Source organism: Amia ocellicauda, chromosome 7 (genome assembly GCF_036373705.1).
Source record: "Amia ocellicauda isolate fAmiCal2 chromosome 7, fAmiCal2.hap1, whole genome shotgun sequence".
Lineage (NCBI taxonomy): Eukaryota > Metazoa > Chordata > Actinopteri > Amiiformes > Amiidae > Amia > Amia ocellicauda.
The window spans coordinates 23,158,516-23,302,694 of NC_089856.1; positions in this window are offsets into that span (position 1 = coordinate 23,158,516).

The window sequence follows — 144,179 nt, forward strand, 5'->3', positions numbered from 1 at the left end:
CATATAAAATCAGACTGGATAGGATCCTTGGATCACTCAGTTATTAATGGACACCAAACGAGCACGATGGGTCAAATGGCCTCCTCTCATTTGTAAACTTTCTTATGTTCTAATGTTCTTAATGCTGAGCAAAAATCGCAAAACATTTGGTATATTCAGTCAAATTTGGGCTTTCACGCAATTCAAATTCAATTGTGCTATGTGCATGTCAGCCCCAGAATACATTTGCATTTGCATTTGTATCCAATTACAGAGTTATTACCATATTTTAATAGAGCCTCAGCTTTAAAGGAACAGGACTCTGCAGGTGGATGAAAGGCAGTGTGCTGGACAGAGGTAGGTGCCATGTTTCTGCACTCATTTGTTATATTTTAAACTCACTATTATTTGTACATCCATATATATATATATATACACTCACCTAAAGGATTATTAGGAACACCTGTTCAATTTCTCATTAATGCAATTATCTAACCAACCAATCACATGGCAGTTGCTTCAATGCATTTAGGGGTGTGGTCCTGGTCAAGACAATCTCCTGAACTCCAAACTGAATGTCTGAATGGGAAAGAAAGGTGATTTAAGCAATTTTGAGCGTGGCATGGTTGTTGGTGCCAGACGGGCCGGTCTGAGTATTTCACAATCTGCTCAGTTACTGGGATTTTCACGCACAACCATTTCTAGGGTTTACAAAGAATGGTGTGAAAAGGGAAAAACATCCAGTATGCGGCAGTCCTGTGGGCCAAAATGCCTTGTTGATGCTAGAGGTCAGAGGAGAATGGGCCGACTGATTCAAGCTGATAGAAGAGCAACTTTGACTGAAATAACCACTCGTTACAACCGAGGTATGCAGCAAAGCATTTGTGAAGCCACAACACGTACAACCTTGAGGCGGATGGGCTACAACAGCAGAAGACCCCACCGGGTACCAATCATCTCCACTACAAATAGGAAAAAGAGGCTACAATTTGCACAAGCTCACCAAAATTGGACAGTTGAAGACTGGAAAAATGTTGCCTGGTCTGATGAGTCTCGATTTCTGTTGAGACATTCAGATGGTAGAGTCAGAATTTGGCGTAAACAGAATGAGAACATGGATCCATCATGCCTTGTTACCACTGTGCAGGCTGCTGGTGGTGGTGTAATGGTGTGGGGAATGTTTTCTTGGCACACTTTAGGCCCCTTAGTGCCAATTGGGCATCGTTTAAATGCCACGGCCTACCTGAGCATTGTTTCTGACCATGTCCGTCCCTTTATGACCACCATGTACCCATCCTCTGATGGCTACTTCCAGCAGGATAATGCACCATGTCACAAAGGTCGAATCATTTCAAATTGGTTTCCTGAACATGACAATGAGTTCACTGTACTAAACTGGCCCCCACAGTCACCAGATCTCAACCCAATAGAGCATCTTTGGGATGTGGTGGAACGGGAGCTTCGTGCCCTGGATGTGCATCCCACAAATCTCCATCAACTGCAAGATGCTATCCTATCAATATGGGCCAACATTTCTAAAGAATGCTTTCAGCACCTTGTTGAATCAATGCCACGTAGAATTAATGCAGTTCTGAAGGCTAAAGGGGGTCAAACGCAGTATTAGTATGGTGTTCCTAATAATCCTTTAGGTGAGTGTATATGACAGAATGGCATCAACATTTGCATGTGTGCTTCCACTCACACAAACACACAAATATATATTAGGGATTAGACTGACCAAATCCAACTATTCGTTAACAATGACCACTGATGACAAGTGATTCTAACATTCGATAGTTGAAAAAAAAAAGTTGATATTGATTTGATTTTAAAGCCTTCACTGATGATTGGCTTCTATGTAGTGGTAATGAAGATTGACTGTAAGGTGGGATTTGATATTTTTTGTCTGTGATTGTCTAAACTACAACGTACCTTGCCTAAAAATTTCTTCCTCACAGAAAAGTACTGCATGAAAATACTTAGGTAAATAAGTAAATGAAAACACTGTTAAGTATAAAATACAGTATATGCAAGTGCAATTAAACTACCTCAAATCTACAACTGGTATGTTAACCCACCTAAAAGACAAACACACTAGCGAGGCTAGCGATGACAGAAAAAGAAAGAGAACTGCATCAAACAAATTAATATAGGGATGCACCAATTCTGGGCCAATACCAATATCTGATCTTCATATAACAAGATCGTCCGATATTGATATGGGTATTTTCGTATTATGTATTTACCTATAGAATAAGAGCGGGTCGGGATCAAAAGCACTTGTGTTCATCTAGGTTCTTTTGTACTTTTGTTTCCGACGTTCAAGCATTTGTTGGGCCAGGCAGCAGGAAACCCTGAAACATTATGATTATGGGTTGGTGTACTTCATTTATATAAATATTTTGAGATATATTTAGATGAATTAGAAATATCTCTAAATTCATTTCAGATATCTTTAAATGTTTTGAAGGTATTGATAGGTTGATTATGCAACCCCGGTTATCTGAAAAAGGAAGCACTGCCCAAGGGGGAGGGGTTTCTGCACACTGCTGTAGGAACCTGATCAAAACATCACTCTATCAAAGCTGCCATTGGCCCCTGCGCTCATCACTCAGAACAGGTCCCCCCGCCTAGGAGGGAGGACCGTAGTCACGCTCTTACCGGGAACTGTCTAGAATCAGCATATACAAGGTGGGGCTACAGAGGTCAACTCTTACACCCTCCGCTCACAATAGCAAGGCCGGCTGCTCTACTAGTGCAGCTAGGAGCGAGGCCGAATCTACTTGCACAATATCTGGCACGGGTAATCAAGCAACTTGTGCAGCCTCCGCGCATAACATGGCAGTGGAACCCTGAACCAATAGGAGCGGCGCCACAGACCCAATGAAAAAACAACAGAATACATAGCTGGCTAGTCAACAAAGTAGCCGAGCTGAACAAGAATATACAATATGTACATATCACGTGACAGCAAGACCTTCATGCTCATCAGCGTGCAGCACAAGAGCATCCAACTCAACTAAATAGTACAGAGTGGAAGAACTCTATTGTGCTCACAAATAGATTTCGTACAAACAAACTATTTACACCATGGGGCGCAGGAGCCTGCTCCTGCGCCACACGTGGGACATCATATCGGTGGCCACTTGCTCCACTAGCGCAGCTAGAAACAAGGCCACACCAGCTTCACCATGTCATGACAAACTAACTATATACATCATGGGGCGCAGGAGCTGGCTCATGCGCCACACGTGGAACACAGGAGCAGTTGACACCTGCCGAATAGTGCAGCTAGTGCAGGACAACTACAGCTCTTACTGTGTGAATAAATTAACTATGTACACAGCAAGGCACTGGAGAAACTCACTGGAGGACAACAGCAGCGGTCCCCTTGCTCCATGGCATACACAGCCAGAGCGAGCCACAGACCTGCTGACCAAGGAACTATATACACAGGGGCAGCGAAACTCGAGCGCCATCAGCTGGAAACAGCAGCAGTGAGCTCCATGCTGCCCAAGTCAGATGGAGCCACAGTCTTGCTGTTTAACACATTTTACATATATATACAGAGCGGGGTAACACAATGTATACAATGTATAATGAACACCGCAACACAATGTATAATGAACTAACTATATACAGGGCGGCCTCATAAGGCAACATGCCTGTAGGCCTCATGACAGACCCTGAGAACACATCAACAGGGCTGTCAGTAAATCCAGGAGCAGCTTGCATGGGTGCTCGACTGGAAGGCATAGTCCGGTGGAAGGGAAGACACGGTTCACTAGCTCCCTCAGGATGCACTTAACAGGGGCAGACTGGGAGAGGAAAAAGGCAGGTGCCAGAGCCTGTAGGCTACTGGGGCTCGACTGCAGCCAACACCGGGTTCCCAATGGAAGGGACTGGTCCCATCACGTCCAACCTGTAGAACCGGGCAAATGTAAGCGGTGAGGCCCAAGCTGCAGCCACACAAATGTCTGCCAAGGGGGCACCTTGAAAAAGGGCCCAAGATGTGTCGAGTCGAGGGGCCACCAGGTGTTCAGGCACTGGGGTCCCAGTGGACTCGTAGGCCATGGTAATGGTATCCACAATCCAATGCAAGAGGCACTGCTTTGAAAGCGCCTGGCCCTGTGTCCGTGCTCCATAAGACACAAACAGTTGGTCTGAGTGCTGAATGTCCTTACTATGTTCCAAATAGCACCTGAGGGCCCACACAGGGCAGAGCGGGTGAAGCCAACTCTCTTGTTCTGAAGCGAAGGGAGGAGGATGAAAAGCCATCAACTCAATAGGGCTGTTGACATGGAGACAGCACTTTCGGGAGGAATGCAGGGTTAGGCCATAGCGTGACCTTAGAGCCATCTCCCACAAAATGGGCACACGATGGGTGTACGGACAGGGCTTGTAACTCGCTCACACGTTTTGCAGAGGTGATTGCCAGCAAAAACGCAGGCTTAAGTGACACCAGCTTCAGCTTAGCTGAGTTCAGTGGCTCAAATGGGGATTGGGAAAGTGCGTCCAGCACTACATCAAGACTGCTTGTAAATCCAGGATGTTGATATGGAAGGCCCATGCTGGCTCCTTCCACCTGCCTCGGACTCCACGTCCGTCGCAGACTGCTCCCCAACCCTGCTTGGAGGTGTCTGTTGTCATAACTGCTCTGTGGTAGACTGGCCCCTGGGGCACACCAAGGGTTAAATTGTGCGGGCTGTGAATCGGCCCAATGCGGAGAGGCGGTCTAAAATCAGGTCCATGTGTTCCTGAACCTGCTCCCTCGAGTGAGAACAAACCAGCCAGTTGTCTAGATGGTTGAGGATGCGGACCCCCTGACAACGCAAGGGGGCTAACACGACATCCATGCACTTTTTCCAAGTGCATGGGGCTAGCGACAGGCCGAAGGGGAGAACAGCAAACTCGAATACTCAGCCCTCGAAGGCGAAGCGGAGAAACTTCCTATGCGCCCGAGCAATGGGGATGTGAATGTAAGCATCTTTCAGATCCACCGTGGTGAACCAGTCACCAGGCTTGATAGCCTGGGACATGGTACACAGGTTGAGCATCTTGAAGCGCAACACCTTGCGATGGCGATTCAGGCACCTCAGATCCAAGATGGGGCAGAAACCGCCATCTTTTTTGAGCACAAGGAAGAATGGGGAATAAAATCCCTCATGCTGCCCCGGCGGGGGCACTTTGCAGATTGCTCGCTTCTGCAGGGACTGCCACACACTCATTCGCGTCCACACTACGCCCTGGAAGGGAGGTGGACATGCCTGAAATTTAAGGGAGTAGCCAACTGATATAATTAGGAGCACCCAGCAGTCTTGGGTGCAGTGTTGCCAATTTGAGAGTTGCTGGGGGGTGTAAGGGTAGGCCAGAGGCTGCTGGAACACCTCCGGGTCCCCTCCTACCACGAGCTGATCCGCCGCCGCCGCTATCTCCAAGATAGGGATACGGTGGGTGATGCGCCATGTTGCTCCGAGGGCTCCATCAGCTGGGCCAAGTACAAGGCCAGCAGGCTCTCGGTGTTTCGGAGGTGAGCCTTTTTTGACACTTCAGAAGAAATAAAACGCATCAGGCTCCATCTCACGCATCTCACATCTCTATTTCAATGTATTTATAAACATATACATATAGCCTGTCTGTGTCAGTAAAGAAAGTAAACACAGTGTAAATTGATATTTATTTGCAAATGTTACCGGCCTCTGCTAGGATAATCTTGCAATGAAAATATATAGTAGTACCTCATCATTTTAACATGCATTTCAACCCTACACAAACTGATATGAAAGAAAAGCATATCATAATATCAGTCCGTCATTGGATGGATGGAATTAATGTTAAAGCTAGTTTACTCATGATGGACGGCCACTATTTAAAGAAGCGCGACCGCGCACTGGAGCTATTTGTCAGATGATGTGTGACTGGGTGAGGATGAATCATGGCAATGAACTACAAGCAGAATGAATGGGAGCGAGTCGCTCTGTCGCGCTAGCAAACGGGCAGTATGAACGCACCTTTAGGCTCTGAGTCCAGCACAGTGCAGCGCAAAGCCCGCCCCCCAGCCGATTTCATTGGTCAACTCAAGCAAGCAGTCACTTGAGAAGGTCCGTAATCTTTACGTTGTATGATCTTTGCGGCACCAAAGAGTTATTATTAGGCAATTAATTTATGACTTTTAATATACACCTTGAAAAAAAAATACTGAGGTCCGGACCTTGGTGTCCTCAATGGTGGATACGGCCATGTATACAAATAGTACACAGGACCGAGCTCCAGCGTACCGTCCCTAGCCAAGCTAGAGATATATACTCCAGGAAGATATTTAAGAGCGACTGAGTTTTCTAACCTTCCCCAACATAAGTAGTGACCTTAAATTGCGCTAGCTTATAAATGTAATGTCACAATTCTAATTAAGTAACATCAGAAGAGTCCCCTTTTAATGCATATCCGCATAACCTCATCGCTTCTGCAGCACATTTGCGGCCCTCATGCAATACACAGAGGTGCTCTGTCTTCAGACAACCCCCACCTCCTCCGCCGCTCTCAAGTTCGGTGCTCTGTCTTCCGTCCTCGAACCCCCCCTACACACACACACACACACACACAAATCTGGGGACACCAGTGAGCAACATGACCAATAATCTATAAATACATTCACAGAAAATGATATACAACATTACATAAAATATTGTATTTCAAATGCCATCTATCATATTGCTACCCCCCCACCCCCCATATACAATGCATCCGGAAAGAATTCACTGCGCTTCACTTTTTCCACATTTTGTTATGTTACAGCCTTATTCCAAAATGGATTAAATTAATTATTTTCCTCAAAATTCTACAAACAATACCCCATAATGACAATGTGAAAGAAGTTTGTTTGAAATCTTTGCAAATGTATTAATAATAAAAAACAAAAACAGCACATGTACATAAGTATTCACAGCCTTTGCCATGACACTCAAAATTGATCTCAGGTGCATCCTGTTTCCACTGATCATCCTTGAGATGTTTCTACAACTTGATTGGAGTCCAACTGTGGTAAATTCAGTTGATTGGACATGATTTGGAAAGGCACACACCTGTCTATATAAGGTCCCACAGTTAACAGTGCATGTCAGAGCACAAACCAAGCCATGAAGTCCAAGGAATTGTCTGTAGACCTCCGAGACAGGATTGTATCGAGGCACAGATCTGGGGAAGGGTACAGAAACATTTCTGCAGCATTGAAGGTCCCAATGAGCACAGTGGCCTCCATCATCCATAAATGGAAGAAGTTTGGAACCACCAGGACTCTTCCTAGAGCTGGCCACCCGGCCAAACTGAGCGATCGGGGGAGAAGGGCCTTAGTCAGGCAGGTGACCAAGAACCCGATGGTCACTCTGACAGAGCTCCAGCCTGTCTCTGTGGAGAGAGGAGAACCTTCCAGAAGAACAACCATCTCTGCAGCACTCCACCAATCAGGCCTGTATGATAGATTGACCGGACAGAAGCCACTCCTCAGTAACAGCCCACCTGGAGTTTGCCAAAAGGCACCTGAAGGACTCTCAGACCATGAGAAACAAAATTCTCTGGTCTGATGAAACAAAGATTGAACTCTTTGGCCTGAATGGCAAGCGTCATGAAAGATGAATGCAACAATTTACAGAGACATCCTTGATGAAAACCTGCTCCAGATCGCTCTGGACCTCAGACTGGGGCGAAGGCTCATCTTCCAACAGGACAACGACCCTAAGCACACAGCCAAGATTGCAAAGGAGTGGCTACAGGACAACTCTGTGAATGTCCTTGAGTGGCCCAGCCAGAGCCCAGACTTGAACCCGATTGAACATCTCTGGAGAGATCTGAAAATGGCTGTGCACCGACGCTCCCCATCCAACCTGATGGAGCTTGAGATGTCCTGCAAAGAAGAATGTTAAAATAGGTGTGCCAAGCTTGTAGCATCATAATCTAAAAGACTTGAGGCTGTAATTGGTGCCTAAGGTGCTTCAACAAAGTATCGAGCAAAGGCTGTGAATACTTATGTACATGTGCTTTTTTTGTTTTTTATTTTTAATAAATTTGGAAAGATTTCAAACAAACTTCTTTCACATTGTCATTATGGGGTATTGTTTGTAGAATTTTGAGAAAAATAATTATTTTAATCCATTTTTGGAATAAGGCTGTAACATAACAAAATGTGGAAAAAGTGAAGCGCTGTGAATACTTTCCAGATGCACTGTGTGTATATATAAAACATTTAAGAATCTTACTTTTTGGAGTGAAGTTCATTATAAAATTAATTAAGGGTTTTTTTTACAGTTTTGCACAGATCTGCGCAGTTGTTCACATTGAAATCTGACATTTATGCAGGAGAGCAATAGTCTGTGCTACAAGAACAACAAGCAGCAATCAATTTTAGTGTAAAACAGGCAAATGTCATATCCAACATGGAGGGGAAAGGTACACAACCCTTTACAGAGTAGTCAGTATACTATCACAGATGGAGAAAGAGAAAACACACTGACACACCATCAATACAAATAAATATATATATATGGGAACACAGAACACACATTTCCACAAATTATATGCAGCAACGACTCAATTTGGATCACAAAATCCATTGTATACTCTCTTTAGAGTGATTGGAATGTTTTTGCCATCATTCAACTTAAATATTAAAGTTTCCAAAAACTGCATAGTTTTCTTTAACCCCTTTGGGTATTCAATGAACACATAATACAGCATGAAGACTGCACCCAATGCAAAGGAGATGTATATGCTTGGATTCTCACTGAGAACCTGCATGCTGTCCATACGCAGCAAAATTCTCTCTGCCTACAGTGGATGTCCTTCAGCACAATTATGCAGGTTCATTATAGGGCAGGGGCATGGCGAACCTGTGGCATGCATGCCCAGAGTGGCACGCAGAGCCGTATAAGTTGGCATGTGAAGTGAGCGACTATGTGCTTTTTTTTTTTTTTTGCCTCAATTGTCTAAAGTGATTGGCACTTTAGAAAACCAGTCAGTATTATTTGGCAGTGACGGCATCGCCCCAAGTAATTGATCAGCGCTCGCGTTATTTATAATCTTTTTTGGGAAGAATATGTGCCTCGCTTCATTCAGCTTCATATTCTGCAGCAGAAGTCCCATTAGCAGACTGGCGCTGCACTTGCTCTCCAGACTACGGAGGGATATTGGGTGTGGGGGGGTTCAAGGTGGTGGTGGTGGGGGAGGGTAGGTTGGCAGTAGATGCAAGTGGCGGGTGGTTGGGATGGTTCTATCTGTCCATAGTTTTCAGATTTTTCTGTATTGCGGTTTGTTTTGTTGGCATGTTTGCGTAATAATTTAATAACACCAAAAAAGTACAAATAAATATTGGTTAAAAAAATGCCCCTGTATAAACTTTTATATCCTAATTTATCATTGGCACCCTTTGGCACTTGGCAAAGTATACAAACCAGACTTTGGGCACTCCAGCCAAAAAAGGTTTGCCATCCCTGTTATAGGGGTTGGCACATCTGGCACCCAGGAAGCCAAAAAATGACGTTCTTGTTTGAATACATTGTTTTTTTTATTTAAACTTTATTTGACTTTGAGCTCACATTGAGATTAAAATCACTTTTCCAAGTAAAATCTGGTCAAGAAAGGCAGCAGCACTACAATACAACAATACACAGAATACAAATATGATAAGAGTAATGTCTGTTAGTCTCAATGTATCTCAACATTATTTACTATCTTATATTAAGAAGACAAAATACAGATCAGATTTACAGGTAATTGAAAATACTGTATAGTGCTTTAAAGGTAAGCTTGGGCATGTTTAGAAAAAAAAATCATAAAAAGTTATATCTATTAACTTTTTAAAATATACAATAGTTTTCATTTTATATACATGTATGATATATATTTTTACCCAAGATTACCTTTAAACAGTGCAAATCTATTAAATTATTTCTAATTTGAGTTTGAGATGTACGTCTTCAACACAGAGACTCATCTTCTCTGAAGAGGGATGGCAAGAGTAAAATGGCAGCCCCCAATTGTAGTCCTGAAAGGCTAATATACAGAACATATTTAAAACACATGGACATTTTAGTTGCATATTATATTACATTGGATCCAAATCCAGTCTTCATGGGTTACAGTGTCTTCTGGGTTTGGTAATAATTGAGCTGTCAGTTAGTAAACTGGCTATATGATTCAATGAACTAGAACAAAAGTACACTTTTTGCTCAGGCCTCCATTTTCAGATACTGGTCTTTGCCGCCAATGCATTTTTACAATCTTCAGTATGCAAAATATCCCAAGCAACTTAAAAAATGGTAGGTACCTTAAACAATTAATTCCTGAAATTGGAATGAAAATCAGAAGAGTTGTCCATCCCTTCTTATGTAAATTTAGTTCAAGTCATATTTAGTAATGATGTACTGTATTACAAGTTTGTCATTATCACCTGTCGTCCAGGATAATTCATACCCTTGATACAAGGTAACTGAAAGTGGGTTTTAGCAAGACATGTGAGTATACATTCAGTATTTGTTGTATAATTAAATTAAAATATGAAAAATTGCAAAAGACTATTGGTATTTTATATTGCAAAACATGAATTACTAGTTTAATTATGAGTAGCTTAGACCAGTTACACACAAAAATGAAGTCTTACATGAATAATAAAAGAAATACATTTTTAAAATAACTTTTCAGCATTCATAAGTAATTTGAATAGGTTAAAGACAAACTGGTGCAATGATGTAATTCAGAATGTATTTGAGACAGATTATAAAGCTTACTAATCAGAAACAGAACTACACGGGAGGATCTTGTTAATGATCTCAAGGCATCTGGGACCATAGTCATCAAGAAAACAATTGGTAACACACTACGCCGTGAAGGAATTATGCTTATGCTTTGGGGGTGTTTTTCTGCTAAGGGGACAGGACAACTGCACCGCATCAAAGGGACAATGGACGGGGCCATGTACCATCAAATCTTGGGTGAGAACCTCCTTCCCTCAGCCAGGGCATTGAAAATGGGTCGTGGATGGGTATTCCAACATAACATTGACCCAAAACACACAGCCAAGGCAACAAAGGAGTGGCTCAAGAAGAAGCATATTAAGGTCCTGGAGTGGCCTAGCCAGTCTCCAGACCTTAATCCCATAGAAAATCTGTGGAGGTAGCTGAAGGTTCGAGTTGCCAAACGTCAGCCTCGAAACCTTAATGACTTGGAGAGGATCTGCAAAGAGGAGTGGGACAAAATCCCTCCTGAGATGTGTGCAAACCTGGTGGCCAACTACAAGAAACGTCTGACCTCTGTGATTGCCAACAAGGGTTTTGCCACCAAGTACTAAGTCGAAGGGGTCAAATACTTATTTCCCTCATTAACCTGCAAATCAATGTATAACTTTTTTGAAATGCGTTTTTCTGGATTTTTTTGTTGTTATTCTGTCTCTCACTGTTAAAATACACCTACCATTCAAATTATAGACTGATCATTTCTTTGTCAGTGGGCAAACATACAAAATCAGCAGGGGATCAAATACTTTTTTCCCTCACTGTACCAATTTTGGAATTCTTAGGCTAGTGGATTTTTCAAGGACTTCACTTGTCCCTGCGATATCCCTGGATGGTCCTCATCTTTTCCTTTAGTAATTCTAGATTGGGCCTTGCTCTTTCAGCCTCAGCTGCCATTGCTCTGATATGGCCTGCAATACTCCTCTCATCCTCTCCCAAGTCACTTGCCTCTCCTCTTGACTGTAATAAACAATTTAAATTCACAACTTCAAACAATGTTCAAAATGTTCAATCCAGCAAGTACAGATTAAGTAAAATGATAATAATGATAAAAATTAAAATAAAAACGTTTCAATGTTCAGCTTCCACATGCTCATTCCAGTCAAAATTTCATTTAATAACAATGCCATGTAGCATACTTACGACTAGCCTGCAAGTTCACTTGAGTGTCACTGGCTCATGGCTGGGTGATTAACACTTTTGACCTGATCCGGCCACTTTGAATTTATTTTTCATTTTTTGCACTTCTATTTCATTTACAAGAGGCTGTCTCTCCTTAAATTTATTTTTTACAGATTCATGAAGTGCATGAAATAAATAAATACATAAAAATGATCTAGATTACAAATTCATTGTTTCAATTAACAAGAACGAGAACTTTAACTTTAAGCATGTTACCTACTAAGGATTATAAGAACATAAGAAAGTTTACAAATGAGATAATTCAACCCATTGTGCTCGTTGGGTGTTCAATAATAAGTAAGTGATCCAAGGAACCTATCGAGTCTGATTTTAAATGTTCCCAAACTTTCAGCTTCTACCACATCGTTGGGGAGTTTGTTCCAGATTGTGACAACTCTGTGTGAAGAAGTGTCTCCTGTTTTCTGTCTTGAATGACTTGAAGCCCAATTTCCATTTGTTTCCCCGGGTGCGTGTGTCCCTGCTGATCTGGAAAAGCTCCTCTGGTTTGATGTGGTCAATGTCTTTCATGATCTTGAAGACTTGAATCAAGTCCCCACGTAGTCTCCTGTGTTCCAGGGTGAAAAGGTTCAGTTCCCTCAGTCTCTCAATAGGACATTCCCTTCAGACCTGGAATAAGTCTGGTTGCTCTCCTCTGAACTGCCTCTAGAGCAGCAATATCTTTCTTGAAGTGTGGGGACAAGAACTGTACACAGTATTCCAGATGAGCTCTATAAATAGTGCATTGTACAGTCTGAAAATTACTGCCCTTGTTTTACCTTGTTTTAAATTCTACACTTTTGACAATATACCCTAACATTCCATTTGCCTTTTTTATTGCTTCCCCCCCACAAATTAGTTTATTAGCAGCATGGAGTGAAATCCACATACAGATCTGCATCTGTCCATAAGTCCATAAATGCCATGACTGAGACGTGCACACTTTATTTCAATTATAATAACCTGCTATATTGTAGGTGGATGATTAATTGTGAAATGTGTATTTTGTTTCAACTGTAACTTATAAGTAAATTATAAATAATACGGCAAAAAGTGTCGTTTGCAGTTACAAATCTGTAGTAAGAGTAATAAGTTAAGGGGGTCAAGTTGTGCCATTTAAAATACATATCTACTAGCACATATCTCGATGATTACAATAATAACAATAATAATAAATAGCAAATATTTTATTGTTGCACGTGGAAACGTTTTCTTACCAGTAATGTAATGCATGTCTGAATATAATGTTGTCTATACACATTTAGCTCTTCTTAATATCTCTTAACAGAAAAGTGTATTTATTACGCTGTCTCCAATCATGTAAAGCAGAAAGAATAAAATAGACACTTAAGTCCTTTCCACATCAGGCTCTATCGCTCGTAGTATTGTTTTCAGTCAACCAAACCCACAATCACTCTGCTCCTCCACAACTAATGAACTTTTGACACAGCCCGGTTTCACAGACAGCTCTGGTGCGGCACTGAGCCAGTGGTCCGAGGCGCCAGTGTTTCAGTGCGTGTTCCTCTCTGTGGGCATACTGTCCCTTCTCTGCGTGCTGCTGCTGCGTCACAGAGTTGAGCTGGACTGCTGTACCGAATTATCAACATCGAAAATGTGTCTAAACATCTTTATATCATTATCGAGAGAAGTGACTACCACAATAATTATTGATATCGATTTATCACCCAGCCCTACTTCCAAGTTTTTGTTTAAATACAGCCTAGAACTGCTGCAGCTTTTCAATTTGCAGTTAACTTCTAAACCTCATTTAGTTGCTTACTTTATGTTTCATTTGGTTGTCACATTGATTACCGATCTGCACGTTGTATAATTCCAGCTTGTAAAAGCAAAGTTTTTCATTAAGGGGGAAATACCTCCAATTGTTAATATTAAGTGCCTCAATGAGTATGTACATTTTATCAGGTGTAGCTTTCATAGTAGACTACTGTTGAGTAGTGGTTAGGGCTCTGCATTCATGACTGGAAGGTTGTGGGTTCAAATCCTGGGTGGGGCAGTGCTTTTGTACCCTTGAGCAAGGTACTTCACTTAGATTGCTCCAGTAAAATGCCCAGCTGTATAAATGGGTACAAATGTGAGTTGCCCTGGATAAGAGTGTCAGCTAAATGACAATAATAATAATAATAATAATAATAACAGCATGTTACCATAAGTTATGATTTCGGTGAAAGAGAAGAACACAAAATTGTGCCACCCCCTTTTATGCATGCACCTCTAGAGTAGCTACTATGTTGCCTGTTTGATCTTGTTTGTTTTGATTGTAGTGCTGTTGAGTATGAGAAAAGCTTGTTATAAATAAAATATATGATTGGGTAATTATTATTATTATTATATTATTTTTGTAGTTGAGGAGTTAAGGAAATGCACACCAGTGCAAGAAACTGGAAAGGTTGTGTACTTTGTGAGGTTTTAATGGAGCCAATGCACCCTGTCCTTGACGGACAACTTTTCGGATGAGGGACTACAAATGATCATGTCGGATCCAGTGGCAAGGATAAGCAGACTGATATTAACATGCATTAGGAAACGTAGTGAACAACTAAGCTTATTTAATTAACAAACTCATCAGCAATAGCACAGTATAGTTTTCTGAAAGGTTTATGATTGTCATTGTGTCATTGGAGCAGTAGACATTCAAATAGCCGCACCAGAGACTGATGAGATGGTTTATGTCAATAGTAAACTCCTTAGTTACCACACACGCTGCTTAATAATCGTATAAAAAAATCGGATCAGCTTTTTCATGATCCGGATTTCGTATCCAGTAAGCATGAATCTAATCCTGTTTTCTGATCCTGTTAGTACAACTGGCCCCTGGAGGAAAATAAGTCCTCAACTTCTCTATACGTGTGAAGCTCCAAAAGAGCGCTATGTATACCCTTCAGATTATTTAGAAAACATTGATATTTTTCCCTACGCTAGTGAAGCTCCAAAAGAGTTGTATTTAAGTCCTCCCGATTTATTTAGTAAAATAGCTATTTTTCCCTATGCGAGTGAAGCTCCAAAAGAGTTCTATTAAAGCCCTCCCGATTCTTTAGTAACATAGATACTTCTACTTAAGCGAGATCCGCGAGGCTGTCTCTTCAACAGGGCCAAAGCTGTTACCTCTTTCAAATGGACAAGGGTTATGTCAGTCTGGAGCTTTTTGAGCAAGTGGGGGTGGGGACGAGCTGTCTACGTCTTTAGTAACCTCGGATCGGTGAAGAATTAGTATATTTGGGGGCAGAGTGGACAGGGCACTGAAGAAATAGCCTATCACGTTAGAGTTTGGTCTGAATAATTTAAATATTTGGGGGCGGAGTTAACATGGCACTGGTGACAGGTGGGGTCTGTTTTCAATTTAAGAAGCGGCTCTGTTTACGTTTGAGGCGATGGGCCCCCCTAGCCCCGGATAATGGAATGTGGCGAGAGATAGCGATCTGTAGAAGCAGTGGGGGCTGTGGACAGCTTGAGAGACACAAGATGGACTGAACTTTAGAAAATCCTGAATATGAGCAAAATGAAAATGTAAATTAAAACTTTCAGTAATCAGCATAATCTCAGTAAATACTACACCAAACCAAGACCAGTTTTAAAGGTGTGTGTGTGTGTGTGTGTGTGTGTGTGTGTTCACAACACCCGGTGATGTAAAAGCAATGTAACGTTACTAAGTTAAGAAATCCTTAAATATAGAAGAGTTATAGAATATATATGTTATATAAGAAGCATAGACTATATATGTAGAAACTGGGACATTTCAATACAACTCAATAAAAGCAGCATTTGTAATAATATTAGTAATCAAACATCAAATTATTATGTAATATAAACCATTCACGCGTTAAGATTAAGTAAATACACTCAATACGATCTCAGAACATCCTCTGTGTGTGTGTGTGTCTGTGTGTTTACACATATACCGAGTGCAGACTGGAACGCTTATCTCAAGGGCTCAGATTCTGATGAGAACGAGCTGTTATCTAGCCGCTTGTATTTAAAAAAAAAAAAAAAAAAAAACTTAACACAATAATGTGATAAAGAATCCTACCCGAAACGATGTTGGAAACCTGTAACTATAAGGCTATCAAAATATAAGAGTTATTCTTAACCATTAGGCCGTATGAAGATATAAAAACATGATAACTATTTAATTAACGAATGATGGTTACCACAAAACATTTAGGAATCTGGTGGTACATACAGCCGCTATGTGTTAAAAGATAACACGTGTGGCAGTGGTGGGGGATGTTGTAACATCAATCACGCGTAGAGAGAGAGAGAGAGAGAGAGAGAGAGAGAGAGAGAGCACTTAATAAGCCCCCTTGTCTAAATAGGTATTTTGGTTCTAAAATGTAATAAAATATGATAAGGGATGTATACAAACCTAGAAAAGACAACTTTATTTATTTCATTTTAAACGTGTATATTTAATGTTGATGTCACAATGTTTAGATATAAAGGGTGTAAAATCCTGCGCGGATATCCGCGGGGTATGGAGCTATTATATCCTTAAATTCATCCTCCTTGTTGGCGTAAAACCCTAAAATCCGGCCTAGGTTACCACTGGTTTTAATTCTTATCCATGTAAACTTTATTTTTAATCGAACTGTAATGTAATCTGACAGGTTGTTTCCCTCCAGAGATCTGTTTGTTCATCTCTTCTAATAATTTTTCAATATTTTCATAATACTGTACTGTACTGTATTTCCGACAACCCCACCTCCCAGGGCCCCCGCAGTTCTATAGGTTTTACAAATTTGACCGTAAAACTAGAAATGGTGTTGTTAGGATAAATGTTGAGGGACGCGTTACTAGGCAGCGTCACATAGAATCCTCCCTCTTCCATCTTCATGACCCATAATGAAAGATCCCCCATGAGCTTTCACTTGTATACCGGCTGTATATCCCGCACCGCACTAGCCAAAACCCAGCTATTGAACTTTTCAGGCCACCCCACCCATTTTACCAGCACATATTTTTTCCTGTTTTCAGTTTTTTCCCTAAAATCTTTTCTACTCTGAATATGCACTACAATATTTTGTAACTCCTCCTCATAAAAAGTACCTTCTATAGACTCCCCGTCGTAGTCTTTTAACCTGTACACCGGCGGGGTTCGAGGCACATGTTCGGTAATGGTGAAATATTCATCCGAAAAAGTTTGCTCATAACCTTTCACAAAGGGTCTCCGTAGCTTTGAAACTCTTACAATATCTCCTACTTTGAACTTGTAAACCTGTTTCTTTGAGGCTTTAAACGGACCATAGACATTTTTAAAGACCTTAAAAGAATTACTCTTATCCACTTCTACAGGTCTCATTTTAATACTTCTATGATAACTGTGGTTGTAAGCATTCACAAACTCTTGAACTCTATCGAGATACGTTCGAGTATTGTTAGCTGTGAAGTATCTCCACATTTTTGTCTTTATAGTTCTGTTAAATCTCTCCACAATCGAGGCCTTAAGCTCGTTTCCTGTGGTGAAATGATGTATTTTGTGTCTTTTCAAAAGATTCTGGAATTCTCTATTGAGAAACTCTTTACCTTTATCAGACTGTAGTTTTTCAGGACAGCGCCCCTGCAAGAGTATATCTTTAAAGGCCTGCGTAACAACAACGCCGGTTTTATTCCTCAACACTCGCACCCACGCATATTTTGATAATATATCTATACACGTCAACATGAATGTGTGCCCTTTATTATGTTTTGATAAATTTGACATATCCACTAGATCCACCTGCCATTGTGAATCTATGTCTGAAACATACACACGATTTCTTTTAAAGTTAATTCTAGCCCGTTTATGTAGGGTGTAAGCATCTTGCGCAGACAACCACTCGGTCACACTTATCTGCCTTAATACCCTGCTCTGACAGCCCTTTCCGGAATCCCTTCCGACCCCCCAAACTCCCTACTTTGGCGGGGTTGTAGTACAAATCCTTCATCCTAGGAGCTTGTCAAGACATTCTGTAAGAGCACACAAAAACAATGACCAAAGTATTTAGAAAATGGCTCTTTTATTCATTTTCAGAGTACAAACCCATTTTTAAGCAATTGAGAAAAGTATAACACATACAGCAATTTTTCCCATTATTTAAACAAAAAGATATCAACTGATTGGTTACTTGCTCTATATCCACTACTACACCGGCTTTTATTTTATAAGTACACACATCGATTACATACATGTATAAAACAATAATATGTGCTATTTTAAAAATAAACAACCATTCATTAAGACTTGTAAAAGATTATATAAATGTTGATGAAATGGTTCCTTGCAACAGCGATCATAGCTGCCCAGTTTTCATACCCCTCAGTCTTTTTCACATCATCCATTAAATGCTCCAGGTTTGAAAGTTGAGCATCGTCGACAGTCAAATCTGTAGAGAAAAGGCGCTCGTCGGCCACTTTCTTTTCCAACACTTTGTACAATAGGGCCCTCAGATTTGTCGCGGTTTGTTGGCGACAAATCCGGTTACAGAAACAATCCAGAACATTCCCCATTCCCAATTCCCCGTTGCTTTCAGCCTCTGAGTCGGTTTCGTACAGATCAAATTCCTTCTCCTTGTACTCTGCTTGACTTTCTTTACGGAATAAATATTCCTTCAGCTTGCCGGAGGTTTTTCTGCTGCTCTCATCCAACTCGTCGAACAGCTGGTTGAGTTTCTCTCTGATGTATGGCTCCTTTTTCAGCTCCAACAAAATTTCATCTATAATTTTCTGGACCTGCACGGGACAAACATGCAGATGATGATAAGATAATGCTTTGACTAGCGCTGGTTTCAACCAAGGTTTGTTCAGTTTTTTGTAAATATCCTTGAAATAGAAATGGAAATAATATGTTTCTGGTTTAAACAGACAGCTGTGTCTCATCTGGCTAGGATGATTCACTTCACACCCCAGGCAGAATTCTTTCAGGGCTCGATCGATGAGAGCATTCAGTATATACACCAGGGCTTTCTTAATAATTCTACTTACTTCAGCGCGGACCTCTGGTCTAAAACCGTCACCTTCGTCACGCCCCCCGGCAGGTTTGATGATCATTGGTTCGCTCAGCGCTGGTTGAGGTGTTTCTAGAGCCATAGTACAGCTCTCCTGAGACACCGCCGCAAAAGCAGCGATGTTCGAGGTCTCTTGAGCCGGGGAGTCGGTGGTGTTAGTCGTTACTTCCATTGAACAGTGGGCTGTTTCGTCTTGAGGTAGTGGCGGGTAGCCGCGGTAAGAGCGCTCAGGCTGGTATAAAATGTCAGGATTGTAGGACCAAGGGAGGTCCTCGTTCGTAAGAGGGCTGTAGAGTCTCGTAACAGACATGCTCTTTTAATCTAAACCAAGAGCAAGGGGGGTGGCTACTTTTATACAATATTTTTACTACATCATGTATTACATCACAGTTAGACGGGTGGGGGCGTGGGGGTAATGTCGACAAAGTCCTTGTCGATGTCTTTGGCAGCATGCAACCAACCCCCGCCACATTTTTGCCCGTCCTCGCTGTTGAAATAAAGTCTCTTTTTAAAAGAGTCAAACTCTACATATTTACTCAAGACCTCAAAACCCTCATTAATTTATTTTATGACCATTTTCATATTCGACCAATCCTGGGCGTAGAAATCAATTTCGGTAACATATTCATTTTCATCCTCAGGATCCATAAAAATATGTTCAGCATCGTAAAAAAAGCTAATTTGTAGAGTCATTACAGTTCTACTATGATTCACAGATAGAGCGCTTTCCCAGTCGTGACTTTCAAACATCAGAGGCAGTGGTGCAGTTTCACGATCTCTATTCCACTGTTTCAACGCCTCTAACGCTTTATCCACATCCCCTTCCCTTGTCCAGTCCTTAACATGCATCCAATCCTCGTAAGTGTACTCAATTCTGGTTACAAAAGGCGTAGAAATCTCCTCACCAGCTCTTTTAATAAAGAATCAGTCTGGCTTAAATACAAATATTTTGGAGGGCTTGAAAAACAGTTGAAGACCCCCCACCCCCTTGTACATTCCTCTGGTGCCCTGTTAGCTCCGCCCCCAAATATTTAAATTCTTCAGACCAAACTCTAACGTGATAGGCTATTTCTTCAGTGCCCTGTCAACTCCGCCCCCAAATATACTAATTCTTCACCGATCCGAGGATACTAAAGACGTAGACAGCTCGTCCCCACCCCCACTTGCTCAAAAAGTTCCAGACTGACATAACCCTTGTCCAGTTGAAAGAGGTAACAGCTTTGGCCCTGTTGAAGAGACAGCCTCGCGGATCTCGCTTAAGTAGAAGTATCTATGTTACTAAAGAATCGGGAGGGCTTTAATAGAACTCTTTTGGAGCTTCACTCACGTAGGGAAAAATAGCTATTCCACTAAATAAATCGGGAGGACTTAAATACAACTCTATTGGAGCTTCACTAGCGTAGGGAAAAATATCTATGTTTTCAAAAGAATCTGAAGGGTATACATAGCGCTCTTTTGGAGCTTCACATGTACAGAGAAAAATAGCTATTTTACTAAAGAATCAGTCTGGCTTAAAGACAAATCTTTTGGATGGGTCTGAAAAACAGTTGAAGACCCCCACCACCCTGCACATTCCTTCGGAACCCATCAATATGGTAATTATTCTGTGACGTGGTACAAGCACCCCGCACCCCCTAGGAAGGCCCACACCCCCTAGGAAGGGACCCCCCCAGAGTTCAACTCAAGTTCAAGGTCAAAAGGTCAAATCCCCCCTTAACCCCCCCAGGAAGGGCCCCCCACCCCCTAGGAAGGGCCCCCTCATGAAATCCTGGTTTCAATGATTTCAAACATGAAAATTTTAAAAAGACATATATCAACTAATTTTCTTTTGAAATGCAAAGAACAAGATAGGTAATTGTGAATGCTAATTTCAAAATATTTATTGACAATATATCATCTTTTTATTCACATTTCCCCAAACTAGTCCTTGAAAAATCTCATTACCGCAACTTTTCAAAACATTAGGAAAACTATCCATTTTTAACATTTTTGAAAATGGATTATCAACAATCCTTACAGAGCTACATGAAACTCAGATTATATTTTTTGTAACAGAAACACTTATATTTATTTTTACGTATTTCTCTCATTACCGCAACATACTCTCCAATCTACAACCTGTTATTTGTGATATTTAATTGAAACCTGACATATTTTCAAAATGATGCTGCAAAACTGGAAGAACAAAACGTATAGATTCTGCACACACATTTAAAAACGAAATGTTATTTTTTAATTATTAAATTATGAATGAACACATATTTCGGTAATGATACACAGGTTTCGGAAATGAGGTTGATTGTTTTGGTAATGAGAATAAGTTTTTTACTATAAACTATGAATGCTATGTTATACAATAGACAATAACAAAACACAAATCATGGATTTTATCAAATAGGCCTAATAAAACAGCCCCCCCCCCCCATCAGAGTGTTTTAGACACATTTCTTTGTGTGTTTTGCTCAGATGTTAGGCAAAACATTGAAATGTCGTGCAGAGGACGTAGCAGGTAGTGGCTCCGGGATGATGGCTTTGATATCATCCAAGTAGTACCACACTTTTTCTCCGTCAAATTTCATAGACGGAATGTAAAACCTGTTCTCTCCAGCACAATTCATAGTATCGACCTCAAATTGATCACCCACAATCTGGAGAGAAAATTGAAAAAAAAAAAAAATTAATAGGACTCAGGATTTATCATCAATATGAAGTGTCCATTCGTCCAAATAGTTCTACATACCTGTGTGATGGTCCCAGGGAAGAGTTCTCCATCATATTCTACAAGGACACACTTTCCCACTTCCAGAACAGGCTCTGGCTCTGCATTCTCCTTCTGCGACTCCGTAATCTCTCCTTCTCTGAAGTCAAACTCTTTTGGCAGAAAGCATCCACATGCACGACCACAAAAGCAGGAAACTTCCCGGGTCTGGATAACCCCTGGTTTTGTGGATGTCAGCTATTAATAAGCAGAAAAGAAATAGTAATTTAAGTTAAGATTCAACTCAGACACACACATCATGCATTATTTGATAGGATTATAAAATTGTATTATACTCAAGTGCTATGAATGTACTTGAGTATTATAAATAGCCTATAAATCAATCACTGATTAAGTTAAGCAAGCTAATAACAATTGTTGAAGCCCATGTCACATTGACCTACCTGATGTATCTTCATAGTCCCGGGCACTGTTTTTAACGATGGAGGAATCAATTCAAGGCCTGAACTGATGTTGTCCACAGTCACATTGTACAGCCTGACAGATGAATGAGCAGCCAGTTGCTGATGAAGTGTGTTGGCATCTGGGATATTGGTCCCATATGCCACAATCTTGTCCGGCAGGTTCTTTAGTGCACCCCCCACCCCATCAGGGGCCCCCTTGCCATGGGACGCCTCTGTGAAGTTCCATGTAACATATTCAAACCCTTTCATGAAGGGCACGGTTGAGGCCAGGTAGAATGCTGTTTTGTTGTGGTACTGGGAGGTGGGTCCATCTGAAATGAAATGAATATGCATGGCTGTTGGATGCTCTTCTCGGATGGACTTAAGCACAGGATCAAGATGAGCCCATGTCGCAACTGCATCATACCTCAGGCACACTGAGAGTGAGGCGATAGACTCCACTCATCCCCTACTCAGGTATTTTACCCCTGTAAGGTCACTTGCTGGTTCCTGCCACCAAAGTGGGTATCTTTAACTTCCCTGCTGTACTTGCAGCTGTAGTTTTCACTTCAATCGATATGAATGATCACATCTTTCTCTGTCAGGCTCTCCCTTAGCATCTTCAACCTCTCAAACTGGTGCTGGATGTTGTACACATGTATGGCGAACTTATCAATGTGTCCTTGTGAGAGGTAAACAAGTTTTTCTATTGATGCATGTTTCTTCTCCAGTGTTGTGTTTCTGACTTCCATCTCCTCTGTTGAGCCATCTGTTTTTTTGGGTCACTGAGATTGTCCTCGTGACCCATTCATTCCATGAAATGATGTTCTCTTTGGTGGACAGATCCATGGCTGTAGGGAAAGCCTTTTGTTTGCATTTATCGCACCTTTGGTACATGCATGCCATGTTACATGTGTTGCACACGCAAATTTCAACTATGTCAGTAGTAGACTCAGTTGTAACAACCTGTAAGAGAATGTGATATGCTTGGTTTTTCAGTCAATCTAAATAAATAGTTGAACTGAAAACTCATAGTTCAATTGGTTTCTCTTTTAAGATTCTTTTTAGAGGGAAGATGCGGTCAAGTCACAGATCATTTATTTATGACAAAAATAGGAAACTAATATCATTCAATTATATTACTGAAAATAAGTAATATTAAGCTTCTGCTGGATTACAGTAAGAAACAGATAATACCCAGTTTCTTCTCTCTCCTCACAAGACAGCTTTAGGTCAGTCTGTTCAGGCCGGAAGCGGTGTTTCTCTCTCTGTCTCTCCTCTCCTCCTGCTCTTTCTTGTTGCTCGTAGAAGAATGAAGAAGTTAAGAGACTAAATTTCTCTTTGTTTTCCTTTATATAAGGTTTCCTTCCAACCAATAGCATTTTGCCAACACCATGACTTGGGTGCTTTATGCTAATGTAATTTAGAAGTCTGGGGTCCTTTTGAATTTGGCTAGGAGCCAATAAGAGGACAGGTCCCTTTTGGTCTTCTGGACTGTAGCATTATGTTGGGTGTATTTGGATAAGAGCATTTGGGCTCTGAGCTGAAGCACTGATCTAAAGAAGACCTCTCCCCCCCAAAGTTATCAGATTTCCTTAGCTCATCAGCTTGGAACTGGTTTGCATCAAAGTGACAGTTTTGGGGAGGATGGCACCGAGAACAGGCCAAATAGTTTGGAATTCTGCTATGAGATGTCTGGAGAAAGGGGCCTGTAGGTGATAAAAACTCTTTGAAGTGGATGAGAGCCGAAATCCCAACATAGAGCAAGAACCCAGGCCAACCGGCATTTCCAAAAGATGGCATGGATTGAAATCAGTCATAAATCAAGCCCCCCTCCAATAGGACACTGGGGGCTGAAACTGAAATCCAATCTGAAGAACTCAGGAACCAATCACCTATTGATCTGACAGACTATAAGGAACAGCGGACAGTCTTTCTCTCTCTCTCTCTCTCTCACCTGAACCAGAAACTCGCTGCCACAGCTCAACCTGTAGCTCTGTTGCCAGAACCGGAACCAGAAACCAACCAAGTCTTTGCCAGCAACAGAAGAGTTAAACTGGGAGAAGGAGATTGAGCCGTACGAAGAATTCTTTTAAAGGACTTTATTAAATAAAGAACTTTACAGACTGCGCTGCCCGCCTGTGCCCACCTGATCAGTGGAGTTTTACAGCTGGACAATTGACAATTGAAGTCGACCGTATACGAAAGTTTCAGTCATTTAAATAGCTATTTGAGTCTTAAGAAACTTGACCCTTGGAACAAACAGGGCCCTGCTTTCCTCAAAGACTTCGTCTTCAAGTAACTACGGTGGAACCCCTGCTTACAAAGAAGATTTTGTGCACAACCTTGGAGCCTTCAAACCAGTGGAAAATCTGTTTGGAAACGACTCTACTTTCGCGAAACCCCAACTTCCAGGTGCATCGACTGAGTGGAAGTTCTTGGACAAAGCCGAACCGGACTGCCTTTGTTCCAAACCACACGGACCTCGTGCCGTGTGCTGTTATCTGAGCCCGAAGCCAGAGAGGCCTCTCTGCGACGAAGTTCAGATAAGTTTAACAGTTTGGAGTTCATGATTCATTACATTTGAGAAATCAATTAGAAATGTTAATCTGTGATTCATAACTCTAGAATGTGTAATATAATTTAGTTTTCTTAAATATAAATGTGTGTTGCATTAAACTGTTTTGTTGATAATTTTAGAAATAAAATCTGTCAATGCCGAGAAATATCTTCTCATTCCTGTTTAACTGTTTAGTCTGAAATTGACACAAGTTAATAGACATTAGATTATTGGTGGCCCTGCCTATCCTTAATCATTGAATAATAATCAGTTAAGGGAAATTGTGGTAACAAGTAATGATAGGATCTTTCTCTGCACCTAAACGTAAATGAGACTGATATATATATAACGAGAAGTTACCTGACATAAATACTAACCTGCGTAGTTATTTAATGCCTGACTAACAATACTAATGAGAGACTCACCTTCGTCTTACTAAACGGTATTGTAGTCAATGTGTTTATAACCTTTTTTGTTTAACGATTTGTGTTATCATATGCGATCCCATGGTCTTTGATTTGGTCACGGAAGTGATCTGTCTTTGATTTGTTGATCTAGAGTTGAATTTTAATTAGTTTTTCCCTTTTGTATAATTAGTGTAGTGCTACATTTAGTCTTTGTTTTTGAATAAATTTGACAATTTATATCTTTGGAATTGGTGTCTGTGTCCAATTATTACAGAAATTGAGTTCTACAAGATTCCAGGATTCGTGATAAGGTGATACTATAAATTCACTTCTTTAATTGAATTTTATAAGTGTACCTTACGCTACAGGACATACATATAAGGTTACCAGGGGCTACCAGAGGCTACCAGTGGTTACCAGGTAGCTTAGATAAAAGGAAGGAAGTCTGTTTCCTCTACCGAACCAGATAGAACAGAATTTCCCATAGAAAAATACATTCTAACAAATAATATCTTACCAACACCAAGCTGGTGTAACTTCTTGATCTTCAGGCCAAAGTTCTCATGCATTTTACAGGCACATGTCTCCCTTTGCGATACATTTGGTCTGATAATCCAGAAGGGTCTCAGTCTGAAAAACTGAGACCTGGAAATCTTGTTCCGTGGGTGATTTGAGAGAATTTCGGAGTGGAGTCTCTCCATTGTGTCAGTTAAGCTCCTCTTTCTAAATACCTGACCCTTCTTACAGATCTCCCCAGCTTTGCCATTGATGACTGTGGAGTTATGGTCCTGATGGAGGAATCGACTGACAAGACTGTCCATCAGTTGTCTCTGGCTGCTGTTTGAGAGTGGTTTGGGTTCTTTTGGTTTGCTGGCTCTCTTCTGAACTGTGTTATGGACCAGTTCCTTTTCCTTGGCTTGCAGCCTTCTCAACTGTTTTTTGCCTTACTTTTAAGTATAACATTGGTCTCTCTTAACTTTGAAATCAGTGTCTTGATAGTTGCCATTCTTTTCCTCCCTACTTTGGGAGTGGATGTCTGAACCGGAGTTGGACACGGCGGCAGCAGTGGGGAGCTTGGAGTACGATTTCAGCATGATCTGGTTCATTTTCATTGATGGATGGCGGTGTCAAGTCCAAGATGGCATTCAGGGATTTCTTTTTTGCATAATATCTTGCCGAAATATCTCGCCATTGCTTTTTTTCTTTTCATGTTGTTTTACTGTTAGATGTTCAGTTTTTTTCACCTGTCCATTTTGCTTTCTTTTCTGATATCTGAAAGTGTAATTCATATAAGAAATTAGCATGTTTCCTTTAATAACTCTACAATAGCTACAATCTAATATTGTTTGACTAATATAATATCCCAACAAATACAGAAGAGTTTAACTTTCATAGAGTTGAATAGAGTTCATCTGAGTGAGTGAGTTACCAATGTGTTACAACCAATGGGACTTAAATCAACCACTATGAGATGTAATAAAATGTAATAATGGCTAATACCATATAACCTATTACTGCTTAACACTCTTTCTGTAACCTTTCTCCTGACCTTTCCCTTTCTTTCCTCCTGTACTCCTCCAGGAGTTCTGAGTTGCTGTAAATCTTTTCTCTATGCTTTTCTAACCTAGCTTTTGGTGCAGCTTTCTTTCTTGCACTACCTGCTAGCCTGCAAGAATAGCAAAACATCAATAATTAATATATGTATATGTAGTTAATGTTAATAGTAAATTAATGACTTAGAGACTGTAGGCTCCTACAACGTCTAGTTAAAATGATACTATATCAGGTGGTGTTCATAAAAAATATGCAATTATGCCCATTTTCATTAGATGAATAACATGATAATAACATGTAATAACATCATACATAAAATATTAAACGATAACTCACTAATAAAATAGTAAATTATCATTACTGCTGACGTTTTGAAAACTTGAGAGCTTTGAGTATGTGTTTGCATGGGGTGTGACAAACAGACTTTAGTCATTCTGCACAGAATCTGCAAAAAGTCTGAACGTTCATTGACTGAGTGGTCAGAATCTGTACAGAATGACAAAAGACTGCGTGACATTAAAGCACCCCATGTAAACACTTTGACAGACAGATGCATTCTGGACATGGTAGTTTTCTGTTGGAAGTCTTCTTAGAGGCATGTAGGCAGAGTTATTGATAAAAAGGGGTGAGATAAAAGAGTTGAAAACACTACAACTGCTGTGGGTAACGGTTGGGTTTAATAAAATGCTGTTTTAATCATTGTAGGACAGTACACATTATTCAGTCTAAATCAGATGAGATAGTAAGTGACCAGGTTTTATGTATAAGTAATACATTAAATACATACTGTATCTGTTATTCATCATGTATTAATAGCTCTATTAGGGTTTTATTTATGTAATTTGTAAGTGAATATGTACTGTATGTTATTTATTATTTAGTGATTTCTAACAGAAAACTTGTGTCAGTGAGCAATTGTCGGTGGTTATGAATTGTCACTGGAGATTGATGAACAGATTGTGATGGAAAGTGCATAACAAATTGATGGGATACCTTAGGCTGCATTTAAGAATTGTTTTTAAAGCGAACAGCGAAACATTGCAACTCTGACATAATCATTACAAGTCAATATGTTGTTATTTTTTACACAGAACTTCCAAACACAACATTACTGTAAGCACACATTCATACGCTCATAACACTTAAAAACATCAACATTGAAATGGATTAATTTACATATAGTTATTTTAAATATTTATTTGAATCCAAAAAGTGTATTTCAACTTTGCAATACCAAGATTCAACAAATTCAACTTGAGGTGTGAATATTAAGATTCCAGTAGTACCTAATGTTCAGTTAAACAGAGCACTGATCATTAGTTCAGTCAGTTGAAACAGTTAATAGTGTCAGGGTCTCTCAGGGGAGGACCGCAGAGCTTAGGGAGTTAGGACCCAGGTGCAGTTCACGTAGAGTGGGCAGACAAGACAAAGGGGCTAGGCAAAGATGTGGTCGAGGTAAAAAGCAGACTAGCAGAGGCGAGACGGAATCTTAAAAGGAAAGCCAGGCAAAGATAATCAAGGAGGCGAGGAGTCAAGGCTTGGAATCGCAGACTGGGCTGACGAGACTTCGCCCCGAGTGAGGGCAGTGAGGGGTTTAAGACAGGGAGTAGGAACTGGGAAGAAAGGTGCAGAGCCAATGGAAACAGAGGAAGAGTGAACAAGTGCACATGGGAGACCAGAATGTTAATAGGGTGATTGATAGGCGAGAAAAGAACAATGAGGGGAAAGGAAAGACAGGGAGATAGCGGAGAGAGAGGGTGTGTACTGGGGAACCGTGACAAATAGCAGTCCAACTGTCCTGTTTAATCTCTGGAGGGAATCTCAAGTTCAAGTTCTGATATCATAACAAATTTCTCAAGCATTTGAATAAAAATACTATGTTTTACTTTGGTTATTTTACATCTTTTGTAAAATACTAAGGTAGTTGTATTGGAAATGTGATAACAATTCAAATTTTAATAATACTTTATTATAGTATGCATTTTAATGGAATGTGTGCCTTGGTGTCTTAAATGGAATTAAATAGTGCAGGGTTACAAATGTGTAAGATCTGTGAAAGTGAAATGTTTGAGATTCATGCTTTTGAGAATGAAGCCTTTCGATTTGGATAGGAAACCTTGATTTAATTTGGTGTTCACCATCTGCATAATTTAGAAATGTTTGTTTAATAAGAATCCAATTTTCATGGTTTCTTCTGAATAATTTTCCAATTCCACTCATTGACATAAGTAGGTGAAACATTTTCACCCTTTCTTTATGAACAACTTCATGGGATTATGCCACTTGCTATGTAAATGCTACTCTTTTATGTGTATCATCTCATGCATATTTCAAGTTCACCTTTGTTGTTCTTTGTAAAGGACAGAATGTGTAAATGCTTGAAAAACCAACACCTTTGCAGCCATTAAAACAAAGGAATCCAGCAGTGGAACAATTGGATATGCAATACTATTTAATTAGTGTGTATAGCAGAATACGTTTTACTTGATAGTAAAAATATGTAAAATTCACCATGTATTACTCTTACTAAATGGGGCTATCTCTTAGTATATCCATTTAACAGGCATTTATAGTCTACTAATTACTAGAACTGGAAATTGTCATGCAAATTAAAGGATAGCTCTAAGATATATTTAGACAATTTACTAGCTCTTTTCATATTCAAAACTAAAATTAAGCAAGATCTCATCTGCTAGTCCTGAATACTAATGTACTGCTTCTTAGCTCATTTAGAAAATTGCTTGGATGTTTTGAACAAAACTGCATCTTATTTATTTATTATTATCATAACTTAACTATTAAAAGTCTCCCTCTTCATGTTTATTTCTCTCTGATCCAATTCAAAATATATCACTCTTTAAATGTTTTATGCATTTAATGCATGTACGTTATAATCTGTCATGACGTGTCCTGTAGCAAACATTTGTATGCTTTTTTTTTTAAAGCCTCTCTAATGTTATGCAGTACAAAATAATTAACATTTTTTTAAACAGCCATTTAATTTTTTTATTGTAAATTACCATGACAGCATAATATATTGCTGTGTTTATGATTTGATACATTTGGCAGTATGTGAGCATTCCGTGTGACAATGGAATTAGTTTACAGGTCTTGCAAAACTACCACTTAGGAATAGTAGCTAGAAAGAAAACAAACCAAAAAACATGCCACACAAGAAATTAAATGGTTCATTAATGCAGTACCATTTGCTCCCCATACCTTTTATTTGTAAGTAACATTCAATTACATCAAAGTAAATGGAAGTCGACCTTTGGACTGTATGTGGGATTTTAATAGAAAACTACAAATTGCTTACGGGAATATGTAGAAACTACTGGTGTTTCTCCCAATACATTGAGAGTATTTTCTATCTAAATATTGAGTGAGTTTTATGAAATATAACAATTGATTTCGTACCTTAGTTTGCTCATTTGTCTTATGTTTTCTGTTTCCCTTCTGAATAATATGAAGAATGTATGCTATATTTTGCATATATTTGGGGTAAGTATATGGGCCTTAGAATGAAATTTGTAATGAAGAATTGTACAGAAATGAAGGAAACCATTTTAGGTTAGAAATCATTACTGAAAACATTCTATTAACTATGGGGTGCCAAATGTAAAACAATGCAGTTTCTTTTGCGTGACTTTTTTCACAGATTTAACTTAAATCTTGTGTTTTATTACAGATAATAATTAATTAAATAAATAATTAAATTGTTATACCAGAGGGTGGAAGCAACAGATGGTCCTGCGAGAGTCAGTGATGGCTCCTGAAAGCATATAAACACAGCAATCTGGCGCTCCGTGCTGTAAATCGAAAGCAGACGCTACCCGCTGATATAAAACTACAAGCCTGTACTTCATAGCGGTTACAAATATGAGTAGAAGAAAAATATATAAAATTAAAACCGAAACCACCATTGATGACAGCTGTGTAGTTATTATTATTTATTTATTGGTAGATGCCCTTAGGCATTATCTACTATCTATGGATCAATGGTGATATGTTCGCTGGAAATGTGAATAACATAACAGACAAATGTAAATATTTTATTCAGTGTTATGTGTAGCGGTGCAGATTAAATTCAAACCAATGCACAGACTACAAAACGATCTGTTATAAGAAGGAAAGACATAGGAGCTTTGAGAACAATGAACAAAAGCAAGAGCAGAATAAACAAACGAGTGAATTAAACAAATAAGTAGTAAACAAATACGTAAAAAACATACCCGAAACGAACACTGACTCATTGCTGAACAAAACATAATATAAAATAACATTCAATATCAACATATTTTCTCTCTGTGCACAAACAATAGGCAACATTTTATTTGTATGGATGTTGGGTGCAACATCTAATTTGTTACATGCACTGTACACCTTTATTGTGGTTACTGTAAGCAATAAGCAGTTATTTCCACTGGACACACAGAGCCACAGAGTCTTGCGAATAAACCAGTGGAGTACCACCTATGCGAACCTACCAACTTCGACGTTGTCTAAAACTAGAGGAGCTGCGAGAGCATTTTCAGGTTGTTTTCTCACATGAATGTGTCCTCTCCCACTGTATTGTTGGGCGGGATTAAATATAACTTTAACCAGCCGCTAATAGCAAAGTACAAAACTGTACATCATGGTGTTTACATAAAAAATTAGAAGACAGTAGCATCTTACTAAAAATGAAACCTCGACTGAGTACACGTGTACAAAACTTTTGATCTGGATCAGAATGATGATTTTGTAATCCCCTTTTCTACAATCCGGGATCAGAGTAATCTTGCTGATTTTGTGCCGGTTTTTCAGAAAATAATCAGATAGAATCATTCTGATCTAGATACCACAAGATCAAGATTACAGAATCCTGATTTGAATAGGCCTCTGTTTAGCATGTTAGGCCAAAAAGACATGAGTGAACTAGACTAAAAAAGTGTAAAACAAAGTTTGTATGTTACTTTTATTCACATATACATACATGAAATGCATAAGAGAACTTATAGACAAAATTCAACTCTCAATGGATAAAAAAAAATACGAACAACACAAAACTTCACATTTCTCTGAAAACTGTTATAATTAATAAATTCATTCAAGGACCCATTTAATAATAAAGGTTCACTACAGCATCTCTCATTGACCTTCCAGCTGATCCATTCAGCTGCAATGCTGCCAGTGGTGTGACAGGGCCATCCACTTGGGGATGTGGAAGATCACCACTGTCATCATGGAGAGGAACTTTCCATGTCTGAGCTATGTTATGAAGGACAGTACAGGCGAGAATTATATTGCATGCTCACTGTGGCTCAACACGTAGGTAGTTCAGGCATGCAAAGGTAGGATTGGATTACCAGATCCAAATCCCAATCTCAAAGATCAGAATCTCCTTTTTCAGTTTTGAAATACCCAATTATCCAATTTAAATCCAATCCGATTACTTAAATCCTATCAGAAAAGTTTTGAAAAACTGAGCCCTGGTCATCACTGGTCCACTTAACCAGATGTCTTGTGGAATACTCGCAGAAGCACTCACACTCACAATTATGAAAAGTTGTGAGATTCAGGCAAAGTTTAATTCTGAATGCAACGAAGTAAGTTATGAATTTGTACATATTTTACGTTTTTCCTAAAGTTAATTTAATAACAGAAAAATAAAAATACTGAACTTGCTGCCACTACACTTTAAATATAAATCTAGAAAAAAAAATACAAGATTTTAGTCTGATCTATGAAAAAAGGTGTGGTTTTGGATTTGGCGCTCCATACTTAACTGGCAGAAAAATGAAGGGATCAAACTTCACACACATCATAAAACGTGTAAATCACTTTCGCAATCAAAATATGAGGTCAAAGTTATGGTTTGGAAAACACCCTAGCATGGGCACAACACTAATACCTAGCTACTGTCATACTTGATTAGGGATTTATTTGAAATGCAAATTGTCTTGTGAATTGCTATTTTTCTGGGAACAGGAGAAAGGAGTGTGACATGCAGAACGGGAAGGCTCTACAAGGCTTTAATTTATAGTGACAGAGCATGGAGGCATTTTGACCCCTTGACATTGTCAAGAGGACATAAATATAGAGAAAAGGCCTGGAGAGTGCTGCATACAGTTTTGTTTTAATAAGTTCGAGGGAATGGAATTAGAGCTGAATTTATGACCATGTTTGTATTGCCATAATTACAATTAGATGGGAGATGATGTTATCAAAAGAATATGTAAATAGTACATTAAGGCTGGGTAGTGTGTATTTTTTGATTATCTAAGTCATGTAATTACCTCTTTGTCTAATTTCCTATCAGTATGGGTCAGTGGCTCTAGTTCCTCTTTCATCTTTCATTCAGCTAAGTAGATGTGTTGTGTGTTTACTGGGAGGACTGTTTAAAATGCTTTAAGGAACATACTTGGACTATCATATTGCATATACAGTCTGATTTGACTGCACTTAAACCAGAGCAAAATACTCCCTAATGGGGGAGACCAAATAAGAAAGAAATAAACCTAGATTATTATATTAGTTCACTTGTCTCAGTGGAATTGTTTTGAAACAACATCACAGAGGGATGAAAGTGTAAATGTTGTTCTGTGTTTCAGAGGTGTCTACATTAAATAATAGAAATGATAGACTAAATATGTAAGTAATGAAAAAACAAATTATGTGGTTAGAAAACAAATGTAAAAAAAAAGGGCAATAATAGTCATTTGCCATGATAGTCAAAATGTACATTTTGAGATTTGGGAGTACACATTTACAGTTTATATCTGTTATACATTGTGCTGTTATTTCTACGGTAATAAGGTTTACTGGTGGTCAATCCTATGTTTGTCTTTATTTTTAGTGATTGCACATTGTATTGCAAGATATACCATTTAAGTGGTTATTGGAATTAAGAATGCAGGAGGTGAGGCAGGTAATCTCAGGAGTTCAGACAAAGTAAAAATATCTACTATTTTTGAATAACTAAGAAAGTGAAGAAGAAACATGTTCATTATTAGAAATGTTTACTTCTATATTTCAGATTTAAAGTAAATTTACCATCCATCCACCTTCGAAACTGCTTATCCTGGTGATGGTTGTGGGGATGCCAGAGTCGATCCCGGCAGGCATAGGGCGCAAGGCAGGAATACACCCAGGACGGGACACCAGTCCATCGCTGGGCAACACACACACACAGGGCAATTTAGAGAGACCAATCAACCTAACCCACATGTCTTTGGATAGTGGGAGGAAACCAGAGTGCCCGGTGAAAACCCACACTGACACAGGGAGAGCATGAAAACTACACACAGACAGGCCCCCTGAGCTGGGACTCGAGCCCAGGACCCCAGAGCTATGAGGCAGCGGCAATATCATCTATGTGCTCAGATTTTTTTTATTTATTAAAAAAGCCAGGGTTCACTTGTGTCCTAATAATTGATTTAATTTGAACAGTGGATGTCACTGCCCTGAGTGTTTATATTTCTGCTGAGGAGGACCAAGGGTTAACACTAGCACCGCCATAGTCACGTTGTGAAAGGCTTTTGCAATTCAAATGTAAATATCTCTGCATGTGTGAATTTCTTCTGCTGTCTCTTCTTATGTGTTACTAAATATTTGAATGAAATATGAGTAAGCTGTTTCAGGTGTAAACTCGCCAAATTAATATGTTATAAATATTTCTTCAACCACTGGACTCACAGTTTATACTATATTGAATATAATATAGCTGACAATCTGGGATTTAAAAATTAGTAATTGTAAAAGTATTATAATCTTGTTGAGTACTAAAACACGTGAATTTCTACACATCATATATTCATATAATTATTTTAGTAGAATGGTGGGCTCCATAGGTGTTGCCAGATATTTTATGGCTTGTGACGTCACCTGATTAAACATTCCTACGTCATATCCGGACGGAAGTGTACACCCATATATCGCCCTCAACCCCCACGACCCCCCTCTCCTTCTCTCCTTCTCTCACTCCTAGCCCCCCTCCCTCCACCCATGCTGATTTGTTCTGCAGACCTTTGTTTTGCCAGAGAGTGTGAATGGTCAGAGTGTGAAGGTGTCAGGTCGGGTAGCTTCTGACCCCCCTCACCCATCGTCCCGGAAGTGAACATCCATATCGCCTTCATCCCCCATGACCCCTCTCACCCCTCCTCTCCTTCTTTCCCCGCTCCCTCTCCCCAAGCTGTTTAGGTCTGCAGTTATTTGTTCTTGCCAGAGAGTGTGAATGGTCTGAGTGTGAAGGTGTCAGAGCATGTCGTCAGGTCGGGTGTCTTCTGACCCCCCTCACCCATCGTCCCGGAAGTGTGCACCCCCCCCACCCCTCAAGCTCTGGAAACATCTCAGGATAGGCCATCTGCTTATTAATAAGGCTAAGTTAAATTAAAAATGAAATAACAAACCTTGTGTTAAGTGGCATTGTTTTTTGTTCAACTTAAGCTGTTGCTATATTTTATTTATATCATCTCTCTCTCTCTCTCTTGTAATGTGTTCATTCTTTCTTAGTTACATAAAGTCTAGTAACTGCTTTCTAACTGTCTTAAAAGCTTGTAAGAGTTAAACTTAAGGTATTCAAATGTTTTTAATTTATTGTAGCTCTCGCTCTCTCTCTCAACACATAATGATAAGTCTGAGTTTAAAAATAATAAGTCTAATTAAAAAAGCTTGGGGGTCATTCTTTATAGTGACAATTTGTAGTAAACTTAAGATGTTTATATATATATATATATATATATATATATATATATATATATATATACACTCCCCTTTAAGGATTATTAGGAAAACCTGTTCAATTTCTCATTAATGCAATTATCTAACCAACCAATCACATGGCAGTTGCTTCAATGCATTTAGGGGTGTGGTCCTGGTCAAGACAATCTCCTGAACTCCAAACTGAATGTCTGAATGGGAAAGAAAGGTGATTTAAGCAATTTTGAGCGTGGCATGGTTGTTGGTGCCAGGCAGGCCGGTCTGAGTATTTCACAATCTGCTCAGTTACTGGGATTTTCACGCACAACCATTTCTAGGGTTTACAAAGAATGGTGTGAAAAGGGAAAAACATCCAGTATGCGGCAGTCCTGTGGGCGAAAATGCCTTGTTGATGCTAGAGGTCAGAGGAGAATGGGCCGACTGATTCAAGCTGATAGAAGAGCAACTTTGACTGAAATAACCACTCGTTACAACCGAGGTATGCAGCAAAGCATTTGTGAAGCCACAACACGTACAACCTTATAATATAATATATATATGAAGAGAGACCAATCAACCAAATATATATATATATATATAAAAATTAAGTTACAAGCTTACAAAGATTGTCTGAGTAGCCCTGTCCATAGCAGTATTCTTACTGGCTATCTGGGGTATGGGTCAGAGCTCCCCAGAGTTGTATCTTTTTCCAAGGGTGTCTCAGGGTTTAGGGTTTGCAGAGTTTCCAGAGGGATCTGGGCCCCTCTCTTGATTAGAAATGCTGCTTTCAACTAGACGGCCAAAAACAAGGGTTTGTCTGCCCCCCCCCTCAAACTTCATGTGTTAAAGTTAATGTGTTAACACTACAGGGCCTGGGGTACTGGCTACTGAGGGGCTTTCACTCTTTGGACCCATTTAAGGATAGGTTGTTTTAACAGCTTTTAAACCTAGGTTCATGAAGGGTTGAAGTTAGTGGTGCTCCTTTTTGTTTTCTTGTTAAAAGATTCTTAGTAACATAAGTCTGAATTGTTTTAAAGCTCATAAAGAAGTTTAATGTAAGATACTATATAAATGTGTGTATATATGCATACACAATATGTCTGGGGCTATCTAAGAAAGACCGATTACGATGAGGAAAGCGGTCTCCCGACCGTCATCCCTGGGCATTAACCCAAATCTTACACACTCTAAATCACAATGGAGCACGGTGTCTGTGTGGTAAAGAGCTCAAGAGCTAATGGACTGCATGGCAGCCATTCTCATTCATGGTGAAAATATGTATTTTACTTGTATTTATCCTATGTAGAAAAAGACACAAAGGTAATTCAGGCCATAAAGGGGAGTATGACCATCTGAGCCTCAAAGAAGAGCTAAAGACCGCATAGAAAGTTGAAGATTCACTTTCTGAAGTAAAAAGACTCATTGTCTTAATAAAAGTACATCTAATAGTAAGGTCTGTTTACGGAGCTCTCGGCGGGGGAAGGAAGCTCTGACAAATACAGGATCCGGTAATGGTCTGCACTAAAGCTTAGATAATCCAGCTTGGAGGGCCACAGAGTCGGGACTGCTCTCACTATTCACATACAGGGTCTCCATAGTCCGTCATGAAATATAGTAGGGTGGGGGGTGGGTGTTGGGATAGAGCAGTTCTTTGGGAAAGTTTTTTTTCTTTTGGGGTTGCAGGAGCAGCAGGGGTCCAGGAGTTCAGGGCTTAACTTACTGTAACAGATGTAAATTACATGTTTTTCAAGTTACATGTATGTGTAAATGTATGGAACTTAATTTCAGCCTATTATTATGTATTTATTTTTAGCTGAATAAGAAATGGTTATTAAAAGAAAAGTTACATGTGAAGATTAAGTAAATACAATATCAAGTTTTAAGCACATGTTTGCAACATCCTGTTAAATGTAATTAGTTAGCTTAAGAAATCATAGAATATATATATAGAGAGAATGAAAAAGTAATTTTAAATATATTAACACATGATATTAAGTAAAGGGGAATAAATAATTCACCCTCGGGGGTGTGGCAAAAGCCTTAGACTAGTATATTTCTTACAGAATCAAAGAATGATAAAGTCATTTTAAACATTTCACCATCATCAGGGTGTTAAATAAAATAAATTAATGAAGTAACATAAGAAATCATGAATAAGTATTTTTTGATGAAACCAGCAGATTCACTCAGTATCTCAAGGTGTGAGACCTAGGTAGATGAGAAGGAACAGCATACATAGAGGCAACAGTGAAAGATGAACACATAGAGGGACAGAGAGTGAGACACCGTCACCCGGGAGTCAAACCGGCTCATGTGTGAATTAGTCATTAGTAAGATAAGGTGACACATTGTTTTGTTGTTGTTGCTTTTACCATGCAAAACAACCAGCTGCAGAAAAATGCAGACACAGAAACATGTAGGTTATACAGTAGGGGACTTTATTTTTAAACACAAAAATAAAATACTAGGAGGGAAAGGATGAGTTATAAATACAAAACTGACACAGGCAAATATGTGAAGGTTTTATTACTATTCATTACAACTTTTAGTGTAGTTTTCCACTCACAAAGTTTATGTATTTCACACAGTCATTCAAAATAGTCATGAGCCCCAAGGCCTGTGGCACCAATCACACTGTCAGTAGAAGGGGCTTCGGAGTAGGTTATCCAGGCGCCCACCGCCCCATTATTAAGCACAAACCCTTTACAATACATGTAACTTGAAAAACATGTAATTTACATCTGTTACTTCAGTAAGTTAAGCCCTGAACTCCTGGACCCCTGCTGCTCCTGCAACCCCAAAAGAAAAAAACTTTCCCAAAGAACTGCTCTATCCCAACACCCACCCCCCACCCTACTATATTTCATGACGGACTATGGAGACCCTGTATGTGAATAGTGAGAGCAGTCCCGACTCTGTGGCCCTCCAAGCTGGATTATCTAAGCTTTAGTGCAGACCATTACCGGATCCTGTATTTGTCAGAGCTTCCTTCCCCCGCCGAGAGCTCCGTAAACAGACCTTACTATTAGATGTACTTTTATTAAGACAATGAGTCTTTTTACTTCAGAAAGTGAATCTTCAACTTTCTATGCGGTCTTTAGCTCTTCTTTGAGGCTCAGATGGTCATACTCCCCTTTATGGCCTGACTTACCTTTGTGTCTTTTTCTACATAGGATAAATACAAGTAAAATACATATTTTCACCATGAATGAGAATGGCTGCCATGCAGTCCATTAGCTCTTGAGCTCTTTACCACACAGACACTGTGCTCCATTGTGATTTAGAGTGTGTAAGATTTGGGTTAATGCCCAGGGATGACGGTTGGGAGACCGCTTTCCTCATCGTAGTCGGTCTTTCTTAGATAGCCCCAGACATATTGTGTATGCATATATACACACATTTATATAGTATCTTACGTTAAACTTCTTTATGAGCTTAAAAACCATTCAGAATGATGTTACTAAGAATCTTTTAACAAGAAAACAAAAAGGAGCACGACTAACTTTAACCCTTCATGAACCTAGGTTTAAAAGCTGTTAAAACAACCTAACCAGCAGCCAGTACCCCAAACACATGAAGTTTGAGGGGGGGGGGGCAGACAACCCTTGTTTTTGGCCGTCTAGGTGAAAGCAGCATTCCTAATCAAGAGAGGGGGCCCAGATCCCTCTGGAAACTCTGCAAGCCCTAAACCCCGAGACACCCTTGGAAAAAGATACAACTCTGGGGAGCTCTGACCCATTCACACACCCCAGATAGCCAGTAAGAATACTGCTACGGACAGGGCTACTCAGACAATCTTTGTAAGCTTGTAACTTAATTTCTTTATCACAGTTTCATTTAACTTACATCTATTGTTTAAGACCCACATATATATAAACATTTAAGTTTAACATCTTATGAGCTCTTAAGCCAGACAGAAGTGAGTTACTAGGAGGTATTTAACTAAAAAAAATGATCATAGAGAGAGAGAGAGAGAGAGAGAGAGAGAGAGAGAGAGAGATTTAATAAGTACGTTTAATATTTTAACCCCTAAAGTAACTCTTGTGAGTTACCTGTCAGAAGACTTTTACAAAAAAATCAATGGCTCTATACTGACTTAACCCAATCTTTTTATTTTATTTTTTAATGAGCATTATTGTGTATATATATATATATATATATATAGGAAGTGAAATGCATGCTCAATTGGATTCAGGTCAGGTGATTGCATTGCAGAACATTCAACTTCTTCACCTTAAAAAAGTCTTGGGTTGCTTTAGCAGTATGCTTCAGGTCATTGTCCATCTGCACTGTGAAGCACCGTCCAATGAGTTTTGAAGCATTTGGCTGAATCTGAGCAGATAATATAGCCCTAAATACTTCATAATTCATCCTGCTGCTTTTGTCAGCAGTCACATCATCAATAAATACAAGGGAACCAGTTCCCTTGGCAGCCATACATGCCCATGTCATAAAATGCTTCATAGATGAGGTGGTATGCTTCGGATCATGAGCAGTTCTTTCTCTTCTCCATACCTTTCTCTTGCCATCATTCTGGTACAAATTGATCTTTGTCTCATCTGTCCATAGGATGTTGTTCCAGAACTGTACAGGGGTCTTTAGATGTTTTTTGGCAAACTCTAATCAGGTCTTCCTGTTTCCTGTTTACATCTTGTAGTAAACCCTTTGTATTTACTCTGGTGAAGTCTTCTCTTGATTGTTGACTTTGAGAAAGATACGCCTACCTCCTGGAGCGTGTTCTTGATCGGGCCAACTATTGTGGGGTTTTTCTTCACCAGGAAAATAATTCTTCTGTCATTCAACACAGTTGTTTTCCGTGGTCTTCCGGGCCTTTTGGTGTTCCTGAGTTCACCAGTGCATTCTTTGTTTTTAAGAATGTACCAAATAGTTGATTTGGCCACACCTAATGTTTTTGCTATCTCTCTGATTGGTTTGTTTTGATTTCTAAGGCAAAACCGAAGGCAAAAAGCCCAAAGAATAAGCAGGAACTAAAGACAGCTGCAAGCCTGGCAGAGCATCACCAGGGAAGAAACCCAGCATCTGGTGATGTCTATGGGTTCCAGACTTCAGGCACTAATTGACTGCAAAGGATTTGCAATCAAGTATTGAAACTCACAATTTAATTCATGATCATGTTAGTTTGTCCAAATACTTTTGAGCCCCTAAAATTGGGGGGACCACTTAAAAAAATGGGTGTAATTCCTACACCATTCACCAAATTTGGATGTAAGTGCCCTCAATTTAAAGATTTAAAAGTCTACATTTAAAACACATCTTGATTGTTTCCTTTCAAAACTATTATGGTGGCGTACAGAGCCAAAATGATGACAATTGTGTCACTGTCCAAATATTTATAGACCTAACATTGTGTGTATATATATGTTTTTGCAAATGTATAGACCACACAGCATGTGTCACTCTACAGCTGCACATTTAAGTCACCTAATATAAGGCCTTCCTTTGTTTTTGTATTCTTTCATACAGATGCATACCCATTTCTTAAACTGTACTTAGAGAATTAATAATATCTCAGGTTTCTCTGTTATATGTGTTATATTTCCAAAAGCTGTAAAGATCTCATACCAGCTTTTTTGTACCAGACTGTGTTCTGTGTTCATATGGGTGCTAGACACTGTGGAGTAGTGGTTAGGGCTCTGGACTCATAACCATGAAGGTTATCCTGCAGTAGTGCTGTTGTACCCTTGAGCAAGGTACTTCACTTTGGTTGCTCCAGTAAAATACCCAGCTTTCTAAATGAGTGCACCCATAAGTCACCCTGGATAAGAGCACTATACCTTCACAAAATCATCCACTGTGTTATATATTTGACTAATAAAGGCAGTGGTAGAGGAGAGCCCTTTTGCTGTGTCCAAAACCAATTCATATTTATGTGAACCAATATATAAATTTATGAACCGATTCCTATATATCTGAACCAATATATATATATATATATATATATATATATATATTTGAACCGATGTATATTTCTGAACCAACATATTTTTTTATGAAACCAATGTATATATTTCTGAACCAATGTATATATCTGAACCAATATATATTTCTGAACCAATGTGTATATATCTGAACCAATATATATATATATATATATATATATATATATATATATATATATATATATATATATATATATATATATCTGAACAGTATACTGCCTCAGCCATCATATTGTGATTTAACTCTTCTTATAATATTATTACTATATTCCTTTCAAAAATGTACTTTTAAAAATGAATGTATTTACTATTTTACCATTTGAAGTTTCCATCCAGTTTCCATTCTATATTTGTATGTAGCTCATGTGGGGTTCTCACTATTCTCATGTTTGCATTTCGTTCAAGAGCAGGGAGGTATGACAACAGCCCAGTTTTTGGGATGGAACTGCATAACAGCCTTGTGGTTTGAGTGGTCCGTATCTGTCAGAAGTATATGATGTTGAAGCCCTTTTTATTGATATTCGTACATGCCAACACTTACAGTTATTGAAATATTGTTAGCCTAAATCAATCAAATTAAATAAATACATATATAAAGAATAGAATTGGATGAGGTTAAATAGATTTATATAGTTATATAGCTATACAGAGATAATGCATACAGACATAAGAGAGAGAAGAACCTTTTCCTATGGTGTAAAGTGTTAATTGATCAATGGGGGAGCACATTACTTAGTTTAATCTATCAAGGTATTCACAAATGTAATTTGTTGTTGTTTTGACTGTTTTATTTATGCATTAATGTTATTATTGGTATTTTAAAAATAACTTTCTGAGATGTTCTATTTTTGTGAAACGGCCCAGAGTCATAAAACCAAGATATGGAATTCTGCTTTCAGTTATTGGGTTTATTTAATAGGCAAATCCATTGACAGGTATTATTGTGTGATTTAGTATTTTACTGATTGTCTTGCTAATTGCACATCAATCACAATAATGTCTGTGTGTATATATATACACTCACCTAAAGGATTATTAGGAACACCATACTAATACTGTGTTTGACCCCCTTTCACCTTCAGAACTGCCTTAATTCTACGTGGCATTGATTCAACAAGGTGCTGAAAGCATTCTTTAGAAATGTTGGCCCATATTGATAGGATAGCATCTTGCAGTTGATGGAGATTTGTGGGATGCACATCCAGGGCACGAAGCTCCCGTTCCACCACATCCAAAAGGTGCTCTATTGGGTTGAGATCTGGTGACTGTGGGGGCCAGTTTAGTACAGTGAACTCATTGTCATGTTCAAGAAACCAATTTGAAATGATTCGACCTTTGTGACATGGTGCATTATCCTGCTGGAAGTAGCCATCAGAGGATGGGTACGTGGTGGTCATAAAGGGATGGACATGGTCAGAAACAATGCTCAGGTAGGCCGTGGCATTTAAACGATGCCCAATTGGCACTAAGGGGCCTAAAGTGTGCCAAGAAAACATCCCCCACACCATTACACCACCACCACCAGCCTGCACAGTGGTAACAAGGCATGATGGATCCATGTTCTCATTCTGTTTACGCCAAATTCTGACTCAACAGAAATCGAGACTCATCAGACCAGGCAACATTTTTCCAGTCTTCAACTGTCCAATTTTGGTGAGCTTGTGCAAATTGTAGCCTCTTTTTCCTATTTGTAATGGAGATGAGTGGTACCCGGTGGGGTCTTCTGCTGTTGTAGCCCATCCGCCTCAAGGTTGTACGTGTTGTGGCTTCACAAATGCTTTGCTGCATACCTCGGTTGTAACGAGTGGTTATTTCAGTCAAAGTTGCTCTTCTATCAGCTTGAATCAGTCGGCCCATTCTCCTCTGACCTCTAGCATCAACAAGGCATTTTCGCCCACAGGACTGCCGCATACTGGATGTTTTTCCCTTTTCACACCATTCTTTGTAAACCCTAGAAATGGTTGTGCGTGAAAATCCCAGTAACTGAGCAGATTGTGAAATACTCAGACCGGCCCGTCTGGCACCAACAACCATGCCACGCTCAAAATTGCTTAAATCACCTTTCTTTCCCATTCAGACATTCAGTTTGGAGTTCAGGAGATTGTCTTGACCAGGACCACACCCCTAAATGCATTGAAGCAACTGCCATGCGATTGGTTGGTTAGATAATTGCATTAATGAGAAATTGAACAGGTGTTCCTAATAATCCTTTAGGTGAGTGTATATATATATATATATATATATATATATATATATAAACATAAACATTGTGGGACTGTAAATCATTGAGACTCCCAGGAAGAATACAGTGAGAAAAATTTTCCAGCCTAGGATTACTTTTGATTGGCATCAATCAGATAATAATTGATAGGCAACATAATTATCTGCAGTAGTTCTTCCCCATGACCATACAGTGCTACCTAGTATATAACATGCAGGTTTTTAGATGATACATAAATCTGCTTTTCAACTACAATTATTTATATTTATTTCTTGGCAGATGTCCTTATCGAGGGCAACAAAATGCATGTGCAATTAGGCATTAATTGTGTGCATGTTTCTTTAAGAGAACAAGAGAAGCACTGTAATAGGATGAACTATTGTTTATTGTCTTTTGAAGTTTACTTCCCCATGTATGCATCAGTTAAAGAGAGTGAATCCTTGTAACAGAATGGGAAATTAATAAACATACCAACTAGAACTATGCCTAATTCACCACACCTCTTTGTTATGAATTTGTTATGTCTGGTCATTAGGATTGTTTATAAAGTGGCATTGATAAATCATATTACTATGTATCAGGGATAATCAAGGCAGTGGCAGTGTTCATGGCCGTATGCAGGGTTTAAAAAATACCGAGGTCAAAAACTAAGTTTGCTAGCGGGGTTGGGAGGCAAAGAATATCGATTTCCCGGATTGACATATGTGCATTTTAAGATGTTGGATAATAATAGCTTTAAAACCATGTCAGTGTGCAGTAGCACACTGCCTGTCCCTTTCTTTGTGACTCCTCACGTGTGTCTCCTGCCAAAGTGTAGTAAAAATAATTTACCCAATAATTTGAACCTATAGGCTTCACTGTAATTACCAAAGAACACATTTCTCTGTGGTAATTAGCCTACAATGTTTGAATGAGATCAGGTCAGTTTTTGTTTGTGTTAAACAGCACAGTAACATAATGCTAATCATATTTTGAGCACAGTGGGTAGTACCTGCTCTTCCTCTCTCATCTCCATCATCTTCTCTTTTTCTTTTTCTCTCAGTCTCATCTCGTTGTTCCCTGTTGCTTCCCTTCCCAAAGCTGAGCTTTAATGGATATAGTCTTTTCATTTTCGTCTGTGTCAGTAAAGAAAGTAAACACAGGGTAAATTGATATTTATTTTGCAAATGTTACCGGCCTCTGCTAGGATAATCTTGCAATTAAAATAAAAATATATAGTAGTATCTCATCATTTTAACATGCATTTCAACCCTACACAAACTGATATGAAAGAAAATCATATCATAATATCAGTCCGTCATTGGATGGATGGAATTAATGTTAAAGCTAGTTTACTCATGATGGACGGCCACTGTTTAATGAAGATGATGTGTGACTGGGTGGGGATGAATCATGGCAATGAACTACAAGCAGACGACTAGTAAATCTTCGGCGGATTAAGGTGCCTGCCCTGCCCGGTTTGTTGACATAGTTGATAGTCATATAGAGAAACCTCTACCCTACATTCACACTGCCCGCTCGCTCAACCCGCAAGTCGCTGGCGCGCTGGCGCTGAGCCCTGCACTGTGTGCACACTGCCCGCTCGACGGGGGCGGGTCTTATTTTTAAACTAGCGAGTAGAAAGAGAAGGCACTTCAATATGCAAAGCACATCTGCCTCCCATTGGTTGTCGCCGAACTCTCATTGGAAATGAATGGGAACGAGTCGCTCTGTCGCGCTAGCCAGCGGGCAGTGTGAACGCACGTTTGAGTCCAGCACAGTGCAGCGCAAAGCCCGCCCCCCAGCCGATTTAATTCGTCAACTCAAGCAAGCAGGCATTTGAGAAGGTCGGTAATCTTTACGTTGTACGATCTTTGCGGCACCAAAGAGTTATTATTAGGCAATTCATTTATGACTTTTAATATACACCTCGAAAAAAAATACCAAAGTCCGGACCTCGTGTTCTCAATGGTGGATACGGCTATGGCAGTGTTTAATGTTCAAATTGAACCTTCAATTACTTCAATGAACAAAAAAGTGCTTAAACAAAGCCTTTTAATGAATTTATAAACTGGTTGGATATTTCATATTGTTACATACGCATTGTTTAATTATATATATATATATATATATATATATATATATATATATATATATATATATATATATATATATTAATTAATTGATAGTTCAATTATGTAATTTAGCTAATATAGAATACAAAAATAGAAGACTGAGGGGATCCCCAGTTCAACTGTGCTTTAAACGACTAAACTGGACTAATGTCTAGTACTCCAGAATATGGTTGACAACTCCTGGTCTAGTGCAAATGAAAAGAATGAGGAAGAAATGGAAGAAATGTCTAGGAGTTGCTGCTCCATCAAATACCAGAATCTCCCAATTATTAACTAAATTTGTGAAATATGAAACCAATTGTAGGCATATTGTATGTTTTTACATAATTTACACAGTGTGAATACAGAAGCTCAAAAAGGGTGCCCTAAAATGTGACATCACTAAACTTGGCCGTTAAACTACAGGTCTGCTTAATAGAGTTTAGATTATGATCGTACTTTGTGTACAACCAAATTCCTATTTTACATATTATCATGGTCAGTCTGACCGAGTTGTCAAGGTGAAGGGGTGCTGCCGGATTCTTGAACATCTCAAACAGTGGGGTGGACAATTTCCCGCACACCTCTTATATAGTGTCCAATTTGACTGATTTCAAAAAGAGGGGGGACATGCTCCCTTGTCCCCTCTTAAATAATGTCTATGCATTAATAAAACTATTTAACATGTGTAGTGGATATTCTCTTCTATACAAAGACAAGCAGGATGCAGATCCATGATCAGCTCCAGATATTTTATTTGAAATATACATAAAAAAATAATTCTACACAACCAGTGTTCTTTATGTTATTGAAGAACAATGTAATACATGTCTCATTTTATACATACAATATAGTTGTATGAAAGGCTGAGCCATTAGATAATGAATAGAATTAGTTTCCTTGTATTTACATATGTATGTTTCTGGACTGTGAGGGGTTTTAAAGATCAGGAGAATTATGGAGAAGCTGCAAAGCATAGAAACATTGTGTTATATATATATATTGTTTTCTTTACAATATATATTGTGGACAATACAACAAAGGTTAAGGTTCCCAACAGGTTTTGTACAGAACACTACAGACAGTACATGGTTTTAAAGCAGAAAAGCAGAAAATTAGCTCATGCTCTTGTCTATTAAATCTGAACTGCTCCTTCTGATGGAATTGTTAACAGATGTTTCCTGTTAGTGCTTAAGAATAATAATAAAAATAAAGCACTATCACACTGCCTTGTAATAATTAAGTACAGTTGTTAATTTAGTAAATATAGCTACTTTTAAGCCCATTCTGTCTCCTACCTAAGCTTTCATTAATTTATAATACATGTTAGGACAGCCCTATAACTCTTAATATGTCACCACAAAGTGGACAGAGAGCAGTTCACAACAATATTAATATGATACTTCGCGCTCTGCGCAGTTGGCGCCCGTTTCTCAGATTCTGTTGACTCTTCTGAGAAGCAGCTCGGCTGACGTGACTTGCTTGCTGTCCAATGGCATCAGTCAAATATATTTCACAATGCACCCTCCCTTTCCGTAATTGCTTCTGAAAATGCTGCAGCAGCTGCTTTATTTTTTCAGCACTTCCAAATCTCACAGCCACTGCAAATCTCGCAGCCCATGCTTTATTTTTTCAGCAGCTGTTTTATTTTTTCAGCAGTTGCACTTCAGCGCCACCGTAATTGTAGCTTGAGAGTAGCTTCATAGCTTTTCTCTGGAAGAATTTATTAGAGGGTTTTGCATTTGACGTTACAGGAAGGTTGAAGGTAATCAGAAAGGGCATTTTCAGATAGATCATACATGGGTTCCTATATGTGTTCTATACTAAGTGTTATGTAGTAAACTGCACTATGTAAGGAGTTATGAGTCAGTTCTCACTTTGACCTTAAGAAGAAGTCAAAGGTCACAGCGGAGGAAATGTTTTAACAGACCTCATATGGGTTCCTATCTGAGTTCTATAGCAATCTACACTCTTTAGGGTATTATACGTCATTTTAAGCATCGATTGACCTTGAAGGGGAGGTCAAAGGTCAAGATTAAGTGTCCTTGGACTATTTTAGCAGTAAACTCATAATGTTCATTACAGATTTGAAGTCAAATATCAGCTTTGAGCCTGGCATCTAGGAGAAAACATGAGATTTTTAACACTCATAGTGAATTTGGCCTAGAAGGAACGGTCAATGGTCAAATACAGGGTCATATTTTGAAATTCCATATATTGTTTACTATATATAGTACATGAATCTAAAAGTGGTAAAATATTGTATTTTACGTTTAATGAGAGGTCAAAGGTCAAAATCAAGGACATTTTGAAATAAAACATTTATGATTTGCTATACATGTTCAATAATAAATGGGTCTCTATCTTCAATCTGAGAAAAGTTATCAGGCAAATAAAAAAAAACTTTGAACCCTAAAGGAAAGGTCAAAGTTCAATAATGTTTTTTTTCATGAGAACACATTTGGTCCCTTATGACGTGGTATATAGTGTCTGTCATGAGATTTTGAATCTGTAAGCTTATAATGCAAAAAATGCTAATTTTACCTAGAAGGAGAGGTCAGAGTTCAAGCTGCAGGTCATTCATGGATAGAGCATATATGGTTTCCTGTTAGGGTTGCCACCTTCAATACCACCTTGAGGCTGGTATGCTCAGAATGTAGGAGATGATGGAGAGCATATTTGGAAGATCAGCTGAAATACAGCCATCCACTTGGCTGCCACATCTTTCTTGTTCCATTGATTCCCCTCCTGGAGCTTCTCCACAACGATGTTCACTGTGGTGCACTCATCATAGACGTCGTCCATGTTCACTCTGGCCATGAGGTAAAGCTTCTCACAAATCTTCTCCAGATCATTGAAGGTGAGTTTGCCATTGAGAGAGAGGGGTGGAAGACAGTAAAGCCAATTGCTTTCAGAGAAGTTGAACCATTTCTCGATGTACCTGAGGGGAGTGTCGATGAACACAGTAAACTCCTCCCTTGCCTTGCCTGTATCAACTCGACAGAGATGTTGCAGCTTCATTTTAGGTAACCGTAGAACTGGTCATCTCGCCTCTGTTTTAGTTCGGCACTGAAGGAATGCGTGATGGGATACAGCTCTACACATGTAGTAACACTGGCCTCAAGCTTCTTGACAACCTCTTCAAAGAGGGAGAGAATGTTGTTGCAGAAGAGAGGGTAAACCTCCAAAACATCGCCATCATCCTCCTGTACTCTGGAATCAGAGGTGAGCTTCAATAAAGTCCTGATTTGTTTGTGGCACTCATCTCCAAGGCTGATGAAGTAGGGCTTCAATGCCGACCAGCTTTGCAGGAGTTGTGAGATGGCAGGGGTGAGAGAAAGCCATCTGGTAGTGACATGCCGCAGGATTTCTCTGAATTTAATCTGTTGTTGGTTTTATTCAATTTCTCATAACTTCTTATTGTATTACTTTGATCTTGATTTTATCATTTTAGTTGTCTTAAGTGTTTTCCATTTTAGTCTTGCCCTCTGTGTATTATATGTACTATTGTATTATTGTATTATATTATGTATTATTGCCTTTTATGTAATATTCCTTTAATCATGTATACCTGTATTGAGGCAGATGTTAATCCATCTGCCTTGACTGTAAAGCACTTTGGGTCAACTCCTGTTGTTTTTAAATGTGCTATATAAATGATTTGACTTGAATTGAGGTACAAAAAAAATAGAAAGGTGACAAGAAGTTTATTCCCAACATTAATGGAACCTTTTGTTTCCTCCCATCGGAGGAATGTTTCCTTAATGAAAACAATAACATCTGTCCTACAACAGGTTATGATGTTAGGACTCAGAGGAAGCTGAAGACAGATGTCTTTGCAGATTTTAGCTGCTTCTGTCACTACCTGTGACAGCAGTGTCTAGCTCCAGTGCAACCACATGAAGATGAATAGGAGAATTAGGGCATACTAAAATATTCACTCAAGTGGTTTGGTGCATGTGGGTTGCCATGTTGGAAAACAGGAGGAAGTTACTAAACTGCACAACAAATTCTGACACAGAATAAGGCAATATAACATGCATCAAACAGCTTTTCTATAGAACTGTGAGCACTGAGAACATTTGTGATCACAATGTTAAACTATAAACAATATAGATAACTATATAAATCTTCCTCTCTCTCACTATATATATATATTGTAACAGGTAGTCTAGGACATGGTGGGTTCAGTTAGCCGACTGATGTTTTTATTCAGCACTTTTACAATTTTTGAAAAACAAATTAAGAACAATATCCTCCTGACAGAGGAGCAATCAAACTCTGAGAAGAGTTCTAACAAAACAAACTAACAAAAGAAAGGCAAATTAAACAAATGGGCACAGAGAATATTCTGAGGTGGAATGGGATCTACCCCCAAGAAACAACAGGCTGCTTAAAATAGGGTGTGAAACAGCCCCAGCCATGAAAATGGGGTTTTTCCACTGGCTAAGCAGACACATTTTCTTGCATGCTTTGCTATCTGCTACCAGACTGTGCCTGGAGCGGCCATCATGCCCCCAATGAAAATACGTAATTTGTAGACAGACAGGGAAGAGAGGCCCATCAAAATACCCATCAGCTACAGTGGGACAAATGCCGTGTGGGATAACGAAGACATTATTTTATTAGCAGAATGGAGTGAAGTTCACATACAGAAACAATTAATGGGTACAGTTAGAAATATCTGAGTGTATGAAAACATTGCCAGTGTTCTTGCTGAACATGGATGTAACAGGACCCTGGTGCAGTGCCCTGACAAGTTAAAAAACACACACATATATATATATATATATATATATATATATATATATATATATATATATTTTGGACAGAGTACAAAAAAAATGAAGGACAATAATAATTGAAGCAGCAGCAGCTGAAAAACCTTGGACAATGTTTTAGCCTGTTGTCCTGTAAATGATGTGCAGGGTCTGTTGTACAACAGCTCTGCAGAGACCATCAGTATGAAGGCGAACGCAATTTATTTAATGTGTACCCGTTTACAAGTTATATTAATGGATAAATAAATACAGTAAATGAGGGTTACACTCTACAACATTAAGAGAAGAAGCTGGAGAAGAAGCAAATCTTTAGCAAATATCAATAGTTTATTGTTGCTCATAGAAGAGTTGTCTTATGGTAATGTAATGCTTGTCTGAATGAAATATTGTCTGTACACATTTAGCTCTCCCTAATATTTTTTAACAGAAACCTAGGTATTTATTATGATCTACAATTGCGTAAAGCAGAAAGCATAAACTAAACACAATAGTTGTTCCCATGTCGGGTTCCACCACTCGTAGATTTGTTTTCTGTCTGTGTAATTTAAAAAGGAAACACAACTCTATCCCACTGTTCCTCTGGGACCTCCCACAACAGGTGATGAACTTCTGACAATTGTCAGGTTTTACAAAAAGCTCAAGAATGCATACCCAGGTACGGCTGCTTCGGCATTAGAAATGAGGCATAAGTGAAAAACAGCTGCCAATGCTGATAAGAGACAACCCAGCCCCCACCAATAGCTGTTCAATGACATGGCCGACCTGTCACATACACACATATATATACAGATGACAAATTAAAGGAAAAACCTGAATAAATGAGTGGAGATACATAACGAATACAGATGCCTCTAAACAGGTGTATTTCATGATATTGCATGTATTGTATTAAGCAATCAACATCCTATCATGCTCTGTGGCATGTATAAAAATGCTGAGCAGGCCCAGTTGATATCAATTTTGGAACAAGATGGCAAGAGGAAAGGATCTAAGTGACATTGAAAGAGGGGTAATTATTGGGGCACCATAGGCACTGGTCTACAGAGATGTGGAAAAAAGTGATATGAATGGTTTGAGGAGTATGAAAATGATGAATCATATGCTATGACCTTCACAGACACCAGATCTCAACCCAATTGAACACCTATGGGAGATTTTGGACTGATGTGTTAGACATCGCTCTCCACCACCATAATCAAAACAGCAAATGAGGGAATATCTTTTGGAAGAATGATGTTCCTTCCCTCCAGTTCCAGAGACTCCCTAAAATTTATCAAAACCCTACTGAGACACTTTATGTTGTTTTTTCCCTTTAATTTGTCACCTGTCTGTATATATATATATATATATATATATATATATATATACACTCCCCTTTAAGGATTATTAGGAACACCTGTTCAATTTCTCATTAATGCAATTATCTAACCAACCAATCACATGGCAGTTGCTTCAATGCATTTAGGGGTGTGGTCCTGGTCAAGACAATCTCCTGAACTCCAAACTGAATGTCTGAATGGGAAAGAAAGGTGATTTAAGCAATTTTGAGCGTGGCATGGTTGTTGGTGCCAGACGGGCCGGTCTGAGTATTTCACAATCTGCTCAGTTACTGGGATTTTCATGCACAACCATTTCTAGGGTTTACAAAGAATGGTGTGAAAAGGGAAAAACATCCAGTATGCGGCAGTCCTGTGGGCGAAAATGCCTTGTTGATGCTAGAGGTCAGAGGAGAATGGGCCGACTGATTCAAGCTGATAGAAGAGCAACTTTGACTGAAATAACCACTCGTTACAACCGAGGTATGCAGTAAAGCATTTGTGAAGCCACAACACGTACAACCTTGAGGCGGATGGGCTACAACAGCAGAAGACCCCACCGGGTACCACTCATCTCCACTACAAATAGGAAAAAGAGGCTACAATTTGCACAAGCTCACCAAAATTGGACAGTTGAAGACTGGAAAAATGTTGCCTGGTCTGATGAGTCTCGATTTCTGTTGAGACATTCAGATGGTAGAGTCAGAATTTGGCGTAAACAGAATGAGAACATGGATCCATCATGCCTTGTTACCACTGTGCAGGCTGGTGGTGGTGGTGTAATGGTGTGGGGGATGTTTTCTTGGCACACTTTAGGCCCCTTAGTGCCAATTGGGCATCGTTTAAATGCCACGGCCTACCTGAGCATTGTTTCTGACCATGTCCATCCCTTTATGACCACCATGTACCCATCCTCTGATGGCTACTTCCAGCAGGATAATGCACCATGTCACAAAGGTCGAATCATTTCAAATTGGTTTCTTGAACATGACAATGAGTTCACTGTACTAAACTGGCCCCCACAGTCACCAGATCTCAACCCAATAGAGCATCTTTGGGATGTGGTGGAACGGGAGCTTCGTGCCCTGGATGTGCATCCCACAAATCTCCATCAACTGCAAGATGCTATCCTATCAATATGGGCCAACATTTCTAAAGAATGCTTTCAGCACCTTGTTGAATCAATGCCACGTAGAATTAAGGCAGTTCTGAAGGCGAAAGGGGGTCAAACACAGTATTAGTATGGTGTTCCTAATAATCCTTTAGGTGAGTGTATATACACATATATACATCACAGGGTGCAGGAGCTGGCTCATGCGCCACACGTGGAACACAGGAGCAGTTGACACCTGTCGAATAGCGCAGCTAACGCAGGGCAACTACAGCTCTACCATGTGAATAAACTCAAGTGCCCTCTGCTGGAGGACAACAGCAGGCCACAGATCTGCTGACCAATACACAGAGCGGGGTACAGGCCAAACGCATGCACCACCGCAACACAATTATAATGAATGAACTATATAGGGTGGCCTCGTAAGGCAACATGCCTGTAGGCCGCATGACAAGCCCCAGGAACACATCCAGGAGCAGCTTGCGTGGGTGCTCGACTGGAAGGCATAGTCCGGTGGAAGGGACCGGTCCCGTCACATCCAACCTGTAGAACCGGGCAAATGTAAGTGGTGAGGCCCAAGCTGCAGCCGCACAAATATGTCTGCCAAGGGGGCACCTTGAGGCATTGCCACATCGTGGGCCATTTTTCGAGTCGAGTGGGCCACCAGGTGATCAGGCACTAGGGTCCCGGTAGACTCGTAGGCCATGGTAATGGTGTCCACAATCCAATGCGAGAGGCGCTGTTTTGAAAGCGCCTGGCCCTGTGTCCGCGCTCCATAAGATACAAACAGTTGGTCTGAGCACTGAATGTCCTTAGTGCGTTCCAAATAGCTGACTCTCTTGCTCTGAAAGCGAAGGGAGAAGGATGAAAAGCCATCAACTCAATAGGCCTGTTGACATGAAATGGAGACAGCACTTTCGGGAGGAACGCAGGGTTAGGCCGTAGCGTTACCCTGGAGCCATCTCCCGCAAAACGGACACACGATGGGTGTACGGACAGGGCGTGTAACTCGCTCACGTGTTTTGCGGTGATTGCCAGCAAAAACGCAGTCTTAAGTGATACCAGGTTCAGCTCAGCTGAGTTCAGTGGCTCAAATGGGGCTTGGAAAAATGCGTCCAGCACTACATCAAGGCGCCTTACGGGCAGTGAAGGGGTGCGAGGAGACTGCAGCCATCGCGCTCCCTTTAGAAAGTGCACAGCCAAGAAATGAGACCCAGGGGGCTCGCCCTCAATCCGGATATGACATGTGGAGATGGCTGCCAGATACACTTTGAGCGTGGACAGGGACTTGCCCTGGTCCAACAGCTCCTGTAGAATTGTAATATGACCCCAATGGGGCAATTAATTAGGTCTTGACTGCCGTCTTGGCACCAGGTGCTAAACGTCCGCTAGTGGTAGGAATACTGCGACCTTGTAGAGGGAGCTCTCGCTGACTGAATAGTGGCTACTACCGCGTCTGACAGACCCCAGGCAACCAATCGCTCCCACTCAGAGGCCAGACCCAAAGCTGGAGGAGGCCCAGATTGGGGTGCCAAAGCATGCCCTGCACCTGGGACAACAAGTCTACTCTCACTGGGAGCTGCCAAGGCTCTTTGTGGAGGAGGGCGATCAGGTCTGCAAACCAGAATCTGTGAGGCCACTATGGGGCTATCAGCAGAACTGTTGCTCATTCTCTCCTGACCTTCTCCAGGACCACCAGGAGAAGGGGGAACGGTGGGAACGCGTAAAAGGAGACAGCTCTGCCATGTGTGGGCGTTGATCCCTAGGGTTCCTGAGCGGTCTCGGACAGAGAACCATTGTGGGCAGTGTATGGACTCTGCCAAGGCAAAGAGATCCACGTGGGTGGAGGTTAAGTCTCTCTGGCACCAGTGTGGCGAGCATAGCAATGGAATCGAGGCAAAGTCTGAGGAACTGTGCCTACTGAGTTGGCATCAGGTGGCTCTTCTCTCGATTGACCCGGATGCCCAATTTGGAGAGGTGACCTAAAATCAGGTTCATGTGGCTCTGAACCTGCTCCATCGATTGAGAACAAACCAGCCAGTCATCTAGATAATTGAGGACATGGACCCTCTGGCAATGCAAGGGGGCTAACACGACATCCATGCACTTGGAAAAAGTGTGTGGGGATAGCGAAAGGGCCGAAGGGGAGAACAGCAAACTTGAATGCTCGGCCCTCGATGGCACAGAAGGCGGGTGGGTGGACCGAAGAGCCAGATGTGGTCTCCAGCTGTTTGGTTATCCTCACAGTGGATGTGCCATTCCCCCATGTCCTGTCCTTCTCCATTTGTTGCCCATCTGATTCTCGAGGTGGACTGGCATGTCCTTGGTTTCACTGAAGGTGGATCCCCCCAGCATCCAGGGTAAGGTCCTGTTGCTGCCTGGTCCCTCCAGGAACCAAGCTTGTCTGGAGACCTTTCCACTACCACAGCATCACTTGGCTCCCCCCCCAGTCTCTGGTCCGGCCTGGAGTCACAGCGGGTCCTGGACACTCTGAGGTTCCAGGTGGCTCAACTGAGGTGTCTCCATCACCTTTGTTGCGGCCAGAAACTCAGGTCGAGGACAGGAACTCTGGTTGTCCAGGAGACCTGATGGAGGAAGCATAAGAGTCTCACCCTATGGTTGCTGTGACTCCTCTGTCTTCTGGATTCCTGACTGCGTTAACTGCAGTGTCTGTGGCTGCTGTTCCTTTTGCACTGGTTGCTCTGGCTGCTCCAGCTGTTCCAGATTCAGGGCCTGGTATAATCTTCCCCTCTGATTCAGTGCAGGAGAAAACAGGTGATGCCTTCTAATGGGTTGTAGGCACCTCCTGTTCTGGTGTGGCCTCTGAGGAGACAGGTAATGACTCCCTCCTGAGTCACCTTCTCCTGGTAGCTCCTAAGTGATCAGGGGCAGACTCTCTTCTGCCAGACACGGTGGTGGATACTCTTCCACCATGTATGGTGGCAGACACTCACCCTTGGAGTGGGACGAGGAAGGCAACACCTCTTCCTCATCTTCAGGACTCTTGGGTTCCTCCCTCTGGGGCTCTGAAAACTCAGGCTCCTCCCTCTCAGACACTGGACACTCGGGCTCCTCCCTCCATGGCTCTGGCGGCAGGAACACCTCTGCCCTCTGTGGCTCCTGCAGCAGGAACACCTCGGCCCTCTGTGGCTTTGCGTCTTGGCACGGCCAGAGGCTCTCTTGCTCTAGCCACAGTAGGTCCTTTTCTTCCTCTCTCCCTGGTAGGTCTTCCTCTTGTACCGGCCATGGTGGAAGAAGCAGTTCCTCATCTTCTCCCGGTGTCTTTTGCCAAGGCACCTGTTCCTCCCATTGCAGCTCTGTGAGGGAGGGAAACTCCACTTCATCCTCAGGCTCAGAGAAGGCTTTTAACTCCACCCTTCTCTCTGGGGTGGTGAGTGAGAGAAGCTCGACCTCCTGCTCTGTTATGGAGAGGGAGGACAACTCACCCTCTTCCTCCATGTAGGACGTCAGCGACATCTCCTGCTCTGTCTCCAGCTCAGGGACAGCCAGAAGCTTCTCTTCCTCCTCAGGCTCCAGACAGTATTCTTCTGGTAAGGCTCTTCCTCCTTCCCAGTATTCCTCTCCATCAGGCGAAACATGTCCAGGTTGTCCAACCTGGAAACACCACTTTTCACCTGCAAGGCCCAATCGACAGATCTAGCAATCTGTCATTGGGGAAGACCGCAGCTGAAGAGGCACTTCCTCCTCTTCTTCAGGCTGGAAGCAGGGCAGCAACGAGAGCTTTGCCTCCTCTGGCTGCATGGCCTTGTCCTCCTGCTGCTGCTGGCTTCGTTTCTCCAGGAAATCCAGCAACTCCTGCACAGCCGTCTTAATGTCAGACTGACCTCCTTGGATAACCTCCAGCTTGTCAGGAAGAGACAGGTGCAAAAACTCCAACAGTAAGGTGCAAGTGGTTAGGTGCATGTGTTTGAGGCCTCCTGTCTTCAGCCACAGTGGATAGTTTAACTGGAGAGATTAAACAGCCAGTCAGCACCAATCTCCAATTTGTTTTCCACCACCGCCATTTTGTTTGCCTGCCTTTGTTGTTTGGCTTTGGATTTTCGGCCCATTTTTTTATTTTTTTATTTTTTTAAAACAACCTTGCGTGTTTATCTCTCTTGACCCAGACCGCACAGCCTATGCCCACATTCTCCACCATATGTATCAGGTTGGGGGGCATTTCACAAAAAGGGCTTGTTTATAGGTGGGGTCTGGTGTTGAAACACACAGTAGGAATGTAGGCAGAGGGTACAAAACAGGCTTGCTGTTGGTTTATTGCTTCCCACAATGGCAGGCACAGTGTCAAAACAAAACCAAAACAAAACCTAGCTCTGTTTGAGCACTAACCAAACATAAATGGTCCATAACTACAAACAAATAGTAATAACAATAATAGTAAATGCCCAGGTCGACAGAGCCGAACACCGGGCAGACAGAAGTATAAAAGGGGTAAGGCAAGTTCATCATCAAAGTCCATAATCAAAGTTCATTACCGGCAGGAGGTTGTCAGACAGTCCGGGGTTCAAGAGGGAGAATGGTCCAGAAAAAGGGTCTCAAGCCAGTGAATCAGTCAACTTTCAACTACGCCCTTCTTTTCTCTCGGTCTTCTCGCCCTACTGTGCACCTTGCTATCCCAGCTGAGAATGCACACACTGGTCGGTTTCCTGCTTCCTTTTATAGAGGAAGTACCCTGACCCCGGCCTTGCCTCTCACATTGCCACAATATATATATATATATATATATATATATACACTCACCTAAAGGATTATTAGGAACACCATACTAATACTGTGTTTGACCCCCTTTCGCCTTCAGAACTGCCTTAATTCTACGTGGCATTGATTCAACAAGGTGCTGAAAGCATTCTTTAGAAATGTTGGCCCATATTGATAGGATAGCATCTTGCAGTTGATGGAGATTTGTGGGATGCACATCCAGGGCACGAAGCTCCCGTTCCACCACATCCCAAAGATGCTCTATTGGGTTGAGATCTGGTGACTGTGGGGGCCAGTTTAGTACAGTGAACTCATTGTCATGTTCAAGAAACCAATTTGAAATGATTCGACCTTTGTGACATGGTGCATTATCCTGCTGGAAGTAGCCATCAGAGGATGGGTACATGGTGGTCATAAAGGGATGGACATGGTCAGAAACAATGCTCAGGTAGGCCGTGGCATTTAAATGATGCCCAATTGGCACTAAGGGGCCTAAAGTGTGCCAAGAAAACATCCCCCACACCATTACACCACCACCAGCAGCCTGCACAGTGGTAACAAGGCATGATGGATCCATGTTCTCATTCTGTTTACGCCAAATTCTGACTCTACCATCTGAATGTCTCGACAGAAATCGAGACTCATCAGACCAGGCAACATTTTTCCAGTCTTCAACTGTCCAATTTTGGTGAGCTTGTGCAAATTGTAGCCTCTTTTTCCCATTTGTAGTGGAGATGAGTGGTACCCGGTGGGGTCTTCTGCTGTTGTAGCCCATCCGCCTCAAGGTTGTACGTGTTGTGGCTTCACAAATGCTTTGCTGCATACCTCGGTTGTAACGAGTGGTTATTTCAGTCAAAGTTGCTCTTCTATCAGCTTGAATCAGTCGGCCCATTCTCCTCTGACCTCTAACATCAACAAGGCATTTTCGCCCACAGGACTGCCGCATACTGGATGTTTTTCCCTTTTCACACCATTCTTTGTAAACCCTAGAAATGGTTGTATTGAAAATCCCAGTAACTGAGCAGATTGTGAAATACTCAGACCAGCCCGTCTGGCACCAACAACCATGCCACGCTCAAAATTGCTTAAATCACCTTTCTTTCCCATTCAGACATTCAGTTTGGAGTTCAGGAGATTGTCTTGACCAGGACCACACCCCTAAATGCATTGAAGCAACTGCCATGTGATTGGTTGGTTAGATAATTGCATTAATGAGAAATTGAACAGGTGTTCCTAATAATCCTTTAGGTGAGTGTATGTATTATGTGTTAAACAGCAGGACTGTGGCTCCATTCTAAAATTGTACAATGGAGTTCACTGCCGCTGTTCCCAGCTGATGGTGCTTGAGTTTCGCTGCCTCGCTGTGTACATAGTTAATTGGTCTGTGGCCCGCTCTGGCTGTGTGCCATAGAGCAGGAGTCCACTGCTGCTGCCCTCAGCAGTAAGTACGTGAGCAGGCTCTCATGTTCCGCTGTGTATATAGTTCCTTTGTTAACACAGAAGAGCTAATGTTGCCCTACGTTAGCCGGTCTAACCAGCAGGCGTCAACTGCTCCTGTGTTCCATGGGCGGCGCATGAGTTCATTCCTGCGCCCCGTGGTGTATATAGTTTGTTTGTACGAAATCTAATTGTCAGCACAATGGAGCTCTTCCACTCTGTACTGTTTAGTTGAGTTGAATGCTCTTGTGCTGCGCGCTGACATCATGAAGGTCTTGCTGTCACGCGATATGTTTGTATTGTATATTGTTCAGCTCGGCTACTATGTGACTAGCTAGCTATGTATTATATTGTATTTTTCTCATTGGGTCTGTGGCCCCGTTCCTATTGGATCAGGGGTCCACTGCCATGATATTTGCGCGGAGGCCGCACAAGTGCTTGATTGCCCGCCCCAGACATTGTGGAAATAGATTTGGCCTCGCTCCTAGCTGCATTAGTAGAGCAGCCGGCCTTGCTCTTGTAAGCCGAGGGTGTAAGAGTTTATCTCTGTAGCCCCGCTTTGTATATGCTGATTGCAGACCAGTTCCCGGTAGAGCGTGACTACGGTCCTCGCTCTTGGACCGCTCAGGTGTGGCCCTACGGGGCCCCTGAGGTTACTGTCTGGAGTTGTGTTGCCGAGGTCCCCTAGCGGTGCACCTCGGGGCAGGCTCCCTTATCAGCTCGCTGCCTCCTCCCTTGTGACGGTTTTGTTATACAGTAACCCCTCCCCCTTGGGCAGTGCTTCCGACTTGAAAGATAACAATAGGTTGCATATGCAACCCCGGTTATCTGAAAAAGGCAGCACTGCCCAAGGGTTGCAAGGTTGTGCGCGAGTCCTGGCTCCCGGCAAAAGAGGACGAACCTGCGCAGACATCACGTTTTATAGAACAGGAAGTGGGAAGGGACCTGTTCTGAGTGACGAGCGCAGGGGCCAATGGCAGCTTTGATAGAGTGACGTTTCGATCGGGTTCCCGCGGAAGTGCGCAGAAACCCCTCTGGGATTGCATATGCAACCTATTGTTTTCCATAATTTTCAGTTTAACACAATTCCCCATGTGAACTGTTTCTTAATCTCCTGTAAATAGTCTAATGATTGAAAGGATGCTGATCTGTTAAGATACAGCCAAAATGTTGCAATCGTTTTAATTTATCCTTACAGTTATTGTTTTATTAGTAAGTACGTTCGATTGGCCTAGGACTTTAAAATGGAACGTGGCTTGTTTATCCGGTATCAATATCAGAATAAATAATAATTGCTAAATAAAGTCCTGTTATGTAGTTACACCCATACATATAGCCCACAGTGGTCAAGTTGTCTGAAAACGAGACTGGGTTGATATGCAAGTTACCATTGAGTCATTGAGGACTCGGTTGGAATGAAAACCAGCATACACACGGCACTCCATGGATTGAGTTTCATTGTTGCTGTTGTTAATTTAGTTTTGAATGGAGTTGAGTGAGTGCCATGGTACCTTGTCCTGTTTAATATCAGTTTAGGGAAGAGAACCTGTATTAAACTGGTACATTTGGTAGTTTTGCTACTAAATATGAAATTGTCCATTCTTTATTTCTAAAGTTTTAGTTGGTATGTGCTGCTTGCAAATAAGATAGGGTTGTGCTGGGTGTCAATGGCTTGTCTGGTGAGCCTCATCCTGGTCTCTGTCACCTAGATGGTTATGCTTCCTGCATTCCAAGAGTGTCTGGAGAGGGGTGGTTTGTTTTTTATAGATAGATAGATGGTGTGATGCTGAAGGAGGTTTGACACGACATCTGAGACATACAAAACAGAAACCAAAACCTAGCTCCTCTCCAGCCAAAACTAAACATGTGACAGTTAAACAGTTCCCTAAATAAACATATAACTATGACAATCACACTCTGGCAATCAAACAAATCTATATTCCGAATTCAATCCGAAGTCCATAAACAAAGTCTGTTACCATAATCAATCAATTATTTTCTGCACTCTTCTTTTTCTTACACTCTAGCTCACTCCGCTCCTACTCCCAGGCTGTCCTCTCTGCCTCTCCACAACAGGAAGCCTGGCACTTCCCATCACAGGGGAACAGTAGTCAGGTGTCCCCCCCGGTAATTTCTCATCAGTAATCACATGATGGCATTAGAAAATACATATATTTTAAATTAATTAATTATAAAAAAGTGGTACAGAATATATGTGTGAAAAATAAATGAGATCTGAAAGGTACAATGTCTAGTGTAAGGTTTGAGGGTGATGAGAACATGGAACATTGCTGACAACAAATTAAATGCTGTCTTCTCTTTTTTTTCTCTTTGCAAATGTAATTTTGTTTATTTTTTCCATTATTGCCTTTTAATGCATTCAGGAAACCATGCATATAAATTCATTTATGAATGGATACGATTAGAAATAGCATTTTAGATGTTAAATAAATGTTTTGTTTAAAGCTGGCTTCTGTGTTTTTCCGTGTGTAATTGCATTAACCTTTAAAAAGAGGTGGGATTCTCATTTTTTATGTATCTGAAGAATTTTAGATGAACGTTAGTAACTTCAAACACTGTTTTACATGTTAATTTCAAGCTGCTGACAGGTGGGCTATTCAACAGAAAAGGATTTTGTCCCCTGGGTTATTTAGGAACCTTGTTGAAGTCAAAGAAGCCTTTGAATAGAAATGTAGTCATTTGCATATTTATTTAAATATGTTGCAGCCATGGGACTGGTGTTCAAACCATTAATGAACAAAAGCCTGCCACTTCTAGCTGGGAGGTAGTCTTCTTTAGTATAGCAGTTATGTTGTTGCACCTCTGTTCCCTTGATATGTTTTGTGTGTGCAATCACCACACAGGATTCTGTTCCTGCCTTGCCCCCCTAGTGCCTCAGCTATAGTTCTGGTCTCCACTCAATAGAGCATATCTTACAACTGGCAAGGTTACCAGGAGTAGCTCACAGATGTTATAGGACAGAGGGTGTTTGAGTACTAATGAAGGTGATCTTGTAAGTTAGTTACATTTGCTCAGCAATGCATGTGCCCTTCGATTTCATGTTTGAATTAAACATTTCAATAGAATTTCAAAAATACAATAAAATAAATAACAATAGTAAAAATAAATAAATAAATAAATAAATGCACACAACAGATGTAAGTGGATTATGATAAAAATTGGATACCTCCACCCGTTAATACTCCATCAAATATTTTCACCTGATGGCATTACATACAAATATTTTGAGAACATGATAAATATATTAAGAACACAAAAAATATAGTACGAACATAAAACATATTTTGAGAACAAAAAAATATTTTGAAAACAAACAATAATTTGAGGATGCAAAAAAAAATATTCAAAAACACAAAAATTCTCACGACAGAAATGACATCCCTCATGAGAAGGCAGTCTGAAGCAGGAAGAAGCAAAATACTGGCAAAAGAAACATTTGGAAATCAGTAAGGAGTGTTTGTTTGAACCAAATATAATATAATCTTCTTAAATCTGTATTATTGTAATGTTAAGTGACACATGCTGTAATGCACGTACTTTGAGAGTTGTAGGGCACATGTATTAATTATTTAAGTTGCATTATCTGCATACCTAGTGTTTTATTATTGCACCATCATCCTTAAATTTGGAAACAAGGACATCGCATAATACATTAAGTCACATTTCTCAATGCAGGTCATGTTTTGTCCGTTTTGTGGAGGTCGGCTGTGGCAAATCCCTTGACTTCTTGCCTGATGAAAGTCACTGCGAGTCGTCATGAGTCGTTGTCCATCAGTCCCTCAGTTAATGAGGGGGCAACTGCAGGTTAGGCTATAAGTCTGTCTAGCTCACATTTAGAATTTTTTTGGATACCTTCGTTTATTAGCATTTCTACTAATTGTGCTAATAACGTATGTGTTTATTATTTATTTGTATGATTTTAGGTATTATGAACAGAGATGGCCTGACTCAATTGGATTGGATAAGGGAGTATTAAAAACACACCATGGAGTATCTTTGAGTCTGAGAAGTTTGAAAACCTGTCTGAAGCAACTTGGTCTGTCTAAGCGTGGCAATTACACCTGCTTGCAAGAAGTGAGCTCTGCAATTCATCTAGAGCTGAGAGGACCTGGTCAGTTGTTTGGCTACAGGACGATGTTTCAGGTGTTAAAGCAGAAATACCAGTTGCATGTTAAGGCTGATTTATACTTCTACATCTGGATCTCTGTGTACATGCATGGGCGTCGTACGCAGACATTTGCATAGGTGTCTGCCAATATACTTGCACGTAACATTGACGCATCCATAGGTGGCAGTGTTGCATTAACACATCGCAATCTATTGAAATTGAAACCCGTTTTCTATGGTGCACCTATGATTGTATGGATGTAAATAAACACATACTGTTAATGACATGTTATTATTTTATTAATATTACAGAAACTACACGCACACACACACAAATACAAATTGCATCGTGTATGTGCAGATCTATAGTATCTTGCTATAGTTGGCTAGAGACAACACTAGAACATACATACACACATCTCTGCAATCTGTAAACAAACTAGTAATTGTGAAAGATTTATAATCATGTTGATTGGTGAAACAGGCGATTTTCTACACATCATATATTCATTATTATCATTACTTATTGTATTACATTTGCACCTGATAAAGCTCTCGTCTGATCGGCTCAGCAAGTTTATAACTTTCCTTTGGAATTCAATCTTGAACACGTTGCAAACCCAGGTCTCTGGATCAATGCTTTGATCAGTCACCTGTTTGATCATGAATGCTAATTCTTCATTCAGTCCATGGAAAGCAAAGTACATGTTACCTTTCATCCAAAATTGCCAAATACGTGGGCATTTCGTGGGATAAAATGTGAATTATGTTCAGGAAATGTAAATTATATTAATGAAATGTCAGTTGAAGGGACAAAATACTCATTTTGTGGATGAGGAAATGCATTTTAAATTCTTTCATATGTCACCACATTGTTTCTCTGAATTGCTGCACCGAACACAGCCGCATATTGTACACCAGTCACCCCAGCACTGAGCGATTGGCCGCGGCTCTCAGAATCTCCTGTTCAACCAATCAGCGCTTGCTTGATGCACAGGACCGCAGAGACGCACAACACGCTGTTAAGATTTTGGAGGAGTACATGTCGGCTCCTCTGTGAGCCTCTGCGGGCTACGCTTACCCAGAAACCCCTGCTCTTCATTGCTATGCAGAGATGCATATGCGTATCTACGCAGAAGTATAAATTGGCCTTTATATGAATGCAAGCTGCTCTGGAAGCAGCACTGAATTTAACATTTAACATGCCACACAGGTCAATTTTATTTGTGATAATATACTTGCTCAAAAAAATTAAGGGAACACTCCAAGTTCAGAAATCGATGTTATCCTTTAATCCCTTAATTTTTTTGAGCAGTATACTTAACTAAACAAGTGGGAAACCTATTTTTAATGTTAACTTCTTATAACAAACCAACTGAAAACAAACTGCCATAATGATGTTCTTTTGTACACTTTTTGATTGAGTACTCCAAAACTTGACATTCTAAAATCATGAGTTTTCTTTTGAGTAGCAGTGCAATTTTGCATAAGGACAGTGAATCATTGGTGTAATTGTTATAATTTTCTTGTTCTCAATCAAGTCATTGTGGACAAGAACAGCTTCAGCAACTTACAGCTCACTGTGAAAAGATTTGCTTGTGTGGCGATGAAAACATTCAGGACTATCTAAACTTGGTAAAAGAACAACAACATTTGCAAACCCCACTGACATGGAAATCTGCCCTAGATTTGTATTTGAAATTGAAAGAAATAGCTAATGTGTAAAGATTACATAGAAGCTAGTTTCAAGAAATTAATGTATGAGTCATACTGTCATGGTTTCCCCCTGCACTTCTCCAACTCGCCACCAGAGGTCATCATCACCAGAGTTCCAACATTCATTCCACATTCCTCAAACCCCAGTGCACTATTTCTCACCTCCCTTAGGTCCCGTTCGCTCAGCACAGCCCAGCACCTATTACCTTCTGTCTCCTGCCCTGTATATAAACCCCTTGGTCACTTCTATCATTGCTAAGTCTAGTCTTCTCTTGAGTTGCTATTCTCAGTGTTCCCTCTTGCTTGTTGATTGCCTGTTCTTTGACTTATTGTGTACCTTGACCTATGATTCCCGGATTCTCCCTACCAGCCTGTTCGCCTCATCGTTGACCCTTGCTTGCCTTATCGACCTCGCCTTCAGATTCTCCTGGACATTGCTTTTGCCGGTATTGACCCTCACCTGACCCTGGACTCCCTTATTTCTGCACCTGGGTTCCTCATACTTCAATCACTACGTTACACTAACAGACTAGGGTTGAAAGGAAAAAAACAAATAAACACTTGCATTTCAATTAGAAATTACAAGCTTTTGCAGTTTGCATGCTGTAAACGACAAATGTTTGCATTTGTTTAAGCTACTGGTACAATTTATTATATATATTTCAAATGCATTTAATTACAGTTTTAATAATTTAAATTTAATAGTTAAAATATCATAACACCTGCCAATCAAACTTGACAAAACCAAATATCACCTTTTTCATGAGACATTAGATGCTTACAAAAGCAAAATGCAATAACATTCTGTTTTGTAAAGTGTGATGGGCAGTTGCCACAAGATTTGATTAGGTACCAGCCCAAGTCTTTAACTTAATCAAGGTGAGACTTAATCAAACCTCTACCAATTGCCATCCATTAAATCAAACTCACCTGTAAATGTGACAACTTTGCAGTACAAAAATATTAGTGAAATGTCAAAAAATGTAAAGTATGGCATGCATGTAATTTACATCTGTTCACGTTTACCTGTCCAACTACCTCCTGTATATTTATTGTTCTTCTATTTTGTATACATACATTTGTTTCCCTTGACTCCATCACCCTTTCCACCTCACTGCCAAAACCCCATAAAATAACAAAGATTGACAAATGAGAGGCATACATCTTTTTTCATGGTATTGCCATTTGGTCTTTAATGTGAACATTTCTATTCCATGACCAGTGACAAATTGTAATGCTTGCTTTAGTGTAAATTAAAAACAATGTCTGAAGAGTTGCAGAAATCCAGAGAGATGTACCTCCAATCAAAAGGTTTTTATTACAAGCAGCTGCAAGGAAGAGGTTCAAGAGAAGAACAGTCTTAGAGAAGTTACAAACTACAGGCACTTCTATGCAGACTAGACAGGAGAGAAATAGAACAGAAGATCTGTCCCGTGATGAGTGTAAGTTCGGTTTCTGCCTGGCAACTGATCAGGATGACCCATATATAGTCAAACTGGGGAGAATTAAGGCAAACGTAATGTTTAATTTAAGGGGGGTTTGTACGATGTATCAAGCCCAAATTGCTGGTGAAAACTGGTTCTTATAGTACAGTACCGTAGCACAGTGAGACAGTGACCTTGTTTACACAGACACACAGGGAAAGAAATGCAGTTCTTCAGTCCCTCCTGTTGGAACAGGGAAAAGAAATTAGCGGAAAACCGGAAAATCCCCCCATGTTATGTATCGTCTATCTCTATCCCTGTAGTCGTAGGGTGTACTGTATATCAGTAAGGCTATGTGTACGCAGTTACCTGATATGGTCGGCAAAGTGTAAGCAGGTGCTTGATTGGTGGTGTTTAAAGGCCATCATATAATAATGGAAATGTGTTTAAGGGTTATAATAGGTTGTGGTCATATCTGTATTTCTGACAGTCTGGTATAACTGTCCAGATTCTTGGTGCAGAGAAAATAAGACATTGGAAATAACAACATTGACAGAAAGCAGAAACTCTACAAGAAACAAAGAGCAGAAGAACATGAAAACAGTGCTCCAACTAATTGGAGGTCTTTGACCTCTGCAGATCCCAGCTGCACTTAGTATTGTCCATGCTATATTTCCATTCAGGTTTTGAGCAAGGAATCAGGAAGAGTCTGTAATGTGTCAGTAAGCGGTCTATGTGCCAGGGCAACAGGTACAATGTTTGTGTTTTGTAGGGCACATCAGTGGGCCAAACCTGTATGCGGGCAATGAAGTGCAGAAGCACTATTTGTGTAGTAGACACCTGTTTAGCCTCCATGGCATCCTGTGGATAAAGTGCAGTGATGATGGAAAAGGGTGTGTTGCCCTCGGAGAGTGGAACAGGAACAAGTCATGAAAGACAGTTTAGTGCAAAAGTCAGTTGTTGTAGTCATAAAGGCTGTCTGGGAATGATAACATGTAGCTAGGAGTTCCAAAGCAATACACAGCCATTGTGTACTGCTCCTGTGGGTTTAAATCCAAAGCATTGGAAAAGTTCAGGGAGAAATCATAAATGATCATCAGTGGAATGGAAACGCAATGTAGCATCAGCAGAGATTAATTAAGAGGCCTCACACACCCAGGAGAGTGATATTGAGGAATCCTTCCAACAAACTCTCCCAACAGAGGCCATAGGGCAATCCCTCCAAACAGTTAGTCGATAACAGCATTCAATCACAGTTGCAGAATAAGAAAACAGATAACAGACACTAAGTTTCTATGGTAATGCAATAGTCAAATCCTAAGTCATTTTCCAAAATCCTAATAAGAAATCAAGTGGGTTGTCATTCGGCCGAGTAAAACTATTTATCTCAAGAAATGAAAACATCAGTAAAGAAATTAAAAACATGGCAGACTGGAAAGTCCTGGAGGACACAAAACCTAATCAGCAGAGTATCCTGTGTACAACAACAAACTCAGATAGGGAGATAGAGGGAGTACTGCACATAGTAACATTTAAAACAATAATTCTGGGCACTTTCAGTAACAAACAAATCTAAACCCCTTCTAAAATATAGATCTCTCTTACAGGAGGAGCAAGGCGCCTTTGCTAATCCTGGGAGATGACAATCTCTTTCACCCCTTCAGCAGGGAACCAGGAGCAGGCAGTTACAGAATAGAAGTAAATGTGTGCATGTAAACCATGAATTGTAGGTTTCAAATGCTTGTCCTAAACAGAAACACATGCCTATATTGATTATCAGTATAAATGTGAAAGCAACTGCTACACCTGAGACAAACCAGTCACTTGCAGTGATCGTAGCAGCGTTCACCATTATTCTGGCCCTCTGACAGTTAATGTCAATGTTCATGTCCTTTGCCCTTTCTTTCATTCAGAGTGCTCTGCACTACCTATACCATGCCCTCCTAACACTCATGTTGGTCTCAGAGATGGAGTTCTGATAGTAGTCTGTGTGGGGGAATATGCAGATTCCCATGATTAATTCATCCAGGAGGCTGGCAATATAGACCTCCGTAGAGGTACCGTGTGACAGGGGACACAACACACCACTAGGTGCCTCACAACTACTACAGCTCTAAGCTCTCGTCATGAGGGAGACTCATGGCAGCAAATCGGCAGTGGGCTTAAGTGTGACCCCTGTCTAACCATCCGTGCAACCTGGAGTTCTCCCATAGTGTGGGACTGAGCTGCTTTCAGTAGGGCATGGCCCTGAACTGGGCCTCGGTGAGTGAAATGCGATTGTCTTAGGGGAAGAGGGAACATGATGTTGAGTCTTAGCGTATCGTTCTAGAATGGTGAATAATATAATGCTGCACAATAGGATTGACCCTTGTGTAGTGTGGAGAGGCACAATCTCTCAGGTGCAGAACTAACAAGCAGATCTCAAGCCAAGTCTCGACAGGCTTGTGGTCAACATGTCTGATATAGTGATATATGGTGTGAGCTATAGTGTATATTGTAATGTGAGTGTATCTAATGTTTTGTTTCTGCCTCTGCCAACTTACAGAATCCCAAATATGAAGTGTGTGCGTCCATTCTGCATACTCCCTACTGTACCAATGTGTCATGCTTGTGACTCGTGACAGTCTGCATTGAGCTGTATTTGGTTATATCGGTTCAGAACGCTCGACAACCATGTGCTGATGCATAAAACATGAAACATTAAGATTAGAAAGAAACATTACACAGTTGTTACATTCATTATAAAGCACTTCTATGATGAGCGGTGGTTCCTGAAGTGTAGTTGGGCCTGATCTCATCCACTGCGCCTGCAGCAATGGAAGTGGCAGAAGGTTGAAAAGCTGTCCGTCCATAGGCTTTGAGATGTGTTCACTATAGTACTGGCTGGGAGCCAAACAGAAGTATTTACAAGTTGCCACAGAGAGGAGAGTACAGGTGAGAGGTAGCCATCTTGTTGTTTGACTAGTTAGTCAGAATAGTCTTAGCATTGCTCATTTTGTTTTTAGTTTGCCTAAATTTAAGTCAATTCAGTTCAGCTGCTGAGTTGGTGAAAGTAAACAGGTTGTAGAAGGGAGATTTTGTCTAGGACTAGCAGGAATTCTGTTGCAGGAGGAGCCAGGTGGGGCCAGTTAGGTGTGAATTTGGGGTAGGTAGACAAAAGCTACTTAAAGCAGCTGTTAAGAAACTGAGCAGCTGAGCTGTTTCTCGCTGACAAAAGTTAGGCAGTTCACTAGCAGCAGGAACCAAGAGACATGTAAAAAAAAAAAAAAAAAAACCGAAAAAAAAAAAAAAAAATTTAGAAGAATGTGGCCACTACAGTGTCAGGTTTGCAGAATGATTGCTTTCCTGGATGAACTCATCCAAGAAGGCTTCATGTGTGAATGTTGTCGGCAGGTTGAAATCCTAGAGATCAAAGTTCATGATCTTGAGGCTCAGCTTGTCGATCTGCGCTGTATTAGGGATATAGAAGAATTGGTCAATCAGCCCATGAGAGAGATGGTGTGCACGCCAAAACCTAGGAGAGTTGAGACCTTAGAGCAGGACAGTGTAGAGAACTGCTGGGTTACAATAGGTCGTAACCGCAGAAAAGGGCGTGCACAACCCCTACAGACACTAAAGAGCTTGAATTGCCCAACAGGTTCCAACTGCTGGACACCGAGTTGGACAGTGACAGCTCAGAGGGTGATGGGGGGGCAGTTGAGCACCAGAGCACCATGGTGCCCACTCCCCCCAAGAAGAAGGAGGTAGTTATAGTAGGAGACTCAATTCTTAGAGGTGTAGATCACACAATGTGTTCTAGTGACAAGGAGACCCGCATGGTATCTTGCCTGCCTGGTGCTCAGGTTGCAGATCTCCCTAAAATAGTAGACGGGCTACTGGCCAAAGCCGGGGGTAATCCACTGGTCATGGTCCACATTGGAACCGATGATATAGGAAAAGGTAGGACAGAGGTTCTGCAAGACAAATTTAAAGATACTGTTTTATTAGGATAAGTATTTTACATTTCAATAAATAAAAACATTCAAAATTTTAATACTTATGATTTTTTTTTTAATCAATTCTTAAAATCACTTTACAGTGATTAACTTAAACAAAATACATGAACTCAAATAAACATGTGCAATAAATCAAATCAAGACAAATTTAAAGAGTTAAGAACAAAACTAAAGAGCAGAACCTCCACTGTAGTTTTCTCTGAAATACTTCTGGTACCACGTGCCAGGCCAGGGAGACAGGCAAAGATTAGAAAGTTTAACACGTGGTTGAAAGCTTGGTGTAGGGAAGAGGGGTTTAGGTTTATGGAGCATTGGTCTTTCTTCTGGGATAGATGGGACCTGTACAAACCAGACGGTCTACATATAAACAGAAGGGGGGCTAATGCATTGGGAGAGCGTATGTGCAGTGAAATTGAGAATCATTTAAACTAGGAACCAGGGGGGCAGGGAGCTCTGACAATGGGAGATGTTCCTCTAAGGAAAGAAAACCAAGGGAAACTGCTAGTAGGAAAGTCCTGAAATGTTTGTACCTCAATGCCAGGAGTATAAGGAACAAGATGTTAGACTTGGATGTTAGACAAGTTGGAAGGATACACACAGTTTAGGAGAGACAGGCAAAATCGAAGAGGGGGTGGGGTAGCATTATATGTGAAAAATGACATTGAGGCAGAAGAACTTGTATTAGATCCCAGTAACGGAACAGAATCTTTGTGGGTGAAACTTTTGAACAAGAGATCTGGAGGATTAGCGGTAGGAGTGTGTTACAGGCCACCAAACTCAGATATTCAGAAAGATGCTGCATTGTACAGTGTAATCAGGACTGCATGTAGCAAGGATGTGGCTGTTATAATGGGGGATTTCCAAAACTTAGACTGGGAAAGCCCAGTGGGGACTACAGAAGCAGAAATAGAAATGGTTGAGATGGTAAATGACTGCTTTCTAACTCAATTTGTCAGGGAACCAACCAGAGAGAGTGCATGTATTGACTTTTCAAATTTCCAAGATAGAGTCAGGGGGACAGCAGTTAGAGAACAAATTGGAAATTGTGATCACAATATGGTTAGCTTTGAGGCATTCTTTCAAAAAACAAGGTCCAAGTCTAAAACAATGGTCTACAATTTTAGAAAAGCAAACCTTGAAGGTATGAGATGGCATTTAGAAGAGGTAGACTGGAGCACATTGGATACAGAGTCAGTTGAAAATGGATGGGTATATTTTAAGAATATACTACTTGAGGCTCAGGAGCAATTTGTACCAAAACTTAGCAAATTGAGGACCAAAAAACACTGGCCAAAATGGTTTAACAGAGGTATGCAAAAAAATATCAAGAGAAAGAAAATGTTGTATAACGCATACAAAAGGGATGGTAACGAAACAAAATACATAGAATATGTTGAGCTGCAAAGAGATCTTAAGAAAGGGATCAGGAAAGCAAAGAGGGAAATAGAAAGAAACATAGCTCTTGGAGCTAAAACCAATGCAATATTACAACAGCAAGCGGTCAATAAAGGAGGAAGTGAAACAGATAAAGGGCAAAAATTGGAAAATGAACAAGATGTGGCAAATGTTCTAAATAAGTATTTCACAGATTTATTTATAGGCCACTAACTCAATTATTCCAAATGACACTTAGAACAGGGGATGTGCCCACTGACTGGAAGACAGCAAATGTCATACCAATCCACAAGAAAGGGGACAAAACTGAGCCAGGAAATTACAGACCAATCAGTCTCACCTGCATCACTTGTAAAATGTTGGAAAAAATGATTAGACAGAAAATAGAGGAGCATCTTAATGAAAACCATATTCTTGGAGATAGTCAACATGGGTTTAGACGAGGCAGATCATGTCTTACTAATTTATTAGAATTTTTTGAACATGCAACTGTAGCTGTAGATCACGTGAAAGCATATGATATGATATACTTAGATTTTCAAAAAGCTTTTGATAAGGTTCCACACCAAAGACTGATCCTCAAATTGGAAGCTCTAGGCATTCAGGGTAATGTAAGTAGATGGATTATGAACTGGTTGATGTCTAGGAAACAGAGGGTGTCGATTAGAGGAGTTGCTTCTATCTGTGAGTGAGGTTGTTAGTGGAGTTCCACAGGGATCAGTACTAGGGCCTGTGCTTTTTCTAATCTATATTAATGATCTGGACTCTGGGTTAATTAGCAAACTTGTCAAATTTGCAGATGATACTAAAATAGGTGGCTCAGCAGATACAATCTTGGCAGCACAGGCTATTCAAAGGGACTTAGATAATATTCAGTTGTGGGCCAACACCTGGCAAATTAAATTAAATGTGGACAAGTGCAAGGTATTACATGCAGGTAACAAAAATGTCCACTATAATTACTCTATAGGAGGTACAGATCTAGATGAAGTAATGCATGAGAAAGACCTAGGAGTCTATGTGGACTCCTCACTTTCTCCATCCAAACAATGTGGGGAAGCAATAAAAAAGGCAAACAGAATGCTAGGGTATATTGTCAAAAGTGTAGATTTAAAACAAGGGAAGTAATGTTAAGACTGTACAATGCGCTAGTTAGACCTCATCTGGAATATTGTGTGCAGTTCTGGGCACCACACTTCAAGAAGGATATTGCTGCTCTAGAGGCAGTTCAGAGGAGAGCAACCAGACTTATTCCAGGTCTGAAGGGAATGTCCTACTCGGAGAGACTGAGGGAACTGAACTTTTCACCCTGGAACAGAGGAGACTACGTGGGGACTTGATCCAAGTCTTCAAAATCATGAAAGGCATCGACCACATCAAACCAGAGGAGCTTTTCCAGATCAGCAGGGACACACGCACCCGGGGACACAAATGGAAATTGGGTTTCAAGGCATTCAAAACGGAAAACAGGAGACACTTCTTTACACAGAGAGTAGTCACAATCTGGAATAAACTACCCAGCAATGTGGTAGAAGCTGAAAGTTTGGGAACATTTAAAAATAGACTGGAAAGGATCCTTGGATCACTTAGATATTAATGGACACCAAACGAGCACGATGGGTCGAATGGCCTCCTCTTGTTTGTAAACTTTCTTATGTTCTTATGTTCTTATGGACACATGTAACTGCAGGTGATAAGGTAATGGGGATTGGGGTCTGTATATTGTTATCAAGTTACAGTATCTGTCCATTGGGAAGAGAGGTTGCTAGCACTTAATTCCCTCCGAGACCTCTCAGTGGTCTCTTTCCCTATAAAAATTCAAAATGATTGATCTTCGCTCCGGTGGGCGCCAACCTCAAAATAAAAGTGTTAATGGGGGACACCATGGTGTATCAAATCGGGGAGTGGGCACACTCTGAACCAAGGCATCACTGCCTGCTAGACAGCCATTACTGTTCAGAGAAGATAGCCGGGCATTAAAGTTCTTTACCCCATCTCCCTCGGGCTCCTTCAGGGCTCATGAGGTTGAAAGTTAAAGTGTTGATTGTGTAAGCTCTACCCTAGGGGGTTCTTAGGACAGACAACAGACAACACAGAACAGACAAATGAGGTCCTGCAATGGCTTGTCCTCATTGTACACATAATAATTGAGTATAATCTTTTGCTGCCCCCTTGTCATGGGCCCAGGACATGAATAAAGGAAGAAAGACTCATACTATAATTAGTACATTGACACATTCTTGGAATAGTCTCCATTCAATTTGTACTTAAACATTTGTTTGTGGCCACCCTCCTGTTGGAAGAGACAAAGCTAATGTCACGAATCACACATTCTTGTTGGGTTTTGTTGGTTTCCCATAATATGATTTGACCTGAGGCCAAGTTTTCCAGCACACCCCTCCGTCCTGTCCATCCATAGACACTGTGTACAGGAAATTTCCATCGCTTTTGTCAGAGTCCCACAGCCAGAGAATGTCCCAATCAGTGAAATGATCGAAAGACCATTCAATTTGATAAGTCATGTCATGTGAGTGGGGGACTTGTGGGATGAATACGAGAGTTAGTCATTACTGCTGGCTCCTGCCTGTGAAGATAGACACAAAGGTTGTTATAATTCAAGTCTTCCATTATAACATGATAACCCGTCCATTTACAAAGTCACAAAGTTGCACTCTCTCTCGCTTTCGATCTCAAAGCATGGCAATACCGTGCTGTCTGGCAGGCAAACAGCTGGGAGGCCAAGGCTGCAGCCACTGACACTGCCCCCCGCCCTCTCTCAGGGGAGAATCCTTTATCTGTGTTCCCCTGTCTCACAGCTTCTCTTCCTTTTTCTTTTTCCATATGTATTTTTACACACCTCTGAATTAATTCTTCATCCTCTCTCATGTCCCGATCAATATTACCCCCAGAAAACCTGTGTTCTGAAAGTGGCAGCACTTTCCTTTCCCACAAAACAAATTCCCTCTTCAGCTTCTCAAGCCTCCTCAGCTTTCTGCAACTTCCTCAAACCTTCAAACCTTCCTTATTCCTTGCTAAACAGTTGTCTAAGTTATGTATCGATTTATGTAATGCATACCATTATATTATATAATTATTCTATTATATCTAATGATTCCCAAGTACTTCAGGAAAGTAAGTTTCATGAAATGTGTTCAGTCAATCACTTCCCTAACAAAGAGTTTGTGTGAGCACTAAGACAGGTGTCCACCTGTGCGGCTCATAGGTCTTCATTGTTTCAGCTTCCTCTTATTGAAGTCCAATCTACACTGGTACGTATTACCGAAGTCACATTGAACTGATCAATAGTTTTTCTCTTACCTACTCAGTGTATTATGACTGGGGACATCAAACTCTTCATCATGGAAATGACCGACAAAGTAAAGTTACAGCATTATAATTTCACTGAGCCGGTACTTGGTCAGGATTCGCCTTTGTCTTAAACCTTTACCTCGGTTAGGTATTTTGCGGGGATATATTTTCTTCTGTGTTCTGTGATGTGGTTAGCTCTGATTGATAGTGTTCGTGCAGTGCTGTACTGAAGCTGTCCTGAGCTCTTGAAGGGCTTTGTAGTGGTATGAATCTGGGTTACTGTGTTTTAAGTGAACCCAGTATTTTAGTGCTCTTTTTTAAATTTGGATCTGTAGTGGGTAGTGGCCTAATTCCACCCTGAATGCATTGCTTGCGGTGTTTCTGTGCACCTGGAGTATTGATTTACAGAATTCTACATGCAGGACGTCTGCTGGGTGATTGTCCCATTTTTTGTTTTCCTGGTCTGTGAGTGAACCCCAGATTTCGCTACCATAGAGGGCAATTGGTTGGATTATGCTTTCAGATTGTAATTGGGGGATTTATGTCATAGAATCTACTCTTGATAGCATAGAATGCCCTTCGTGCTTTTTCCTTTAGTGTGTTCATTTATAGGTTAAAGCTGCCTGACGCACTGATGGTCAGACCCAGGTATGTGTATGTAGTGCTGTGCTCTAGGGTGGTGTTTCCTAGACTGAAGTGGTACCTGTTTGCCTGAGATCTGGATTTCTTTTGGAAGATCATGACTTTGGTCTTGTCCAGATTAACTGCCAGGGCCCAGGTCTGACAGTACCGCTCCAATAGAACCAGGCTCTGCTGAAGCCCCTGTTCAGTGGGTGACAGCAGCACTAGGTCATCTGTGCAGAGCAGGAACTTGATCATTATATCATGTAGAGGCCAGGGGCTGCAGACTGCTCCAACACTGTGGCCAACTCGTTAATGTAAATGTTGAACAGTGCTGGGCCCAGACGGCAGTCCTACCTCACTCCACGCCCCTGAGTGAAGAACTCTGTTCTTTAATTGACAATTTTAACACCACACTTGTTCTGTGTGTACATTGATTTAATGATGTCATAGACTTTACCCCCTACACCACTTTCCAGAAGGTTACGGAAAAGTCCTTCATGCCAAATTGAGTCAAATGCTTTTCTGAAATCAATAAAACAAGCAAATATTTTTTCTTTATTTTTTGTCATGTTTGTCTATGAGGTAGGTGTAGGGTGTAGATATGTCTCTCTATATACAAAAATCAAAATGTATGTATTATTATTATTATTTTATTTTGCTCTAATACATTTTCCCAACACCTGTTATAATCTACCTATTTATGTGTAACACCTAGTTACAACCCTTTTTTTTTTTCCCCAATCAACTCCTCTGATCGGATGTGGCACTCCGATCCCACTCATGCTTCCTTAACAGATACTCCACCAACGATTCATCCTTCAGTTTTGACATCCCATCCCAGTCTTTCCCGTATTCCCGATCTTTCACGTAATACTCTGGCCGAAATTACAATGTCAGCTTGCACTATTCAATCACCCAACTGCAAAATATGCAATCCACCTCAGACTCGTGCTAAGAGTAACACCTTGATGATTTTAACAATGTCAGCTGGCACTATCCTAACACCCAGGTTGTCACACCAATACGCTGCAATACTGCAGTCACACTGCGGAAAACCTCACTTTCCAGTAGTGCCCACTGGTCTCTCCGGATTGCACACTTGGGCACCTGCAACCACCCTGCAGTATCTGTCTCAACAACAGTGTCCGAACGCTCAATGTCATGATAACCTGGCCACACATGACCTCACCACTCCTCTCTGGGGAGCTGGTCTGGTGCAGGGCAAAGCCCAAAAACCCAAGACCTTTTAACTTGGAAACACTCACAAGACTTATTCCACTCTTTATTCTTGATAGTGGGACGGCGCCCCAGTGACTATTGATACCTGTACAGAACACTAATTTACAGGGTGGTATTGAAAATCCTAAACTCACCCTTTGTCTTGTTCTGCACTGGCACCAATGCCTGAGACACCGAAGCCACCATCCTGCCGACTACACCAACTAAAGAGTCGCAGAAATCCAAAGAGAGATGTATCTCCAATCAAAAGGTTTTTATTACAAGCAGCTGCAAGGAAGAGGTTCAAGAGGCAATCTAAAGAACAGCCTTGGAGAAGTTACAAACTACATGCACTTTTATGCAGACCAGACAGGAGAGAAAGATAGCAGGGCCCACATGTCTGTCCTGTGATGAGTGTAAGTTTGGTTTCTGCCTGACAACTGCTCAGGAAGACCCATATATAGTCAAACTGGGGAGAATTAAGGCATACATAATGTTTAATATAAGGGGGGTTTGTATGATGTATCAAGCCCAAATTGCTGGTGAAAGTGGTTCTTATCAGACACTGTTCTTCTAGGTATCAGGGATGATAGCACAGTATAGCACAGTGAGACAGTGACCTTGTTTACACAGACACACAGGGAAAGAAATGCAGTTCTTCAATGTCAAAATGTTACAAACCAAAATAAAGGGCAGGATTAAATCAAAAATGCAGCAAAACGACCTTCTCGCAGCTCCTTTCTGGCACAATGCGAGAGAATAAAACACAGCTTTCACACAGCCGCTACTACAACACTACACCACTTTACTCAGTCGTGCTTTGATTTTTAGTTAGATGCTACTCTCTTCTAATTTTTAAAGTAAATCCCATAAGAAAGTAGAAGAACATAAGAAAGTTTACAAACGAGAGGAGGTGTACATGATGTACAGTTGTGTAGTTTGCGATTAGCGGCTGGTTAAAGTTGTAGTTAATCCCGCCCAACAATACAGTGGGAGTGGTTACATTTTCGCTGCATTAAATCAAGAAAATATCTGAAAACACCCTGAAAATGCTCTCGCAGCTCCTCTAGTTTTAGACAACTTCGGAGATGTCTAAAGCCTCTCGCGGTTGGGGCACAGAGAAAGCGCAGCTCCGGCTTTACTCACAGTGCGGCTCTGTGTGCAGTGAAATAACTGTGTACAGTGCGCTAGTAATACATTAGGTGTTGCGCCCAACATCCACATAAACGAAATGTTGCTTATTATTCGTGCACAGAGAGAAAATATGTTGATATTGAATGTCATTTTATTTTATATTGTGTTTTGTTCAGCAATGTGTCAGTGTTCGTTTCTTTTCGTTTTGGTTTCATGACTTGTTTAACTCGTTTATTCTGCTCTTGCTTTCTTCCTTTCATGGTCTTAACAATTGATTCCTTATTATCAGATCTTTCGTGGGAAAAGTGCTACTATCGAGTGTATATTACACCTCACTCGTACTCACTACAATGATGTATATTCAGCCTATACCGTTATGGGGGTGTTTCCATGTTTGATACATTTGGATACAACGCACTCACCACGGATTGAATGTGGATTTTGATTGATGCATTTTGTAGCCGATGTTGTGACAGTACAGTATTTCTACAGTTCACGCATCTCTCTCTATAGGCTGCTCGTACGCTTCTCAGTCCATGCCTCGACGGGTCTGGGCTGTTTTGGCAGCAAAAGGAGGACCTACACAATATTAGGCAGGTGGTCATAATGTTATGGCCGATTGGTGTATATAATGTAAAATTCAGTTGAATGTACATTTTGTGTATTTTATCTTTTATATTTAGTACATATTTACTATTTTATTCTATGACAAAAAGTTTGTGACTCATTGTAATAACTTTCCTGCATGTAATGATTTTTTTTTATTTTTACAAGTTTAATGTTTTCCAGTTTAGATGTTACCAAAATATATTTTCTAAATATTGAAATGTATTCCATGTGAAGTGTTGTGAATAAATTGCATGTCAGAGGAATTTGTTTGTATTGTTGTTATTAAAACTAGACCAAATACAGTGGTCATGTTTTAACCAAATAAATTGGTTATCCCAATAAGTAGTTTGAAGCAACCAATCAATTCGTTAGTTATAACCATACACATTGTTTATCTTTAACCAAAATAATGTTTAAATCCACCAATTGAGATTGGTTATAAAGTCTACCATCGCGGAAGAGCACATTACAAGTGACATAACCTTCCAAATTATTAAGTACAGTGTTAAGTCGCTCACTTCAACATATCTGCCTGATTGTCCTGGCGGGTGTCACAGTATTGGAGCTGTGAGTGTCTGCGCTGCAGGTTCAAGTCCCGCGCAGGGAGCTCCATCCGTGTTTATTCTTTTCAAAATTGCCATGGCACCGTGACCTTTCCCCCCGCCCCCCTTAACACGCCGTTGCTGGACACGGTGTTGTGATATAAATGCCTATTACAATTTTTATTATCATCACTTGAAAATGAACAGTGATGTGTACATCAGTACAAAATACATCATTTTAATATCACTCAATGCCATCTACTGTAAAAAGGAATAAGTACAAACTTTACACTCGGTGTCTCAAGGTGCAGTACTGACAATAGACCCTGAGGTACAGCACACCTGCGCACTCGCCATATCTCTTCAAAGAATGTGTGCACTGTGGCCACACTGACAAAATATGTAATGAAGAAACCAGTGTTCAATGTTTACACATACATGTTAAATATATGGTCGTGTTACACAGATATATTTACACTTGTACCATTGTCTAAATTGCAGTTCCATACATACATACTCTTTACAGTACACCTTTGTAGTATGTCCGTCTGTGTTTGTGTGTGTGTCTGTGTGTGCAAACTGACCGCACTGATCCTGCTTTGTGTACTGTGTGTGTGTGTGTGTGTGTGTGTGTCAATGTAACATGTATCACTTCCACTTCGTATAATGTGCCTGGGCAAAACATTGACCACCCCCTAGAAAATTGTCTGTTCAGATTATGTTTCTAAGATTACATTTGTTTCTAATCCTAAATGTATCCACTACATTATTATTATTATTATTATTATTATTTCTTGGAAGACAGGGAGACTTACAACATAAGTGCAAACAAAGTGCAAAAATACAGTTAAGTACAAGGCATCAATCATTACAAATTCAATTTAACTAAAACATAGTAATTCAAAATAATACATTTTACAAATTCCAATTTACAATTTACACAAGTACAGTAAGTGAGGTCCTACATCCTGGACGGTGAAAGCTAAGTGCTATCAAGATGTAGGGTCACAGTCAAGGGTTATGGGAAAGGGAGCAAGGAGGAATACAATCAAGAACGCGAGAAGAATAATAAAAACTGTGAAGTGCTATCTAGCAGGGATAGAGGACTGTCAGAAAAGCTACGTCTTGAGTAAGCACCGGAATGAGGTCAAGGACTCTGCTGTTTTGACTTCGGTGGGCAGGTCGTTCCACCATTTAGGGGCCAAGGATGAGAAGGAGCGGGCCCTGGAGGAAGGAGAGTGCAGAGGAGGTAGAGTTAGTCTTCTGGCACTAGAGGAGAGCAGTGGTCTGGAGGGGATGTATGGAGAGACGAGTGTCTGAAGGTAGCTTGGTGCAGTGTGGTCGAGACAGCGGTAGGTGAGGGTCAATGTCTTGAACTGAATGCATGCCGGTCAGTGACAGCCAGGAGAGCCGTCTCGGCGGAGTGAGCTGTGCGGAATCCGGATTGCAGAGGATCAAGGAGTGAGTGTTGGGACAGAAATTCAGAAAGCTGACGGTGGACTGCCCGCTCGAGAGTCTTTGAGAGGAAGGGGAGTAGGGAGACAGGGCGGTAGTTCTGAGGAGAGGTGGCGTCAACGGTTGGTTTCTTGAGCAGTGGGATGACAGCAGCTTGTTTAAATGCAGAGGGTAAACAGCCAGAGAGGAGTGAGGAGTTGAGGAGGGAGATGAAGGGGAGAAGATCAGGAGTGGTTGCTTGGAAGAGGCGAGAAGGGAGAGGGTCCAGGGCACACGTTGTAGGTTTGTGACGTAGGAGAGCAGAAACTTCAGCATCTGAGAGAGGCGAGAATGAAGAAAAGGAAGCTTGATTGGTGGGAGGTTTCGGTGTGATGGGAGATGAGGGTGGAGTATTGAAGAGCCTGCGGATGTCTGCAATCTTGGAGTAGAAGAAGGAGGCGAAATCATCAGCAGTGAAAGATGAGGGAGGAGGAGGGGGAGGGGGAGGGGGGGCAAGGAGGGAGGAGAAAGTGGAGAAGAGTTTGCGGGGGTTGTTGACAGTGGATTCGAAGAGTGATTGGAAGTAAGACTTCTTGGCTGAGGTGAGTGAGGAGGAGAATGTGGACAGTAGAGAGCGGTAGACTTCTAGGGCAGCTGGGAGTTTGGTCCTTTTCCACTTCTGTTCGGCGGCACGCAAACTAGTTTGGGTTGCGCGGAGAACAGCAGAGAGCCAAGGCTGAGGAGGGGAGGGATGGGCAGGACGAGACGTGAGAGGACAGAGAGAGTTAAAGGAGGAAGTGAGGGAGGAGAACAAAGAGGAGGTAGTACAGTTGACAGATAGATAGGAAAAACAGTCAATGGAAGGCAAGAGAGTGAGGGCAGTGGAGGCAAGGGTGGAGGGGGAGGCAGAGCGGAGATTACGGCGGAAGGTGATAGATGGAGTGGGTGGAGTGGGGAGGGAGGGGAGCGAAAGGGAGAAGGAAATGAAGTGGTGATCAGAGATGTGACGGAGTGTTGAAGGGGAGCAGCCTCTAGAGAAGATGAGGTCTAGCTGGCGGCCAGCCCTGTGAGTGGGGGGGGGGGGAGACAGGGAGAGAAAAAAGTTAAAGGATTGAAGGAGAGGATGAAATCCGGCACAGTGGGAAGGGTTGGAGAGATAGATGTTGAAGTCTCCCAGGAGGATGGTAGGTGAGGACAGCGAGGGGAGGGAGAAGAGAAGAAAGTCGAGTTCATCCAGGAAGGAGGTGGACCAGGTGGACGGTAGAGAACTAGAAGGAAGAGGTGAGAGGTAGAGGTGATTTCCACTGCATGGAATTCAAAGCTGTGAGTCGAGATAGAGGAGAGAGGGGGGGACAGAGAAGAGGAGAGAAGGGGAGAGCAGGAGCCCTGTTCATCCTCCCTGCCCGGTAAGACAAGGGGATTGGGACAGGACGAACAGAGAGGATAATGCAGCAGGGGTGGTACAGTTGTGTGGGGAGATCCATGTCCCGGTGAGAGCGAGGAAATCCAGAGACTGGTGGGAGGCGAAGGCGAAGATGAAGTCGGCCTTGTTGGAAGCTGAGTGGCAGTTCCACAGGCCTCCAGAGAGTGGAGTAGAGGGGGGGGGGAGGGGGGAAGAGGCAGAGAGATGAGGTTGGAGGGATTAGGGAAACAATGGCGCATGCCGAGAGGAAGGAGAGAGCAGGACAGGAATCGGAGAGATCGTCATGGTCGCCTGTTGTTGCTGTGCAGCGTCTTCTCGCAGTCTTCTCCTCACTGGAGTCCCCACAGCTAGAGTCCCTGCCCTTTGGAGATGGGGCCCTTCGGAAGGGGGGCACTGAAGGCTGGGGGAGGTTAAATACGACACCTGTAACTAATTGCATGGGTCAAAGTTTTGATTTAATCTGGCCCAACGTCTAGGTAAGGGTGTCTGACAATATTATTATTATTATTATTATTATTATTATTATTATTATTATTAATAACTACACAGCTTTCATCGATGGCAGCTTCGGTTTTCATTTCATATTTTTTTCTTCTACTCATAGCTGTAACCGCTACAAAGTATAGGCTTCTAGTTTTGTGTCAGCAGGGAGATTAATGCTGTAGATTCACAGCACGGAGCACTAGATCGCTGTGTTTATGTGCTTTACTGACCCAGCTCTGCTACTCGCAGCCCGACCTGCTCTTCCGCCTCCGGTTTCTCTTCAGTTTCAGACACTGATTGGCTCGCGGTGCTTCTCGCTCTGCCTGCCCAACCCGGAAGCCACGCCCTCAGAACAGGCTCCTCCCCGCTCGCAGCTCTTCATATTTTAGATTTAATTCAGCGAAGAGCTAAGCTGCGAGATTCCCACCTGTGACTCTTCTGCAACTTTTCACGCTCGCACTTTGCGAACATTTTTTATTTAATCCTGCCCTTTGTTTTTATGATCTTACCAAGTGATTTTTCACGTCACTGACGGAGCTATAGTCGTGAATAGACGTGTTTGATAAAGTTAGGATTACAACACGATGTACATGAACAGTGCAGAACAGACCCACAAAAATATAGAGCGCATAATGATAATAGGAAACAAAAGCGTTAGACATTGCAATTAACCATGAAACGCCCATCAGCACTGTTACCACAATAAACGCACCAGTTATGTTGCAATTTTAAAATGTGACCATTTCAGGATATATTATTTAAAACAGTAGCATCTGCACATAAACTGCTTGCTGTGGAAATGGGCGTGTTTCCAACTTTTTTCTGGTGGAGCAAAAATGTAATGCATCAATTATCACACTGCAGCAGCATTTAGAACTAGTCAGCAGTTAAATTGACGAAAACGGCAGCGCAGGAGTTGTGTGGCAAATGGTAAAGAAGTCTTTTAATCAGGCTGGCCTGGAAGAAAACCAGAGTGAACTCGTGTTCAAACAGCTTTCTTACAGTTCTCTTCAGGGTTTTACATTTTATACAGTAGTAAACAAAAGGTGAATAATATCCAATCAGCAGAGGGTAGTGTCCCGGATGTGCATGTGGATTGGCTCAGCCCTCGCTTCTCTACCTCCTCTTCCTCCTTTGGAGTGTAGGGTTACCATTCACCGGGGGTGTCGTCACCGTTTCCTCTGCAAAGCATTCTGGGATGTGCAAAGGACTGTTGGGGGGAGAGTGGTTCAACGTGTTTTGCACGTGGAACCAGACAAAGAGAAAAGTCGCTGTGCAGGGAGAGAGAAGAGTTGTTCCACGTGTTTTACACGTGGAACCAGAAAAGTGGGTGTGCAGGGGGAGAGAGACAGACAGACAGAACTACACAACAACATTTTACATATTCCATTCAAGGAAATATATATACATATTCATATACATTTGAATATTTATGCAGAGCTGATTTGTCCTTTATTGTATTTAAATTTGACAAGACCTCAGGTCATTCATTTTGTCATTGCTCCTTAACATTTGGCTAGTTATCTGCTTACATGGTATGTTGTGTTGATTTCAAAGGTAACTACTGATTCTGATTGAAAATTAGTTCAGTAATAGTTAGCTTGTTGCATACATTGAGGTCACACACAAGCATCACTCGACAGGTGAGGTGAAATTATGAATAACTGCTGATACATGCCTCTATCTTGCGCCTTCTTGTCCTCGTCCTTTTTTCTGCACTCTCTTTTAAAAAAGGTCATCTCTCTCTCCACCTCTGCGCTCTCATCAGCAGCCCCACTGTAACCCATGCCTCACCTGCCCCTCCCACACTACACTCCGCTTGTAGCTGACATATTGTGTGCAGCACAAAAGCGCTTGGTTGAAATTTAATTTGTTTTAAATATTATTTGTCATATTTTAGAGTCCCTTTGATATTATGGGGCCCTAGTTCACCTGTATATCAAGGCCGGTCCTGGGCGGGTCCCTTGCGTAATTTGCGGGGCCCTACGCAACTTGCGTAGTGAGCGTATAGGGCCGCCCGGCTCTGACTGGAAGTAATTGAAGTGGAAACCCAGAAAGGAATCAGAACCAGAACTTCCCCACCAAAAACCTGGAAGCTTGGCAACCAGTCTTCAAGTCAACACAGTTTGCCAGCCCTCCTCGTTATCGAATAACTGAATCTCAGTAAACCATATAGGTAGTATATTTTGTGTACTAGTCAAGGATTAGGTAAATCACAATTACATAAATCCTAGTTGTGTATGGGTTCTAAATTGTAGGAACGGGTAGCGTAATATTATTATTTCGTTATTTTACATATTTTGTGCCTTGAGTCCAAATTTGAGTATTAAATAGATCTCTCTCTCACTTTTTGCCATTACATGTTGTCAATTTACATTTGTAATAAATGTCTTTATTCAGCAGTAATTTCCTATGGTATCAAAACAAGGTAAACAGCCAATCTCCAGTTTAAAGGCATAGGCCAATTGAAAGTACTAATAAAACAATAACTTCAAAATGATAAATTAAACAATTTGTCCATTGCAACTTTTTCGCTGTATCATAACAGATAAGCATTCTTAAAAAAAAAAAAACATTTACAACAATAAGTAATTTTTTGCTGTTTAAGCAAGGTCTTTTCTGTTTCCAGTATAACTTGATTAGCAGCCATGAGAACAACAGTGACAATCAATTCTATTAATTATGCTGTCATCTATTGTACTTTTTTTTTTTGCTGTTACCCTGAAATATCATCTGTTGTCTACTGCATAAATTTCATGTCTCTGTGCTATTCTGGTGGATTTTTAAGTTAAGAGTTGGGAACCAATCACATAGCAAGTCTATTTAATCATGCCTTTTAAACCAAACACTTGTCACATGACACCTAAATAAAAAGTAATTTTTCTTTTGATGGTTTCATTAGGGATGTGGTAATAGTTTTGTGTTCCAAAACTGACATTTTTCTTTCACTTGTTGTACAGTGATGTGGTTAGGTGGTGAGTGGAGTGGCGGTGGGATGGTATAAGGAAATGTACTCTGTAACAGATTACTCAAACATAGAATTATATTTAATGTGACTGAGTGATACGTTAGTTTGCAAAGATATTTGTTGCATGTATATATATACACACACATATACTTGTGCTGCCTTTCATCCTGCCTCTGAAATCTCCTGAAGACAAAGTCACTATGGCATCTGCTCCCTGGAGCATGCTATGCTCAAACCTAGTACAGCTTAGAAGAAAAAAAAGCCAAATCATCTGCCAGTCATACAAATTTGATCTCAGTTCTGTATGAATGGTTGATATATCTGAATGATTTTATCACCACACAGTCTAGTGGATAATACTGTGACTGCATGGGAATTTCTACAGGGAGCAGCTGTTATTAGGAAAGGTAGATTGAAGTGAGCATCAACTAATGGAAGGTCATTTTCTCAGCTAAATCCCAGAGCAAATGTTGTCGCACTTGGCAGCAGCCTCCAAGTCAGGCCTGTGATTATTTTCATCTGCTGCACTGAACTTTTCAGATGTGAATCATCCATATAAATGCTTTATCCCCAATAAGCAGTAGCATTGCCAGATATAAAATAAAAATCAGGGGGTGAAACATGTAGTTTATTTCATTGCATTTGATGAAAAGTAATGTAAACCTAAACTTGAATTGTTCTCCCCCCAGTTGGCCAAATGTATTTTAAAAATAACATTTAAAACGTATGTAGAAATATAATATGTTGCTTCGTGGTTTATGCAATTGTAGGGATATGGAATTAATATTTTATCATTTACAATTATAGTGCCCTGGTATCCCCTTCATCCCCTATAACTTTGATTATGTTCACTAGCCAGTCCCCTAGCAAAATATGATGGGTTAATTTAAAAACAAATGCTTAATAAAAATTGGCCTGCAAGAAAGTAAAAGGCCAAAAAGGGTTAAGCAGGACCTTGGTTAGATCTTTGAGAGACAAGATTTACAAAATGCCTGAAGGGTGTGTTACAGCTGATAAATGTAATAAAATACCAACAACGTAATAAGTCAATAACATAATAGTTTGCAGTTTATAACTGCAGTAATACTGATAACATAACTTTTTTTAACCGATAACCAGTGGTGTAGTGGTGCCTGGAGAAGTGGGTATATAATTTATGCCCCCCATTTTTTTTTTTTTTTTTTTTTTAAAGCTGCCCAGCAAAGGATGAACACCCTGTGTTATAAACAGTGACATGGAAGACTAGTCTTGCATATTTAGTTCACCCCAAAATGGGCCAGTAGTATTTGCACATTGTCACTTAACTTCTGCTGCTTGGAGTAAGGATCATTATGAAATTAATATTAGCCACAGAAGAGGTGCAGATTACATAATTATGAATTTTGAGTGAACTATTCCTTAGTCCATTCACACTCATCAACTATTCTCTAACCTTGCAAGTAGTCTGCACCAGTAGTTTCTTTTGTAAACTCTCTCTTGAAACAGCTGATTTGCAACAGATAATATAGGCCAGAATGTGCCACCATTATAAGTTTAAGGGGCATTTTGCAAATATTACTGGTCCTAAACAGGCCTAATGCATGAATCTAAGATATATTCAAGATGAGGCAAGCATGGTGTTTCAGTCAGAGATTAGTTTATTTTTAACAAACATTAAAATATCATCATTCAAATAATTCAACAATATATTCAAAATAGTTAAAAATAACAATATTTAGTTAAATATAATAAACAAAAATATATATATTTTACAACATATTTATGAAAACCACAGTGAAATACTCTCTCAACCCAATGCAGGGTTTCTAAATAAGTGCTCATATTTCTGGCTCAAGGGACGTAACTTCAGCTAGGTAAGTAGTGCAATACGTATATAAATATGAAATAACATAACTGATTTTGAAAACAAGATTTATTGTCAGTGCAGGTTTTGAAACATGCCAATAGCCTGTCTACCCCTGTACTACAGTATATTCCAGACAGACTTGCTCTCTGCAGGGGTTTTCACACTGCATTGTCTAGAACGCACAGAAGAGGCAGCATGGTGGCTCTTCCACCAGGTCCTTGTATACTTTCTAGGATCAAATTTGGATGTCCATTGATGTTAATCTGTGGCGGTTGTAAGGACAAAGATATTGCAGTCCCTCGTATTTATTTTATCTGGGGTGCCAGGTATAGTCTCCTATACCAAGGGAGAGAAATAATCTTTATGTTTCCTTCCCAACTCATCACAGGGACATATGGGAGGGAGGCTTACCAACCCCCTTCCCAATGCCCTAATTCCAGGGAGGTGCTATGGCCATCCAACAGGTGTGTCCAGGAAAGAAAGACAGTTTCCGTAAATAAGAAAAATAAATACGTATTAGGGATTCAACAAATACGAAATGAAATGTACAATTCATCAGAAAATAATAAATAAACAGCCAACACAACCAATAACATTCCGTGGAACATCATATGGTTGCATAGTTCTTATCCCCCCCTCTTACAAACTTTATACATTCCTTTCATACATCCTGTATAGGTTTTTTATGAAGCTTAGGCCTAAGCAGTCATAGTATGCCATACAGTGTATTCATGATCAACCAAGCTGAGAAGGCTGGAAAACAAAGTCACCTTAATAATCCCACCATCCCGAATACAGAATCAACCACCAGTAACTAAAAAACAATACGTACTAAACAAACCACGCGGAATGAAATCCACAGCTATGACGCCGACAGCATATTAGCCTCGCAGCACACCACTGCAAACCAAACCCCCATTCCACACAGTATACGAATCCTGGGTTAATGCTTTTCTCCACAGCGAATCATTCGGATAGTCCTCCGTTCCCCACTCTTTTGTTATCTTCCTTACAAACAGTAGAGGTCCGTACATCAGTCAGTCAGTCAGTCCGAAGCGTCGCTAATACATCACCAATAAAAAAAAAACACAACCCTCTTCACTCATCTGTGCGCTGTTTGGCATCCCTGACGGCTCCACTACACTGCAGTCATCTTCTCACTCGGCTGAGTCACATACTAGCCGCTCGGTACATCCCGCATAGGTCCTTGATCAATAAACCCCAGTTACCGGAGGTTATAACAAAAAGGAAGAACAAACCTAACCTAACTAATAACATTAAACTATGAAAATAAGAAAAAAAAAATATGCGGCTTGTGCTAAAAAGACCCGCCCCGCCTGGAACACCCTATCTACAGAATAGCAGAACACAGATCTCCTTCCGGGTTCCAAGTTCCTCTTTTAAACTCCCCATCTTAAAGAGCCAGTCAATGAATACGGACCGTCACAAATCATCATTAAGTTTGATATGTTTGAGACCAGTAGGTCTCTGTGCTGTGTTCATAAGTCTAAAGTTCCTTTCACACTATGCTGTGCTGACAGGGAATGTTTTCATTACATTACATTATTTTTCATTTAGCAGACGCTCTTATCCAAGGCGACTTGCATTTGTACCCATTTATTCAGCTGGGCATTTTACTGGAGCAATCTAAGTGAAGTACCTTGCTCAAGGGTACAACAGCACTGCCCCACCCAGGATTTGAACTGTTGGTCTCACTGTTGGGCTCTTCCAGTAGGTCCCGCATCCCATTCAGTGCTTGGTCTGTGCACAAGTTAAATCACTTGCACAGTCGCTTAACTTGTTCTTCACCATGGCGGATGCTGGGGTTTGATGGCCATTTACTTTGAGCAAGGATGCTGAGGTCCTTGATGGTCTCATCTTCGAAAGACAAGCATTGCTCAAGATTGTTCACAAGGATTTGTAAGAACTGCCCTGGATTGATAGACTTGAGCTTTGTATTTCTTTGCAAGGCTATAGATCAATACACCCCACTCTCTTTTGCTTCTAAAGCCTCATCATATTTCTGACCTGGACTCTCTTTAAATGAATGTATCACTCTGATTGTGCATTTCAGCAGATGCTCTGCTCTGAGGAGAGTTATAGAACGAGCCTGAAGCTCCTGTGACAGATCACTTAGTTCATGGAGTGTGTCATACATGAGCCCAAGGTCACAAAGAAATTCAGGACTTTGAACACAGTCCAATAAACCTCTGTACATTCACTTTTCATTGTTGGACCTCTTCTCATCAAAACAAGCATTCTTGAAGTGCTGCACAAGAGCTCCCAGTGATGTCCAAACAGCATGAACAGTCCAAAAGCTACTGGCCACCCAGCGTACATCCAAGACTCTGCCAATGCGAAGAAGTTGTGAGCCTACTTCAGCTGCTGCATCTTTGAGTTCATGCTCATTTTTGTTTGACATACTATACAGAGAATATAGCTTGTGCATAAAAGCTTTAAAGTGATTGACAGAGTTTACCTAATCAACTGCATCTGACACAGCTAGTTCAAGTCTATGGTTCATACAGTGCCATACAAAAAGCTTTGGGAATCTCAAGGTCAACCTGGTTGCTACTCCTGACTTTTTTCCTAACATGATGCTGGCACCATCAGTGACAAATGTTACCCAGTTTTCAAGAAGCCATTCTTCTGTAAAGCCAGCATTAGTTAAAAAAGTGAGTAAACCCTCTACTTTGCCATCTGCTCTCTGATTTTCCAGTTCAACAAGCTCAAGGAATATGAATTCAGGGCTTTCTTCTTCTTGAACTGATGCTTTAACTGAAACTGTCATGACAGCTTTGTGACTTAAAGAAGAGGCCTCGTCAATTAGGATGGCTAACTTACTCGATGATGCTATTATGCTACTGGCAACATGTTTGGTTATTTGTGTTGCACTGTAACGTGAATGAAGTATTGAGCTCATCTTTATACCATTCAATTTCTGCAGCTCAGAGAGGCTCTCATGGTCAGAAAAGGGTCTGTTCTTTTTGGCCAATTCATTTGGTTTCCTTCATGTAGGACTCAGCCATAGCCTCCACCGCATTCTCAATGACCGCTTCTTTCTGTTGTTCTGCCATCTTCACAACTTGAGTGTGGGACAAAGCATGTTTCCTCATCTTATTTCTCAAGACTGACAGGCTTGTCTCTCTACTTCCCTGGCCAGACGCTTGAATTTCAAAGTTCATCCATTCTCTCTCTCTCTCGATACACCTTGCTCCTTGATGATTCCAATGGAGTTCACACTGCTACAGACCAGACATCCTGTGAAGCGTAAACAAACAATGTAACTGCTGTTTTCATATTTGTATGTGTGTAGTGTCCATTTCTCCCACATACTGTACATACAAGCACACAAACACATGCACTTTATATTTCTCTGTGTCCACTGTTTTAGAAGCTGCCAAAACTAACAATCTACCTAAACTTACCCAATTTTTTGTTTTTGTATCCCAACCAGGCGTTCTTGGATTAAATTTTTTTTTGTTTGACTGTCCACAGGTCTGACCAGTCATTACTGGTGTCTACAACAACAACAACAACAACATGAGTGATTGAATTATGGGCTATAAATGTATCAATGGAAACAATTACCATAACCTGAACATTACTGAATTTAGTTCATTGACACAAGAGTTTACAAACAATGTGAAATCTAAATGTATTTGTCATTGAATCATTCATTCAAGATATTCATTCAAAAACACTAAATCATCCAGTAATGAAACAAGTGAAGTCTCTGAGTGAGCCATTGAATCATTCATTAAAACCATTTTTTTTTAAATAATTCAAATTAAAATAATTAAATAGACTGCAGCAATTAACATTTTGTCAGAACCTCTAGTACATTACATGCTATTTTGTTTAGTTGTCTGTAGTGATGTTACATATGACACTGAAGATTCAAAGCATGTATCGAGTTCGCAGCGCAATTTCTCATGAAGCTCCGTGCCGGAGTGCGTATCGTTTTCAGAGAAAATAGCATTGGTCCTGACCGCATCACTGTCTTTACTGGGTGTTTTTAGGGTATATTTGCATTTATTCACATGCGATTGGTTTAGCTACTCATTTGCTGGACTGTCATGATTTTGGATAATGCAGGACACTACTGAATGATGCGCATCAGAGGGGATTTAGAAGTGGGTATATGCAATGCCGACTGATAAAGAAGTGGGTATACATCGTATACCTGCGTATACCCTGCACTACGTCCCTGCTAATAAAGTAATATCATATTACATTATTGGCCTAAATAACATTATACCGAGTATTAATCGATTTTATGTCTTTCTATACTATTCAATATGTGCAATTGTTTTTCCAGCCAAGAAAATAAACTACAAAAGGTTTAGTCAAAAGTTTTAGAACACCTCAGTTTTTCCAGTTTTTATTTATATGTACCCAGTTTAATGTCTAAATGCACTCTGAAATTAAAGCATGGAACAAATAAACAATTGGCGATAAAAAAAAGAAATCATGGTATCGTTTTAACAAAATGTAACCCCTTAAGCTGACAAACCCCTCTGGTATCCTTAAAAGGGCACCAAATCCCCGTGCTTCTCTTTAAGCCCATGTGTACTCTTCACTGTTGTTGTTTGCCAAGTGTTTGGTATCCCATGAAAGCTGAGACTCTCAGTTATCTAACGATGTGAAGCTAAAATGTGTCTTTTATACGCATTTTGAAATATGGGGGTGTGGGGATACTTGGTCTGAGTAGGAATTGAAAATCTCAGAACATATTTGACAATGACATATTCTGGAACCTGACAGTCTGCTGATCAACACTCAAAATGTCAAGATGGATTACTCTGTTTACAGTGTACTAATACACATCGATTTTACATAATTGGATCTGAACTTCTGTGTTTAATAGAACATCAAATAATATATACTGGATTCATCATTAGGTTGTTCTGAACAAAACTAGCCTATGTGCAAAGAAATCCGATTGAAACTGAGTGATCTGTGACCATCTGAATGAGACAACCCCCACCCCCCCCCGGAGCAGATTGCGCATAAGAGGTGTAGTAACAGTATAGAACTCTAAAATGTACATTCATTTTCAGTTTTTGGTAACCTAAACTTTTTATTGTTTAACCTCTGGCAGTTTACCACTTACCTTTGTACCATTTCAGATTATGCACTGGACTTGAACTGCTTACATTTCAATAAAAACTTGGAAAATGGGGGTGTTCTAAAACATTTGACCGGTAGAGTAGTTACAGTGCCTAGTCACCCCCCTTGGCATTTTTCCTATTTTGTTGCCTTACAACCAGGAATTAAAAATGTTTTTTTGGGGGGTTTGTATCATTTGATTTACACAACATGCCTACCACTTTGAAGATGCAAAATATGTTTTATTGTGAAACAAACAAGAAATAAGACAAAAACAAAACTTGAGTGTATGAGTGTAAAACTATTAACCCCTTCAAAGTCAATACTTTGTAGAGCCACCTTTTGCAGCAATTACAGCTGCAAGTCTCTTGGGGCATGTCTCTATAAGCTTGGCACATCTAGCCACTGGGATTTTTGACCATTCGTCAAGGCAAAACTGCTCCAGTTGGATGGGTTCCGCTGGTGTACAGCAATCTTCATACCACATTCTCAATTGGATTGAGGTCTGGGCTTTGATTAGGTCATTCCAAGACATTTAAATGTTTCCCCTTAAACCACTCAAGTGTTGCTTTAGCAGTATGCTTAGGGTCATTGTCCTACTGGAAGGTGAACCTCCATCCCAGTCTCAAATCTCTGGAAGACTGAAATAGGTTTCCCTCAAGAATTTCCCTGTATTTAGCACCATCCATCATTCCTTCAATTCTGACCAGTTTCCCAGTCCCTGCCGATGAAAAACATCCCCACAGCATGATGATGCCACCACCATGCTTCACTGTGGGGATAGTGTTCTATGAGATGAGAGGTGTTGGGTTTATGCCAGACATAGCGTTTTCCTTGATGGCCAAAAACCTCAATTTTAGTCTCATCTGACCAGAATACCTTCTTCCATATGTTTGGGGAGTCTCCCACATGTCTTTTGGTGAACAGCAAACATGTTTACTTATTTTGTTCTTTAAGCAATGGCTTTTTTCTGGCCACTCTTTCGTAAAGCCAAGCTCTGTGGAGCGTATGGCTAAAAGTGGTCTATGGACAGATACACCAATCTCCGCTGTGGAGCTTTGCAGCTCCTACAGGGTTATCTTTGGTCTCTCTGATTAATGCCCTCCTTGCTTGGTCCATGAGTTTTGGTGGGCGGCCCTCTCTTGGTAGGTTTGTTGTGATGCCATATTCTTTCCATTTTGTTATAATGGATTTAATGGTGCTCCGTGCGATGTTCAAAGTTTTGGATATTTTTATATAACCCAACCCTGATCTGTACTTCTCCACAACTTTGTCCCTGACCTGTTTGGAGAGCTCCATGGTCTTCATGGTGCCGCATGCTTGGTGGTGCCCCTTGCTCAGTGGTGTTGCAGACTCTGGGGCCTTTCAGAACAGGTGTATATATACTGAGATCATTTGACAGATCATGTGACACTAAGATTGCCTACTGGTGGACTTTATTTAACTAATTATGTGACTTCTGAAGGTAATTGGTTGCACCAGATCTTATTTAGGGGCTTCATAGCAAAGGGGGTGAATTCATACATTATTTTTTTCATTCACTTCACCAACTTGGGACTATTTTGTGTATGTCCATTACATGAAATCAGAATAAAACTCCATTTAAATTACAGGTTGTAATGCAACAAAATAGGAAAAATGCCAAGGGGGGTGAATACTTTCACAAGGCACTGTATATAGGACTCCTCTATGAGCATTCAACCCTCAGAGCAAAACAACCATATCACCTGTTACAATTAATCACTACTTCTTACTGCATGTTATATCACCTTACAAAACAATGTATAGGGGAATTAAGGTGATATAGACAAGCACACAGTCATGGGAGCCACAAGAAATAATTGACCAGGACCAAACCTCCTGCCTTTATGAAAGAGACAAGTGTCAAAGTCCACTGGTTGATCATAATCTGTGGTAACATCAAAAGTGTTCATCTTGTAAAATCCACCATTTTAAACACAATTAAAGACAGTTATTATTGTGTACATTATCAGTAAATGTATTATGTTATCAGTATTATTATGTTATGAAAACTGCAAATTATTACGTTATTGTAGAGTTATTACACTATCTGTATTTTATTATGTTATCAGTTGTATCAAGGGTGTAGATGCTTTCAGACATGCACTACAAAAAGTACATGGACATCTTTCTCCTGTGTGGAGCCTCACAGGAGAGACAGAAATATCTGCTCTGCATTCCAGTCATTTGCCTCAGGCTGCTGATACATATGATACAAGTCCCCCATACATATCATCACCTAATTCAGATAGATCTAGTTTTTAACTTTTTCTGAAATAAAAATGCTTTCCATTACTAATATGTTTAAAAATAAGTTGATGTCAAATTTTCAGCAAAACTGAAATATTCATATTACAAAATGTTTAATACACTGATATCTATGGTACCATGGCTGTGTCCCAACCGCTCCCTAACTCCCTGCTCCATTTGGTAAGTGTACACTTGCCCGGGTTTGCCGTGACGAGGTGCCTATTCCAGTCCTTACTGAAAATCACCACATCGTCCAAGTACGCAGAGGCATATGGTTAGTGGGGTCGGAGCACACAGTCCATCAGCCTTTGGAAAGTGTCCGGGGCTTCGTGCAGCCCGAAAGGCATAGTGCGGAACTGGTACAAACCCCGAGGAGTGGAGAAAGCGGTTTTCTCAAGGGACACTGGACTGTCGTGAAAAAGTGAGCAGTGCCCAGCCGGTCCAGCAACTCGTCCACACGGGGCATTGGATAGGCATCAAATCTAGACACCGCGTTGAGCTCCTTATAATCAAAGCAGAATCTAGTGCTGCCGTCAGGCTTTGGCACTAAGACTATAGGGCTACACCACTCCGATTGTAACTTTTCAATGACTCCCAGCTCCAACATCTTCTGCACTTCTGTATCGACAGCCTGCTTCTTGTAATAGGGGGTGCGATAGGATTTGACACGCATGCAGGTGTCCAGTGCTGTGTGGATGTGGTGTTCAATGAGAGGTGTGAGCCTGGGTCGGTGAGAAAAGACATGTTGGAAGCGGCGCAATAAAGCGCAAACCTGCTGTTTCTGGGTGTTTGTTAAATTGGGATCAATGTGCACCTCAGAGACAGCGGGTTCAGACTCTTTGTTTTGGGAGGAACTAGGAGCACATAATGCTTCCTCCTCTCTCCACTTCTTCAGCATTTTGTGATGGTAGATCTGCTTTTCTCTCCCACTGTCCGGGCGACACACCTCATAATCGACATCCCCTAAGCGGCGTGTGACTACAAAGGGTCCCTTGCCACTTAGCCAGGAGCTTAGATGTTGAAGTTGGGAGTAACACCAGTACCTTGTCCCCCGGGGTGACCGATCGTAAACGGGCTCCCCTGTTGTACAAGCACTGTTGTCGCTCCTGGGCCTGTAAGAGATTCGACTGTGCAAGTTTCCCCAGTGCCAATAGCTGATCTCTCAGGTCCAGGATGTGCTGTACCATAGAGGTCCGGGAGGGGGCGGTAGCCTCCCAGTCCTCCTTTATTAAGTTGAGGATGCCCCTCGGCTGCCTCCCGTACAGCAGCTTGAAGGGAGAGAAGCCGGTGGACGCCTGGGACACCACGCGTACAGCGAACAGCAGGGGCGGCAATAACTTGTCCCAGTCGCAAGCGTCTGTGCTCACAAACTTACAGATCATGTTTTTGAGTGTTTTATTAAAGCGCTCCATTGGGCCGTCTGTCTGGGGATGATAGATTGAGGTCCTGATGTACTTTATCCCCAGCAGCCTATAGGGGTCTCGCATCACGTGTGACATGAAGGGAGTGCCCTGATCTGTCAGGATTTCCTTTGAGATCCCCACCTGAGTGAAGACCTTAAACAGCTCCTCTGCGATCCTAGTCATTGACATTGTCCGTAGAGGAATTGCCTCTGGGTACCGAGTGACATAATCCACTACGACCAGCACAAATCGATACCCCGCAGAGCTTTTCTCTAACGGACCGATCAAATCCATCCCAATGCGCTCAAATGGTATCTCCATGAGAGGCAGCGGTACCAGCGGAGCCCGCGGTACCGCACTGGCATTGGTCTTCTTGCACTCTGGACAGGCAGCACACCACCTTTCTACCTCCCTTTTGATGCCTGGCCAGAAGAACCGGTCCGTTATGCAGCTTAAGGTCTTGTCACGACCCAGGTGACCCGCCATAGGTACATTGTGTGCAGAGAGAAACACAAAGCGCCTGGGCGAACGCGGTACCAGCAATTGTTTTGTGATCGGGTCCCCCCCTCGGTTTTTGGTTACTCTATATAATAAATCTTTGTCAATATGGAACTGGGGATACGAGCGCGCCCTCTGTGCATTCACTATGCGACCATCCACAACTTTGACCTGGTCATATAACTGACCCAGGGCACCTTCCCGGACTGGTCCAGAGCGAAATTGGAAACCCGGCAGAAGACGGGATTCAGGGCTTTCCTCCTTTCTCCTGTTGGAGGAAAGCGAGAGCTGGCAAGTCCCAGAACTCGTTCCCTCCCCCAGGTCCGACAGAGGGCTGGGGTTGGAGGGAGGGCTGTCCCCACTCATCGCCGGCAGCCACTAAGGATGATCAGCCCCCAGAGCCATGACCCAACTGTGCCTCAGCCAAATCAGACAACGAGATCTTTTATATTGGACAGAAATTCAGACCAATCCTGCCCTAGGACCACTGGGAATGGCAAACGAGGGGCGAGTCCCATGTTCATCTTATAAGTTTCCCCACCAATCATCATATTCACCTGGGCCGTGGGGTACCAGTGTATGTCCCCGTGAATACACCTTATAGTGACTTTAGTGCCTCGCCTGCCGGTGCCCCGGGGAGCCAGGCCATTCTGGACCAGCATCTTGCTACAGCCGGAGTCCAGGAGGGCCTTGACTTCATGTCCCCCGGTTCTTACCGGTACCGTGAAGTCTTTTGCTGAACCAAGGTGAGCGGAGGAGCGAGCAGCACAAACCGTGGAGCAATTCATTTTTGCCAGCGGGCACTCGGCCGGGCGATGTCCAGGCTGGCTGCAACGCCGGCACGTCACCGTGGCTGTTCCAGGGGACCGCACACTACCTGGAGAGAGAGAGAAAAGGAGGGGGCTAAAGAGACCCGGGCAAGGGGAGAAGGGAAAGCGGGTCGGGGAGAGACAGGTTTAGGAGCTGGGGTTTCCGGGGGAGTTTGGTCAGAGAAGGTCTTGGGAACGGGTGGGAGGGTGCCCGCCGTCGGGCGTCGGGAGGTGGGATCGTCCCGGGCAGCGAGGTGGTTCTCTGCCAGCCTTGTGGCCTCCTCTAGGTCTTCGGGCTGATGGGCTTGCACCCTCTCTGCGGAGGGATGTGGGAGACGACAGAGGAACTGCTCCAGGGCCACCAGGTCGGCAACTTCCGTGGCGGAGTGCTCATCCGGCTTGAGCCAGTGGTGGCAGGCATCCTGCAGCTGTTGAGTGAAGGCCCCGGGCCGGGAGCCGGGTTCGAACCGGAGGCTTCTGAGCTTTCGCCGCTGGCCATCTGTTGTCAGGCCAACCCGGTCCAGGACACTGTCCTTTAGTTTCTTGTAGTCCAGGGCGTCCTCTGGACGGAGCACTCGGGCGGCGGACTGCGCCTCCCCGGTCAACAGGGGAGCCAGGCGTACCGCCCACTCTGACTCCGGGCAGCCGCAACATCGGGCGGTGCGCTCGAAGATGGTAAGGAAAGCCTCTGGATCGTCCTCCGACCCCATCTTCGGGATCCTCAGTCCAGCCCAAGCTGGGTTCACTGTGGCCACAGCAGGGGCAGGTGCAGGAGCTCGCACCTGAAGTTGCTGGACCAGCGCATCCAGGGTGTGTTGTTGCTGAGCCTGCAGCTGCACCACTGCGGCCAGCAATTGTTCCACGGAAGCTGCCTCCATAGCCGTCCCTCCACGCACCAGGTTGGTCCTCAGTGATAGTGTGCCGTGGAGCCTCCCCACATCGGCCACCAAATGTAGAAGCCGGACACAAGAAGGGAGAGAGTGGTGTCCGGGCTTTATTGGGTTCACAGGGGACAAAACAAAGGGGGTAAAACAAGCAAAGTAAAACAAAACAAAAACATCCACACAAAATAGGGGGCTCCGGGCAGTTAAGGTTGGAAGTCTCAGTCCTCCTTCTTGTCGGTTAGCTGCCTCCGTCGGGGAGGGAGAGGGATTAAATAGACAATGCACAGTTTCCGCTGACGTCACAGTCGCCTCGGTGCTCATTGCCTGCAGCCGTGAGTCCGCAGCCTGTTTGTGAGGGAGCGGACAACACAGCTGCAGCACATGAGCACCAAATCAGCAGCAACCGTGCCGTGACAGACAGCAGCCTGTCACAAGTTTATATAACAATCAATTGATCAATCACATTTTATTTGGTATGTCGCCATTTGCAAGGTTGCCACAGAGTGCTTCACAGATTATTTAACTCAAGATTGTGATTTTTACAAAATGTTAAAGTAAAGTATAGGTATGATGGATAGAAAAACAAAAGCTGCTATAAGATGACAGACTTTGCTTTGCATTGGGTCAAGCAGGGGCATTACCTCAGTGTCAGGCCAACTAATTTCAATTAGCCAGTGTTCTGTCTAAATTCTTGGATGTTACAGTCTAGTAACGTGCATGCATCAATTCAGTGCCCTGAGTATTTTGCCCATTTGTAATTTCGACTGGTAACAGTAGGAAATAGGATTCCTTTAGCTGCAAATGCTGCTTCCAGCACCCTTTTGATTAATTTTAATGCACTGTTCTCTTTTCTTTGACCATTTTCCATGCTTTGATATAGTCCTCCTGTTTTCTGAGCAGGGACCACAAGAGGTCCTTTCACTATTCATTATCATGAACAGTCATTAAGTGGTAATTTTTAAGTTTGGTTGCAGGCATAAATTGTACTTATGTGGAACATGGTTAATGACCCTTTTGTGAACTACACTGTATATAACAGTGCCATCTCTGTTGGTATGACTTCCTTCTCTAACAGGTTGACCTTTCCAATGTATACAGCCCCCCCACCCCCCCAGTTTGTATTGCTAACTATATTCCTGCTTTAAAGGGGAACTCCACTGAAAATCCATATTTTCTCAGGTTATTCTATAAATAGGAACTTATTCTGTGGAGTGAGTTTTTCATGTCCAGGTCATACTACATACCAGAGGGTGCAAACTCTTGAGCTGCTTTGCTGGAAGTCAATGGGGGAAATCAAAAAAGTCACAAAAATCATTCTCTTTGGAGAACGCACATGCACAGTTCAAAATCTGCTGTATCCTACACAGCAGTCCCCCAAATTAAATAATCATGTAAAATAATAATGACAGTTCTGGGTGGTGAAAAAAACGTTTTATGACTACAAAAATGTTCAGAAAAATAGGATAATGGTGCCATCGAATGTGCATAAAATGTTATTTTGTAATGATTTTCATGACTTTTCTGATCTCCTTTCACTTTAAGGAGGCCTTTGAGACTTGGTAAATTGGTAAATTGGTAAATGTTAAATTGGGAAATGTTAAATTCTGTCTTGAAGGAATATGCTTTATTTCCCCTTAGATAAATGTGCTGTTTTTAATTGGAAAAGTGTTAATGGCTCGTATTATAACATCTGAAAAACGTAAGGACTTATAGTATCAGCAGGGTAGTAAGTTAATCTCTTTAAGGTGTACCAATATTATTATCTCACGTATGGTTAAAATCTACAAGTAATTACAATACTTTTTATTTTTTTAGTCTGGTGGGATGTGATCTTATTATGAATGTTATTATATACTATTTTATTTAATTTTTTATGCATGAGCTAATGTTCTTGTTGAGAGGCTAGGCGGACCATAAATATAATTGAACATAAATCTTCAACAAATGGTTGACCGTTAAGTTTTTCAACAAGTGTTAATAAATTGTTAATAAATTGTTACTAGCTGCCCAACTATATTACTGAAATCTTTTCCATGCATGACACTGATAACTACCCCTGTACTCACTATTAGCATTGTACAGTTGATACCCAAATTCTGCCACAGTACACTGTGTTTCAGATTGACAGTATGACAGTCTGCATAAGGCTAAGCTTTATGCCTGATTGGTTTCACTTGTGTCTTGTGTCTGGGTTCATTCCCAATGTTCCAAGATATGAAAGCTTTTTAAAAGCCTCCCTGAAAATATGTATTTTTTGCAATTGTTTTTGTTAGGTAAGGTATAAAATGCAGTGAGATTAATTATAAAGAAAGACAAGCAAACCTTTCGCAAAGGTTGTACTTTTTTAATAATACAAGTAATTAATTAAATAACTAATTTATGGGGATTGCATAATGGGATAAATCCAGCTCAAAAATGACATTATGTAACAGTATACTATTCAGCACTTCTGCAATTCTGCAATACAAATCTCTTTAAAGCCTGAATTTAATCCTACTAGTTCTCATCTCTCTCTCTCTCTCTCTCTCTCTCTCTCTCTCTCTATATATATATATATATATATATATATATATATATATATATATATATATATATATATATATACCGTAAAACCTCCAATACTCTCCGGGTCTCAAATAGCAGCCAGTCTTCAGTAGTCGCTGGGTTGTTTTGCAGAATCATGTAAACAAAAGCCGGTCTCTAATAAACGTCGGGTTATGCATCATTCTTGTTTTCAGTAAATATATATACCTTATATTAATTTAAAAAAACAAAACATCATGTGTGTTTCCATTAATTTCTCACTTTAACTATATATATATATATATATATATATATATATATATATATACACACACACACACACACACACACACACACACACACAAATATATAGCTGTATATTTGTATTGCTGTTAATTGTAGTGATTGAACGAACTGTCATTTGCGTCATAAACAATGCATTAATGAAGTATATTGTTGGTTTGGTTTAAATAATATTTCCACAGTTTCCACAGTTTTTGTTTATTTACAGAAAGTTCAAAGTATATCAAATCTTAGACTGCTAACAGAATTACTGGTATCTTGTTTTCAATCCAATGTATAGTTCACCATACATTGAATGTGATGTGTTGCATCTTTGGAAAGCAAATTATTAAAAAATAATTACAATAATAATAATAAAAGCCTGGCCTATTAGCCTACTTCTACAATGAAGCAATGTTTCCAGGCTCTTATTACCCTGCATGAGTACGCAATATATTTTTATTTATGAATGTTTAATACAATTTAATACAATTGCCGGTCTCCAATTGACGCCGGGGCTTCTTGCAGTTATTTGGAATAAATGCTGGGGGCGTTATTATAAATAACATATATAACATTACACTGTATACTGTTTAACACATGATCATGTACAACAGACAAAATTGGACTCAAATCAAATTTAAGACTCCGTAATACTGCTATTGTCAAGCACTTTAGCATAGTTGCTTGTCAAAGAAACTTGTAAAAGGAACAGTGAGAGTGTAGAGGAGTGTGGCACATATCAGGCAAGGAGGCACTGATGCAAGATGTGGTTACAAAAAGGACGAAATATTTATTGAAAAATGAAAACAACAAACAAAAAATCACTCCCACCAAACTCGGAACACATCAGATTGGGAACACCTAAAACACACCACCATTGGTTATATTCAGAAGGTCTTCAACTACCTCCAACCCTCTTCCTGATCCCAGCCTTCTGAGAGCTTTATAGCTGTTCAGTAGGGTCTCCTCCACCTAGCCAAACCATCACATATACCAATATTAACAATAGCAATGAAACTTAAACAGATTTCCCAATATAATTTTACTATGGATTATATTTAAGAAACTAATATATAAATAAACTGTTAAATTGGAATATGAGACTACATAATTACCATAAACATGTCTGCCCCCCCTACTAGAACAAGTGTGGTGCACGCTCCTGGGACTGCTGTGCAACATAAAGAGGTTACATGCATGCGCGTGCTCTAAGCACACACACACTGATTCTGTGCAGGTAAACACAGTTGGAACTGTCATCCCCTCTCCGACAAGTTCCAAAACAAAGCCAAAAATACCTCCATTGGTAATAGTCTCTCCCTAACCGTGCATTAGCACCAGTTATTCTACCCAAGGAATGTCGGCAAGATATGCAGGTACGTGTGCTTAGTTTCATATCAAAACAGACATTAATACAATTACTTATGTTAAAGAAACAATATTCAAAATACAAAACGTTTATATTTAAAAATGCATAGTTCAGTTCATTAGTTAGTTTCCGTGTGGCAAACAAACAGCGCAGGACAATGGAAGGAGAAATGCTGTTCTATTTAAATGTGATGGAAGAAACACATATATTTCCCTCCCCCTCAGGTTTCTCGCTCTCCGGAATGAGAGAAAGGAAGTCCACAATTTTATTCTTGGCACCTGTTCTGTACCGCACTGTAAACTTGTAGGGTTGGATGGACAAGTACCATCGGGTAATTCAGGTGTTAGCATCAAGCATCGTCTGTAATGCTTGATGGTCAGTTTCCAGTATGAAGTGCCTTCCTAAGAGATAATATCTTAAAGAGTCTAAGGCCCATTTTATGTCTAGGCATTCCTTTTCCACTGTCGAGTATCTCGTCTCCCTTGGGAACAACTTCCGACTAATGTAGACAACCGGTCTCTGCTCTCCAACCTCACCCTGAAGAAGAACAGCTCCCAGACCAACAGCTGAAGTATCTGTCTGCAGAGTAAAGGTCTTCTCAAAGTCAGGACTCTGCAGCATAGGCTCCTTGCACAGAGCATCTTTCAGGTCTTGGAAGGATTGCTTGCAAGATTCTGTCCAGATTACTTTATTTGGGGCAGATTTCTTAGTCAAGTCTGTCAGTGCAGCGGCTCTGGTGGAAAAGTTTATAATAAAACATCTGTACCACCCAACCAGCAACAAAAAAGATCTGACCTTCTTCTTAGTTGTTGGAGGAGGACATGATTGAATAGCCCCCACCTTCCCAATCTGTGGATGGATAACGCCATTTCCAAGAATGTTTCCCAAATACTTTGTTTCTGTTTGGGCAAGTGAAAATTTGTGAGGGTTAATGGTGAGTCCAGCAGCTTGTATCCTTTGTAGCACTTTTCCCAGATGAACAAGATGCTCTTCCCATGTTGTGCTAAAAATCACAACATCATCCAGATAGGCTGCTGTGAACTCAGATGTTCCCTGTAGAAGTTGGTCCATAAAATGCTGAAAAGTCGCTGGAGCACCATGTAAGCCAAATGGAATTACAGTAAATTGAAACAGTCCAAAGGAGTTCTAAAGGCTGTTAATTCCTTAGAAGATGAAGTTAAAGGTACTTGCCAGTAACCTTTGCTTAAGTCCAAGGTTGAAATAAAGCTGACCTTTCAATGAGGTCATTGATCCTTGGCATGGATCAAATTTGGACACAGAGTTCATGTAACGGAAGTCAATGCAGAATCTAAGGCTTCCATCTTTTTTGGGTACTAATACTATTGTGCTGCACCATTCACTTTTGGATTCCTCAGTGATGCCCAATTACTTCATTAAGTTGAGTTCTTTCTTTAGTATTGGTACCAACCTTTCTGGTATCCTATAAGATTTCTTTCTTGTGGGAGCATCCTCCTTGAGACGAATGTGATGTTTCACCACAGTAGTGTAACCTGGTTTGTCTTGCAATAGTTCAGGATCAATATAAGTTTTCATCTCCTGCTGCTGAAAATCAGTAAGATGTGACAACTCCACTGGTGCTGGTTCACTCTTGGTCAGGAAGTATTGCTCAGCTAGTTCATCCTCCTCTTCAATAGCTTGCACGAGGAGATTAGGTCTCTGTGCGTGTCCAGTATTCCTTGAGCAAGTTCAAATGGTAAAGCTTGGCTTTGGCCCGCTCTGGCATAGCTATTTCACAGGTAAGTGGACCCATTTTCCGGACCACTTCATATTGGACTTTCTTCAGATTCTCATGAGCTAGAGCAGTCATTTCCTCCAGCTGCTCCCTCATCTTCTGCACATAAGCAACCACATTCATATTTGCTGGTTTTGCTCCTTCCCAGGTTTCCTTCAAGAGGTCAAGTGGACCCCTCACTTGCCAGCCATAAAGCAGCTCAAATGGAGAAAAACCAGTTGAGGCCTGTGGCACTTCCCAGTAACCAAACAAGATATACAGCAACCATCTGTCCCAGTCTGTTCCAGTCTTTGAGACAAACTTGCACAGCATGTCTTCAATGTCTGATTGAATCTTTCAACTAAGCCATCTGTTTGGGAATGATAAGGTGTGGTCCTAATCCCCTTTATTCCTAACAGCTGGTAGACCTGCTTCAGCAAGTTGGAACATGAAATTGGTCAACTGGTCTGTGAGTATCTCCCTGGGTATGCCTACTCTGGAAAACAACTGCATAAAGGCTGTGGCTACCTGTCTTGCCTTTATATCCCTTAAAGCAAACACCTCTGGATATCTAGTAGCATAGTCACATATGACCAATATGTATCTGTTACCAGACTTACTCCTTTCCAAGGGCCCCACAATGTCCATCCCTATCCTCTCGAAAGGAGTGTCAATTATTGGCAACAGTTGCAAAGGAGCTAAAGCTACACCTCTTCCTACAGTCAGTTGACATTCAGGACAGGTTTTACAATACTCCGTCACATCCTTGTACATACCTGGCCAATAAAACTGACTTGCTATTCTGGCTAGGGCCTTATGCTTTCCTAGATGTCCTGACCAAGGAATAGAATGTCCCAGTGCCATAACAATCTGTTTTAATGTTGTAGGCACAATCTGTCTGTGCATGTCTCCGATATAAAATTCCATCTTCCAAAATGTAAGTTTCATCCTTCAGGGATACCATGACATTTTGCTTCACACCCTCAATAACTGCTAACCTTCTATACAAGGGTTGTAAAGCTGAATATGGCATTCCCCAGCTCAATTGGGAGGCTGGGCTCTAGTAAATTCCCCTCAGCCATTTGCACAATACTGCCCTGGAACTTCTCTTGTCTCTTCTGTCTTTTGGATTTCCTACACTTTGTTGTCCCCATTTCAATTTCAATCTCACTAAAAGGCAACTCTTTCAGAAATGTATCCCTAATCTGTGACCGAGTAACAGCTACATTACAGGGTTTAGGCTGTGGCAACAAATCCACCAAAATAGGTATATCACTACCTAAAGTGGCTGGATATTGCAGCTCCTTAGTTAAAATCACAGTAACCAGGAATGCCTGTCCATCAATAGCCAAATACACATCTGCTGTTGGATAAGCCTTCTCATCACCATGTACACAGCGTATACTGACCTAGGTATTGCCATTCCACCACTCCCTTGGCACTAAGTCTTCTTGAACCAACGTTTGAGCACTGCCTGTATCTATCAATCCTTGCACCTTCCGACCATCCAGGACAACTGTAACCACCTGCTCTGAAGCTACTTTTCCTGCCCTTTCCTTTACTGGCCTAGGCACATAACACCAGTTAACAGGTTTTATCTTCTTCAATGGACAAACAGGCTTAGTACGTCGTTCTTCACCACAGTTATAACATCTAACCCCTGTCTTGCCATATTGATCAAATTGCCTATTCCTAGCACTAGTTTGTTCATTGCTTTGACCACAACCTTTATCAGTCCCCTCAGACTTACTTTTGGCTGCTGGCTGTCTCAGTATTGATCTCATATTTCAGTAGAATGGCCTCCTTGACCTTCTCATAATTGAGTGAGTCTTGCATGTCCATGGCCACATATGCCCCTCTGGCTCTACCAGTTAATAGGGGAATCAGACGAGTAGTCCAGTCTCCTTTCTGCCACTGACAAACTGCAGCAAATTTTTTTTTGATCAAATCCAGCATGTTGGATCTTTTTTACCTAGAGTCATTAAAAAGATGTTTTAAAACTTAATAAAAGTAAAAATATTAATAACAACCACATTTATCATAGTACAAGACCCTTGTCTAACGTTTGGATGTGATAGTTGATACATTTTTATCGATTTGTGTGAACTACACCCCAAAACATTGTCAGTGCGAGTCCAGCATTTGGCAAGAAACAGCACCGAAACGCAGCTCCGTGCAGCCGCTCCAATTGTTCAGGTTGGAATGTAGAGGCAGAGCGAGAGACTGATCCTCCTGCATTCCACTGCCAGAGAGCCGCCGCCTACCTTCATGTAATTTGACCTCTTTTTGTCAAATTACAAAATAAGGAATAGCAAGACAAATCCACAACTAGGATTCAGTTAATTAGTTTTCTGTCTGTCATATACACTCACCTAAAGGATTATTAGGAACACCTGTTCAATTTCTCATTAATGCAATTATCTAACCAACCAATCACATGGCAGTTACTTCAATGCATTTAGGGGTGTGGTCCTGGTCAAGACAATCTCCTGAACTCCAAACTGAATGTCTGAATGGGACAGAAAGGTGATTTAAGCAATTTTGAGCGTGGCATGGTTGTTGGTGCCAGACGGGCCGGTCTGAGTATTTCACAATCTGCTCAGTTACTGGGATTTTCACGCACAACCATTTCTAGGGTTTACAAAGAATGGTGTGAAAAGGGAAAAACATCCAGTCAAACACAGTATTAGTATGGTGTTCCTAATAATCCTTTAGGTGAGTGTACATTAATGTATTTTTCATCATAATATGGGCAATAATACAAATGTACACTTCAAATGAATCCCACAGTCATATGCAACAAGAAAAAGCATGCATTGACACTTTAAGTTAAAAGAGGAAATAAGAAATACAACATAAAAATTCCAATCAAACCTGCGTGTCATCGCTTATTATAGAATAATTGAATGTTGGAATACATGCGCGCTTCCACTGCCAAGGGATTTTTTTCCCCCCCAGAAATATAAGGCATATGTTGTATTTCAAACCTTGAGAATTACAGAGCCCAAAAAGTTTGGCTTAGGTCTGTATAAAAATTGAAAGCAGAGGGGTACGGCCACCTCTCATATCATTGACAACACAGTGGCGTTTTATGTTCAGATTAGCAGCAGTTGTGTTAAAGTAAACAAACCTATTTTCTTCTAACTTCCTGACTTCGGGGACAAAAAGGCTCTTAACCTGCTATTGGTGGGGATGTAACCTATCAAATGACACCTTCATTAGGGGTGTGGGTGTGGGTGTGGGTGTGGATGGCTCTCACAAAAAGACCGGTTATAGCAGCTATGGACATGGGCAGACCTTCCATCAGCACTGGTTAGGGCTCTGGACTAATAACCGGAAGGTTTTGGGTTCAAATCCTGGGTGGGGCAATGCTGTTGTACCCTTGAGCCAGGTACTTCACTTAGATTACTCCAGTAAAATACCCAGCTGTATAAATGGGTACGAATGTAAGTCACTCTGGATAAGGATAAGTAATTGATAATAATAATAATAATCAGATCCAGACATGTGCTACAGAAGCTGACTGCAGGGGATGAAGCACTGAAGCATTGTTGGGGATGTTTGAGAAAACAGCTACCTGAGAGAAGTGGCCAGAAGGAGAGAGGGCTGGGCCTACCATGATCTTCCGTCCTCCATCGCCAATGGCTACAAACATGCAACCAAACCAGTTTTTTACACAAAATTGCATGATATACAGAGTCAAAGGCTTTATATAGATCCAAAAATAAAGCACCAACAACGTTACCTGAATCCAGCGCAAGAGATATATCATTAATCACAGAACAGCAGTTTGTGTGCTATGCTTCGAACGAAATCCAGACTGATAATCGACTAAAATTTTATTCTGTTCCAGAAAGTTCTTAAGTTGTTTGTTTACCAAAGTCTCAAATACCTTAGTAATTACTGGAAGTACAGATATAGGCCTGTAATTATTTAAATTTGAAGCATCACCTCATTTAAGGATTGGAACAACATGTGCAGATTTCCAAGTTACAGGGATTGTATTTGAAATAAGAGAGAGATTAAAAAGACCAGCTAATGGTTGGGCAATAATATGCCCTGCTAGTTTTAAAAAGCAGATTTTTTCTGATCCAGACTCTGTAATAATTTGAGTACCTCACGAAAGTTAGTGACAGTAAAATTTCACTGAATTTGTTTGCTCATGCACATCTAAACTACAGTCAAGGGTACAACAGCACTGCCCCACCCAGGATTTGAACCCACCACTACTCCACAGAGTGGAGTTCATTAGTTGGGGTAACAAGGTCTAAAGATTCTGGTGAGAAAAAATAATCAAATGCAAACCCAGTACTAATAAAATGCTTATTAAAACAATTAATGATATCCTTGCTGTTAGTGTATGTATCATTTTTAAAAGTCACTTGTTGGGGTAAAGCAGATGCCACACCAGATCCTTGCATATTTTTTATAATTTTCCAAAATTGATGAGGATTGTTCACATTGTTAGTAGTAAGGTGCAAGTAGTAGTCAGATTTCGTTTTCTTTATTAAATGTGTGCATTTATTTCTCAGGGCACGGAATTGCTGCCAGACTTGTTCTTTATTTGACCTGCGGGCTTGAGCCCAACAAAGGTCCCTGGTCAATATGGAGCTTGCTATTTCACCAGTAAACCAGGGGCAGTTAAAAGTTTTCACATGTCGTTTCTTAAAAGGGGCGTGAAAGTCAATAATTAAATTCAATTCATCCACAAAAAAGTTCCAAGCCAAATTGATATCAGGAATAGCCGAAATAAAAGTCCAATCTACTCTTGCCATATCTAATAAGAAATTACTGGCATCAAATTTCTTAAATGTTCTTTTATAAATAATTTTAGGTTTTAGTTTAGGGATATGAACAATAAATTGAATTATGGTCACTAAGTGCATTTGCAAAACATACCTGACGATTTATATTCATGAGGAGTGTTTGTAAAACTTAAGTCAATTAAAGATGATTTTGCTAAATCTTTATAATTGGGCCGGGTTGGAACACTAATCAATTGGGATAAACCCAATGAACGGCTTAAGTTTTTTAGAATATTAGATTTAATAGTAAGCCAATCATAATTAAAATCTCCATAATGATCAGTTCACTATTACCTGCAATGGATGAAAGTTTTGTGATAAGACCCTCAATAACATTATCTGGGGCGCATGGTGGTCTGTATTAGTAAAGATCATGTGTGTGGTAATTATAATTGCAACCCAATACATTCATAACCTTTTGGGACAGTTTGTGGACTATGTTTCCATTTACTGACACTGATCTTTTTCCCCAGTGACGCCAAGATACAATTCTCAAATCAGAGGTGTCTTGAAAAGAAACAAGGTCAGTGTTAGTGGTGGAGGGTTGTAAATGAAACCAAAAAGGGGTTGGCACCCAATGTAATCAGGAAGACAGGAAGACTTCTGAAACTGGAGAGTTTATAGCTCATACTGAACCAGAGCAAGAAACGTGGTTTGAACCATTCAAGTTATGTGGTCAATTTGGCAGGGCCCAAGAAGCTAAAAGTTAAAAAAAAAAGGTGGTGTCTATTAATGGTGTACCAGCTGAGGGCGCTGTGCTTAACCCAGTCGAGCACTTCATGCTCAAGAATAATCTGTTATACCAAGTGGTAGTAATTAATGGCAGAAAAGTTGAACAGCTGTTAGTGCCTCAGAGTTTCAGGCATGCAGTAAAGAAGTTGGCTTATGATCATTTGTTTGGGCTCATCTGGGGTGGGAAAAGACATATCACAGAATCCTGTAGAGGTTCTATTGGTATACAGGGTGTAGAAAGGTTCTGTAAGTCCTGCCCTGACTGTCAGCGAGCTGGTCCTTGCCCACACTATAGAGTGCCCCTGGAGCCAATGCCCATAATTGATGTGCCGTTTGAGCACATTGCTATGGACCTTGTGGGACCTTTGGATAGATCTGCCCGTGGTCATGAATATATACTTGTCATTATGGACTATGCCACGAAATATCCTGAAGCTATTCCACTGAGAAATACAACATCAAAAATGGTACCAAAGGAGATGGTCCAAGTCTTTACAAGGGTAGGCATACCTAAAGAAATATTGACTGATCAAGGTACTCCTTTTGTAAGCAAGCTCATGTATGCCTTATGTGCATTGTTGCATATCAAGCCTATACAAACCTCTGTCTACCACCCACAGACATGGTCTCATAGAAAGGTTCAATAACACCCTGAAATCTATGCTGAAAAAAGTGGTCAGCAAAGATGGAAAAGATTGGGACTGTTGTTACCATACCTGATGTTTGCTATACCGGAGGTCCCACAATCCTCCACTGGGTTCTCTCCATTTGAGCAGCTGTATGGGATACTAGATAGAGAAAAAGAGACCTGGGAAGAGGAAGGCTCTTCCAGTAAAAACATGGTACTGTGTACTGTGTACAATCAAAAAGAAGCAGGTGGTGTCAACATGTTTTGATAATTTTGTATATTCTCTGTTCAAAAGTGTTGAATATATGTTTTCATGTCAAGTCAGTGTGTTTGAAATGTTTATTTCCCTTGTTAAGTGAAAGGAAGGTGGAGAATGATTTCTAATCTTGCATAAAAAGTTAATGTTACTGTATAGGTTGTCTGACACAGGTCACATTTGGCCACATGTTAATTAAGATTTGTCACAGTCTTACTGAAATAAGAGAAACCCTGAACTGTTATGACTGAATTGTAGGGGGTGCAGAAAGAGATCTATATTAACTGTTCTTGAAACTTTTGACATACATAAAGTAAGTGTTTCTGTTTGCAGAGATTCATCTGCTTTAACCTTTCTGTACAAAACGCTGTTTAGCTGAGATAAAAAGGGTGCAAGTTGCTACAGGACTTTATTTCTGGCAGGCTTATTGAAACACAAGACCTAGACTTGGCAGCTATGGTACATAGATTTAATCTTCCATTTATTCCCATTAGAGCTTTATCTAGGAAGAGGCATCTTAAAATGTGTCCTTTTGTAAAGCCTTTGTATCTTCACCATCCCAACAGAATGATAAGTTGTGGATGCAGCCCCGATTATATGAAAAAGGAAGCACTGCCCAAGGGGGAGGGGTTTCTGTGCACTTCGGTAGGAAGCCGATCGAAGCTGCCATTGGCCCCTGTGCACGTCACTCAAAACAGGTCCCTTCTCACTTCCTGTTCTATAAAATGTGACATCTGTGCAGGTTCGTCCTCTTTTGCTGGGAGCTAGGACTCCCGCATGACCTTGCAACCCTTGGGCAGTGCTTCCTTTTTCAGATAACCGGTGTTGCATCTGCAACCGCATCCGCATCTGTAACTATAATATACTGGCCTGGATTTTTAGTAGGAGAGGTTTCTGCACAGCTGCCAACAAGCTGCCAGTGTCTGTCAATCATAATCAAGTGTCCTATTGGGAAAAAGCCTTGGTACCTCGAAGAGCAGGGCTGGAAAGCAATTGGAAATTCTTGATTTAAATATTATTTTTGAAAAATGTGAGTGATGGTTGAAAAACTAATTTCAGTCAGGAAAGTTATTGCTATTAAATAAGAATCATGGACTTTACATGTGCCACAGAGTTGAGAGTACACAGTGTATATATTTTTTTCATTTTCTATTTTATCAGTTCAGCAAACCTATTAAAATACTTTCAAAAACCTAATAATACAAAATTGGAAACAATCTTCAATATGACCTATCAGTAGAGGATGCATTACTGAATGAAGAGTAAAACTTTATTGCGAGACTAATAACAGTACAACTACAGTTTATTATTGCTTTTTCTTCAACCATCCATGCAGCAAGTCATTTTTCTGGCATTCTGTATTCTTTTAGAAAAAAATGTATATATATTTCAGCATGCAGTATATATCAGTTTATATGTTACATTATTGCTTGCTATTTCTTCAGAATTTGGATAGTCATCACTCATCTTTTACAATTTTTTGTTGGCATTTGTCATTGGGGTTGATACTTGGTGATAATTGGTGATTCACTTAGCCTCTGATATATGGAGTACTTACTCGAATTTGACTTACTCGTTGCTTCCTGATAAATAAAATATAATTGAACACACCCCCCCCCCCCGAATTTTAGGGGCTCAAAAGTATTTGGACAAACTAACATAAATGAATTAAATTTTGAGTTTCAATACTGGGTTGCAAACTCTTTGCAGTCAATGGAACCCATAGACATCACCAGATGCTGGGTTTCTTCCCTGGTGATGCTCTGCCAGGCTTGTACTGGAGCTGTCTTTAGTTCCTGCTTGTTCTTTTGGTGTTTTGCCTTCAGTTTTGCCTCCAGCAAGTGAAATGCATCCTCAATTGGATTCAGGTCAGGTGATTGACTTGGCCATTGCAGAAAATTCCACTTCTTCGCCTTAAAAAGTCTTGGGTTGCTTTCGCAGTATGCTTCGGGTCATTGTCCATCTCCACTGTGAAGCGCCGTCCAATGAGTTTTGAAGCATTTGGCTCAATCTGAGCAGATAAAATAGCCCTAAACACTTCAGAATTCAAACTGCTGATTTTGTCAGCAGTCACATCATCAATAAATACAAGGGAACCAGTTCCCTCCACCATGCGTGACAGATGAGGTGGTATGCTTTGGATCATGAGCAGTTCCTTCCCTTCTCCATACCTTTCTCTTCCCATCATTCTGCTACAGGCAGCACTGTGGAATAGTGGTGGGTTCAAATCCCGGGTGGGGCAGTGCTGTTGTACCCTTGAGCAAGGTACTTCACTTAGATTGCTCCAGTAAAATACCCAGCTGTGTAAATGGGTACAAATGTAAGTTGCCCTGGATAAGAGTGTCAGCTAAATGACAAATAATGTAATGTAATGTACAAGTTGATCTTTGTCTCATCTGTCCATAGGATGTTGTTCCAGAACTGTACAGAGTTCTTTAGATGTTTTTTGCAATATCTAATCTGGTCTTCCTGTTTCCTGTTTACATCTTGTGGTAAACCCTCTGTATTTGCTCTGGTGAAGTCGTCTCTTGTGAATGGGAAGGGAAAGAATTCTTCTGTCATCCACCACAGTTGTTTTCCATGGTCTTCCAGTGTATTCTTTCTTTTTAAGAATGTACCAAGTAGTTGATTTGGCCACATCTAATGTTTTTGCTATCTCTATGATTGCTTTGATTTGATGTCTCAGCCTAATGATGGCCTGCTTCACTCAGCTGTGGCAGCTCTTTGGACTTCATATTGAGGGTTAACAGCAATAGATTCCAAATGCAAATGCCACACTTGAAATCAAATCTAGACATTTCATCTGATACCTGTAACTGAACTAATGAGGGAATAACACACACCTGACCACGGAAAAGCTGAGCAGCCAATTGTCCAATTACTTTTTTTAAATTGGGGGGACCACATATAAAAATGGGTGTAATTCCTACACTGTTCACCCAATTTGGATGTAACTACCCTCAAATTAAAGATGAATGTCTACACTTAAAGCTTAAGTCTTAAATCTGACCCTTGTAAAACAAGTCTTTACATATAGATAGAATGAAATATAGAGAGACAGCCAGATGGACAAATACATTTGTTGAAATGTAATTGAGTATACCTGAATAAGTATCAATTATAAACCCTAAATGTTCATGATTTCCTGAGAGATAGCACAGTCGGTTGGTTTTATTGTTTTCCATTCATACTGAAAGGCACTCAATCAGTGACTTCAAAGTTCTGGTCATATAGTAGCCCTGTGTCTTCTGGATTTGTTTCCTTTCAAATCCATTGTGGTGACGTACAGAGCCAAAATGATGACAATTGTGTCACTGTCCAGATATTTATGGACCTAACTGTATTTGTTGCTGTAAGATGAGTAACAGGTAATCTTTCCTTCAACTTAAAATATTTAAAGGTTAAATTAATTTTATGTGAAGAAAACCCATTGATTTCTCTACCTGAAGTGTGTGCTGGAAATTATTATTATTATTATTTTTTTCATTAGAACCACCTAACACAATAAGTGAAAAAGGGCCTATTATTGGTTGACTAACATTCAAATTCACCCAATGGGGAAGTAAGGTCAAGAGGTTACAAAGGGGAATCTGGTAAATGGAGTTGACCTGGCCAGGCTATTATCAGATACTTAATGGGACAGATGGGTGTATTTTTTCACCCATTCATAGGTAGCATTATCAATGCTACAAGGTGACTGCAAAAGAAAGTAGACACATTGAACAGACTAACTGCACTCAATTAAAACTAGTACGTCCAGAACTCCCACCAGGGTCCTTACTTGCAATAAACTGTGGGAACACATCACTCCCACTCTATATCACCTTCACTGGCTCCCTGTAAAATGCCATATAATCTACAAGATTTTACTCCTCAGCTACAAGGCCCTTCATGGCCTTGCCCCTTCATACCTCTCTGATCTGCTCCATGCATACATCCCATCCAGCAGTCTCCGCTCCTATGAGTCTGGACTACTCAATATTACCACAACAAGACCATGGGGGACAGGGCCTTAAGCATGGTTGCTCCAAAACTTTGGAATTCCCTTCCCGCAGTGACTCGTAACTCTGATTCTATTCTGCCACTTTAAACAAAAGATTGAAAACAAACCTATTCAGTCAGGCTTTCCCCTCAGTCTAGTTCAGTTATTTAGCTCTAGCTTAATCTAATTTATACTGTTTTTTAGTCCTTTTATCTATTTTATTGTTCTTGTTTTTGCTACTTTCTGTACAGTGTCCTTGGGTTTTTTGAAAGGCGCTTTAAATTCCATGTATACATAAATAAAATAAATAGTTCAACTGGTGATCTAAATCTGTTAAAGTGTTTGGATAATAAGGCCTTCAACCCTGGTGACTGTAGAGTTACTGTCCTACAGGTTTTCTGTACAGGTTTAGATTTACCTTGAAAACAAGATAACTGGCAGTAATTATGTAAACAATTGATTCAAGTAGACCTTTCAGTGCTCGGCTGGACTTAAAATACTGGAGAAGTACTGCCAATCTCCAGGTCCAGGGCTGCAGGTCCCTGCAAAGGGGTTGCAGTTTTTCTCAGTTTTTGACTTTGAGATATGAGTGAAAGTCCATGGTAGAAGTACTGCAAAATTTGACTTGAGTCAGAGAGCTCTTAAATTGCTCAGAAATAATCTTTGAGTTCTCTTCACATGAACTAAAAAACAAAGGATTTTTTATTACAGTCACAGGGTACTCATCGTAAACCTCTTCTCAGTGTGGATTTAATAATATCTATTTATTTCCTACATGCTAACAACTTCCAACTCAACTGGGAGCTCATATTCTGTGGAGGGTGTGGGGATCGGCATTGTTCAGGTTTCTGCTGTTTCTTTTGGGTAATGAAAGGCTCAGTCTACACGTTATATTGATTTGACATTTTCAAGGTTTAATAAACCCTGGGAGAACCAGTGCACTTACCTTGACCTTGACCAGTCCAGTAATTTTCCCACTTGGAAATGTCTTCCCCATTAACTGTAAAGACTGCAGATCTTACTGTTTATGTATTCATTTGTTTGCATTTTCTCCTCTTTGTAGGTGGTTGTTGTTGTGATATGTTGCTATATTTCTTACTTACTAGAATGCCTCCTGAATATCCCTATTTTTCTTTCCAGTGGTGTGCTGTTAAATTCTGATGACAATGGACCGTAGCCTTTTTTTAATAATTATTACAATTAATTTCATTAAAGGGCTTTAAAATGGTATCACTGAAGAACAGCATTTTCTGTGTAGTACACAGGCTTCTGAACAACCTCTTCTCTAATGGCACTTGCTGTTTCATTCAAAAATATGTTTTCATTTGGTAAGTGTAGAGGGGTTTACTTTGATCTTTGAATGAACTGCTGGAAAATACTTTCTTCCTTAAGGAGTTTGCAGGGTTTGCTTGGGTCTGATGGTGGATTACAATAAGAAAACATGTTTTTCAGGAGTGCAGTAATATTGCCATGTGAGCTCTGTCCCATTTAACAAGAATAACAACAACATATTGGAGTAGATTTAAATTTAAAAGAGACAAGATTGTGTATTAATGGGTGTATTAATTAAAGCAGAACAGTAATGTGACATGCAAACATGCTTTTGAATTGAGATATTTAATGAACTGTGATCTTATGCATCTAACAATATTTGCAATTTATAATCAGCTTTATATTCATGACAATGTATAATTTTGTGATCTGAGGCCTAAGGAGGTTTGCTTTTAGGGCTAATCATCAGCTATTTAGACATGAAAGTAATGCCAAACAAATACTACACAGAATATTATTGAAAATCAAAGAGTTATTGCCATGGGAAATCACATTATGATAATATAAATATTAGTTTTTTTCTTACCTGTAATTATATATATAATGAATAAATAAATATTTATCTTGCCTGCACCTCTCAGGAGTAAAGTGAACAGTGTTTAAAAATATTCACGTTGTCAGAAACTCAGAAAGTGAAACAAACTACTGTTCATCCAACTATATCACCCCAGGACATATCAGGGAAGTGAGTAGCAATTATTGTTCCCAAATATTTTTTCTGTTGGTGATTCATACCAACTTTGAAGGGGGGGTGGCAATAAAGTAACCAGGGGCCGTCTGGTTACAATTTTAGACTAGTCTTAAATTGACAGAGTAGTCTGATGCAAGTTAGTCAGTTACATTTAAAATAAAAAAAATAAAAAAATAAAAACCTGAGTAAGATTTAGCGTGAAAAGTTAGACTCCTTACCCCGCAGGCTAAACTTAGAATTTAAAGGGGAACTCCATTGAAAATACATATTTTCTCAGGTTATTCTATAAATACAAGTTTTTGATGTCTAGCTCATTCTATGCATCAGTAATCAGAGATTGAGAAATATGTCATGATGTCACAGGGGTGTTAACTCTGGAGCTGCATTGCTGGAAGTCAATAGAGAAAATCAGAAAGTCACGAAAATCTGAAAATACAATTACATTTGATGCAGATTCAATTGCCCCATCACCCTAATTTACCTAAAAGATCCATCGGTTTGTAGTCATACAATGTTTTTTTTCACCCCCAGAACTGTCTCTATCATTTTACGTAATTATTTTATATGTGGGACTGCCGTGTAGGACTACAGCACAGTGCGAACTAGGCACTTTCAGGAATTCCCCTTTGGAGAACACGCATGCACAGTTCACATTCCGCTGTAGCCTACATGGCAGTCCCTTGATACTGTAGTATCCAGTGATATAAATATTATTATATTATATATGCCTTATATCAATTTCACCCATGTTTTATATTTTTCTGCATTATATTTCAATAACTATCATAGATTTTCAGTTAACTGGAATTGTCGCTGTTTTAGAGAAGTGTTTTTTTTTCTTCAAGTGTCTTAAAGTTCCCAGAATGCATTGTGTGTTTGAATAAGTAAGACCAGTCTATGGAAAGACTGTTCTATGCAACGGTCTTAAGTGAGTGTCTATCATTAGTATGACTTTTATATATCATTATATTAAGACAAAAACTTAGTCTATGTTAATGCAATCGGGCCCTGAATTGTGTATAGCTTAGCTACTGACGTCTGCATGAAAATTTGAAAGGCTGTTATTTTGTTGTTTTTGTCAGCAATATTGATGCACCGATCACAGTGTTAGAGAGTGGTTCAACGTGTTTTGCACGTGGAACCACACAGAGAGAAAAGCGGCTGTGCAGGGGGAGAGAGACAGACAGAACTATACAACACAATATTTTATATATTCCATTCAAAGAAATATATACATATTCATATACATTTGAATATTTATGCAGAGCTGATATGTCTTTTATTGTATTTACATGTTCGACAAGACCACAGGTCTTCCAGTGTTACTGTTAAAAATGCATTTATTTAATATACAATACTGTGTATACTGTACAACATCTATTGCAATTTTATCCCATGTTAATATATCCTAATACAACCATGCTAATTCCAATAAGAGAATAATAAGAATACTGTTACTTTAGCATGCCTGTAAGCTTTTTAAAACATTATGCAGTCTTATTTGTGTGTATTTGCAGCATCTTTGTAATTTCTTGAGCACACTTTTTTTTTCAACATATAAACTGAATAAAACTGATTTATATATGTAGCATGCATGTCTCTAGACACACCTTTGAGCACCCCACTCTGCATAGCCTCACCAGCAGTTTGCCAAAAGATCGGTCCCTTGAAGCAGGGGATTTGTGCTCTCTACTACATTCAGAGAAAGATTATGTCACCGTAACAAGCTCATATACATATCTTTTTATATGTGTCTGTGTTTATTTTAGTTCACAAATGCTTTAAGTGATTTGAGGATCAAAAGAGGACCTACTACTGATATGGTACTTATGTAAATCACCAGGGAGTATAATTGTTGTGAACCATTGTGTTAGAATAGCTGATTCTACAGATCATACAGATACACATATATACACAGCCTTTCATGATTTAGAAAGTGAAATACTATGCTGAAATCCGAAACATATAATACTGTAATGTGTGGAACATGTGGAGAGAGTTTTCCTCAAATTTCAAAGCTAATTAGATTATAATGTGTAAAGTTAACTGCTATAATGGTGTGCAGTAACATAGTGAATACAAGGGTAAGAATAAGAAAATACATTTTGATATACAAATTATTAATAATTTGTATTGGGTGATTCATTAGACAGTGCTAAAGTGATCTCCTGTGAGGTATTTAATAAATGTCTGTGTGCAGTGAGGATACAGGCTCATAAATGTTTAGTAAATTCTGGGCTGTCCAATCTCTTTTATGTTGAGAACACATATAATTAACCACATGAAAGAGTTTTCTCTTGACTTTAGCTCCTCCTCTGCTTCACCATCTGTTCCACTGGAGATTTCAGCTGGTAAACACCAAGAGTGTATTCCAATTAAAGTGGAGCCAGGCCTGTAGAATGCATGACACAGTGCTGAGGTGTTCCTTCCCAAGAGGTGGATAAGATCAGTTTATCTGTGCTCTAGGAATAGCACAGCTCATTTCAATGGTTTCTAGTGTTGTGTGCAGAGTTTGCATTCTGACCCTGCCATAGCACTGCATTCAGCAGGAGGGAGGGAAAATAACGATAATGCATTTCATTCATAAACCATGCTGATGCATTTACTCATTCACTAATTTTCAGTCATTTCTGAGAGTAAACCCAGAGGTCAGATTATTTCCTGTACTATCTTCAAGTTATACCCAGCTATGTTCATTATTTACACTCATTGTCAATTTCTTCAGCAAAACGCAGGAAGCTGGGAATGACTACCACACTGAAGCTTGCGAAAGATACACAAAGTATCCCTAAAGTTCCCTAAAAGTGTAGAAGTTCTCCATGAAGAGGTTAGAAACATTTATGTGCACAGTATTCAAATTACTATTAAGAAAAATTAAAAGAAACATCCGATCCAAATACTACATAGATTAGTAATTAAAACACATCACATACAGTAAACTTAAAGCTGTGTATCTAAACTAAAGACTTTTTCTCTGCACACCAGTGTTAAAAGCCATCGTGTCCTTTAGAGCAGCAGGGAGCAGCGCATCTGAGGGTGTAGTGGCACTGAGATTTACAGTTCCTCCCCTTCTCTAAAAGCTCAAGCCCAAATGGTGGTTTCACACATACCTCTAATGAAGGTGTCATTTAATTAACAGGCGTTTTGTACCTGAAGTCAGGAAGTTAGAAATAAAAATGTTTACTTTAACATGAGCACTGCTAGTCTGAACATAAAATCCCTGTGTTGCCACTGATGAGAGGTGGCTGTACCCATCTTTCAATTTTTATACAGACCTAAGCCAAACTTTTTTGGGCTCTGTAATTTACAAGGTTTGAAATACAACATAGGCCGTATATTTCTGGAAAGGTATTTTTTCTAACACGAACCGCCATTTCCCCTCAGCAGTGGAAGCAGCGCAAACCCCAGAATTCCATTTGCAAGGTCAATGGCCACAATCATTTAAAATGGGGTTAGAAGAGACAACCCAAGAGCTAGAAATGCCCAACAGGTTCCAACTGCTGGAAACCAAGTTGACAGTGATGGCACAGAGGGTGATGGGAGGACAGTTGAGTGCCAGAGCACCATGGTGCCCACTCCCCCCCAAAACAGGAAGGTAGTTATAGTTGGAGACTCGATCCTTAGAGGTGTAGATCACACAGTATATTCTAGTGATAAGGAGACCTTCATGATATCTTACCTGCCTGGTGCTCAGGTTACAGATCTCCCTAAACTAGTAGACGGGCTACTGGCCAAAGCCAGGAGGAATCCACTGGTCATGGTCCACATTGGAACCAATGACATAGGAAAAGGTAGGGTAGAGATTGTATATCGCATACAAAAGGGATAGAGACTAAACAAAATACAAAGAATATGTTGAACTGCAAAGAGATCTTAAAGGGATCAGGAAAGCAAAGAGGCAAATAGAAAGAAACATAGCTCTTGGAGCTAAAACTAATGCAAAGAGCTTTTTATCAATACTACAACAGCAAGAGGTTAATAAAGGAGGGAGTAAAACAGCTAAAGGACAAAATTTGAAGTATCTTGGAAAATTAACACGATGCGGCAAATGTTCTGAATGAGTATTTCACAGAGGGTTTTACAAAAGAAAAAACGGATAACATGCCACAGGTTAACAATCAGTCCAGTCCAGCAGGGATCAGTACTAGGGCCTATGCTTTTTCTAATCTATTTTAATGATCTAGACTCTGGGATAGTTGGCAAATTTGTCAAATTTGCAGATGATACTAAAATAGGTGGCTCAGCAGGTACAATCTCAGCAGCACAGGTTATTCAAAGGGACTTAAATAATATTCAGTTGTGGGCCAAGACCTGGTAGATGAAATTCAATGTGGACAAGTGCAAGGTATTACATGCAGGTAACAAAAATGTTCACTATAATTACACTATGGGAGGTACAGATCTAGATGAAGTAACGCAAGAGAAAGACCTAGGAGTCTATGTGGACTCCTCACTTTCTCCATCCAAACAATGTAAGGAAGCAATAAAAAAGCAAACAGAATGTTAGGGTATATTGTCAAAAGTACAGAATTTAAAACAAGGAAAGTAATGTTAAGACTGTACAATGCACTAGTTACACCTCATCTGGAATACTGTGTACAGTTCTGGGCTCCACACATCAAGAAGGATATTGCTGCTCTAGAGGCAGTTCAGAGGAGAGCAACCAGACTTATTCCAGGTCTGAATGGAATGTCCTACTTGGAGAGACTGAGGGAACTGAACCTTCTCACCCTGGAACAGAGGAGACTATGTGGGGACTTGATTCAAGTCTTCAAAATCATGAAAGGTATCGACCACATCAAACCAGAGGAGCTATTCCACATCAAATAGAAATTGGGCTTCAAGGCATTCAAGACAGAAAATAGGAGACACTTCTTCACACAGAGAGTTGTCACAATCTGGAACAAACTACCCAGTGATGTGGTTGAAGCTGAAAATTTTAAAAAGACTGGATAGGATTATTGGATCACTTAGTTATTAATGGACACCAAATGAGCATGATGGGCTGAATGGCCTCCTCTCATTTGAAAACTTTCTTATGTAATATAAATACTTTACAAAATACGTGCTTGGAAAGGTTTGTGGAAATATAATGTAATTATGAAGAAAGATCCTGTCTGCACACTGCATGCAAAAGAGAGTCTAAAGTCATCACAAATGACCATTACATTTATTTCTTTAAAAAAATCATCAGCTCACAAAGCTCATTTTAAAGTTCTCCAGACATTACAAACAGGCGAGGCTGTTAACGAGTTATCAAGTTTAAAACAATTTAACAAGTTATTTTATCAAAGGACTTTAAAATGAGCTCAGTGAGCTGCACTATCCAAGCACTGATGAAAGCATGAGCTGTGAAATGTCTGCTTGTGTTTTTAAAGAGCACTCTTTGCACTTCAAGATCCGAAGATTTTTTGAAATAGTTAATTTCTCATGGCTTTGGTCACACTTTTACATGCAGTGTGCAGACAGGATCCTTCCTCTCATGATCAAATAACTACCTCCACGCAGCTGCGGTACAATATCATGTTTTTTCCAATTTTGTATGAAATGGAAAGGAATTTTTAGTGCCCTCAAGTTGTACCATTTTTGGAAAGATTTTTTTTTTTTTAAGAATCTTTGTTAATGCACTTTAACATACAAAATTCATGTTCTACGTTACTTGTTTAGCAAATCTTTCATAGATGTCTGCTGCAGGACTCCTGCTGTTTAAACTTTAGCTCTTCAGGTTTAACCATGAACTGCAATGTACATACATCTGCAATGTAATAACACCGACTGCTTTGCTTATGGCAAACCCCAGTCCGCTACATAATTGTGGCTGCTTTCAGCCCTTTTTGATTTCACTGATAATGTAGTTTATCTTTGAGTGAGAGAGACACTCGTTTAGCGCTCGCCAATAGTACAGAACTGCAAATGAGTTTGACTGTAGTCGGTTGATTTACTTCAAAATGTATTATTTAAGTAAATGTGAAAATGCCTACACTGTACACTGTACTCCTGGACTCTCTAATCCATTAAAACATCTAAATAAGCGTATCATTCAAAATAAGACAAGTTCCCATTTATTTTTGGTCTGACGGGGGAGGGGGTTTCTAAGGCAATACACCTTTACTGCAAAAAGTAGTACTGCTTGAATAATGTACATATACAATGTATGTAAATTCATGGTCCTAAGGTTGAATCAGAGTTTCACTGTACTTACAGTTGTACTTGGCAGTTGGTTTGTTTTTCACTGCCAAGTTGTGAAATTCCTCTCTTGAAACTTGTTCATTGCCGATTTGACCAGGTTTGATGACATTTGCTTTGTTAGTTATGCGGCATTTGAAGTTTGGTGATGGGGAGCTGGCTGCTATATTTTCACATCATTCATATAAACAACAATAATAATACCCATATATATATATCATGAATTCAATGTCTTATTTAAGGTAAAATGATAGTAGAAATCATATAAGCAATTGTGTTTTTGCATTTGCATATGAAACAACTAAAACAAGTGTTTTCCAAATTGGCACAGGGACACAGAAACTGAGAACACACCCAATCAGGTTACAACTCTGCTCCTCCATTCCTTTTATGTGATTATAATCTAAATTGTTTGGATATACATAGTCTGATATATTATTTTCTTACATCATAAAATGATCCCTGGTGTTTCTAAATTGCAATATATGTTTTTCTCAGTAAGCTGATCTGAAGCTGGTGTCACTTAAGACTGCGTTTTTGCTGGCAATCAACCTCTGCAAAATGCATGAGCAAGGTACACACCCTGTCCTTACACCCATCATTTGGCCATTTTGCGGGAGATGGCTCCAGGGTTATGCCTCTGTAAAATAATAATTTAGAACATTTGCCACATCTTGTTCATTTTCTAAGATAATAAAATGTTTAGCTTTTTGCCGTTTCACTTCCTCCTTTATTGACCTCTTGCTGTTATAGTATTGAAAAAAGTTTATTTGTATTAGTTTTAGCTCCAAGAGCTATGTTTCTTTCTATTTCCCTAATCTAAAGCCCTTTTCCCTACAACCACGTGTTGAACTTTTTACAGCTGGCTGTAGATGTCATACAAACTGTCTCTTGGTTTTTGTCCCCAATTAAACTGTTTGACTTTTTTGTTACCGAGCAACAGCTGCTTAAGTACCATTGTTTTAGTACCACCAATTGACACCTAACTGGCTTCTAAACACTTCTATTCGATGTAATATCAGGTAATATGTATTACTACTACATCCACAATATTATGTTGTACTGTAATACTATTTGTATGAACCTCATTGTATGCCCTTTCTGCAGCAGACTGGTCTGAGTAACCAGTGTCATAAGCCATGGTCTCATGGCTGCCAAAAAAGTAAGAGCTTTGCCGTGAGTATCTATTGTGTGTGTTCAGGACAATGACGTAGAGGTTTACACTATTACCAAGGAGGTATGCATTCGGGAAGTGTACAGACTCAAATGCACTGCACATCTGATGCCAGCTGTATGCATCATAAGCCACTCCCTGCCCCCAGGTACTTGGCAGGACATTGATGATGCGACCTGTTGCATCACATACAACCTGTTTGTTGAGGGAGTAAAATTGCTTTTGGTTAATAAAGCCAGCTGCTTCCACCCCTGTAGGTGCCCAGATAGCGACATGGGTAGAGTGAATGACACCTATCACTCCCGGTAGTGGCACAATGTCATAAAACGATAGGTTGCGAATACAACCCTGGTAATCCGAGAAAGAGAAACCGCCCAGAGCTGGGTTGTCGTGCAGAAGTCTAGCTTCGGCAAAAGAGGAAGAATTGGGGGGTGTGTCCCACTATTTATAGCAGACGGAAGAGGGGGAGAGGACACTCCCCTGGTCCGGTAGGCAGCTTTGATACACATACATTCACAGAGTTCCCATGAGTAGCCCCTCCACCTCTGGGCGGTTTCTCGAAGTGTAACCCACACATCATCTCCTCCCTGTTTGATCTGGTACTGGTACATTTAATATGTTCCTCAGAATGTCACAGCAATACAGTTAGGAACAGGTCAAAGTGGTGGGACACATCTGACTGGGTGATCACCCCTACATCAACTACTACTGTCTGTAAAGTCCTGGTGGCCAGGACACATATATAGACAGTAATGTTTAGATAATGCAGGTGTTTATATAATGTAGCAATATACAGTTTTTTTCTGGCCAAGTCATCATGCAGCATGTGACATATAGATATTTCAGTATGTCTTGATTGAGACAATACCTGGAAACAGTTTGGTCATTGTTGAGCTCCTCATATGTGTGCCAACGTCCATGTTGTCCAAATGTTGGTAGACAAATCTTTTGAATATTGGGGCCCTGGTGTACTGTGCTCTGCTGACTGTTACCCACCCACACCCAATTCTTCAATAAAAAATAAACTCAGTCTGCTTTTTAACTGGTGTGTTTCCCAGGAATCACAAACCTTTTGTAGTTCAGCCTACTTTATGTCCTCAGTTTTGTGTAATTTGTTATGCAAGGATTTGTGTCTGCTTGTTCGTTTATTGTTGTACTCTCCTTACAAACCAATTTTTGTGATGCTGTCTTGTGGCCATTAATCTTAGTTTTCTATGATCCTCTTTAGTTAGATGTCTGTTCACTTGTGATTCTCATTAACTGATATCCCATTAATTCTATAATCATGTTTCTGCCATTATGTCTAACATTTGCTTTCTTTGTGTAAATGTATCATATATTTTAAATATATTTTTAGACATGCATATTCTGACAGTAATTAGCTTGTTCACAAGATCTTCTTGGCTTGGAAATAAATGAAATGAAAGTTTGTCACAATACAATTAATTTAATAACTAATGGCTTGATTTATCACTTTATAATATAACAATTGTTTTGAGGTATACTTAGTTAATAGTGTATGAACATAAATTGAGGAATATATTAGACTGTATTATTATATAATTATAATCAACAGGATATATATATATATATATATATATAAATATGTATATGTATATATATATGTATATGTATATGTATATACAGTAACGTACTGTGGAGTTCCGGCCATGGTGAGACTCAAACCCCATTCTGTGTGTGAGTGTGTGTGTGTGCGTGTGTGTGCGTGTGTGAGAGAGAGCTATTTAGGCCTATATTTTCAAATATTGCTGTATCTTTATTTTAGTTTTACTTTTCTTTTGTTAAATAATGTATTATTGATTTGGATTCATTTATAGGGGGGTGAAATTGTATCATACATTTTGTTGTATTCTTTTGTCTTAAATCATCTTCTATTTATAATTCTATTACACTCCGCAAAGTATCTTTCTGTTAGAGTTAACCATAATGGCATAGCTTGCACAACTATTAGCTGTCTGTAGCCTAGGGTAAAATATAGAAGTATAAAGAAAGATGCCTTTCAAGTGTCTAAAGTATCCCACAACAACAGTAGTCAAAAGTGAGTGGGCCTTGGCTTCTTTAGGGAATAACTTAAAGGCTGCCATTTCCAGATTGTTATTCATGTTAGATGGTGCCTATCAGACTTAAGGAACAGCGGTGCTGGAAAATTGAGCCTCCTAAATTATTTGTTCCTAAAGTAGGATTAGGTACACACGTTTTAATGAGGCAGGGTCAACAGAGCATTTCGTGAATCTAAATCCATATTGGTATATGGAAACCATTACTTGAAAGGTAGAATCCTTGGGCCTATTACCATGGAGGCTACGCTGAGTCTGGTCAGTCCTGCTCTTAGCAGCCTGTTGAGTGTCAAGCCAGGCTCCATTGTTTATCTCCCAGCCCTGCATAGCCTCCTCATCACTTAACTCTGGGATGGACTCAGCAAGTGCACAGTGTCACCCTCACACCTTTAGAGTTTCTGTAAACTGCTAGATTGCCATTGATATGCCACAGCAACCCTACATACATGCCTAATTATTTTTGGAAAACTGCAACATGAAATGTGTGAATACACAGTTTACTGTAAGGGCTCAAACAAGACAAATTATGAAATAACAATTTCAGCCAATTTATTTCCCATATTTTTCTAGTGTTATATAAGATATATAGGAATTACAATTTTACACTTGTCTTGTTTTTGCTAACTACATTTTTTATATATAAAGTAACTACTATAGCATGTCTAGTATAAAATATAAAAAGAAAGATCTCAGTGAAGTAAAGTTGGACATTACATTACAGATAATTGCAGCTTACAGTTGAAATATCAATTTGGAGAAATAATATTTGAGTGCAAACTTTCACCTAACCAAGTCAGAATAGATTTTTAATTTATCTTCAGTTTAATATGTGTTTTTTTTCCCTTATTGATTACATCTCTCATTAAAATACTTGAAGGTTTACAAATGCATTAAATGGGTCTAAGTGGTCAACAATCTAAAATAATAAATCTGTATATTTAATTTTGTCTCTATGTAGGATGAGCTCCCACAATTGCCCTGTGGCTTTTTCTCAATTATTCCTAGTACCCATAAGCTACGACCTATGAGTAAGGTGTTGCATTTATCTTAACTTGGCTTTGTGAATTGTATTTAAGTCCTCCTGCACCAAGAGGCTGATATAGGCTTATATTGAATCCACTTATTGGGCAATCATCCCATAGCTTAATCATCTCAATTATTATTTGTATTTCTTCTGTAATGTTTACTGGGCTAACCAAATCTTTAGACCAACTCATAATTACAGGTGGGACAGAACCAATTTGTTTTTAATTAGGTATGCTGTTATGGTTATAGTCTTTCTCCTTTCGTGTTAAATTGGGAAATTATTCTCCAGCTTTATTCAAACACATTCCACTGACATTTTCTATTGCATATGCCAAGTATTTGTCCAATTATGATTTCTTGTCTGCATCAGTCCCTAGAATTGAATCTAAAAGGATCGTTTACAGATCCAAACTATGCACTTGCTGTAGGGAGATGGAACGTTGTTTAAAGTTGCAGAATGTACAGAATGTTTTTTTTTTTTTTGAAAGAAGCAATTCTGTCCCACAGATAATTTTTTCCCATCTTAATTTTCCACTTTTTCATGAATCCATTTTTAAAATTCCCTAAGCTTTTCTTTAAATGCATCAATTAATCAAATTGCACCAAAAACAAGCATAATTATTTTATCTAATTAATCACAGCTTCCATGTTCATTTTCCTAATTATTCTTTAATTAGTTTACCCTGAATGGCCACAGTGACGCCTGGAGGATACCAATTGAAATACAAGTTACAAAGCCAAGTCGACATAAACGCAACGCCCTACCTATAAGTGAGCAGAGAGATAATTTGAGATTCATTTTATTCTATTATTACTTTTTTATTTTAATTGTTAAAGCTTTGAAGCCTAACCCAATTTGATCATTAGGTACATCAGTCCAAATATAGGAATTTGAGACAAGATTCAGGAGGATTGTAAATGCACAATATCTTCACATGTACAAGTTTAATCAGTTTTTCAATTAATCTGCATTTTGTAAAGAATATGATTGAATGCTTCTGCGGGCTAATAACATAATACAATAAATACAATTAAAAATAAAACTAGCTGTAGCTTATTTGAAATGTTGTAATGCTGTTATGACAGGATTGTCTCCATTTCCTATTTTTCCCTTCTGCTTGATTGTGTTGTTTAATTTTGAAGATAGAAGTTACCGACAGAACCAATTCTCGAACCTGACCTCTTTGCTGGCTCAACCCATCTCAGCCTCTCTTGCCAAAGAGCTCCTGTCTGCTCAGGCAACAGAAGCTGATGGCAGCAAGTGTACTCCGCTGAAGATGCCAGCAACCTCGGGTAAGATATTACTCAGAGATCACTCCTGGCTCAGTGTGCAGAGAAGCCATGACAGTCTCACCAGCACAGCATTTGCTGCTTATCCTTTACCCATTTAATGGACCCCCTTTCTGGAAGACACAAGCACATCTCATCTGTTTGAGGTTAATCCTCAGGGGGCTCAGTTAGAAATGACCTGAAAGCCCAGACTGTCTTGATTGCAAGCCTACTTTGGCCACAAACAGGGCAAGCACCTGTGCTGTATAATCATGGAATAGATTGGTATGGCAGGTGAGAGGAAAATCTGAGGTCCTAAATTAATCAACCAAATAAGATACAATCAGTTACAATACAATCAAAGTGCATGCATTCATGTTATTAGAGAGCAATACCTCTTTCTATGCTTCAAATTCGGTTGAGAATGGGTGCTAGCAAATTATTATATTGACTTATGTCCTGTGTCTTACGGATACTGTGCAGAATGGATTGTTATGTCAAGATGAATTACAGCAAGCATCTACACAATCTCAAGGTAAGATGAGTACTGTTAACTCCGAGACCATTATACATGTCAATCGATCTACATAATAATTGTTGCATTTAAAATCGTTTAGTGTGATCCCTGTAACTGCAGTGGCTTCTGTTCTGCAATAGATGAAGAGCGGGTGTATTAACTCTTTTAATGAATGGTATTAAAGTCTAATTCCTACTATTGACTGAGAATCCCTCCATCTTTGTGCATCATCACCCAGGAGACTCTGCTGTTGCTGCACTGCAGTTGTTCAGCCTTGTAGACAGCAAAGGATTTGACTCCAGTGACAAAAAGAAGGAAGATAGGGTTTAAATTAAATCCCTTGCCAGAGTTCCAATCTACAAGTCATAAATGGTGAATATAATGATTAGTCTATTGTTAAAAGTTTTTTTTTTTTTTTTTTTTTTACACTGTGTGTGCACTTAATACATTTTGTTTTTAGTTTTAGTGAACATGGTCCATATGTGTAATGGATTCATCTGTAGTAATACATGATTTTGAGCCAGCTAGATAGATGGATACATAGAATAATACTTGTTGCATTAATTCGTTTACATTCCAGAAGCATTACTCTAAGTGTTCCATGTGAACTGCAAAAAGCTGCTGCAGCATTTATGAAAAAATAAATACTCTTCAAGTAGCAGTCTTTTACAAAATGCAGGGCTTGCAGAACAGCAAAAAACAGCAAGACAGCTTCAGCAGTTCGATGCAGTTTATGATTTCAGAGTGGCAAGTCTCTTTCACATAAGTCTCTTGTGTTCAGTCAGCTGTTGTTACAATCCACAAGTTACTCAATAAAATGCTTCACTTTCACTATAACATTGGAGAGGACATGAGAGTGGCAGGGCCATTCAGAGCCTTTCCAATCATTAAGACCGAAATATCATGGGCCAGAACAAGAATGATATTGATCAGCTGTGGTTACAGGCAGTGCCAGCCTATCTTTCTCTCTAGCAGCTTCTCCAGTCTCTGAACGGTAGCCTTCTAAGTGAAAAACAGGAGCACTACAATGTTCCATTAGTATGATCCAGCCAGACAGGCAGAAATCTGTATTACATTGACTGGGTAAAGCACTAAACACTCCAGAGGCTCTGAATTAATTTGTTTTAATCTTTCTTTTTTCAACGAACTTTCACGAATTTCTGTACCATTCTGTTACTGCATTTTCTTCCATTTCATGGGAACATTGAACATTGCACATTTTACACTATTTCTTTCATTCTCCTCCAGTTCCTCTTACATGTCATTTTTGTTAATTTCTGCAGATCCAATACCAAAATTGTATTAATTATTGTAAAAAAAAGACAGAAAAGTACAATGGATCTGATAATATATAGTTTTTAATTTAGTTTTTTTATTTATCATTCCTTTAAATTTAGAATACTTTTAAAAATATATTCCTTTTACTTGTACTATGCTACACAACCACATATATGAACATAAATACACATATCGGCAGCCCTGTACACTGTAAACTTTACACCGATCAACCATAACATTATGACCACCTGCCTAATATTGTGTAGGTTCCCCTTTTGCCGCCAAAACAGCCCTGACACGTCGACTCCACTAGACCTCTGAAGGTGTGCTGTGGTATCTGGCACCAAGACGTTAGCAGCAGATCCTTTAAGTCCTGTAAGTTGCGAGGTGGGGTCTCCATGGATCGGACTTGTTTGTCCAGCACATCCCACAGATGCTCGATTGGATTGAGATGTGGGGAATTTGGAGGCCAAGTCAACACCTTGAACTCGTGATTCATCAGACCAGGCCACCTTCTTCCATTGCTCCGTGGTCCAGTTCTGATGCTCACTTGCCCATTGTAGGTGCTTTCGGCAGTGGACAGGGGTCAGCATGGGCACCCTGACTGGTCTGCATCTACGGAGCGCCATACGCAACAAACTGCAATGCACTGTATGTTCTGACACCTTTCTATCAGAACCAGCATTAACTTTTTCAGCAATTTAAGCTACAGTAGTTCGTCTGTTGGATCGGACCACATGGGCCAGCCTTCGCTCCCCACTTGCATCAATGAGCCTTGGCCGCCCATGACCCTGTCGCAAGTTCGCCGCTTTTCCTTTCTTGGACCACTTTTGATAGGTACTGACCAGTGCAGACCAGGAACACCCCACAAGAGCTGCAGTTTTGGAGATGCTCTGACCCAGTCGTCTAGCCATCACAATTTGGCCCTTGTCAAAGTCGCTCAGATCCTTAAGCTTGCCCATTTTTCCTGCTTCTAACACTTCAACTTTGAGGACAAAATGTTCACTTGCTGCCTAATATATCCCACTCACTGACAGGTGCCATGATAACGAGATTATCAGTGTTATTCACTTCACCTGTCAGTGGTCATAATGTTATGGCTGATCGGTGTATAAATCGCTGTTGTGGAAAGAAGGGTATTGAGTCCGAAGTTCTGTTCAAAGTTTTTATTACGTGAGTGCGGGAAGAAATTGCAGAACAACTGCAAACCAAATCCTCAAAATCTTCAGCAATCTTCAGCTCTATAATGCCAAAACACAAGCTTATATTGTCCCTTTTTGCCATACCTCTTAGGGATATGGCTTTTTCTTATCTTTGGTTATTTCAAATATCAGCAGATTTAAATTATCTTGCAGAGACACCATCTGTGTAGTTTTGTTTACATTAATTAAAGCAGAAGGACAGTTAATTACCAAACAACAGAAAAAGGTCAGGACCCATTTCTTATCGCTGCACCAGTTACAACAGGATGTTACCTATGTGTGCACTCTGTGGTTTAGAGAATCTTTAACAAAATAGAGAAGAGATATACAGCCTTAATAAAATAATTGTTAAACATTATAATCCAAAGTTCAGTAAGGCAAATTCTAATAACAGGAAGTAAACAAACCAGTAAAGTCACGTGTATGGCAAACCATCAAGTTCATACGGTAGTGAACGCAGGCGGCCAATCGTGAGTTTAGCTGGTAGGGCTAATCCTGCCATTAGCACTGAAGCAATAATAATAATGTACTGTACAGCAATGCAGCAAATATGACCAGTCGCACATTCACTTTACAAGTCTTTAGTGGAGTTAAAAATGTAAAAAATAGGGCTTTAAATACAGAATGGTTCTAAAAGAAAAAGTGGCATTACCGCAAGGATTACTGGAAAATTGCTTTTTTGTTTTCCTGGTCTTGTATTTGGGGAATAGAACGTGTGGAGAAACCCTCACTACAAGGACTTAAACGTTAGCTATCGCCGAGTGTTACTTTGACTTCATTATTATACAGCTACAATTTTAGCTATAGAAGAATCGGGGAAGCATGTGTTTGAATTACAATTGTGGAGATATTAGTTTTTGACGCATTTATTTTGTATTCTAAGCTATATTCATATTGGTATTTTGGTGTTATATGATATAATTGTTGTTTATAACTTTGCAGCTTTATTAAACCTCATACACACTTTCCTATCTATGTTCTATAGTAATATTGCCCGTAAAAGCATCCTGGAAGGAGTAATGAGATGTTCAATATCTGAAGACATGTTGTAACATAACCAACATGCAGTATCTGGCTCTGAGAAGGTCAAAGGTCAGATGTAATGATATATTCAGAAAGAGAATCTATGGTTTTACAATGCAGATAATAGTAATAATAAGAAGATGGAAAAATAATAAAGATACTGAGAAAGAACAAGATCTGCATTTTATAATGCAGATAATAATAAAATAAAGAATAATAATAAAGAAACCATAAGATAACAATGTCTGTGTTTAACAATGCAGACAATAAGAAAAAAAAAGATTTTTTTACCCAGATAAACGCAGATAATAATAACCAATTGTATTTATAACGCTCTCTTCTCGTACAGTGAAGCAAGAATCAAACACCATAGAAAGATAAATTAGGCAATACAGCAATAGCAACTCAAACATACAGACCACAAGAAAAATACAACAAGCAGCACAATACAATTAAAACATGCAGACAAAATAAATTAAGAAAGACAATAAAGGGGAATAATCAATACAAATAATTAGAAAAGGGCTGTCTAGTAGCCTGAAATTTTTACTAGCTGAACAAAAATAACCCAAATTGTCACCACATTGTCACAAATGATCACAAAAAATAAATATAGAAATAATAATTTACAAAACGTTATCAAATAGGCTCCAGTTGTTTCACTAGTGGTAGTTGTTTTGTTGAAAGAAGCTACTGTCTTTAGAATTATTCAATCAGCTATTGCTTTTTGGTTTATTCATTCAGCCACTGCCTTCAGTCAGCTGAAACAGTTAAACAGTATAATGATTGTGTGCTTTGGGGCACAGATATTTGGTTAATGACTTAAAACAATGTCTTTGATAAACATCTGCTGCCAGAAGAATGCTGACAATCACCAATCAACTCATCAAACACTTTAACAACAGAAACAAACTTAGGTCTGTGTTAATTATTGTGTATGTGGTAAATCTATTTTGTACAACTGTAGGGGAGATGTAATCACTTCTGATAGATAAGACTGTATATAAGATAAGACTATACCTGGAAATGATGCAGTTGGAATGCCAACTAAAGTATAAACTCATAAATGCCCTTACAACTTAAGATTGTAGTGGTTTTAGTAAATCGCAGGATACACAGATGAAGTAGTAAGAAGTTTATTATTACTCTCACATGAAGTGAAGAAAATAACTAAGGATGTAAGTTTCTAGAAGACTTTTTGTATCTTCTGATAGATAAGACTGTGACCTACTGACTATCCGAAGATACAAAAAGTCTTCTAGAAACTTACATCCTTAGTTATTTTCTTCACTTCATGTGAGAGTAATAATAAACTTCTTACTACTTCATCTGTGTATCCTGGGATTTACTAAAACCACTACAATCTTAAGTTGTAAGGGCATTTATGAGTTTATACTTTAGTTGGCATTCCAACTGCATCATTTCCAGGTATACTTAACCCAAACACTAATTGTGCAGTGCTTCTGTCCTGCAGCTGCTAGCAGTGCTATAATTGGGCACTGTGTTGTTGTGCTGCAGGTACAGTAACTGGTTTAATAAAGTGCTCTGAGTTAAACTACGTAAAACTAGTACAGTAGTTAGTGTTTTTAATGTGCACATCTTGTCCTTGCTGTTGCTACGGTTCTTTCAGTAAAACGTGGCGGTAATCTTGTGTTGTTCCTAAATCCCGCTAGCGATACAATATGTAATCTAAATTACAAAACATTATAATCCACTAGCATCATCTATCCCAATAAAATCAATGGACATAATGTTATTGTTATTGTTCTTTAATTTTAGTTCTTATTGTTATTTAAATAAAGGAGAAAGCTTAATAATTTCACAATCCTGCTAAAATTTCCGAATGTCGATCCGAAAAATGTTCAAACAAATTTAATGTATTGCCTTCTCTTGCGTGAATTTATTTTAGATATTTTCTGCATTTTGGCTTTCCCTTGTCAACTGCCTGGCCATCATCATTGCACAAGAAACCAAAATAATCCTAAATCAAACTGGTAGCATTACTTTTTAAACATTAGTTGAGGAACATTTTGGTCACTGTGTTTATCAAACTGTGTGCGCTATGAATCACGGCAGGATCGCCTCCTGGTTCACCTGGGAGTCCATAAGAACTACTACATTTAGGTATCGCTTTAGTACCAACAGAAGTGTTTAGTGTTTGCCAGAAGAGACAATCTAAGAACTAGAATTGAGCTAACAGGTTCCAACTACTGGACACCGAGTTGGAGAGTGACAGCTCAGAGGGTAATGGGAGGGCAGTTGAGCACCAGAGCACCATGATGCCCACTCCCCCCCCAGAACAGGGAGGTAGTTATAGTAGGAGACTCAATTCTTAGAGGCGTAGATCACAGTGTGTTCTAGTGATAAGGAGACTCGGTATCTGGTATCTTGCCTGTCTGGTGCTCAGGTTGCAGAGCTCCCTAAACAAGTAGATGGTCTACTGGCCAAAGCCGGAGGGGATCCACTACATTACTTTTTAATTCATTTTTGGAAAAATTATTAGACAGAAAATAGAGGAGCATTTCAATGAAAACCATATTCTTGGTGATAGTCAACATTTAGACGAGGCAGTCTATTTTTTTTTCTGGAGACTATTTTTGCTTGCTGATATCCAGGCAACATCGTAAGCAAAACATTTACTGTAATTTATGTATTTTAGTTATTATTCATAATATTGAAAATCAATTTCATTTACTTTTCAGTAAAAATACACTTCAGTGCCATGACGAGAATAAACACTAACAAAGACTATTGAAAATAAATAAATGTGTATTTATTTTTTGTGTGAAGTCTGACGAAGGATTTTACAGTAATTTGAAAAAAATATATCGGTGCATTATCATAGGAATATGTGCCGATACTGATATTTCAGTAAAAGGCCAATATCGGTGCTCTGATATATCTGTCAGGCCCTAATTCATATGATGTTAAACCTGGAACAGGTATTTCCTGGACAAAGAAATCAGACTTATAAATGGCAGCAAGGCCATCACCCAATCCAGAGAGCCATGGTTAATCTAAATATCTGTAGCCTGGTGGGCAGGATACATTTAATGTTGGTAGTCATTGAGGCAAATAAAGTAAATATATATATATATATATATATATATATATATATATACATCATATAGTTATAACATTGTTAGTGTTCCTCATTTTAAATGCATACTGCCTCAACAATAAGAGCTTGTTCCTGCACGATGTCATTCTGGACAAGAAACTTTATTTGAATTTTTTGAAGTCAAATAAAGTTTCTTGTCCAGAATGACATCGTGCAGGAACAAGCTCTTATTGTTGAGGCAGTATGCATTTAAAATGAGGAACACTAACAATTCTGGGGCTTGTGTTTATGGAAATAGTACAACTTGTTGGTATTAATTTCGATGTTATGTGACGATCACAATGTTGTGTATTAGTCCAGGCAGATTGTATGGTGTTGCCAAATAATCATATAACAATATGACATGAGCCCAAGTTCAAAGTTTACGGTGTCAGATGAACAGTGAAGCCAAACTCCAAAATAAGTGCAGACGACATGAAACACATACAGATAAGTCGGTATCAGGTCAAGTGTTCTGTTGCTGTTCAGCAGGCACTTAGTGACAAACAAGCTACATCCAGACAAAACAATGGCCCAGCATCTACATGATTGGAAGAAACAGGTAGGGCCAGATTGTAAATAGAGTAAAACTTATATGAATAAACGTGTAATACCAAAGTGGAGAGTAAAATAAATAAAATACAAATACGCTGTAAATTCTAGTTCAACCTAATACAAATAATTACTTGTTAGATTATTTATTTTTTATATTAAGTAACACACATGCAATCAGCTGAATGAAGCACAAGTTCCACTTACTTTAAATAGTACAATAACAAGTTGTTCCAATGATTAAATAATAATTAACACAATAAGTGGCCCCAGGGTCCATTGTTTGAGAGAGAAAAAGTTCAAGTCCTTTATCCAGCTGTAGAGCTTATGTCTGGTTAGCAGCATTAGCATCTATGTTTCATTATTAATTTTAACTTTTCCAGTTAATTCTTTTTACTTCCCTTAAATAATAAGAACGATTAACCATACCAAAATAAAGTGAGCATTCCCTGAATTCAGCCTCTGAATTGTCAGTCTGGTTATTATCCCATAGAATAGTGCCATAGAAGGAGATATTTTAAGATTCAAATACAAATATTTTTAAGAGTGCATTTTACCATGGTTCTCATTCTAATTTATCAAAAATAATCATCATTATCATCATCATCATAAAACGGATCTATTGTAACACAGATTGTTCTACTGCTACCATTGGAAAAATTAAAATAGTAAAGCAAATGACCTAGATATCAGCTCACAATTTAGAAATATCTGTTGACTGCAGGGAGAAAACATGTGCCTTTATTAATTTAGCCAAGCTCCTAGCAATGGGCAATATTTTAAGATAAGCTTATTTATAATGCCTTTTGGTCCTGGGCTTGTATTTGGTGTCTGTCAGATAAATTAACCTAACACTTATTCACCATGAAATTCATTATGAGGCATCTCAAGCTGTTAACTGCTCTGGATCCAGACTTTGTGCAGTAAGCATTATACATCTCATGAATTACAGCAGTGGAACAGAAAACAATGTGAAATTGCTTCATGGAAATATTTCCAGATCTTTATATAGTGGTATTGATTTCTGCATACCATAGTTGGTGATGGTTTCAGTTTCAACAAAAGTATTCCCCTCTTGATTAAGCAGAAAAGGGAGGTGTGAGGAGAGAACTCAAGTTTTTATCTATTACGAGGATTATATTGGTGAACAGTGGAATATGGGTTATTGGGGAAATTTAATACTTTTTACATTTTGGGGAATTTTATGAAAAACACTAAGTTAAGTTGACTTTATTTTCTTATTATTTTTAGTTAATTGTTTTTTCTTTATTGGTTTAAACTATGGGATGAGTCAGCCTGCCAGTACTAATATAAGGGAGAAAGAGAGAGTGAGATTTGTTTTTATATTTAGTTTTTAGTTACAGAGAGTACTGAGTTTGTTTATTTATTTTTTTACTTGTTTTTCGCTGACTGAGTTTTGGTTCATCCTGTTCTATTACAACACTACTTTGGAATAAATCAACATTTTTGCACTACACCTTTGTGTTCCCACATAATTGTGATTCTCCCCATTGAGCAACTGGGAGGGCTGCCTTACAGGAAAAGAAAGGTTGGTAAGATGATATTAATTCCATCATTCCATGTGTGTGGGTCACATAGTTATTTCTCTTAAATAAAAATCTTTGATCCTCTTTGCCTGCACCTGGGTCTTAATATGTATCTTTGAAAATCTTGTATAAGATTACCATTAACAAAACTTATAAGTGACAGGTTGTAATTAGAAAATAGTACTATTTGATTTTATATACAGAATAAAGCTACCAAAAATAAATACATAAGAAAAGCTATTTAAATGTGCAGTACTTACAGTATGAAGCACATTCATCCGCTATTATCTGTATTGGTGTCTTACGTCTGTACCAGTAACTCATGTTTATTTCCCTGTGATATTCACATCCAAGAAGCCTAATAATGAAGTCAGGTCTCTGTACCCCAAGGCTACTGCATCTGCCAATGGGTGGTGTTATCTTAAAAAATAATTTTCAAGTTATTATTGCCTTAAAACTGGAAAGAATACATGTCCCATTTGCAGACTTTCTGTTTGAACTTGGGAATTCATCTGTTGAAACAGAGTACTAAAGCTCCACATAAAGTTTAAGATTCTGAATCCATTAGGCTATCAATGTACTTATCTCTCAGTACTGTTAGGATTTGAATATATCCCAGTGATTGACCCTATGTTACAAATCAAGACTACCTAAGGCTAAATAAGTAAATGAATGAATAAATAAATATCAGCTCACTTATATTCTAGTGCCAGTCTGTTCATAGTAAAGTATAGAAAGACTGATACATAACCTATTAATGATGATTAAAAGAAAACTACCCACCACTAATATTGATAACAGAATTTATGATTATATTTTTTCCTGTCTATATAAAGATGCAGTTATTATTAGTTATTTAATCTTTTGAAAGGAAAATTGTAACAACATATTATAATGAATAGACTTCAAGAAGGAATATATACATATATTTAAAAATTTGATTGCATGAGCTGTAGCTTGGAAAATGTATTTGTTCATCTTGTGTCTCAATGCCTTTAGGCTGTACAGAGGTATACGGTAACCATAGCAATTTATATCTGAAAAGATTGTACAGCATAAAGTCAGGACAAAGAAGATTGATTTTTTTTTTGTGGCAGTGGCTGTTGTGTGAGGTGACCTAAAGTTGGCTTTCATTACAGCTCAGTTATTAACAGCACCAATAATGCAACCATGAATGAATGAATTTAAATGTATTCAATTAAGATTTTCCCAAGATTGTGAAGAGACTATTAACACCTTATATTTTTTGCAACTGGAATTTGTAAAATGTATTAGTTTGAATTATTATGTTTTAGCTAAATTGAATTTGTAATGATTGCCTTGTACTTAACTGTATTTTTGCAATTTGTTTGCACTTATGTTGTAAGTCGCCCTGGATAAGGGCGTCTGCCAAGAAATAAAAATAATAATAATAACTACAGTGCCTTATTATCAATGGGATTAACCACCCACACATGCACTCTTATCAGCATGAACTCAATAAAACTAGTAAACAAAAAAGTATCCTTCATTTTTAGTTTGCTTTTTGTGTTTATGGCTTTTGTTTTGCAAGTAACATATTATTTTTAATGGTCATTAAACAACAAAAAGTATTAATTAAAAAAAAAAATGTAGGGGTGCTTTATGGGAAGAAACATGCTTCCCAGAGTATACTTTTCTTGTATGTACTTTATACATTACAGAGGGTCCAAGAGACCCATACAGGAGGATATATATTAAATTATGTTTCTGACAATGTATGTGTCATAACTGATGAATACACAGATGTGTGCAATAAAAACTCTGCTTTCAATCCTCCCCTTTATGTCTGATTTATTGTTTGGCCTTCTTTTTAAATTTAATACAGTCTAGCATTTCTTATTAAGTACATTTTGATTGATTAACAAACTTATGCTGTCCTCTAACTAAATTAGCTTTCTGTTTAAGCAGTGATTCATTACATCTGATGCTTTCACCTGAGGAAGTGTATGCATTTCTGTTACTTTAACAGACTTGATTCAAGGTGAAATGCAGAAGGGTTTAGTTACAAGGTAGGAGGGAGGTTCCAAAGGAACAAGAGCAGGGGCGAGGCCAGAAATTGTCCAGAGGGTGGGCCTGGAAAAAACAGGGTGGGCAAGGGGTTGAAAGTAACTCTACTGTACTGCACACCAACTTGCTACCAATCACTGAAAGGAATCACAACTGAGTGTGAATAAAGTATAGATGAAAACTTGTCAGTAGAGGCTACATTACCCAAAAGGATTAATATTGGACCACACGGGCCAGCCTTCACTCCCCACGTGCATCAGTGAGCCTTGGCCGCCCATGACCCTGTTGCCGGTTCACTGCTTTTCCTTCCTTGGACCACTTTTGATAATGGTACTGACCACTGTAGACTGGGAACACCCCACAAGAGCTTTTGGAGATGCTCTGACCCACTCGTCTAGCCATCAGAATGTGGCCAAAGTTGCTCAGATCCTTAAGCTTGCCCATTTTTCCTGCTTCTAACACATAAACTTTGAGGACAAAATGTTCACTTGCTGCCTAATATATCCCACCCACTGACAGGTGCCATGATAACGAGATTATCAGTGTTATTCACTTCACCTGTCAGTGGTCATAATGTTATGGCTGATCGGTGTATATGTACATATCAGTGTTTTTTAATTACATTTAATGAACAAGGAACTATATATATATATATATATATATATTAGGGGTGTAACAGCACACGTATCCGTACCGTACCATTCGATAAAGGACGTTCGGTTCGGTATGCGTTGTGATCCGAATCAATGTAGTGTAGTTTTAACCACGCACGTTACTGTTTTGTGTGTGGAACTAAAATTCTAAATTCCGAGTTTCCCCCGGGAGAAGGATCTTGGAGTCCTAACTTAGCAATTGAATTAGCCTAGCACATGTGATGCAGCCTCATAAATAAATACGGCGAACGCAAACGACAAGTGAGAGCTTGAGCACCCTCCCGTATCCTTCAGGTCTCTGGCTTTCCAGTTTCCAGGGTGCTGGCATGTCCCCGGTACCCCCCCCCCCCCCCCCCCCCAGCACACGTGGTGCGACTAGGCTTGTATGGCCCACGCGGCGCTTGCAGTGCTTTGTTCGGCACACTTCGGCGGTGCTTGGTGTTACTCCTCGGGACCTCCCTTGTTGTTGCCACAAAAGAAAAGGCACAACTTGGTAGAAGTGTTCCCTGGTTTTTTAACCCAGCACCCCAGTGCAGTAGCGTGTGGGCGGCGTGTAGTGCCCCTCCCCCACTGTGTTGTGCTGCGTTGCCAGTGGAGAGTCCCGCTAGATGCTCCACTGTCGCGAGAGCTCCTCGGCTGCTGGTGTGCCTTCGGTGCCCGCGCTGACTGGAGCACTGCATGAGCATGGTACTGACGGTATGGAGAGACCCCGTTCCTCCTCCTCCCATCCCCGCTGCTGTGCCACGTGTGGCCACCGCACGCTACCGGCTTGGAGTGGTGACGTGATCTGCCCCCTCTGTCCGGGACCGGACCAGGGGAGCGGAGCAACTGTGGGCCCCACCCCCGTCCGGGAGCACGCGGGGTCCCACTCACGTCCTGGAAGCCAGCGTCACCGCAGTGTCATCAGGCTCTCCACTTCTCCAAGCGAGGGTGGGGCTTTGGTGGATTCTGCTTTCCACCTAGCCCTTAGCCCCTCTCAGGCCAGTGACTGCTGGGGCTTCTGTCCCACTGCTGGCTGTGACAATTAAGGGACAGAGAGGGAGGCCCGCGGAGAGGCATACCCAGGCCCCCTCCCCTTCCTCTCCCTCACCTCACAGCGCAGGGGCCCGAGCGCTGCAGACAGGGGGCGAGATGCTGCTATCCTGGCTCTCAACACCAGGATGGACCAGATCTGTGCCGTACTGGCTGCAGAGGCGGCCCGAGCGCCCGGGCCTGATCACGAGCCTGATCCTCGATCGAAGTGACAATTACTTAAGCGTGCTGGAAGGCACTCCGTTGGTGGCGGAGCCCTTCGAATTTAACCCTCGGTGTGCCCTTGGGGCCAATTTGCCACCAAGTGGTGTTGACAACAGATGCCTCCAAGCAAGGTTGGGGAGCTGTCTGCAATGGACAGGGAGTCCGGGGCAGTTGGACGGCGCCCGTCAGGGCCCTGCATATCAACGCCCTGGAATTACGAGCTGTGCTCCTCGGTCTCCTTCACTTCATGCTGGCCCTTCGGGGCAGTCATGTTTTAGTGTGGACAGACAACACAGTGGTGGTTGCCTACATCAACAGGCAGGAAGGTCTCCGGTCACACACACTATATCAGCTAGTGCGTCATCTGCTTCTATGCTCCATCAGAGCAGCCCACCTCCCGGGCATCTCCAACGTGGCGGACCTCCTATCTCGGGGAGGCCCCCCGGTGTCGGAATGGTGCCTCCACCCACTGGTGATTCAGTGCCCAAGGGTTGCAAAGTCGCGCGGGAGTTCGAGCTCCCTGCAAAAAGAGGAAGTCCTTGTGCAGACGTCACCTTTTATACAAACAGGAAGCGGAAGGGTCCTGTTTGAGTGATGGGCACAAGGACCAATGGTAGCTTTGATAGACAAAAGTCCTCGATGTGTTCCAGCGATGTGCGCTGAAAACCCACTGGGCAGTGCTTCTTTTCTCAGATAACCGGGGTTGCATACACAACCTATCGTTTTAAACACGTTGAAAGTTTATTTGAGAACCTTCAGATGCACTTTAAGTTTTGTTAGTAGTTTGTAGCAATATTTACTGACATTTAAAATAATATCTAGACCGATAGGCGCTGAGTTTTGAAATTCCTTGGGGAGGGCTGAGTTACTAACTCTAGTCCCCTACGACCACTGTCAGATAAAATCACTAAGATAAAAAACTGCTTTTATTTTATAGCTACATAGTAGACCAGGGTTCATCAATGAGCCAGAACATAATTAGCAGACACTGTTTCCTCCGGTAAGAGTGGGGAGGCGGGGTGCTGATGGTGTTTTTTCAGGTAAGAGCAGGGGGGGGGTGAGGGGGGGGGGGGGGGGCTGACTATATAGTTCTATGTGGGAAAATGTATCAACGCAACTAAGTCGTGTTTTTTGTTTTATTTTCTTCCTTGAATGATTAAGTAACTCATCAAAGTTCCAGGGGGGGCTGAGCCCCCCTGTTTACTGTTCGGCGGGGGCTGAAACCTTGGAGCCCCACGTAGTCGGCGTCTATGCCTAGACCTAAGTATGTTTTTATTTAAGAAAGAAAGATATATATCTTTATGTGCCTTCCTTTGTTCGGGGAATTATGGCCAATTAGCCACTGTTTACAAGTTTATAACTTCATAATAAATAAAAATGTTATGTTTTGCATGTTTTATTTTTCCACGGTACCGAAATCGTACCGAACCGTGACTTAAAATCTGAGGTACATACCAAACCGTGATTTTGCGTACCGTTACACCCCTAATATATATATATGAACAAATTATGGATTAGGTTTGCTGCATGTTTTAGAGAGTCCAAAAAGGATGAATGAAATGAAATGAATAAAAATACCATGTTTGTTTTTTGTTTGACAGTGAAAAAGACTATCATCTTACACATTGGGACCCAAGCAACCTACAGAACTGTACACAATGTAATTGGATACCTGAAGGGGATATCAAACCCTGGTAAGCTGTCTTTTGGCCTTCTCTTAAAGAAAACACACACACATTTTAGTCAGTAAAAAAATGTATCTATGGCCTGAAATTTATATTTGAAGACTAACTATTCCTGTCTGGAAAGTCCTTCAAAATAAATTTGACCCTTTAACTGTTATTGACAGCTGCCAAAACAAAAGAAAATAACCTATTAGCTATCTGTGACAATACTTCTGTTTATGACGTCTGTAAAAATCAAATTATTTTTATAAGATTTAATCCAGGATAAAATACTATTTTGTGGCTGCATTCACAAGAATAACACTTAATCTTTATTTTTCTTAGTTTTTTCTTTCTTTTTTTTAACAGATTCTTAAACACTACCACTGCTTCTGTTGTTTTGTTCAAAGTGTATTTGTGCTACTTGTTGGTTCACAGATCGGTATGTACTGGTAGGCAGCCGCCATGACAGCTGGAGCAGCCATGCAGCTGGGGGTGGGGGCAGCAGCTCTGCCATCAGCACTGAGGTCATCGCTGCCCTCACTGCGCTGGTCAGAAAAGGTTGGCAGCCAGAGCGTACCACTGTTTTCTGTTCGTGGGGAGGATCGGCATTCAGCAATATTGGTTCCTTTGAATGGGGAGAGGTAAATGTGGATGTGTACAATCTATTCTTACCCTCTGTCTCCATTTTCCTGATATAAATTAATACTTACCAGCAGGGGCTCTTAAGACTGTAAAGCCCTTGACACACATTGTCAAATTAGTTAGGTATCACTTGAAATGGGATTACTGGCTTAGTAACTGTGTTCAGACTGATTACATGTGCTAGTTTAGCTATTGAAATAACATTCACTAACATAGGGTAAGCTATGTTATTTACATTGTATAATTACGGAAACAAAATTAATATGGAATGCTCTTGATCATGTACAGCAGGGGTGCCCAACACGAGCTTGCCAGTCAATCGCAAGAAGATTTTTGGAAATAGAATAATGTCCCGTCAGACCCAGAGAGGGCAATCCAGGAATCAAGGGTTGAGGCAAGCAGGCAATAGTCAAGGTTCACAAGTAAAGGCAACAAGGGGACAGGGCTCAGAAATGACACAAAGTGTAATCAAAACTTCACGAAGGGTACTATCAATTAAGATGTGTG